Source organism: Haemaphysalis longicornis, unplaced genomic scaffold (assembly GCF_048455015.1).
Source record: "Haemaphysalis longicornis isolate Haplotype H1 unplaced genomic scaffold, Haemaphysalis longicornis Haplotype H1 scaffold_5, whole genome shotgun sequence".
NCBI lineage: Eukaryota > Metazoa > Arthropoda > Arachnida > Ixodida > Ixodidae > Haemaphysalis > Haemaphysalis longicornis.
The window spans coordinates 97,867,144-97,990,231 of NW_027526385.1; the positions used below are offsets into that span (position 1 = coordinate 97,867,144).

Consider the following 123,088-nt stretch of genomic DNA (forward strand, 5'->3'; position numbering starts at 1 on the left):
CTTAGGTTTAGACGCTATACGAGACTTCCAAAAAACCGAATTGCACGTCAAATGCGTTCACGTTGTGACGTCTCTGTGTTCAACGTCGTGTTAGTTGAGTTTTGGTTTTTAAAAAGTGCGACAACATGAATAGTCGCAGTAAGTGAGAACCCGGGTCGGCGGCTAGATGGAAAGTTTTCGTTATCTCGCATACACGCACACACACGCACACACACTGCTAGTTTCGTTTACTGATCACCTTAAACAATAATTTACAATGGGCGTTACGCAGGTTCCATTTTTATTGATCTAAGAAAGGCTTTTTACATCATCAATCATATTCTTTTCATAAAATTACAACCGTTGGCATAACTGGACCACCTTTGCAATTACTGAAAAGCTACTTGTGCGACATGACTCAGGTGAAATCTATTTCTGGCGTTTTTTCTAACCCCTGCAACTACAAACAGGTGTTCCTCAAGGCGTTCCACTAGTTCCACCATTGTTTTAATTTACACAAAAGATTTACCGAATTGCTTTTCTTCTTTAAAATCCATTTTGTACGCTGCCTACACGTATATTTTCATTTCGGACAAAAGTATGACGACTTTACTGACAAAATTAAGCATCAACATCATCATCATCATCACCCCCATCCCCCTGCTCAGGTCCACTGCAGGACAAATTTAAGGCCTCTCCCGTTGACCTCCAACCGCTCCTATACTGCACTGGTCTGGTCCACAGTTCACCCTCGACGTTCCGTATTTCATTCCTCCATCGTGTTATTGGCCTTCCCCTTCTTCTATACCCATCTCTTTGTGTTCACTCTGTTACCCTAATTGTAGTCCTGTTGCCCGTGCGTCCAAAGAATCCATCACGAGATAGCTTCGCGGTCAACCACCGTCGTCATCTTCCCGTAGGGGAACCCTGAGTACCACACCCCCACTGCGCATGCCAGGCACCGCTGATGATGATTGTGGCAGGATGCCCCTAGGGATTGGCCAACCAAAGAATCCATCACGAGATAGCTTCGCGTTCAACCACCATCGTTATCTTCCCGTAGGGGAACCTCCTCCCATAACGCCGCGATAAGTGCCACGGGCGATACCGCCGGTAACGCCACCTGCAACGCCAGCGTCAACGCCAGTGTCAGCGCCGCGGACAGCGCCGCGGAGAAGTGGGCTCGAGCCGCTGCCACGAAACGGCCGCGGCGACAGGCCGATCCCGAACTTCGGGCTCGCTGAGCCGAAAGGAAACGTCAACGCCGCCAAGAAGCTGCTACTGATGCAACGAGGGCTCGCGCAGCTGAAGCCGCACGTCAACGCCGGCAAGCAGATCGTGAACTTCGGGCTCGGGAAGCTGAAGCGGCACGCCAACGTCGCAAAGACGATCCTGAGCTCCGGGCTCGGGACGCTGAAGGGCGCCGTAAACACCGTCAAGAAGCTCGGGCTCGCGAAGCCGAAAGGAAACGTCAACGCCGCCAAGCCTACCGGAACACGCCGTTCATACTCGTCGGGGATTTCAATGTCGACATTACAAACGACGACTGGCTAATGCTGCACATGGGGTCACGCTACTCTCTCCGCTGCATTTCATACGATTACAAGCAGCCCACAACCATCCGGGGAACGTGCATCGACCTCATCTTCAGCAACTTTAGGGTTCATGCACTACAACAGCCCTTGACTTTACATTTCACAGACCATGAGGCTGCCATAATCAAAGAGAAACGCCAACCGCAGCTCGACGTCACCTACGTTGAAGATTATGATAATGCCTAAATACAGACAAACTCATACCACGTACAAACGTCTCTCTCTCTCTTTGATGCCTCTCCACTCTAACCCCCCCCTGCAATAAAATTTCACCATCTTCCCGTAGGGGAACCCTGAGTAGTATGCGAAGCAGCCATGGGGTCAACGCAAGTTCCCATTTCGTAGTTCCGGTGAGTGAAAAGTTAGGTAGTTGCCATGGAAACCAAACGGTAAATATAACGGTAGCTACGAACCTCAACTTAACGGAAACGACGAACTGAAAACTAATGGGGACTTGAGTCGACCCCATAGCTGCTTCGCATACTACTCAGGTTTTCCCTAGGGGAAGATGGTGAATTTTTTTTCTTTTGAGTGAGAGAGGTAGCTCACTTTGCATTATTTGGGAGTGCTTGTCGATTGCTCCCCAACACATACCTATTCTGTGCCGGATTTCACTCTTGTGGTTGGGGTCAGCCCTAACCATCTGTCCGAGGCAGTTATATTCCTTTACTTTTTCTAGCGTTTTGTTTTCTAAGCTGAAAAAGACAGTCTTGGCATGCTTATTTCTCGTTACTTGAGAATTATTCATGTTTATTTTTAGCACCGCGACCGTGCTTTCTGCTTGTATTTCCTCAAGCAGTATTTGAATGTGCTCTCCAGTCCCACTAAGCAAGACTATGTCATCCGCAAAGCTCAAATGGCTGAAACATTCCCCGTTTATCCTTAATGCTATGTTTTCCCAGTCAAGCTTTCTAAATACCCCGTCGAGACATGCTGTGAATAGTTTTGGAGAGATGGTATCTCCCTGTCTTGCTCACTTTCGGATCGGAAATTTGTCGCTTTGCTTATGGAGGGTTATCCTACTCGTGCATCCGTTATATATGTCTCCCTAGAAGTATAGCTTTCCTCTATTCCCTTGTCTTTTAGTGTTTCTAAAACGGCTGCGGTGAGTACGGAATAAAACACTTTCCCGTAATCTACAAAAGCGATGTAAAGTGGTTTAGTGTACTCTGCGGATTTCTCAATCACTTGGTGGACGACATAGATGTGATCTATGGTTGAGTACGCTTTCCTAAGCCCAGCCTGCTCTCGGGGTTGATGGGAATACAGTTGCATATTCCTTACTCAACATAGGCTATATCTAACTTTAGAAAATTATCATTACCCGGCTAGGTCGTGCTGTTTAAAAATATAATATTGTTTCAGTGTCTTTCTTTAGGTGTATTTTGTGCGTTCATGGCGTTCACCGTTAAAATAATAAATGATGTCAAAATACGGATGACGCAACCGCCGCTAGCCATTTCACCGCACTTATCCTGTTATGGACAGATATAAATGGAAAGTGTGAACAAAAGCCTTGCACACTAAGATTTTCGCCAGAAGAAATTTATAAGTGAAATGGTAGAGGTAGCACCAACGACACCTCAAATGATGTAGGTAGCAGAACTCCGGCAATGACACCGTAGGGGGAGGGGAGCGGCAGGCATCCCCACCGCCGGGAAGTGGACTTCTGCCCCCCCTCGAAAACAAAGGAGTGGGCTCGGGCCCCTGAGTTCCGCCAGTGGGCATCACCTGCTCTGTGCCGGGCGTTCCCAAGAGAGACTTCATGTCCCTGTGAACTTACACAAGTACCCCGGGCATACTAAACGGAATGTAGGCGCCCTCAACCCCTTTACTGCCCTCCCCAGCACTGACTAGACCTATGAGTCACCCTTCCAAATAAAGAATAATATTTAGCATAATGTGTGCATTTTGGAAGGCGAGCGAACGCACAGGCAGGTTTCCAGCGCACAAGGTTGATATAACCGTTCCGCTTGGGGGGAGTATCAACATGGACTTCTCACGGTCCCATGCTACCTGACCGCTGTCCTCCATGGTCGAACGGTTTTGGTTTGGGGTGGAAGATGCCTAAGACACGCGAGGGAAACGGACAGTCCAGTGTTTGTCCCCCGAGTAAAGCTGCAGTCCTTCCAAGTATTTATTCAGCCAATTAGCTAGGCAGTATGCTCGATCGCAAATTACAAACAACCTTCATGTACCCCTTCCACTATGCCCACCTTGGCTGGTCACCTTTTTTTTCGAAAAGTGAAGGGCACTGATTTTTTCGTCAACATTTTCTTTTAGTATTAATTAGCTTTCCAGCACCAAATGCTTCCCGACCGCAGTAAATGAATGCTTCCAGTGTAGGTCTGGCTGCGAGCGCTGGTCGGCAGTAGCACGAAAAGCATTCCAAATCCCGACACTGGTAAGTTCATGTTATTAGAGCCCTAAAAATTGAACAGTGCGCGTGCCATCTTCAATGCGACTTGTGCGCAGGTCCGTCATTCGCAATCATCCAGTAAGTAGCCTGTTCGCTACTCGCTGGAGAAGGACGAGTATTGTCATGCCAATTACACCTGGAAGAAGAGGAGCCATGCATATTACTGAAATAAAGTGGTTTCAAATGCTTTCAGCAAACATTTGTAATCACTCGCCAACATATGCAACTCTTCAGATGAATCGGTAAAACCACTACGTTGAGTTTTCGCGTTGTTAGCAGCTGTGTTTTCTGGTATTGACTTCGGTAAGCTTTTGGTATGAATAAAAAAGGAAGTTCTGAAGTATTTTCGTCACTGGGCCTCTTTTTCGAGTTGTTACGATCGGAAGGCGTGCCGAACACGACCTAACTGGTTAGGGAACGTGAGCTGCTGCACAGCCAACACCGCATAAGCACGTCCCGAGCAAACAAACTGGACCACAATTGAATTACAAGTGAACAATAACTCAGAGAAAAGCAAGTAACTACGTCACTGTGATGGAGGCGTGTTGCGCAACAAAAAATCGCGATAGTGTGGGCATCGCTAGCAGTTGTAGGCTAATAATATGACGGCGACTAACTGGAAAAGCTCTGCTGGTTGCTTCAGTTGACTAAATACGCAGAATCAGTGGTGAAAAAACGCTGCACGCAGAGAGAGAAAAACACAGCCGCTAAATCCAGCGGCTATCCTTGTGCTCTTTATCAGCGCTATTTTCCAATGGGTCTGTGCATTTTGCCAATATGGGTGAGGAGCCGTGAAGCGTGTACCTCCTATACCCCTCTTATGGCGAATACATTGTAGAAACCACAGACCTCAGATAAGTGATAGAGGATCCCATCTGTAGCTAGAAATGAAATGTGGTGTGTTGAATAAATTTAAGGAGAATACGATATAAAGTACGGCGCGAAACCTCGCCGCTGCACCCAGGGTAATTATAATTTACCAATAAATGTGGGGCATTTTTACATTATATAGTATAAGCTTTCTTTTTACACGACACAATACCGTGTTTAACAAATGCCTGTGTGAGAGCATGTATACTCTTCGTTTCTGTTTGGAGGACGACAGACAGATGCAGCAGCGGCTATGAAAGAAGAAAATCATCTCTGATGCAAAAAAAATGTATTGACATCAATTAGGAATGCACAAGTTTCTTCACCATGTTGTTTTCTAATAACGCGTTTGACGCCTTGTCAAATCTACCGAATACTCGATCTGTTATTCTTCATTGATTTTGGTTGAAATTAATTATTTCTAAATATGATGTAGTTCAAGCGACGTAATTGTAGACGTCCACATCTTCCGGTGCTCTCTCAATGTACTCCTTGTCCAACAAAATGTCTAGGCAGGCTTTCACCATGAGGACTTCGGGCTTGAACCGGGGAGACAGCTGGCTCAGAACCGAGGCGACGATATCTTTATGCTTGAGTGCCCTGCGTGCTTTCATGATCCGCACAGTGGCTTGTATGCGCAGCTTTCTGTCGTCGCGCGCAGTCTTGTAGGCGGTTTCCTGCTCGGCCCTAACCTGGACCTTCATGGGCACGTTGATGTTGACGCGAACCCTTTTGTTGCAGTAGTTCTCGTTCAGGTACAACACAGCGTCAGACTGTAGCTGTGACGCGGCCTGCGACGAAGTGTCTCCCCTTCTATCTTCCCCGTGCACTAGCAGTCTGCACTTGAGCAGCGATTGCAACGCCGAGTTGAGGGTGTCCAAAGCGATGCCTGTGTTTTCTTGGAGCTGTTGTACATTAAAGGACAGCTCACTATTGTACTGGAGCAGGACCGCCATCTGGAACATGGTGTCATGAATGGGCCTAGGACCAGCTAGAAAGTCACGAGTCGGTAATGCGTGCGCAAGTAGGGATAGCTTTTTGCGTGGAAAATGAGAGCAGAAGGTAAGAGAGTAGCGGAAACACAGAGCGGAAACGAGACTACAGGAAAGAGCGTTAAATGCGGTAGCAGGCTAACGAAAACTGTTCGCTAAAGAGAGCAAGGGAGGAAACGTCCTACATGGTCAGGATGCGCAGCAGTCCAACGAGGTCTCCTCACGAAGTACGTGGGATCGGCCGATGCACCACGGCGCGGCTTGCTCGCTGAGAAGTCTCACGTCAGGTCGGATCCGGACACGGGACAGCGGCCGGACGTCAGGGACCGTGCACTGTGGTTGACGGCTCGATGGCCCAGCGGCGGTTGTGAGCCGGTGTTTCCCCGAACCGCGCTCTCTGGCCCAGCGCGTCACCAGATCCAGGCACGGGCCAGCAGACAGACTTCGGTAACCGGACCAGCGGCCGACGGCTCTCCGGCGACAGCAGCGGTTGAGACCCTGGCTTCTAGCTCCAAGCGATCACAGGGCCGCGCTCACTCGCCCAGCGCGTCAAATGCGTCCGGTCAACCCTTGCTGATTCGATTCTTCTGCACGCTCCGCGCGCTCCTCGGCCCTCTTCTTTCTCCTTCACGGGCACCTCATCACACATGGATGCCTTAAGCGTGTGGGTGTTCTTGAAGCAGTTCGTGGCCAGTTCTCCCGAAGAAACTCTGTAGAGCCAGGTGAGCTTTCGTGAACTGTACTTCCCAGAGTAGAATATGTGGAATAACTGCCAGCAGTGTTGCAGCGTGAGCGGAAGATTGCATGTCGCCTCCTCCTTGAAAGGCCATGCACAGGACGTCACAACAACTGCAGTAAAGTCCGGTCCAACGGGACTGGCGCAGCGGTTGGCGAAATTTTGAAATTCTTCATTCAAATTCTTACTCAAGCTGAAATCCTGCAGCAGACAGTGTACTTTCGAGGTGTATTCCAAGCCGCCAGCTTGCTTTAACCTGGAGATCATGCATCTCTCGGCGTCTTCACTCACAGACATTTGGTTCACGAGCCTCTTCGCCAGCAATCGGCCGTACAACTCCTAGAACACGTCCTTGTCATCTAAGTACTTGTACAGAATCAACGCATCATTGAGTGCGTCATCAATGTCCGGTACGTGCGGGTTCCTAGAGGTCTTATCCAGTAGATCGCCGCAGTATCTGGCGAGAAGCTCTGCAGACTTGGCGGATGAGTTGGCGAGACTCGTGACAGGGTTGCTGTGAATAACCTTGCCGCACGTGTTATTCAAAGACCTAATGAATTCGGCGTGGTTCTCGAACTCGGAGCTAATGAGCGTGGAGCACGTTTTGTACACCTCTAGCAGGGCGCACACGTACAGTGGTCAAAACTGTTAACAACAACAAAACACGAGGTGCCTGCTTACGCACAGAGTGGCAGGTGACGATAGCTACAGCCGCCTCTTTGGCGCCTGGTTATCAGCAGTCACGATGCTGCCCTACTGCACTCGGGTGCTTCAGCGCACGCGCGCAGCCTGGCTTAGCAGCCCGAGCGCTATGGCAAGCTGCCACTCTGTGCATACGCTGGCACCTCGTTCTTTGTTGTTGTTAACAGTTTTGACGACTGTACATCTTGAGGTTTTGCAACGGCTTATGGGCAAAACTCTCGAGACTCGCTTCGCCATCTGCCTGCACATGTTCTTCAAAGATTACCCGCACCTTTTTCAGTCCACAGTTGGATTGCGATACAACCTTAAGCAATTGCCGCAATTTGTTTTGCGAGTCGGATTTCAATAGATTCCTGAATTCATCGTAGAATACATCCAGGTGGTCTTCGACAAGGACCTTTTCGCAGAACGCCAGTAGCGGCTTTAAAGTGGATTCATGCATATAAAGCTGCGCCCTCCGCTTTTCCTCACGCAGGCAAACGTCCACCCATTTTACGTACTCCGATGCGCTATGCTTGTCTAAATATTCGGCAATTACCCTTCTGTAGTAGCAGTGCGTGGCCTCCATGAAGCTGCTCTGAAAAACTGTTTCGTAAGTCTTCAGTCCAGGCTTCTTGTCTGATGGGTCGTCGTTATCTACACTCACTTCCACGAACGACGTAAGGGCGACTCGAACGAGCCCCATGTCAATTTCCTCTCCATTTCGGGCTTTTTCGATCACCTGTAGCACTGAGTTAATTAGCTGGTCCTTAAACTTGAAAATGATCGTATGGTTCCACAATATTAAGGCCAAATCGTATATCTCGTAACATTGCTCCTTCCGTAGGGCGATCATTCTTCTGAGGAAGGCGCAGATTCCGTCGAGGGCCGTGCTGGAAAACTTGTATACTGTTCCCAGGCGTGGACGCAGAAGCGCAGGAAGTGTTCGTTCATTCGGTACTCTCCATCGGCACTGAGACTCTCCAGATAGTCATCGAGGCAATTTTCTATGCGTCAGTAGAGCTGCCACATCAACAACTGGTCGGGGGGACAACCTGTATTTGCGTTGGCTTTTATGGAGTCCCGCGACGTGCTGGAGGCGTAGCTGTACACGCAGTCGTAGAGCTCCATGTACAGGACTCTGGTCATGTCCGCTGGTTTGCAGTTGTATACCTGCTGGATGCCCTCGAGCAACCTGCTCCATAGCCTTTCGGGTTCGGTTTGGTGGTGGTGGTGGTGGTGGCCCATAAAGTGGCGCATACCCACTCAGGGGGATTGGCCAAGAAAAGTTTTTTTTATTATTATTATTATTAAAAAAACAGATAGGCAAAAAGGTGCAGTCGAAGAAAGAATTTAGTATATAGGTTGAAGACAGAAATAGAACAAGAAAGAGGAGCGAGAGAGCCTGATCAGAATCATTTTAACAAGGCAGACGAGCCGTCTCTGACATGAAAGAATGAATGGCTTGACAGACATCCCCATGGCAGTGGCCTAGCTGCGTGCCTCCAAAAGACAAAAACACTGGCAAGGTTAGTGGCATTCCAAGACGCCGCAGGGGAGCCTCCACCAGCCTTTGATGCGAGAATCGGCGGCAAAAAAGGAAGAAATGCCCATCCGATTCAATTTCATGGCAGAAGTGGCACAAGGGTGAGGTTGCTAGATCTGCCCGGTATAGATACCTGTTAAGTGGGGGAACACCACAGCGAAACGAAGTCAGCGAAACTTCGCACAAGCGAGTTTGGCAGAGGCTTCTTTTCCACCAAAATTCGGTTTGCTGGGGTGGTGGGTTGCCGCCGGCTGCCATTTCATCTAGTTCTTCCGACTACGATGGCGATGATGGCCGCCCGCAGGAAACTGGCCCACACCCACGGTAAAACCGCGTTGCTGGTTTGCGGTTCGTTTACACTTGGCGCTCGTGGCGATTAAGCAGGGAGATTAGAAAATAAATTCGGCGTGGTAAAACAGCAAAAAAAAACTGCACTTCCAATGAAACCTCGTTAAACCGTACTTTACGGGTACGCGAAGAAAGTACGTACTAAAAGGCACTACTGTTTATCCGAATGCATTAAGCTAAAGGGAAACCGTGTTGGGGATTCGGCTCAGCTACGTATAAAAATAAACTATGGCTTAAGCGGGTACGGGTTAACGAGACGCCAGCGTACATTTAATGTACAAAAGCGCATTTACAAAATCGATGGAAGAGCCTTGCTGCCTAGGGGATCGACTAAGTTACTTACGCCCTCGCAACCCTAGCGATCGGTTATTACGCAGTTACGTCCTAGACAACAAATGATTTAAGTGGGGATTACAGGGAGAATCCCTGTTCAGATTAAGAAACTACAGCCCAGTGTGGTGGTGACCAGTTTGCAGGTAGATTTCTCTCTTTGTGTCCATTGTGTGCTGCGGTGCCAATTAGATTAGTCAAATTTCGACCTTTCCTATAAACGAAGGACGGGACCAAACGCTTCCCAACTGCTTTCCCTGGGTTTTTCTCCTCTCAAAAACGCTGTGGTCGAAGGAGAAAGGCAACACGTCACCGGAGCATATTTTTCACGTCCAGCAAAGGGCTCTGGTGTGGGCCACGAGTGCTTTTGCCGCCTGCAAACAGCGCCCAAAATTATGCGGGAAGAGAACCGTGAACGATGGCGCTTTGTTATTCCCCTGCTGAAACGTCATCCTGAGACGCCTTGTGCCTGTGCTACACAACAGCTTCAAATGCCTTCCGAAGGCCGTTGAATCAATTGTCTTTCGAGTGCCCCATTGTAAATGCATAGGGCGCAGTTGTGGGCGAGAGTGCAATTGTCAATTGCACTCCACGAGAGCAATTAGAAACCTAATTTGCGGAATAATTCCTAAAACAGCGAAGAATATAATGCCTCTGACACAGAAAGGCAAACACAAAATAATATGGACCCCGGCCCATCAGGGACTGGAAGGGAACGAAAAAGCGGACTCCCTCGCGAGGCAAATCATGGACCGCGGGGAGTGTGAGCATTAATACGCCCTTCCTCCATACAGTGCGGCTATCGACCGACTCCGGTTATGCCGACTAACCAGAAAAACAATGCCGACACCTCACCTTCTACTAGACGCCGAGGAGGCCAGAAATCTTAGGAAAATCCAGACCAACATAAATCAAGATTAGCACTTATGTTTCCGGATAAGTATAACGAAGAATGCCATAAATGCCATCAGGAGGCAGACCTCTTCCACACTATATGGAACTGCCCGGCCAAATGGCAACAGAACAACTACAACACATCAATAGAGTCCTGGGAAGCGGCACTGTCCAGCTCGGACCTCTCCAGTCAGCGAGAACTGCTGGAAAGAGCCAAGCTAGGGGCTTTCGCCACTGGAGTCCTGGAAATAGGATTCCACCCTTGACTCCACCGCCTCCCCTTCTACCTTTGTTGTGAATAGAGTTTACCACCGCCACCACCATCCGTACCGAAAACAAATAAATTACCGAAAATAACGTCTTATTCAGTCTACGTGCCAGTGACTCATTTCTTTATCCTACGTGGGGTTGATGGCAATGTATACGTGGTACGCGTTTATAGGCGGCTTCGTGACATGACCTTAAAGGGGTCATCAAGGCAAAATGCAAGTTTGTTCAGCTTGAATGAACTAGCTTTTGGCAACTAATTCAACCCCATCCCAGCCACGAAAGGCATTTTTTAACCAAGGAAAAAGAAGAAATATTGAAAAACGCTCTAATTTCCTGCTTCACTGACGTGATATGGTCAGGAGAGACGTAACATATATAGGGCAGCCCTAAAACATAGTTACCTATAAGCGTGTTAACCGCATCTTCACATTCAAGTGATGCGATCCAACCAAACTAAAGGCCCAAATGCCATCGCCCACTCTTGTTTTCCGGCAGTGGTTTATGTTGGCGGCCTCCAATCACAAAGGCAAGATTCTATGACGTCATAGAGGAATCGCCGGAAAGTGGGTGGGGCGTCGTAACTATATAGCATCTGTTTTCTCTAATGTCTAGTTTTTTTTAGTTTCCGATAAAATTGATATCATTGTTATTGACACAAAACAGTCGTTTTGATATAACTAGTTTTCTTGTTCACTTCATGGCCCCTTTAAAAAAATGACACCATCTTCCCGTGGGGAACCCTGATGAGGATGCGAAGCATCATGGGGGTTCCGTGTGGTTCCATTGTGTTGCCGTTATGTCGGAGCTACCGCACCCAGTCACGAGCTACCGCGAGATTACCACGCTGTACAGGAGCGCCAGGTGCAGGCTTCCCGTGCCGCACCAGCAACTCGACCGCAAGCAACAAACAATAGTGCGCCGAGCACAAGCGGGGTCACTGGCGCACCCAGCTTTATTGAACAAGATGTTCCCGGCAGAACACGACCCCATCTGCCCGTTCTGCAAAAAGACGGAAGGCACCCTGCCGCACATACTGGCGGAGTGTACTGAGCTCAAGAATCCTCTACCTTCCCTCCCCCTTCCCCTTCCCCCCCTACCCGAGCGATGGGAGATCTTGATGTCCAGCCCCGACCTGTCGACGCAGCAAGAGCTCGCGTCCAGGGGCCAGGAGCTATTGGACTCATATGGGACTCGTGACTAGGGTTCCACCCCGTCTGACGCCTGCGAGCGTCACCTGAAATGGGCTCAGCGAAAGTTGTTTCTCTCTCTCTCTCTCTTGAGTGATCTGGTATTTCGTAGCGCCAGAGGGAATTCCGCGTCCGGGTCCACACCGGTGGAAAAGGCACGCGAGTACTGTTGTGTTACGGTGAGTAGGCGATGGTTCTCGAGGCGCCGAAACTCGTCCGTCATGTTCTTGTCGATTCTGTCGCCTCTGTGGTAGAATCGGTAGTCTCTGTCAGCGTTGGTGAGGTAAAGGTTTTTGACGTTGGTGCACCGGCTGAGAGCAACGTACGCCCTCCTCTTCGCAGCTTTGTCTTTTTCTCCTTCTTCTTCAGCGGTTCCCCTACGGGAAAATGGTGACGGTGGTTGAACGCGAAGCTATCTCGTGATGGCATCTTTTGTTGGCCAGTCTCTAGGGGCATCCTGCCACAATCAGCATCAGAGGCACTGCGGACGGGGCACGGACGCGGGACATCTCCCGAGCAAGAGACGCTTCGCATCTAAAAGGCCGAGAGACGGACAACTGTAGGCTTTTATTTCTGAAAACACCCCAAAGGAGCCGATCTTGTGCGTAAACGATGATTGCCCTTCTAACACAGACTTGCTGTCAATCCTCCGATGACAAAAACAACCGATGGTGATTTCTTACAGTAGAAATAATAATCGCTCAGAAGTGAACATCATCATCGTCGTTTTTTTTTTCAAGCACCATTCCCAGTCAGTCGTGGTGGCTTTATGGTTTGTTGTTGTTGCGAACTTTAATGAAAAGGCCTGTGGACATGGAGAAATGAAAATGAGGGGGAGCGCAGGCTATATGGATGTCATCTTCAAGAAAATGCACCTATAAATCACATAGGGCAAAGCTAAATTCCCCGTACTAGGCCGCTTTAAATGGTGCAACTTGATAATGTCACAGACGGTGTCGTGTGACAGTGATGCGGGGTCAGGTGTCGTGGCAGGGAGAAGTTAATGTACGAAAGCGAGAAAATACGGCGCAGTTCTAGATGATGGGGCTGAGATAGGCTGTGACGGAGGGGCGACTGTAGGGACATCAGGAGAAGTGCTGCGGGTAATGCCATTTTTGAATGGTGCTCGAAGCAGTACAGGTGTTGGTGAAGAACTTTGTTTTACTTCGATATTTTGTAGAGCGGCGTACGAAAGAACAGGAGTGAGAATGAAAAGAGGCAGGAAAGAAAAAAAAAGGCGACATGAAAATTAAACTTTGTGAGTCAAGCAAGTGGAGGAGGAGGGTGCGCAGTGGGATCGGGAGGAGGGGAAGGAGGCGTAAACATTTTCAAAATCATCATGTTGGAGTTGAGGACTACGGCGTGAAGTCATGTTCCGCCCAGAAATTTGAGCATACCCTTGTAGCACGTGTCCTGTACATAAGGGCCGTATTCGCCCGGCCTGTCCAACCGGAGGCCAGCCTCTCTGAGTGTATTCTCTCGAGCGGTCTTCGTGTCGTGCACGGGCACATCCACAGCAGGTGCTTGCCATCTTCCTCCACCATCGGAGCTGGACACTTGGGGCAGGTTCCTGGATCTTTTGTTGCCGTTCACGAAGTCCAGCAGGCTGAAGATGTGAGGGCCTTCCCACTTCGAAGTCTCAACAGAGAAACTTCCCCTTGAAACTTGTTCACGAAGATTTTTTGTGCTAGGTATAGCGCTGAGAAGCAGGTGAGGTGGCTTGATGAAATGAGAGACTCGAGGCGTAGTTGTTTCAGATTTTTGTATTTAAGGAGATTGAATGTGGGTGCCAGAATGGGGTCATCATCGGAACACTTAGGCCAGAGGTCGTCTAATGAGGGCGACGCCGCGCGGCCTTCGGAGGACGTAATGAGTACGGCATTCCTATGCAGCCGCGTCACGGGTGTGGCTCCCATGGCGGCTGTGTCATTACCGGGGGTTCAGTCATCGCGGAACTTACAGCCTAATGTTTGCATTATAAGATTTTGAGAGAGAGAGTGAGAGAGAGAGAGAGAGAGAGAGAGAGAGAGAGAGAGAGAGAGAGAGAGAGAGAGAGAGAGAGAGAGAGAGAGAGAGAGAGAGAGAGAGAACTTTATTTTTTTGTCTATTATCGCAGTGGTTGGGGTGGCATCCGTCAGCCGCCTCCGTCCAGGCAGCTGCTGGTAGCACTTCGGATGAAGGCCACCAGGTCCCGTTGATCTTGGTGATTGCAGGCGGTAGCCAGCCACTCCTTAGTGTGATGTGTTCTGAGTGCTGAGGTGTTAGTGCATTCCCACAATATATGTTCTTGGTTAAGTGTGGCGTTGCAGTGGCTGCACTGGGGCGGTGGGCTGGTGGTGCCATGCCTTAGGCGGTGTAACCGTGCCGGAGTTTGTAGTGTGTTTGTTTGTGCTTGTCTGAGTAGTGTTTGTTCTTCTCTGTCCAACAAATGATGGGGGGGTGGATACTCCATCCTCTCGTGGAGGTACTGTCTCATTTTGATACGACGTTGGGGGTGAGATTTCAGGGTACATACATGGTCAGCGGGAGCCCGGATGAGTGCTTCACGGGCGAGTTGATTGGCTCGTTCGTTCCCAGCTAATCCCATGTGCCCAGGTACCCAGTGAATTCTGGCCTGTCCTCTTCCTGTGGTTAAAAGTTGCAGTGCAGATGGAAAGGTGATTCCGCTTGCAAGTAGGTGACATGCCTTCTTGGAGTCCGTGTAAATATTTGTAAGTGTGGTGGGAATCTTATCTTGACGTGCAAGCCAAGATAAAATTTTGAAGCGCCAAATATTTTGAAGCGCCAAATATTCAGACAGAACAGAGAGTGCATGTCTCTGTTTTATTCGTTCCCTGTCTAAATATTCAATGCTTCAAAATCTTATAACGGAATACCAACTAGCTCGTACCCACATGTCGTTAATGTTTCCAGCGCAGTGATTTGACGAAAAATTAAACCCATTTATACACCTCTGAAATCTGCTGAAATAGCGAAGCTCACTTTGGCAGGCTGGCGGTCATCCTCCGCATAGGCGGGTTCACTCACAACGCCACTCGTTTCGGGTATGTACGAACTCGAAGCGCACCCACGCAGGCCTGGTAGTTCATCGGTGCGTGTATAAGGGGGTGGACGTGCGCTGCGTGCGCCGGCCCGCGATCAGAAATCGCACATTGGACTCCGTCGAGGCGGTGGCGCCATCTGTCGGCCCAGCGGGGTACCCTCGCCTAGCGTGACGAGCATCAATACACATTGCGGGTCCCTAAACAGCTGCGCTGTTAATAACGTGTTTGACTAAAGGGTGGGTACACCATGGATGAGAAAGTTCTCGGGTACCTTCGTAAGAGTCAGGATACGAAGTATCGAGAATGGAAAGGGGTTAATCGCAGATGAAGTAGTCGAGGGCATCGTCGATGGTGATGAATTCCCCAGCCCTTGAAGTAATTTGGAATGCGAATGTGTTGGGTACCCATCACGGATTATTCGTCCGGGCTGACCTATAATGTGTCGATTTGGGATTGATGTGCCTAGCCTATATGATTGATTGATTGTAGGGTTTAACGCGCCTACGCAACGCAGGTGATGAGGCGCGCCGTAGTGGAGGGCTCCGGATTAGTTTTGACCACCTGGGGTCTTTAACGTGCGCCGAAATCTCGTACACACGGGCGTTTTTGCTTTTCGCCTCCATCAGAAAAGCGGCCGCCGCGGCCGGGAATCGAACCCGCGACCTCGTGCTCAGCAGCGCAACGCCCTAGCCTATATGTAGGCGTCCATTTCACCAGGCTGCTTACATACGGCAAGACGTCGGCAGCGTTGCTGTCAAGCTTCCCCTTTGTGCGGGCGACGGTTGTGAGGTGTCAGGCTGAGTGAAGTGGCGCTGTAGTATGGGGGTTGGTCGAGCTGGCAGATTTGGTAGGGGAATATGAACTCATTGATCCCACTCGTTGTGACTGGGCGAGGCCTGAATATGAGTACGATACCCGTCCTGTCGAGGTAGCGTGGTTGGCGATGGGTTTGTAGTATGCTTGCCGCCATTCCAACCACGAAGAGCCGAAGGCCAACCTTGACTGTTAAATGCATGGCGGATAGAGGAAAACGGGTATACAGTCGCACACTCGCGTGCCAAAACAAGACAACTCGCAACGGGCAGAACAGCGCTCTCCGCCGAAACCTAATACGCACTGACTCTCTGACCCAAACACGCGCCCTTGGATATGCCTCGAGCTTTGCGACCGCTGCGCGGCCTGCCGCCGCTTCTCCGCGGCGTTTACGGGAGGAGCGGTGCGTGGCTGATGGGGGCTCGTGCAGTGTTCTGGTTCTCTTTCGCTTATTTTTGCATCTCCGCGCCCTAAAAAGCTTCCTATGATATCGTCTGTAAGCAAATAGTACGTTTAAGGCACTTCAAAAGCAAGTGCGCCTTAGTAGAGTGCTCGAGCGCCAACAAGAGCTATCCGGTGACACGGTCCTGCGCGTTTCTTGGCGCCAGCGACGGCAGCAGCATACCGCCACTGTCACCTCCAAACACGTTATTGCACAAGTCAATTATATTATCGCCTCGTTTCGACCTGATACCGGCATAATGAGACATTGGTTTCGTTGTGCAGCGAGGACAACAAATGAGGTTTCGTTTCGAATATTGGCCACGAGGCCCAACACTGGAGCGGCGGTCGCTGGGATCGTTTTGACGTCACTTGTAGGATCACCGTTCCTATCTTGCTGCGTAGTTGGCTTGCAGCCCATACTTAGTTTAGGACGCGCGTTCTGAAAGTAAAGTTCGTGTTAATTTTCATCGTTTGAAGTTAATTAGCCGTGCATCAAGCGCAGTTTGACCTCATGGGGGACTTTAAAACCGTATCAACTGTGGTACATTCTCCGCAAACAACTTCAGCGTGGGGGCGTATGACGTATGCGACCGAAGCGTAAGCTGCGGCTCGTTTCCCCGGTCAACAATGTAGGCTACGACGATCACCGAGCTAAGTTTGCAGATTTTCCTTGTTTGCAAGAAATGTATAAAGCAGGAAATCATGAAGCGTTTACTGCTTGCAGAAACGCTCCGCACACACACGCGCGCCGTGCCTGCCCGCACGGCCGACGCAGCAGCTCGAACCGACCCAGGTCGCGGCAGCAACCACTTGTCGCCGCTTTTTAAAATCACAGCAGTCGTGGAAAAGTAATTCCGCATTGCTTAAAATGGATGTTAGTGTGGTGTGCCTTTCGAAGGGTGAGACAGACGAACCTAGCCATCCTGATGTGCTAGCTCGGGGCTGCACCACCCCGCGACACAAGCGTAGACACAGAAGCAATTCGGCATGTGACCTTAGTGATTCCCATTTATACCGATTTAAACTAATTAGTTTAGTATGTTTCAGAATTGCGAAAAAGCTTAGGAAACTTTTATAATCGCTTTTTATCAAGACCAGTTGCTTCTTCTGCCTTTTTTAATACCTCTTACAACCGTAGTGGTATTCATCAACTTCGAAAACGGAGTCCCATTCGTGACAAGCAGTGCACAAAAGGTAGCGTTTCTCTAGCGGCCAGATGTCTGTATGTGGTCTCTACATTTTTTCCCCCACTTCAAACCAATCCTTAACGTATCTTTGCAGTACGACTACTTAATTGCATCTGGTCGGGGTTACCAAGGAAGTGATGTCGAACAAGTTAATCAAGCCATGCGGAGGAAGCTGGCAATGGACACGAAGCTGCGCGGAAACAGGCCTGAAACAACCATCGCTAAAGCAGACGACAAAGCCGTACCGCCGAAGTGCCCACCGGCGAGGAGGCACCTCTGCGTGACGAACGCTGTGTAAATTCGCCGCGCGATCTACAGTGCTCCGTAAGTGAAAACATCCCCGCCCCGCTCCCCCGCGTTGGGAGTTTATTGTCCTGCATGCCACGAAAGAACTGTTGGCTGGTAGAGGTAGACAGATTTGCTTTAGAAACACACTTCTCCTCAGCGGGCTCCTGCTGACATCTCTCGGTAACCTGAGCTCATGTGACGCCGTTATCTTGTTTTGCCACCCCCAGCTCTGAGAAGCGGCCGCTTTCTCTGCATTAGCCTCTTTCTTTACGCGATTGTGCGCCGCTTCCCGCGGCATCGCTAGTGCTGTGCCTTTCCCGAAAACAAAGCCCCTCTCGAGCAACACCTCATAGAACCTATTTGAGAGAAGGTAAGGATATTCTAAGGAAAAGGTAAGGAAAGTAAGGAAGGAGACGGTAAGGAAAAACTAGTCGCCAGCCTGGGTGAGCAGTAGAGCAAACGAATCTTCTAGGCTATAATTTTAGCCATCGCAGGCGCACAATTGGCGCCTCTTCTGCCTGCTTCACCCATGCAAACTCTCCTCCGTTGACTCGACGTACTCCCCGCTGCATCCCGCAGTATTTGGAACGGTTTGTTGATGACTCCAAGGGCTCCAAAACCTGCATGCTCTTTTCGAATTTTCGCGCCTCAAACGCCTTCTTTAGGGACTCGGCCTCCGCGTACGCGTCTTTATCCTTTTCTACGTAGTTTCAATTTGAGGTGTTGCCCATTTGCGAGTCTCGCCGTTTTCTTCTAAACCCACGCCTCCCAGACCGGACCTGTCAGCCACCTGCCGGCGATCTCTCTGGATGTCTCTTGACGCAATATCGGAGCGCGCTAAGAACTCGTCGGCGAGTCCAGCTGCTTTGTCTACTGTGTTTATGTCCTGGCAGTTCTGCACTCAGTGCTTCACGATGTCCTGTAGTCGGCGGTAAACATGTTCTAGATCAAAGCACGGAATCACCCTCGCGAGCTACCCTACAGCTTTCGCTTTCTTGAGCCACTCTTCTATGTTAACCATAAGCTTATCGGCGACCTCCGAGCATTATTCTGTTTTAGCTTTCTCGTGCTTACAGCACTTCTGGCGAAATGCCGCAGCTGACAGCCAGTATTTGATTCGAAGACTAGATTTGATTCTCTCGTAATCACCCGCCTCCTCTCTTGAAAGGGGGCCGCCTCACCAGGCAAAAGCGTAAGCAAACGCTACGGTCATGTGTCGCGGCTAAACTTGGCCTGCTCGCACACATCCTCGAAATTTACTAAAAAAGACCAGTGTCCTCTCCTACCTTTTAGGATCGCACAAGGTCACTCATTCGCCGTGTAGGTCGTTCCGCCGCCGCAGACTGCACGCTTCCCTTCACCTTGAACCTTAGTGCGTGAAAATTCGAGCTCGAGCCTTCAAGTCTTGCGCGCTAGTGTGAGCTTCCTTCATTTTTTGTTCGTGCCGCGAAGTATACCAGGAGCGTTTGGCTACTCAAGTTAGTACGATATAGCAGAGTAAGGAGATAATTTCAACGCGTGCCGTACTAAATCGTACGTTGATTATGAGATACAATCAACACTACTCATAAAGATGGACTCAGAAGGAGAAATATGTGTGTCGAAGTCAACGCGACCTGTTGTCGAAACACGAACCGACACGATGAAGGTGGGATGCGTTCACAGACGGTCTAACGTCATCGCCCGACCTCCACTAGATTGATTTCTAGCGTAACGCCGTCACAATAGTATACAGACGTTCGCTACGCCTGCGATTTGTAGCTGTGAGCACTTCCAGAAAACAAAACAATCACAAATTTACAAAGTGACTATGGACACCCGCATGTTGGTTCAATCCCGGCACTGCGACCGCTTTTCTGAAAAACGCGAAAAAGAGAAACTTCCCATTGCAGATCAGCGGCCTGCATGACGGTCGTCGCACCGCCCGAACCAACTACATCCGCACCCACTACCAGCATCTTCCGGACACGCTTTAAGTCGATTCATCCCCATACCCCAACCGATCGACTTACGCCTTCGCGACTGTAGACAGCCAAAACCGTACAGTCGCCACTGCCTCCACGCGAGCCTCAACACAAACTGAAGCTGAAGAGATAGCCATCGCGCTCTCCCTTACCTCCACTCGTCGCGACTACGTGACAGTAACCACGGGCTCGCAAGAAGCCTGTGACATCTTCAAAAAGGTCTACTTCCTCGCACTGCCCTACGCATCATTGAACACTCCACTTACTTCCCTGAGGAGTGCCACATTCTATGGACCCCTGGCCATTCGGGGTTGGCCGGCAATGAAGCGGCGCACGACGCGGCACGACAAGTGGTACACCGGGCCATTGCCGCCGACCCTCCTCCTTCCAACCTGGATGCCCACCCCCTACTCACGTACAACGATATTCTCACACACTACAAGCTTTCTCGTCGCACCTTCCCTCCACCTCACCCGTCTCCAACAAAAGGCGATGAAATCACTCTCCGTCAACTTCAAACCCGGACCTTCCCTCACAATACACTTTGGCATTTGATCTTCCCCACCTCCCACTCACCACAGTGCAAGTTTTGCCCCGAAAGGGGTACACTTTATCACATCGTATGGGAATGCTCCCACACACCCGACCTCCCTCCCAATCCCACCCCCCCTTCACAGTGGACGGGGCAGCTGTCCAGCTCTGAACCCGGCTCCCAGCTTAACCTGGTGAGACGGGCCCGGACTGCCAGCCAGGGCCAGGGACTCCTGGACTAAGGAGTCTCCCCACTGGTCTGCCTCCAAACACGGAGTCGGATTGGGCCTCAATAAAAGTTTTGTCCTCCTCCTCCCATTGCAGAGGTATCGGCGACCGTTAAGGATCTCCGGGGGGAATTACTTCATCCGCGGCTCTCAACTACGGCGCGCCCCATGGCCCAGGTGCACCTTCGCGCGTAAACCCATAGCCATTTTAATGCCCCTGTTAAAATTGCTTCATAAACGTTACTACGAAGAGACGCAACTTCTTTCTCCTCTGCGAACACAATGCGCCAATTTCGGTTTTGAAATCGCGGAGGCTCCCGAGTCGCAGCCAACGCTCGAGCCCGATGTCGCTAGCCGATCACGTGCCCGCGAGCCGGCGTCTTCTGACCTAGGGACGCGTGGCGTTCGGTGTCTGTGTTGGAGATCGTAATCCATTGTAATCTCTGTTAAGTTTCTCTATTTCACTTCGTTTCGAGACTTGAAGTGTTCAGCTTGCGTGTTTCCAAAATGACCAGCACAAGGTAAGGGCTCCATTCGTTTAATTTCCGCGTTTATTGCTTCCCTTTACAGGACGACCGAAGCACATGCGTGACGGGCGTATGGCGGCGATCGGACGCGAGTGTTACAAAGTTTTTTGTAGTGTGTTTTGGCGACAAGGGGTGACAAGCATTTTGTGAATATTTATATTTTTGTTCTTGCCGACATTAACATGCATAATGAGGTCGAATTTGTCATAGTTGCACTTCATTTTACGGCGAAACTTCTACGAAACCTGCGTCCGTCGACAAGGCCGTGAAGCATAATTTCGTCGCCAGCGTTAGCGTAAAATGCTCCGTCGCTCTCAGTTTGATGTAGGCATCTTTATAAAGATCGTACTGAAATCGCCTGCTAAGATGACTCTCTTGGTTCGCAGGGTATCGTTTACTTCTCGTGCAGAATTGCTTCTGTAAATATTAGCCGCCTACATGGGGAGTGTGGTTAGATAGAACGGCTGTAACTGCATTGATGCGGCTTTCCTAGGGATGACCTACGCTAACGCTCAAAGGAAACCGAATTTTCTCATTCATTTCACCTAAACTCAGCGCCACCTATGTGTAGTGTACTAGAAACCTTCGTTGCACGTCCGCCTTCATAAAGTGACATGGCTCATGATTTCTACTTTGTATTTTGCGCCTCGCAACCGCTCATGCTGTTGCACGTATGCAGCTTTTGCGATGGTTTTCCGGAACGGCTTAATGTGGTTTGAATCGCCTTCGAATTGTCGCGCGAACAGACATGTCACGTGGGGGCACTCTGCAGCGAAGCGTTTGGAAACACGCTTCCCGGAAAGGCTTCCCGGAACGCTTCCCGGAAAGGCTCTGTTTCTGGAGAGGGGGCCTACTTTAATGATTTTAGCTTAAGTCAATCGATTTATGAAACACAAATCGGCGTATGTCAGGATTTTAACTTACATACCTTAAGGAGAAGCCTATTTAGTATTTTCAATACAACTCTCGGCCGCAGCGGCCCTGCGGATTTCCGTCTCCCTTCTTTTCTTCAGTGCTTCCCACGGAAAATGACTTTTTCCACAATTAAATTAAATTGGATAATAATAATTTAAGACGGGGGAGGCCACTTGGCCGTAGTTGAGGAAGAGGAGGAGGAAGTTGTGATCATTCAGTCCGGATTGGGGCTAGTTGGAGATGATGCGTGATATCTTGGGAGGGGGAGTGTAGATCCCATCTCACACTACCTTTGCAAGACCACTCTTCATTGAAAATACTTCTAAAGCATGTACGAAATTAGGGTCTACGTAAGGTGGGGACGTCATAAGACGATTTATGGGCAGAGCACGGAGCAAACAATCACGAGAAGTTGCCAAAGCTGCAGAATGCCAAGTTAGAAGTTTAAGGTCTGAGAATCATTTTTCTGACAATTGGGACAGTACGTAGGGGCTGAAGAGGCCCACTAGAAACATTTCTGCAGTGTGGACAGTGTGAGTGCAGCATTAGCGATTGTCTTGTTAGCAAACGCAGCTGCGGAGCCGGGTAGGGTGGGGACACCGAGCAAGTAGCCCTGCAGAGTCTTGGCCGAGAATGACTATCATTATCAGCCTGGAGGCGGAGATGTACACCTGGACTGAGTGAAAGATCGGGAGCAATTTAGGATGAAGTTTACCGAATGCTCTCCCGCGCTGCTTGATGAGCAGCTTGATGGCCAACTTCTTGGATCACATGCTCCGGAATACAGGCGACGCGGACCTGCCTTCCACTTCAGCCGGGAAGATTATACTGTTATAGATTACTGCTTACAAACCTTGAGTGGCGCAGCGGGCAACGGTATCCCTGGCGGATTTCCCCGCAGTTTCCTTGAGGTGATTCTGTTTGTCCTGCTATTTCCCCAACGCCTAGAAAAAGAGAAGAAATAAGCACTACCTTACTCCGAACGATAAACGCCACACCGCCCTTCTGAGGTGAAGACGCTACAATGCTCTTGAAACGACGAGCTATTAGAGTATTCTCCCGCTACGACGTCCGTGGCTTCAGAGGTTGTAATTGCGGCACGCCAGCAATGTAAGAATACTGTTCGCTATGTCGCGTGGGTAACCCCAAAGTTGTTTCAATTACGGGTCGTAGTTCCTTTCAAGACGCCTTCCACTTGTCCTATCGTTGCTGGTGCCTCGTGCCTTCCACAGACGCAGAAGACTTGTACCTGGCACAGATGTCTGACTGCTCGCTTGTTTGGCCTTCGTAATCCTTTTCTTTGACCGAGTGCACGCATACCTTCGAACAGGGCTTTTCAGAATTCCAGGCTGCAGTTTGCTCTAACGTAACCTAAAATGTTTACAAATACTTTCAATTTGATCTACAAGTATTTCAAACCACCCTCCTCTTCACGGGACTTCGTCGTACACCGATATAGTACCTAATGGCCACCCTGTTTTTCCCTCTTCTGTCCAGGCTGTCTGTGCACGAAGGAGTGACTTGCAACGCCTGCAGGCGGGCGGACTTCCGAGGCAAGCGCTACAAGTGCCTCATCTGCTACGACTACGACCTGTGCGAGACATGCTACGAAGAGGGAGTTACTGAAGCGGCTCACAAGGACGATCACGCTGTCCAGTGCATCCTGACACCGGCGGACTTCGAGCTCTACTACGCCGGGGAGCCGGCCCACCAGCCGCAGTCGTTCACTTGTCCCTTGTGCGCCACAATGGGCTTCACGCTGGCTGGTCTTCGAGACCACGTGTCGTCCGAGCACATAGAGGACACGACGCGCGTGGTGTGTCCCGTGTGCGCTGCGACTCCCGGTGGAGCCCAGAACCATGTGACGGGTGACTTGGCCGGGCACCTAATCACGGGCCATGCAAGGAGCATAGACGACCTCGATGACGACGAGTCCGCCTCGCAGCGTCCGCAGAGAGTCTCCGAGTTCCGCTTCGGCGAAACCCCCGTTCCGGGTGGGCAGCCGCAAAGACAGTTGCCCCCAACCGGCACCATCCTAACGTTGTCGCCACCTGATTCGGACCCCATGGCCGCTATCTCGGGTCTGCTATCCCGGGTGTCGACGGGGGCACGGCGCCCAGCACTGCGCGTGTCAGGCGCGACAACGACCGAGATTCAGCAGGAGCTTCGCAGGAGACTTGACTTTGCCCGGCAGCAGATTCGGGCGCTTGAGCAGCAGCAACAGATTCGACTCCGCGCCTACGACCGATTGCCGGCAGTGTCGATGGCGTCCTCGATCCCCACGGCGGGCTTTTCAGAGCCGGTTGCCGAGGTTCCGAAGCCGACCTTGGTCGAGCCGCCGGCTCCCGACGACCCCCGGTTCCTTCTCAACCGCCTCATCGAGGCCCGTCTCTCACAGTCGCAGAAGCAGGCGCTGGAAGTGGAACGTGCTGACCGTAGCTTGTTCGTCCAAGAGCTCCTGCTCAGCACGGTGGAACAGGTGGCTCCAGTTGGTGCTCCGTTGCGCGAGTCCAGGTCTTCTGCTGTGACTCAGAACGGCGACGTTCTGGTACAGGATGTTACCACACCGCCGGACCCAACTGGTACCACCACTACGGAGCCGAAGGCTACCGCAAGCTCGATGAAGGCTGCCACCGTAGGCGCGGAGTCAACTGTGGCCACTAGTCCAGATCCGGATCATGTCGCAAACCCGGAGCCGGCTGTGAGAACGAGCCCTCAATCGGCAGAGGTCCCAAGCCAGGAGACTCCAACGACAACTTCGGAGCCCGGCGCAGGAGACCTTGGAGCGACTATGACTGCAAGCGGGGCACCAACATCTACAAGTCCAGAGCCAAATTCTTCAATAAACTCTGGGCTGACTGGTCACAATCCCAACGTTGACTGCGGCCAACTCCCAAGTTCCAAATGACCAAATTGCGTCCAGAAGTCGGGGCGAAGAAATTTTCACTGTAGCATTTCTTTTGTGTCAACCCGACCCTGCTTATGGCTCGCCCGTATGGTAACCGGCTGATCTATTCCTTTCATCAGCCTCCGCTTTATCATTTTCACCCCAGCTTTCTTCTGTATGGTTGAAGTGGAATAAAATGTTTCTACACAGCACAAGCATTTGGAGGTCTTGTGCAGTTGACCGGTGTCAGTTGGGCCGTTACTGAAACATTAATGGGACGAGCGGACATTGACGTCACCGGTGACTTCCTTGTCGTGTGAAGGTTACATGAGATCGCTTACTTCGTTATTTAGATAGGACAGAGAGTATGGCCTAGCAAAGCTACGTAGGGCTTCAGTGGCAGAGCCTGTTAGTCATGAGAAACCAAAGACAATAAGAAAACGCACCGAAACAAAAGCAAAATCAGGGAACAACAAATTCGGGCAAACGAAGTGTACAAACATACACAGTGTGAGTGGCCGGTAGTATAACGTTTCTCAAAACCTTAGTTTTTTTTTAATTTATGCGTGAAATTGGTTAGAAATATCGCCATGACGTTGATTGGACGGAGCAGTAACCTAGTACAGTCTATAGTTCCACGCGTCCGTACCTTGTATTGCAACGAGGAATCAAGTAAGGCTTTTTTGGCCGGATGCGTAAGGATATACAACGGTTTAAAATTATTTGTCCACAAATGCCTCAAAACAGTTTCGCTCAACAAAAATCAAAGTTCGGTAACCGTAACGTTTTCAACAATTTGCTGTTAAACTCAACACTTGCATCATAACTTACATTCGTTAACAAAGAACGGCGAATTGAAATGATCCTATTTGTCCAGTGCATGGCACGAAGTCCATAGACTGACTCCGTATCTATGTAAACTATAGGTAAAAGCATGTACCAGTTCTACGAACAGATAATCGCATAAAGTACCTAATGTAGAAAACAAGAAACGGACCGACGTTTTCCGCGAATGTACGCTGAGTGTTCCAGGATTAGTCACTATAAAAAAATGAAGGGCGCTCACACTAAGCCCTCATTCACACAGCCGTTTTTCACCCCGTCACGTCACCATCTTCCCGCATGGGCGACGGTTTTTCGGGCGATTTCTCGCCGAAAACGGTGCGACGGTGACGGGAGGCCGAGCTCTACGTTTCCGTCACGTCAACGTGACGGGACCATGCCTCGCGGTAAACCAGCTAATCAGAAAACAAATTTTTACGGCTAAATTTAGCGACAAGTAAGCACAAGCCATTTTCTTCACTTGTAAGATTAAGCACGCTCAATTCTAGGCTAAACTGATCACTGAGCAGACGACCCTGTACTCTGACGGAGAGGCTAGAACGCTACTCCGTTTACGGCTCCGTCGCGGCTTCTTGACGTGACGGTGCCATGACGTAGAAGGTGACGGCTGTGCGAATGAGGGCTAACGCGTAAGACTTTAAGGTAATGAAGTTGCACACAACCTTCACGACCATCACGACGTCCACGATTGCAGCCGATTTGCTTCTTCGCTGCTGCTGCAACGACATTTACTTCATCATTGTTTCTATAAGTGTAGGCCAGCGGCCGAAATCGCTGCTACCCACCCCCCCCACAGGGGGCTGGAGGGCGGCGACAGTAGGTGACCTAACGGTTCCACGCAGGCTCAATAAAGAAGTTGTATCTCTCTCTCTCTATAAGTGTAGGCTTTTCGTTCTTTTGGAAGTTATGACCACTGGACATCACCTGGAGGGGCGTACGCTATGGCGTGTCTTCCTCGTTCCAAGCAAGTGTTCCCACGATTACGGCAAATGCTGGCGTTTTTCTCGTTCCGGGTAACTGTGTTCACTGTTACGGCGAACGCTGGAGCTTTTCTTTGTGGCCAATCTTGGCCAATCTCTTTAACTCTGTATGCCTGGCTGGACAAATGTCCGCCGGGGACGCTGGGCGGTCCCCACGAGGCCCGCGCTCACGTGCCCGCGCTCGCAATTTTCTTGGTATTTTTAACTGCGCACGCGAAAAATTACCATTGGCTAAGCAGCTTCGCTGTTAAAAACATATATTTAGTAGAAGGCGTATATGCCAGGGGAGAACAATGAGAGCTATGCAGAAACAAATTGTGGTAGAGATCAACTTCGCGCAGTGGGTTATGGAAACAAATCGGGCAAGTTTTAGCAGGGTTGACGGAAATAATGTCAGCCGAAAACCAATCCATCGCTTCCAAAACAGCATCTTGTAACGTGGATAGTGTTCTAGGTAAGTACACTCTTAATCTGTTTCTATGTACGTTCCAGTCAAAGAAGGTGATCCAGATATTTTAACACGAAAGTGTTTTATTCCGGGGTTACAAACCTGACCGACGTCATATCCGTCATGGAAATGACATCACCAGAAAAAAATTGGCCGCGTACCTGCTCCTTTCGTTGCAAATGTCGGCAAAAGACGATAGTCTTTGTAGACATTTGCCAAGGAAATGCCCCCCTTCGCTTTCCCGCTCACCTCTCATGCTGTTCCTGTTCCGTCGCACTCATCCCAAGGTAAACACACTAAAGGTTTGCTCAAGGCGATTTGAATTTACCGCGTTCCACTTCTACAGGCGGGGTTCCTCGATGCCAGCGCTGCAGTACGGCAGAGACGCGCGTGAATCGAGGCGGCCGACTTCAAGGTTTATAGAACCGCGTTGCCGTGCTCCACGTGCGTTCCAATGAGAACGTGAAACCTAGCTAGTGGAACCTTTCTTTGCTGTTGCCGCGTGATTTCTCTTATGCCGCCAGGAGGTGACGCGGGCAACAGCAGGCGGTACACGTTGTTCTGCAGTAGATGTTACAGACAGACAGACAGACAGACCAAAATTTCAGGGTTTGAGTAGCCCTAGAAAGACTATCGTCTGTAAAAGTTCCATTGATACGGCGGGGCTAGGTTTCGAGACCGCCACCACTCTGGCCGGAACGGAAGGTGTGAAACGCTCTGCCATAGAGTTAATACTACTGCGCTCTACCGACTGAGCCATGAATTCATGCCCTGATAGATGTACGGACGCGCCTTATGTCCTTCCTTCTAACTTATAGATGCGACTGCATCTCATTCACTCTACTTGTCCCTTCATACGGCGTTGTTGTTGTCCTTCCACAACCCTCCCCCATTCTCCTCGCCGCGCGAGCTGCGCTCTCCGCCGCTCACCCCCTCTCCTCTCCGATAGCGAACACTCTCTCGCGAGGGGCACTGGATTGGATTTGACTGGATTGGATTGGATTAAAGTGGATTGTGTTGGATTATGTTGCGTCATAGCCGCGGCAGGGGGTTCACGGCACGTTTCACGCGATGGTAGAATCAACCTAACGGAAACAACAACGGAACCCCCTATGCGTCGCATCTACACAGGGGTTCCCGCGTATATATATATATATAGTCCAATGATCCCCCTGAAAACTCATAATCACTACTGAGTTATGCGACAAGACATTTACTCCCATTTCGGCTTATTTGTGTTCTGCGCGTAGCCAACTGGTTTCCTCCCTGGTTAACCTCCTAGCGTTTCCTGCACTGCCTTATCCTTCCCGTGAGCCAACTCTTTATATGCTCCAAAGCATTGCTAACCCACGGTTCGTTTCGGTCCAAATACACCCCCTTAGATAAGTATGCTTTAAGTGACTTTTAAAGCGAAGGCTCTATAACGCCATTCCTCGCAAGGTCATTCGACGCAAGAGAGAGAGAAGTAACTTTATGGAAAGTAGGTACCCCAGGGAATCCGGTGCTCTAGGTAAGGAGCCGAGGGCCAACTCTGCCCGTTGCTGGCCTTGAGAGCTGGAGTCGGCCAGCCACTCCTCCCACTTGGCGGGGGTGGCGTGAGGTGTGGGCGGGTGGGCAGGATTCGGGTGCAAGTGCAAAATGTGTGATGCATGTCTGGGTATATTCCCCGCACTGTGGGCGTTGGGGGGGTACCCTCCTATTTCCAGAATTTGTGTATCATGTGTGGAGTGGGAAGGGACCGGGTCTGTCTTTGTTTTAGTATAGCTGAGTGTCGTCCTGTTTCTGTGCTGTGAGGTGTCGGAAAGGGCTGTCTCAAACGGCGCGCCTCCCGAAGGACTTCTCTTGCGTAAGCATAGCGAATGCATGAGAAGGGCGTTCTTCCCGTATGAGCATCCACTGGTGCCAAGGTGGAGATTTCGCGGGCAAGCACATTTGCGCGCTCACTTCGAGGGATGTCATGCCCAAGAACCCATAGCAGCCTGTATCGAGTTAAGCTGCTCTGCATTGATTTTAAGTGCGAATGCACTTCTTAAGCGACCCTGAACCTGCGTCCACCGGCGATATGTCCGCGCACGTGGAGATGGGCGCGCGCAGCCTGGCCGCTGACATGGCACATACCCACGTGGGGGATTGGCCAGGAATCTCCTCGTCTTCCTTGGCAACGGGGGGAGATGGGCGCGCGCTGCCTGGCCGCTGACATGGCACATACCCACGTGGGGGATTGGCCAGGAATCGGGCGTGAGAAGGGCTAATGCACCCGCTTAAAGGAGTACTGACACGAAATTTCAAAGCTGAGATCCGCTCTAGCAATCAAGTACAACGACAACACAAATAGGTGTCTGTGAATAAATGCATCTTTCTTTTTTTGTAGTTGTGTGTGTGTGAGAGATCTCTCTTTCGCGAACATTACCGAACCGCGCAAATTCAACTCGCGCATTCGCACTTTCACATTCTTCCCCTCGGGGAAATGCGGAGAATTTTTTTTCTATTATCTCTGCCGTAGTTGTGTTAAGCTGGTTGTGAATGAGCTGGCGACACGCCGCTTGTGAGTCGCTGAAGATTATTGCCTTTCTGTGTGCAGCTTTCAATGGCTCTTGCCATTGCCCTGGATTCGAAGTCGGCTGCTTCATGCAGTTTATTTTCTGTGGCTGCTGTAACAGGTTTCACTTCACCGTTGATGACTCTTATGACACCTCTTCCGTGGGAGAGACTGGCACCCATGTGAGGCGTTGGAGCTGCGCTCGCTCGGAGCCCCGTCGCTGCCGCACCACGTGACTGGGCAAGGGTATAACCGCTGCTTCGACGGCGCTTGGTCGCTCAGTGTCGTCACGTGTGGCGTGCCGGCTACGCCACCTGCGCGTGCGCTGCAGTGCAAGCGACAGCCTGAATGCAATCAGCTAGTAGCCTAACTTCCACGAAACACTGTGTGCATGGTTTTTGAAAAACCAAGCCAAACAAACCTTTAGCTAGTGGTAACTAGATTTACAAGTGTTAAACCTGACCCATTTTTACACTGCTAGCACAATACTGTGTAGGCCGAAAATACACCGCATTTTGTTTTTGCTTTTTAGTGAACGCACGCAGGCTAAGTGAGGCTTGAGCAGTAGCACGTGCGTGTGGTTCGATTCGCTCTCTAGCAGGCACGCACCATGAACGCCTAGGTGCTAAATGCTGCACGTCCAGCAGCACGTTATAGATGATCACATAACGACGTTGCGGCATCACTCCGGAACTGTCGAGAAACACAGGCTGCGCTTCGCGATGTACACAAATGATGTAGCCCGTTATTTAGCGTAACAAACTGAACGCTTCAAAAACTGCCAACTGTGGCTGAGGATAGGCCAATCGCCACACCGGCAACTCGCGCGCACTGGCATCGCGTAGAATTCATTCCATCCTTTATACCTTTTTACCCTCTCAGACTTGTATGCTACTACATTTTGTGCAGTGCGGTTGGATGTCGTGTGCGAAGTGGCTAAATACGCTTCTCGAGGGGAATGTACCCGTTTGGAGCATTCTAAAGGCAGTGGATTGTGATCGCTGAAGCTTGGTGTGCGGGGCTGGATATTTCTTTCTCTCTAGCTTGTAGTGTGCCGTGATCTAGTTGAATGTTTGTAGCGGATCTCTATACTCTTCCCAGTCACTGGTCGTCGAGCGTCCTACGCTGCCGCGGCGGGTGATTTCACGCGCGCAGTCGTGGGCCATCTCGTTGTAGTAGCACCACATGGTTGGTAAACCACATGCTCTGGCAATGCCCTGCGTTACCGCGCGGTGACCTTATAACAGAAGAAGAGTGGGAAGAAGCCCTAAAAAGTGAAGAGTACATGACTCAACTCCGGGATGTCCAGATTGCTTGCGAGAGAGCGGAGGAACAAGGACTTCCGCCCCCTGCGCAAGTGCGGCCCGCATCCGCAGGACGCAGTCACTAAGACTGCCACGGATTTTCTGGACCTCAATAAAGTTCTCTGTCTGTCTGTCTGTCTCAGACTGGGAGGATGCCATGTCTAGCCCAGCTCCATTCGTGCAAGGGGCCATAAACTATATGGCTAAAGACACCGAGCGCCCAAAACATCGGGAGCCTGTCTAGCCTGTCTAGATGTCTGAGCGAATACCTCCGTGGTGGAATCACCACAACTTTCGGGCAAAATAAAGTGTTAATACTACTTTTACTACTACTACTACTACTACTACTACTACTACTACTACTACTACTACAACTACTACTACTACAACTACTACTACTACAACTACTACTACCACCACCACTACAGCTTACGTGCTCTCAATCCACGCCAGGAGGCACCGCGTGCGTCTTTTTCCTTCGTACGCTTTTTTGTAGCGTAAGCTACACTGTCCGAGGTTGAGCAGTTTCGCGTGTGCCGTGAAGGGCCGTTCTGCGCAAGCGCGCGAGACATTGGATTGGATTGCATTGGACTGGATTGGCTTGGCTTTGGATTGGATTAAAGTGGATTGTGTTGCGTCATAGCCGCGGCAGACGCACTGGCACCGGCGCGTGCCCAGTAGCCAAGTCTGACGCTGCACCGGAGCCGCTTGATAGCCGTTTCGCGTGGCTCGTGAAGAACCGTGCTGAGCATGCGAGGAGTGACTGGACAGGACTAGATTGGACTGGATTGCTGAACCTTAGTTCACGCTCCGTATATCCTGGCAGCAGAGCTAAGCCACTACTATTTTTTTTTTTTTTGGACGGGGGGGCCTCTAGCTTAAACAGCTCTTCTGTAAATATCCGGCATCGTTGACCGTCCACAGCGGCCAGTATAAAAAGACTCGCACGTGACGCAGTGCGTGGGGAGAACACGTGACGGCACGTGAAGAGAACAGGAGCACAGCCACGGAGAACGATGATTCAGGGAGAGCCGTGGCGGGAAGCTAAGGTAAATGCGTTTATGTAATAATAGATAAAATAAAATAGCAAAAAAGAAGTCCTCCGTCTACTTACGCCCATATTTCGCTTAGGAAAGCTGTGTTTTCGCTAAGGGAGCACGTAACCAGGCCTAAGTTCGCCGACAAATTTTGTTTCTCCGCAGTAACAGAAAGCTTCGGCCGTAAACCAATCCTTGTGCGCATAAAAGACAACGTTAACGCACCGATTTCTCCCCGCAGCCGTGGCCTAGTGGTCTGCGCGCCCGCCTCGGCTTCGGGAGGTGGCAGGTTCGAAACCCACCGCCGGACACCCACCGGTAAAAGCGGGTACAAGCGTTCCCCCGGCCTCGGTGCGCGGGTTTTCTCAGGGGTGCCTACGCTTGGGAGAGGCTCTGCGTACCCCGCCTACAGGCCCGTTTCGGGCTCACTGTTTCGAACGACCCCAGCCTGAAAAGGTGGTTCGACCTACAGGGCTAAACCTTGTAGGTGTGTGTGTGTGTGGCAAAAGTGTGTGAATCATTCATTACACGGGCGTTTGGGAAGCGACTTCCCAAAATCCGTGCGGTGGAGTAGCTTGGACAAATGCTTCCCCGAGAAAATCTGTCCGTAACAGAGGCGGGGGTTGCGGTCAGACTGTCCGCAGGGCCTCTTTTTGTGTTTCTGTCTATCACTACAGATTACGTACTTGAATTCGAACCACGTGCAAAAGAATAACTTAATGCCTCGACTTTTTTCAATAAAGGATGTAGCCACTCTTTTGCGCAAAAAAAGAAACATCATTGTGGTCACTTTCCTGGGGCACCAAGTACCGTTCTACGTTGGCTACAAGGCACAGAGTTTCTTACAATATACAGCAGAGAGGAATCTGGTGCTAGCGTCTATGCGGCTCACATCAAGGCCGTCTGTATCGTCATGGGCCGCCATTACATCATGCGCTCGCCTTAGTTTCATCATTGGCTTGGATTGAAATATTTTACTGACCGCAAATTTAGACGAAGGGGCACAAAAACGCAAACATAGTGTGTAATAATGTAAGTGGAAAATACAACACACTGTTTTAAAACAACGGAAAAAGGAAGTAACGCGTATTTTTGCCGGAACGGTTGTGCCTGCTATTCTGCAGGCGAAGGTTGTAGTTACGAACAATGTTAACTGTGGAGGGGGTGGGGGACTCATTAGACTTATTTTATTAATTTAACGATTATTTCAAATAATAAGTTTTTTGAAGGGTTTAGAAAGTTTTTTGAGCGTGCCTATGAAAACGTCGCCTTCGCGGTGAACCGGTGCACTAGTATTAACTCTATGCGGTGCACCGACCGTCAGCTACAGTTTAACAAGAAAAAAGCTAAAAACGAAAACGTGCCGTTAAACATTCGTGGACGATGACAAGACAGGACGGATACAGGCGCCCGTTATCTGTCGTATCTTGCCTTCGGCGAATTACGTTTTGTTTCTTTTTTTCGTCAGCTGCAAGTTTCGCGGCGGCATATTACCCGCTCAGTCATACGTCCTTCGACTGCAGCATGACCAACGTCAGGTACGATCACGCACTGCCTGCTGCTCCACCGAACACGGCTACCACAGAAGAGGGAGGATTTCGGCTTCCTCGTAGCTCCTAGACGTGTTAATGCATAGTGCAGGAAGCAAATCCCAAAAACCGCTTAAGAATCCAATTGTCACGACAAGATCAAGCCCAAAGTGGGGGTTTTCCCATAAACCCCCGCGACGACATGGCTTATAAGGCGCAGTTTCTTCCTCTATAGTACAGTCAAACCCGTTCATAGCGAACTGCAATATGCACCGCGATTAGTTCGATATATCTAATAATTCGATATAGCAGAACCCGCCTATAACGAGCTTATTGTTACGAGTTCGCAATCCACGGGAGCCCTCCGCCCCCTCCCCAACTCCGCCATCCGCGTATGCAGAAACGAACACAGTACAGTAGCCATTACCAGACCAAAATAATCTATTTATTGCAAGTATCAACCCTACTTTCCGCCTTAACTGCCCAGGTTGCAAAAAAAACGAAGATTTTTGTTTTCACTTTGGTTTTGGCGGCTTCAACTAGCATAGCATTCTCTACACGAAACATTGTTTGCATCAGTTCGTGTCCGTGTCCTCAAAAATCTAAGAAGCATTGGCGGAGCACATCGACTGCGGAAAGCGCTTCATTATAAGCGTCGGACGGATTTCACTGGCGACACCATCAGGAACGTTGGCGAGCTCTTCCCACATTTCACCGATGCTGCTGTCTTGGTCCGCACTCACTGACTGGACGGGTTCCGTCGCGAGTCCCGCGCATCGGAAACAGTTCCGGAAAGTATTGGGCGTCACGTCGCTCCGTGCGAGGCGCAATGTCTCAGTCGCGGCTCTTGCTCCGTGGTCGCGGCCAATCTACATCTGAATCGCCGCTCCGAGATCATGCATTTCGGCGGCCATTCTAGGCGCCCAGAGTTCGATATATCGGATGTGAACTTCGTTATAAGGAATATGAATCCCATGTATTTCCGTAACTGAATTATTTTTGTTCGATATATAGCATAATTCGCTCTATCCGGGTTCGTTATGACCGGGTTTGACTGTATTCCTACTAACGTGTGCCCGAATGTGGACATTCGATTGATTGTAGGGTTTAACGCGCCGACGCAACGCAGGCGATGAGGCGCGCCGTAGTGGAGGGCTCCGGTTTAATTTTGACCACCTGGGGATCTTTAACGTGCGCCGAAATCTCGTATACACGGGCGTTTTTGCTTTTCGCCTCCATCAGAAAAGCGGCCACCGCGGCTGGGAATCGAACCCGCGACCACGTGCTCAGAATCTGGACATTCGGAGCTGCAAGTCTTGCGGACGGCAGAATCCCCAGCCAGGACACCCGTGTAGCGCGTGCTGTGCCCTGTGCAAGGGGGACCCCTTGACAGCCAGCAAGGGCTGTCCCAAGCAGTTCTGTGAGCCCTACATTTTGCGACGCAAGGGACCGCGAAACCCAGTGGCGGTCCAATACGACCCGGTCAAGACCTTCCCGAAGCACGTCTCGCAAACGTTCCAGCAACTGTGCTCGTGTGGACGACAGCGCATGGCAGCGTTCCCGATCATAAACACGGAGGGGTGGTGGAGAAACAGAGAGGCCTGCGTCGCGGTCTACCTCCCGGAAACCTCGGAAGGCAGAGACTGTTCGCGCTACCAGGTCACTATCACCATCCTCGGCCAAGCTCCACCAGAGGAACCAAGGCGACAGCGACAACGGCAGCGGAAACAGCGGTGAAATAGGGTAAGCTGGGCAGAAACAGTCTCCCAACACAACATAAATGAGCAAACAAATACACCACAAAAGAACGACCACGATAGCGTCAGCGTTTCTGAAAGCACACTTTTAAGGCAGGAGCTTTCTAGAATCAAACAGGTATTAGAACAAGTGACTAGAGCGACTGCTAAACTCAAGCAACAGATCCGTAGCCTCGAAAGAGAAAACGCCACTAGAGCACAGAGCACACGAAAAAATACGCGGAACGCCAACAACCGGCCTATACTCACAGACAAACCACAGCAGATGCCCTCAAATACTACAGAATAATTAACCGAAATGGAAGTTGCCATTGAAACCACAAACCCGAACCCGCCTCTACCGAAAAAAAAAATAAGAAACAAGAGCAAGGAACCCCACAGCGGACACAGCTTGGAAGCGCTAGAAACAAGAGTTGAAGGAAATCTCAAGCATATGCCCTTGAAACTTTTGGTACGAGCCTTGGCGAGAAATTAAGCACTGAACTAAGCAGTATATTTGAAGCTATGGCATCGAGCTTAACACAGACACTAAACACTCAAGCTGACAAGGAATAGTAGCCAACATATCGCTACCTGCGCAGTCAAGCGCAAGTATCGGCCCCGTAAAGACGCACAAACCATAGGCTCGCCCGTTATCAGTCGAAAGCCCATTAACAGTTAATGCGTCAGTAGGAACCACAACTCTCGGCATGGCTAGGAATAATGACAACAGCATTAACATTATTGAGGTATACACCGTATGGCAATGGAACTGCAGGGGATATCGCCGCACGACAGGCAATATCCAGCAGCACATTGCAAACCTTGCCGTCGCCGAAACGCCTGATGCACTGCGGGAAGTAGGATGCTTAGCCAAATTACTCAATTATAAAGCTTTCTATTCAAATACGGGTGATGAGAGCAAGGACAAACTCGCAGTCTGCACGCTGACCAGGAGAAGTGTTCCTGTAATGCAACACGACATCGGAATCATATTGATTGAGCACGTGCTTATAGAAATTTTCCCTCGAAAAGAAAACAAAAGTAAAATAGTCTTTTTGTACTAAAAGTCTATACTAACCCTCGAAAAAAGCACTACTTTTGAACTCTTCCGGAAGGCAATAGACACCATAAAAAATGGCAGCATCTCCACTCCATGGATGATGGCTTGGGTACGGAGTACGGGGACTCGAAATGACATCCACGTTGCGCCCCGAGTGACATCCGATTTGAGCCCCGACCGTCATTCGATTTGAGCCGTGAGTTGCACATTGATTATTCCCTAAATGAAACTGGAACTCACGGCTCAAATCGAATTTCGCTTGATTTTCCCTTGATGCGCACGGGTGGACGCGGACGGACATTGGGAGGTCCTAAGGTGCTCCGCACCGTTACAGGCGAGGGAATAAGCCGTTTCACGGTCGTAGCCCAATGGGTAAGACAACTGACACTAACTCTGTCTGGTCTACCAGACACAGGCTCGAATCCTGCGGTGCCTGTGTGATTTTTTGCCATTGTAAATGCTGTGCGCACGGACGCGGACGGACATTGTGCGGTCCTAAGGCACTCCGCACCTAAAAGGCAACCCTTACTCATAGTGGGTGATTTTAACGCCCCGTTTATGGCTTCGGGATACGCCAGAGACACACCCAAAGGTAAACAACTCTGGAAAATTACCCAGCAAGAAAGACTCTCTCTCATAACTGATCCTGTTCACCCCACGCGGTACGGCAACAGCATCAGCCGGGGCACCACTCCGGATCTCGCTTTCACCAAGTACGCATCTCAGGTCACCTCGAATAACACCCAGGAAAATCTGGGGAGCGACCACCTCATTATATCCATCCAAATCAGTGCTGGCCCAGCTAAACCCAAAGGGCACAAAATCAAGGTTGTCGAATGGGACGACTTCAGAACCCTGAGACTTGCTGAGTGTGACCATGACGGTGGTATGCCGGACATAACCGCGGCATCCAAACATGGTCAGCACAGCTAAAGGCGCACGTCGAGAAATCTACGAAAACCATACCAGAGGAGGCTGGTTTGGCGACAGTTGATTCCCGCCTACTTCCATGTGGGATGTCAAACAGGAATTAGGGAAACGACTTAAGAAGAAAAAACACAACCGCACCCTGAGAAGAGGAATACCTAGAATAAACTGCGAAATTTAAGAATGCGCGAACCGACTGTCACGCCAGCAATGGCACGAAACGTGCGAATGCATGGGCATCCAGATCGGGCTCCCCAAAGCACGGAACAGTCTGCGATGCTTTATGAATCCGGAGTCGGGTAAAACCATGCAGAAATTACATTTTAACAGAATGCTCCACGTGCATAACGGGACAAATGCCGAGCTCATACAAATAATCGAAGAGAAGTACGTCGGCTCAATCCCCCCATAAAGCTCCCGGACTACTCCGGACCCGAAAACACCTTACTTGACCGACCAATCACCGTCGTGAAACTCCGCGCGGTTGTTCAAAAGCTGCGGACGAAGTCGACACTGGGACCCGATGGAATATCCAACAAGACGCTTAGAAACCTCGACGAACCTTCCCCCACGAACCTTCCCTCGACGAACCTTCCCTCAAGTAATCTTACGAGATTCTGTTCCTTCATGCCGTTATCGCGGTTTGCAATACGCGAGATAAGTCGGGTGATTTGATAGACCTTCTTTTTGAGAGCGAGGATGGTTTCGGAATTGTGCCCGTTTGCCGGTATGCGAAGGCCAAGGACCCGTATGCTTGTCACTATGGGGATGCGTTGCGTTCCGCCAACAGCGAAGAGTTGGACTTCCGGAGGGGTCTTATCTGTGCGCCGCCCTCGACTGGTTGGTCGATACAGTAAAAGCTCCGATTTCTGCGGAGAGCAGTTGAGACCACGAGGGCCGACGTAATCTTCGACTGCTTCGACTGCCTGTTGTAGCGTGTCCTGAATGCGGCCATCACTGCCTCCGGGGACCCAGAGCGCAACATCGTCTGCGTAAAGGCTATGTGAAGGCTTTCAATTCGGTTTAAAATGTTGAGAATACCAATCATGGCGACGTTGAAAAGAATAGGGGGGAGGACAGAGCCTTGCGGCGTTCCCCTGTTCCCTAGCTTTATCGCATCCGATTCGATTCCCCCTACAGCGAGGGTAGCTGTACGGTTTGAAAGGAAGTTGCTGATGTAGTCGTAGGCTCTTTTCCCGCACTATCAAGAAATATGCATCCAGAGCTAAACGTGGAAAGAAGACAAGCTAGAGCACGAGCCCTTGACAAACGTTTCCGAAAGCATTGTGAGCCACGAAGATTGTCTACGTTGACGCTGCCGACTACTACGACGGCGGCTCTTGTCTGAACGCCATGGCAATTGCAGTCGTCAGCAATGACGGAGTCACAATGGCGTCAGCATCCACGCCGGCCAAAGATCCCACTCAGGGCGAGGAAATGGCCATAGCCCTTGCTGTAAATTCTACCCGAGTAACCAAACCACAACCATAAGCGACTCGAAGTCCGCCATACATAACTTCGCGAAAGCTGCAAAGAAGACTACTGACCAAAGAAAAATTCTTTTGATATCGACTCCGGCCCACTGCGGTCTGCAGGGTTATGAACTGGCCCACGCAACATCTCGAGCTCTGGTCAACCGATCTGTGTTGCCTACGACGCCTCCACAACCACCATCATCCCCACACCAGACCACACAGCAAAAGCCAAGAACAAGCACACATTATTAGATCTCACAAAGACAGGCTAGTCACATACATTGATATAATAAATCACTACAGGTTATCCAGATGCAAATATCCACCGGCCCACCTCACCCTTTCCAGGAAAGGGGCAGTCACGTGGCGACGGTCGCAGACAAACACTTTTCCAAGCCCTGCTTCCCTCAACCGCTGCTATCCAGACGTTTACTCAAACCTCTGCACTTTGTGCAACAACAGTCAACCTACACATGATATGGTCCTGCCATGAGCTCAAAAAAAAGGGCCGCCTATAATAGCAAATCCGATGTAAATACAGTTAAAAGATACAAAATGAAGACTGCATGCAGAACAATGGGAGACTGTTCTGCTCAGCTTTACACCGGGGGCACAACTCACAGCAGTCCGGATGGCCGAGGCCGCCGCGAGGATCCAAGGAATCCTGGCTGACGGCTGAGGGAGGGAGACCCAACAACCTCCTTGGGGAGACCGTCCAAGTCGTCTACCCTTCAGAACCCATCTCGGGCATCAAGTAAAGTCAGGTCTCTCTTTCTCATTGCCACAATAAAGCCTGCCTACGTGTGGGAAAACGAAATAACTACATTTACCCCTTATCCTCTTCACTCTTCAGATCTTTTCAGCACTGAATGGCTCATCTGGCCGATCCGCACCTTGGACACCAGGCAAGACTAGGTAGAGAGGGCCTGGACGGCAAGTCGCAGCCCGGGTATCCCGTAATAAGGATGACCTCCACCGGGCGAGTGCCCTGCCATCAGCACTTACGCTCACCAATAAATGCTTATTTTCCATCTTAGACCCATGCAATCCTCCGCCTCTAATGGTAGGTCGGTCGTCATTACGTCATCCTCCGTTGTCACTGTCTTCCTCATCCAGGGTTTACAATATGCACGGAGTATTACCTTCCCGTCGTAACGGTTGCGGTGGTGTGGGCTAGAACTATAATAGTGCATGCATTATAATGCATGTTTTGGCTGCAGCTGAAACGAACACTTGCCTCTGTGCTCGCAGTGGGGCACTTTTGCGTTGCCTTGTATCTTCTTCTGAAGCGCACTTCTGCGCCAATGCTTTACAGCTGCCACTGGGGGGATTCCGTTTGCCTGTGGGTACAAGCTGGACACCTGTCGAACCTTGTCGAACTGCAGTATGAATACAACACCCGAGAACAACATCCACGGATTCATTGTTCGCGCCGCACATCCTACGGATCGCAGTTAATGTCTCGTAACACTAGAGTGCTTCAAAATATCCTTTCGCATCGGGTATTCGCCTTTCAACACAGTCGACTCGTACGCTGCTTATGCATTTTCTTTGTTTATTCGTCCCAAAATATGTAACACATTGTTTTCTTGTCGGAATTCGTTTTTTCATCGTTTTTCTCCTCTTAGAATCTGTTATTCAATGAACCGTGCCGAATGCCGGTATGTTCTTTCGCATCTCTTAACTTACTCACTGCTCTCTTGTATTATATTATGTGTAGGGGGACGGAAGAGCGCCGTGCATGCGTGCGTGCGTGCGTCGTACGAAAAAAATTCATGAAAGCTTGCACTAACGCGCAAGACTTGAATGGCGAAGCTGTTTTAGGTGAGCATTGCCGGACACATAGTTAAGTTTCATGATCATTGTTTATTTGTATAGTTGCGGTGCTAGTAATCGCTGGCATGTGCATCGAAGAAATCGTCTTCTCCGCGGCGAGTGCTGGATGCAAAGTCATCCATCCTCAGCATTGTAGACTTCCAACAGCTTAACTGGCGAAGCATGCACTAAGTCGCGCAAGGCCTGAGACCATAGCGAAGCTGCAGAATTTCTTTCCACGTAAACACTGAAGGACACATCACCACGAATTTGTACAAGTTTGAAATTGTTTACTTACATGTTCCGTTGTCGCTTTGCACTGTGCTAGCCATCGTCATATACATCGATATCATCGTGCTCCCCATGCCAAGGATTACATGCGCGGTAGGGGGTGACAACAGCGCTTTTTTTTTCGCTAAGGCCACTGTGCTAAACACTTGCCGGTCGCCGCGAGGCACGCGCTCACATTTTTTGATGCAACACCGAACTTACTTACGGCTTGTACAACTCCGCTGCTAATAAAAGCTGTGGGTCCCGTCAATATGCAAATGTGCAGCCCTTAATTGCTCTCTCGCTGAAGAAAAAAACAAAGATTTGATTTGGTTTCATTTGACTGGATATCTTGTGTGCAACCAACTGCTTTGCTTGTAACACTCCTTATGTTCGTTTATGAATAGAAGTTTTTAAGTTCCCTGGGAACTTTGAAGGTGAAAGCATAGGGATTGTCAGACTTATTTAGCGCTACATCGAGTTTGTCTCTTTCTTTGTATTTTGGCGCCAGTTACTCCCACAGGCAGCCTGGCCGCACTTCACGCTGCCTCCGTGTCGCCTGTTCTACTCACGTGCTGCCACGTGCCCCTGTCACGGAGCACGCATCAGGCTTACCCTTGTTCCATTCTGATGTGGGGCCGGCAGGGCGCTGTGGTTAGAGCACTTGGCTGCTGCTCTGGCGAGCCGGGCTCGAATCCCGCACGAACCCAATCTATCCTCTCTTCATCTCTGCGGCGAGTTCCGAGTTTCTATCGGCGACAACGGTAATCCGTGCTGTCACCGGCGACGACGACTACGCTGCGGTCACTTTCGTGTTCGATGGGACACCGAAGGCTTTCGCGTTAGAAAGTAAACAAAGTTACGAGTCAAAAATGTGTCTCACAACTGCGCGTGCGCGCTTTATTCGCCCCAAATGGTACGAACTACAGGGAAGGAAGAATTTTTATGATGTTCTTCGATGCCTTCCGAGACGATTCGAAACGAAAATGGTTGATCCCACGCATGCAAGGCAAATTAATCTTTCAAACCACGCCCTTCGTCTTCGATGGGCGCCGCGCGTTGTTGTTACGATTGTCGTTTCCGGATTTAGTGCTCACGACGGTCGTTGTCTCCAGTGGCCGCCACACGTCGCCGTCTGCCTCACGTCTTCGACTCAGCATACACTGCACCACGTTCCGCTGCGCAGCGAATACATTCACGTTCCGCGCGACGCTTTCTCGGGACCTGGGTATATATACACCCTTGAAGCTGAGTGAACGCTTTCGAGCCATTTTGCTGGCGCGTGTGTATTTGCTCCTTCTCCCGGCACGCTGTTAGACCCCGCTTAAAGCGCCCAGCACTTGAAAAACTGAGAAAGACTGCCCCGGCCAGATGATGATGATGATGATCCTTAGGAGCACCGACAAGTGGGCAAGTAAGTATGAAGAGATATGAGTGAAACCACTGAAACCGCACAAAAACGCAGGACAAAGAGAGGAACTACACGGGACGAGCGCTTGATGACGAAGATTATGTGGTTGCAGAAATGATGATGATGACGACGACGATTGCTTTTGGTTTCCCCTTTGTAGCGGGGTGATGACGTGTAATCTTAAAAAAAGGCGCGGAAGCGTGCGCCACCTGGTGGTATTGTGAGAAACCCAGCGGCGCGTGTGAGCCAGACCACAGCAGCAGCAGCCCGGAAGGTCAGGAGGAGGAACAAATAAACGTTTCGCTTCAAAATGAATCAAGCAGCCGACTCTAATGACCAATCCCCTGAATGGTGACCACTCCAATAAATATCCCCATCATCAATCATCCCTTGCCTCTCGAGCCCCCGTGCCTCTCGAGCGCCCAGTACTCGCGCGGTTCCGTGGTTCGCGCGGTCCCTGCGTTGTCGTCGCGTTCGTCTCGGCGACCGGCACGGACGGCCGCCACACGTGGCGACCATGTCGCACGGCAGCTGGAAGGATGACGAACACTACCGCGACCACTTCGAAGAAGGTGAGCGACGACGCATCAGTGGTGATAAACTCTAGTCCGCAACGCTATCGTCACACACCCTGCAACGCTTCCGCGCTTGCGCTAGGCGACGAAGCGAAAACAACTCGTTACGTAACCGCTTGCAATCGTTCCTGAGGAACTGTATCTGCTCCTCGTACGCGGTTATCGTCAGTCCGGTCACCAGCGTCTGGCAGGCGATTGATGGCGCCACGGTGCGGCCAACAGCGTTGAGCGCTTTCACTCCGGGCGGAAACCCAACGATTTGTCCGCTGCCATTAGGGCTAACGGCGCTCCCGCTGTCACGGCACTCGCTTCGGACGTCCACAATGACAGGCATCGGGTCCTGAGTCCGAAAGACGCTACCGACATCACAGCTCTCGCTTCGGACCTCCACAATGACGGGCACCGGGCTCTGACACTCACTCGCCGAGGCCTCGTCGCCTCGCAGATGCCTTATCACCACCGGCTTGTTAGTCCTGCCTGTAGCGGGTGGCGTTCGATCAATGTCGCCTTTAGTCGCGGTCTCCTTATTGGCGAGTGCGGAAGCAGCGGCGGAAACAGAACCGGAAGTTTCTTCCTTGCGGATCTTCCTCGGCCGGCCCCTCCGCCCTTTACCGGCCTTCCCAGTGGCGGTGCTCTGGAACTGAGAAGGCACGGCGTGCGGCGCCAGGTAGCGTTTTTTGGGTCCTTGTATGTAGTCGTCCGGAGTGAAATGCTTGCTGCAGACTTTCGCGTACTCGGAGGGCAGCCAGGGATCTCCGCTATCTGCGTAGAGAAAAGAAAGCCTTCTCTCAACGCGTGCAATAGAGGCATTTCCATGCATGCAAGCTTCTTCACCAAGCTAAAAACTTTAAACGCGTGAAGTACACTTAAATGGAAGCCAATCGCGTAGAATCAGGCTTCCCCCATCATCAAGGCACATTGCCCATGTGTGGTAATCTGGCCAAACAAACGACAGCGCTGCTATGACTTTATGCCCAAGAAAAAATACGTGGAGCAAAATCAATGTGTTCAGCGCTCCTTTGCGACAACAGAAGCGCATCGTAGAGTGGCGGATCTCAGAAAAAGGGCAGGGGACTCGCCTCCTTCATTCAGCGCCCTTGAAGCCCTATTAAGACTACGATGCACGCAATTCTCTTCCCTCCTGACTATGCTACGCCATCCTCTAAAAGGGTACTGAGAGGAAATTTTCGGGTTACGTTTTTTTTTTTTTCGCTGCTACGGTTGGCTACCAGCACAGCAATTATAGAGTGGCACATGAGACGGTAGATCGCAGCGTAAAAAATTATTTACGGCCTCGTATGTGTGTGTCAGTTTCGGTTTCGACGACACGAACGCTGAGGCGGCCGCCACGACAGGACGGCACTCTCAACGTCACTGTTTTCGTCACACCACGGCCGGTCCGGAAGCGAGCGCGCTCCGAACTGTGACGTGATGCCCAACGGCAGCCGGCGCTTTAGCTACGCCACGGGAGTCCTGAAGTCGGCAGTTTGGGGGCAAGGCGCTCATCGCGTCATGCTGATGCCGATGCTGAAACGGTATCAGTTCTGAGCGTGCGATGATTACAACCGATTTAAAATATACCTTGTATTGAACGGTTCCTGTTGAAACTTCCTGGCAGGTATCTCCATATACAATGGAAGCTTTTTACATACTTAGCTCAGCTTCGAAATTTTGCGTAAGTACTTCTTTAACAGGTCGTTCTGGACCTGCCTCTGTGAGAATAGCACTTCCATAGAGGAGCATCCGTAGTGATGACCCGGCCCACCGAAGACACCAACGGCGGGGAAAGGATCACAAAGAAATGCCTCACGTTTAAAGGAGTACTGACACGAAATTTTCGTGTTACGTTTTTTTCGCTGCTATGCGTGCCTACCAGCCCACTAATCATAGAATGACAGATTAGACGGTCGAGCGCAGCGTAAACATTCATTTACGGCGTCGTTTATTCGTGCCAGTTTCGGTTTCGACAAAAAAACGCCGAGCGGCCGCCATGACAGCATGTATCACGTGACGTCACCATTCTTGCCGTATCGCTGCCTCTCTGGAAGCGCGCGCGAGCGAGAGCGCGCGCGCGCCCTGACCGGCGGAGGTCTTCGCCGTCCCCACAGGCATGGGCAGCGTGACGTCAGTCCCAAAACCATGACGTGTACACACGCCCGAGCAGCGCGCGCCAACCACAGCCAGCGCGTCGGCCTCGTCACGGGAGCCCCGACGTCGGCAGTTTGGGGCGAGTAGCAGATGATGTCATGTCATCCGCTCTGGGCTTTCTCGTGCGGGCGAAGATTAAAATGGATTTTAAATATGTTTCGCTGAACGGTTGCTGTTAAAACTTGCTGGGAGATATCTCCTGATAAAAAGGAAGCGTTTTACATAGTTATCTCAGCTTTGAAATTTCGTGTCAGTACTCCTTTAAGAACAAAGGCGCCGTCACATATGCGACGCTGACACAAGAAAGTGCTCCAGTTAAAGGGGACTCACCTGACCACATTCCGATGGGACTTGTTAATTCATGACTTAAAAAGCATCGTGTACTGATATGAAAAGTTTTACAAATTCGTAGACACGTTCCTAACGGCACAGTTTGCTTCTTTTAGAAATACATCACCTCCTTACTGAAATAAAAATTACACAAGAAACACGTCTTCGTTTCTCTAGTTTTCACTAGTTAGCTGTGTAGCAAGCGCGGTTTTATTTCTTTATTTCAGTAAAAACGTGACACACTTCTGAAATGAGCAAACAATGCCGCTGTAAACATTTCTATTCGTAAAACTTTTCGTATTGGTGCACGGTGGGTCATGAAGTAGTGAGCCACATAGGAATGTTAACAGGTGAGACCCCTCAACAAACCCGGGCCCGAGGCAGGAAGGCGTTGTCGGAGTGGTAAGCGTACCCTGGGGCCTGAGGGCGCGCACCGCTGCGATCCACCTCTCGCGTCGCTCCATGTTCGACGGGAACTCGTGCATGACCACGTCTTTGCTCTGGCCCATTTTCGAGCCGCACCTGGGAACCGAGCAATACATCATGGCCGACGCCGGAGGTTGAGGGGCACTCCAGGAAGGCCTCGGTGACCAGCGGAACCTGCGGGGTGCACGAGAATAGCCGAAATGAGCTAAGCCTATGTGGGATGCACAGTTGTGCGAACTTGGGCGGAATTCTCTGTTTTTTTTCCCCCCCATTTCACGTCCGTTTCAAAGTGCCCGTTTCCAGCGAGCCCTGATTGGCTGAAAGCGGACGACCCGGATGTGACGCAGCACAAGCGAGGCGAGGCGTCGGCTTCCGTGCACGTCACTGGCTGCGCTCCAATTTACGGACAGCTCGGTAGACAGCTTACGAAGCGGTCTAACTAGACGTCTAAATGAATAAGAATTGGAACGACGCAGCGGTCGCGAACGCGACACCAACGCAGACGACAACGTCGTAGCAGACATGTTGAGACACTCAAGCCTCTGGTTTTATAAATATAATTACCGTTATTATTACAAACATTACGTGCTTTAAAAAGTGAACAAAATCATCGTCACCAGTAGTAAATTACACTAAGTATTTCAATAAAATAAAAAGTGCTTTTGTTAAAACACTAATATGCAAAAAAATTACCCCACCTTCCCGCGAGGGGAACCCTGTGGAGATGCGACGCATCTTGGGGGTTCCCTTGGTGTTTCCGTTGGGTTGATTCTCTAATTGCGTGAAACGTGTGAGGAACGCGTATGATGTATTCTTTATTTCTTTGGCCGGTGCTGGAACGACCGCGGCTATGACGCAACGTGGCGCGGCTCTGACGCAACGCGATCCACTTTAATCCAATCCAATCCAAATCCAATCCAATTTAATCCAAGCCAAGCCAAGCCAGTCGAATCCAATCCAATGCCCCTCGCGAGAGTGTGTTCGCTATCTGAGAGGAGAGGGGGTAAGCGGCGGAGAGCGCAGCTCGCGCGGCGAGGAGAATGGGGGAGGGGTGTGGACGGACAACAACAACGCCGTATGGAGGGACAAGGCGAGTGAATGAGATGCAGTCGCATCTAAAAGTGGCGTTGGCGTCGCTTATTAAATTAGACAGGAAGGTAGCCTGCATCGCTGCTGACTTTGATGCCGTCTGCTCGAAGCAGTCTTCGTGGACTGCTTCGTTCGAATTGGAACGGGGCTTAACATGGCGGACTGTCCGCGAAGACGGCAACGAAGCCGTCTAAAGGGGATATTGGAACGAACCCACTACACTCCATACAACTTAATAACGGCAACGGAAGTTGCCGCTGTGGCCTCATCACCGCAGACGGATGTTACTGCGCGCGGCGCAAGTAGTGCGTTACTGGGAATATTTTGAACGTGGCACGAAGCGTTTACATGATTTCTTGGGCTGAATCTGCTTATAAACTACTGCAGCGACGACAGGCAAGCTACGTGAGAAAAGGCAGACGATATCACGCATTCATTGCAATCGCCTTTCAAAACGCGCGCGCCCGTTGACATCCGGGTCCGTCGCTTCCGCGGAGTGATTCCGTACATGAGCTATTGCCGTTCGTAAATTGCTCTCGAGTATAGCCTGAGGCCTCGCTAGTGCAACTACGCCACGGCAGAAATGGGCGCGAAATGGGAATTTTTGAACCGAACACTATTCAGAATTTCGCTCCTGGGGCGGTATTCTCGTAACTGCCCCTTTTGAAAACGTCCCTTTTGAGTCCCTTTCATCGTGACGTACTTCCGGTTAAACAATGGGCGTTGGCAGTAGGTTTGTTGCGCTCGCGTTACGTCACTTCCGGTTGTTTGCTTTTAGCCAATCAGGGCTCGCCAAAAGGGACATTTTTGAAAGGGACGCAAAAGGGACAAAACTCGAGAATACCGCCCCTGGTTTATATATATACAGTCGTCAAAGGTGTTAACAGTAAAGAACGAGGGGCGAGCCTAAGCACAGAGCGGAAGCTTACCATAGCGTCCTGGTTAGTATGCGACGTTGTGCGCATGCGTTGGAGCCTCCAGAGTACAGAAGGACAGTTTTGTGGGCGCCGCTTATAAGCCACCGAAGATGCGCCCGCGATGATCGTAAGCTGCCGTTATGTGCATAGGATGGTTTGTTGTTGTTAATAGTTTTGAAGACTGTACATCCACGTTTTCACCCGAGCGGGGAAGTGCGGAAAGAGAAACTACCGCAGGACGCAGAGTAAAGCAGCACACTAAATTAGACATTTTTGTGGGCAGAGGAGAATAGAAGCCACGAGTTCAGCAAGCTTAAAGTGCGACTCAAAATAAAATAAAGTAAGAAAGAACATGAGAGGAGAATGCGTGATTCCACTGGTATTAGTAAATGGCTGATATCCAGTTCTTAATACAGTAAACCCTCGGTATAACGAAGTCGCTTTAATCGAAATCTTGTTTTATTAAAGAGTTCAGTGCTCCACACAGAAGCGTATTGAGACAATCGTACCCGCTTTCAGCAACGTATCGCTTACAAGAAGCCACTTTCCTGCCCCGGAAACTTAACTTTGATTTGAGAAGCAAAGTGGTTTGTAAAACAAAGGATAAAAAAGGGGTTCAGTGTCTTCTATTCTTTTACTGAGCGGCTAATATTCCGTTAAACTCTGGTGGTGCGATAGACATTAATGATTTCAGGAGTACAGTGGTTTGCAAACCATGGGAGCTCCGTGACCCCTTCGCTCGACCACACCACCGTTCGCAGTTGCCAGGCGCGACGACTTGTGCCCACAACGCAATGCGAGCCCTGTCCCGCATCATTCGGCTTTAAAAGCGAAAGTAGCCGTCTGTCTAGCCGAGCCAAACGGGAGAGAAACGCTGCCAGCTTCTGTAGCGACAGATTCTCTGCAGTATATTTTAGTATGAAACACTATGACGGAGCCGACTCGCAACTCCGTCCCAGGTTCTGCGGCGCGCATGCGCATGAGCGCCCCACTCTCCCCCGTGCGCGCAGGAGTGTACGTGTGCGCCGAGTGCGGCAACAAGCTGTTCGAGAGCGGCTCCAAGTTCTCGCACAAGTCTCCCTGGCCCTCGTTCAGCCAGACGGTGCACGCGAAGAGCGTCAAGAAGGTCCCCGAGCCCAAGAAGCCGCGCGCCCTCCAGGTCCGTGCCCCTCTCTTTGTCAGTGCATGCAATGCCCCCTTCTACCAGCCAGCATCGCGTGTGTGTCGTGTACTTTAAAGGGACCCTGCAACACATTTTTGTAGAGCAAACTACACTACCCTACCTCGCGCAGTCTTCGCGGGGTGACCAGTTTTGCCCTTGAGCGCTAGAGGTCAAACCTCCCCCTTTTTCGCAAGCGCCCGGCACGGAGCAGCGGCCCGATAACGGGGAGAGAGAGGCGAGGACGGATAGGAGACGTGCGCGGAACCCGTGCACGGGACGTGGTGGAGGAACGCGAGGCGGCATCCGCCGCAGGGATAAGTGCGCGCCACGAAGGAAGGCCACGAAGCCACGTGCGGCGCAGAACCGGGTGCGATGCAGGAAGACGAACATCCAGCTGTGGTCCCTCGTACAGCGGCGAGGCTTAAACAACGCCGTGAGGCGAAAAAGAGGAAATACGCTACTGTTGCATAAAGCTGCGCTACCTTCAAGTCTTATGGATTAGAATGAGCTTCCTTCATTTCTTTTTACCTTTTTCGAAATCTTAAATCCCTGCAGAACGTAGTCAACCAATACACCCAGTACTGAGATTCTTAGATCCGGGGTCACAAGGCACCCAAGCCAAAAATTGCTGCTCTATACCCATCAGATAACTTTGAAAGCTGGTCAAAAGATTTTTCTCTCTCTCCCAGTCTTGGCATTCTTCGACCGCTGGAATCACGTCATTACAGCGGTGTAGCGGCTATTGGCCAGCTTTTTTTTCTTCAGTTGCAGCAATGAACGCATTCGATAGCTGCTTTAAAGAGAAAGCCACAAAAGCAAAGCGAAAACGGAAGGCGGATATATAGTTCTGCTGCAGCCAGCAAATCACGCAGTGCCGCTCCGTGCCGGCGATAACTATAGCTTTCGCGGTGCTTACAGACGCGAAGGAAGCAGAAAAAGCGTTTATCGACAGTGTTACAGAGTTCGTTTAAACGTGAAACATAATTCGGCGACATCCTCTGAAATCTGACCTTCCTTCCGTAACGCTTCACACGGTGCGTTCCTTAGTACACCTGGGCCATATTTGAGAGTTTTATGTTTACCGTGTTGACCGGGACTAGACTGCGCCTGCGCGCGCGGTCACGGCGAGGAGGAAACCCCCCACCGTAACGAATGCGCGGGCATGGCGAGGGCCGGCCGGCGGAACTAATCCACCCTACCGGAACGAATCCGCAAGTTCCCAGTCGGGTCCCGGTCAACACGGTAACTACGTACAACACGGAACATACGGAGTGTTAAAACTCTCTATTTGGCCAATTATCAAAAAGGCGTTCCGGCCTTTCATTTGTCAGCGCGTCACACGACGCGTTCCGTAGGTATACATGTGCCATACGGAATACGTAATAAAACCCAAATCCCTTTAACAGAAGGCCCTAGGCTCTATGGCCTCCAAGCCAAACATACGCGTACAGTAAGTACTCATTACAAAAAAATCGCTTTGCGCGAGTTTCCACTTCACTCGAAGTTTTCAACCATCCAAACTGCAGTGCGTACATAGCGAATCATTCCCGTTTTTAACAAAGTGTCGCTTATAACGAAGCTGGTTTTCCGTGTTTCCGTTCATGTACTTGCGTGCGGAAATGGGGAAGAAGGCTTACGCACATATGCGTGCCAATTTCCACTCAGTAGGTGTTGCTGTATCATTGTTTACACTCTGCCCCATCCCGTCCTCACTTCACTGAGTTGGGCTTTCCCCCATCATCTATGTACGTGCGGTGAAGCGTGCTTTACAGGCCCTGACGCGACTTTTTCCACACACGGCACGAAAGCCTCTCCCGCCAACAGATACGGCCGTACAAACACCGGGTCCTATTACACGGCGTTCCATCCGCGCATGCACAGGTGTACTGCGGCAAGTGCGAATCTCGGCTGGGACACGAGTTTCTGGGCGAGGGCCCCGGCGGCAAGTCGCGCTTCTGAATAACCTCGGAATCCATCAAGTTCATCAGCCACCGTGAGTATACGCAAGCTGCGGTCGACCCTAGACTTAAAGGAGCCATGAAGAGAAAATACAACTTCGATTAATTTGAAAGAACTAGGATTCAGTATCTCACTCAGCTCCATTACAGCCACAAAAGATGTTTTTTTTAACGAGAAAAAAGCAAGAAGTATTTAAAAATTTTCAAATTTTGCGCCACAGTGACGTGTTATGAGCAAGAATGACGTCATACGGGCCAACAATAAAACGTAATTTTCAGTGCGTTAACTGCACGTTAGCATTCAAGCGATGCGGTCAAATGGAACTAGAGGCCCCATTACAGACGTCAAGTCATGTGTCGTCGCGACAGGTCAGTTAGGCGGCCGCCAATCGCACAAACAAGGTTCCGTGATGTCATAGAAAAGTTGCGGGAAATTGGCTAGGGGGTCGCGACTGCTTCACACGTTTTCTTCAATATCTCCGTTATTTGTTCGAAGATTGCGATGATATTGGTATCATTGTTATCGGGACTAAGCAGACTTTCTAATAAACCCAACTTGTATTTTGTCTTCATGGCTCCTTTAAGGAGGAAAACATCAGACGCGTGATGTGCACATAATTGCCCAACAAATCGGAACGCGAGGCGCGGGCCGAGAATCACGCGCCAAGAAGCAGCGGTGTCGGAGGAGGGCTCTGAGGAAGGGCGACGCAACGTGCTGCGGAGGAGGGTATGCCGCTGCCGCTCGTGCAAAACGAATACGAGCCGCATTGGGCGGCAAAGGTGGCGACGAGTTCGCCGTCCCTAGCGTTCGCCGTAATCGTGGCAACGCTTGCTCGGAACGACAGACTCCAGGGTTCGCCGTAATCGTGGCAACATTTGCTCGGAATGAGAAAGACGCGTTATAGCGTACGCCCCACCAAGGTGATGTCCAATGATTATCACATCCGAAAAAATGAAGGAAGCCCGCACTTACAGGAACAATGTGCAGTAAAGGCTATTGCGGCAGCTTAGAAGCAGCAAATCGGCTGCAATCGTCAACTTAAACCCTCGTGATGGTCGTGAAAGTTGCGTACAGCTTCACTACCTTCAAGTCTACGCGTTAGTGCGAGCTTCCCTCATTTTTTTCATGTGACCGCACGGGGACATCACGGAGCAGGGAATGCGGCACCACGACTCCGCGACGACCCCTCCTTACACAATGCTCTTATGACTACCGTCAGGATTGAGCAGGATGCACAGAAGTTTGAACATGGACAGGGGTGTTAAGTATGCAATGTCAAAGCAAAGCTTTGTAAGGCTAGGCGAAAAGAAAATCCGGCTGTCCTGTGTACGCAGAAAACTGCCCCCGCACAACCCCAAGTGCACGCGCGAAACAAACCAGGTTGGAGAGGAGTTGGACGTAAATGGGGAGACATTATGGGTTTATCTCTATCGAGAGAGAGAGAGAGAGAGAGACAACTTTATTGGCTAGCCTGCAGAACGAGAGGATCGCCTCCTAGAGAGGCACCCTATCGTGACGCGGCCTGGACGTCCTCGTGGTGTGCGCCGCAGGCGTCGACTGGCTCGGCTGACGGGCAGTGAGGGGGTGGATCCCTCGGCCTCGCCGCCTCCCCGAGTCTCTGCCGTGCGAGAGCTGCCTCGAGCTGCTGGACGGCCTGGAGTTGGGTCGTGTATTCGGATCTCACCCGAAGTAGAGCTCCCGCGCAGCGAGCTCTGGTGTGAAACAGGTCAAGCGATAACGGAAGGCGGCGTCAAAGTGGCAATGGCAAACACCTGCCACGCGTTTTACGCACTTTCAAGGAGCAGCAGCGTACGATCAGCGACGCCGCCAGCAGGAACGGGAACGAAAGAAAACACCACAAGCACGCAACGTGTAATGGAAAAAAAAAATATATCAGTGGCTTAGCTCGGCTATGCCAGGGTATACGTAGCGTGAACTAAGGTTCATCTGGTTATTCTTAGGTTTCCTGGTTGTCTCGTGTTAGCTGATTATCATGCTCACTGCTGCTAAAACGATTTCCAATCCAATCCAATTCAATCCAGTCACTGCTCCTCGCGCATGCGCAGCACGGCTCTCCAGGAGCCACGCGAAACGGCTATCAAGCGGCTCCTGCGCAGCGTCAGACTTAGCTACTGCGCAACGGAGGCGCACAGCTAGGCACGCGCCGGCGCCAGTGCGTCTGCCGCGGCTATGACGCCACTCCTCTGGAATGCGCAGACCGGAGAATGTGCAGACCCCATTCTCTACACACCCGTACTTAAATTGGATTGGATTTCAATCCAACACAATCCAATTTAATCCAATCTAAGCCAATCCGATCCAAACCAATCCGATGCTTCTCGCGCTTGCGCAGAACGGCCCTTCACGGCCCACGCGAAACTGCTCAACCTCGGCTAGTGTAGCTTACGCTACAAAAAAAAATCAATGTCCCATAAGGAGTAATTAACGCACGGGCAAACAGAGGCCGCGCGTTACGGCTCCACTGGTTAGCCATGTGTGCATGGGGGCATTTCTCATTCAACTCAACTGTGGTTCTCCTTGGGGTGCGCAGATGAAGAGCCGCCGCCGCCCAAGAAGGGCGGATGAGGCGGGAAGTAAGGGCAGTGGGCGGTCGTGTCCCCTGCTGCCCTCTCGTGGTGACTGCGGGCTCCAGTGACGGCGGCTGAGGGCGGCGCGGCGACGCACGTATGACGGTAGCCGGCAAATCCCAGCGAACCGGACCTACCCGATGGAGGCCGTCCTCGGCCACGGCGCCACGATAATACACAGCGATCCACGGAACCGGATTGCCAGCCCCGAACTTGCAAAAGGATTATTTCGCACAGGACTACGAGGCCTGTCGACCAAATTATCTTAATAAAGAATTGTTTATAGCTAATGAGCTAACGAGATCCGGTGTACACTTTGTATGGGCTGGGGGCCATCCGACAAGCTCTCAATAGTGAACACTGGGCTGCCGCTGTCACTGGTAAGAAAGGTATACAACCACTGCTTACTGTTATGACTATATAGGGCAGAAACTTGGCACATTGGGTGAGATAGCGAGCAGTGAGACAGACAAAAAACGTTTATCTAATTAGCAAAGGGTGGGGTTAGATTAAAGCTTTGAGGAGGCGTTTTCAGGTCAGGTGTTTTGACTGATGAGCGCGGGCGGCATCGACAGTTCCTTGGGCCATTAAAGCTGGTCGCCCAGGCCGGTGCTCGCCAGGGCTCTCTCCCCGAAGCTCGGCAGTGGAAAAGGTGCAGGTTGGGGGGAATCAAAGAAGCTTGAGAGCAGTAACGCTTACAAACAGCAAACGAGCCTCCCTTGCCAGCGAAACTCGGGTGGAAGACGCACTGGCGCTGACGGCTTGGGTTCGAGCCCTAGGAGGTCTACCTCTTAAGTTTTGTTTATTGCTTACCTGTTTCTTTTTTTCTAAATGTAATTTTTTTTCTAAACTCAAATCTGCGTGTTGTTATTGTTAATAATAGTGATTTGGTATGTTTTGCGTCTGTTTAGATATTTAATTACCATTTTGCATCACGCGAACAAACACGTCACGTGGGTGCTCTGTGCAGCGAAGCGTTTGGAAATGCACTGCCCGGCACCCAGGAACGTGGCGCCGCTCACAGCACCAGCCGATCCGTTGGCAACTGCACACTAATGCTTTTGCGTTCACAACTTTTAAGAGAGCCGTCGGAGCCTTTTTGTACTTTACACCAGCGCTGTAGCCAGAAATTTTTTTTCGGAGGGGATTATGGGTTATGGGAAGAGAGGAGTTTTACCGAAAGAGAACACTAAGCCTCGCTTAAGCATTGCCTGAAAAAATTTCGGGTGGGGTTTGAACACAGCTTTACACTTAGCTTTTTGGCCAGATTCCTGCGTCGACGAAGATGACAATAAGAGTGACTGTTTAGGTGCTGATTGCCGATGCGTGGACAACGACGAAGGCATTGTGATGGTTAACACTCAGCTTCTCGGCTGCGCCGGCGGCGACAGCGACCCTTTTGCGTGTACCAACGACGCGCTCGAGCGAGCGAGCTACCCCCCGACCCTCTCGCAAACGCAGAAGCAACAGCAGCGCTGAAAAAAAACTCATCCGTCTGTGCAGCATTGAGGATTAGCAGTTTCATTTAATCGCTTTTTACCCCGCCTGAGCCTGCAGGGCCCCTATTCTGGCATAATTAATATCGGGCACTGCCAGATTAAAATGGTGATGATGATGATGATGCCCTCGATGTTGTTGGCTCGTACCCACAAGGGAAATTGGCCAGGGCTGAATCACTGACTGCACTTTGAATGAGCCTTAAAGAAGCCATGAATAGAAAACACAAGTTTGGCTCATTCAAAATACTGCCTCGTTAGAATCATACTGACACCACTTTTAATGTAAACGTCGCTCAAATAAGCTACATAATTAGGAAAAAATGGAATGGTCATGCGACCCACTAGCTCATTTACCGCAACAACATATGATGTCATACCAGACAACTCTGCGATTGGCGGAGGGCGGCAAAAGCAAACGCAAATTAGACAGAGCTTTAAGCTTGCTGAACGAGCTATTTGCGCTTAAATTTAGAGGCACATTCTTTTTAAAGCCCTAAGAATGGTAAGGCAAACAGTGGAAGTTACGAAAGCACACGTAAACATAGAAGTACCGATGCATACTGCTGATGGTACTGCGCGCACTATGCTTGGTTTAGCTGCGCAGGACTGCGGGGCTTTCGGGTTGTTTAAGACTACACTGGCCGATTGACGCAAGCGACGATGTCTTACGTGACCTATTTGTTGAGCGAGCACCATGTTTCACGAAACGATTGTCTCCATGAACAAAACAAGCCAGGCACAAATACGTTCACAAACCAAACGCAGAAAACGGCTTGCCGCGGTATGGTGGCGCCATCTAGGTTCACTAATGGTAAACAAGGCCTTGTGATGTCATTGCAGACCACGAAAACGCACGATTTAGCGGGAAAATCAAAATTTTAACTTACATTAATTTCTCAGTGCATAATGCATCGTTAGCATTCGGACAAACGCTGAGGGCACTATAAAACCCGAACTCTTTCAAATAACAAACTTGTGTTTTGTCTTCATGGCTCCTTTAAAAGATTAACTTATTTTCCAAGGGGGGGAAAGGGCGTTAAACTGACGACGCCAGCAGAGCCACTTTTTCATCTTTTTTGTCGATATGTTCGCGATTTTATGACAGAAGCTTTTGTTACAAACACTGTCCGACGGCTTTGTATTGTAAGCATTTAGAGTGGCATTCAGCCTTCGTGACAACGCTGAAAGCCGTTCAAAACAGGCTTCTGGAAGAATGACAGGAAGCAGAGGAACAAACTTTAAGGGGGTAAACGGTGTGGTTGTCCGACCAGTTTCCCCCGTGAATGCAGCACCACGGCCGCTCGATCAAGTGCACGCATTGATTGAGCGGCCATGGCAGTACTTTAGTCCAGATACACCTGGCACTTGACCGCTGTCCGTTCTCGAGAGACCAGTCTTGTGGTCCTCGAGCAGGGACCTGCTCAGGTGCGCGCTCCCATTGGTTAATGACGGAGGACGGGCTGCATGACGGTACCACCCAGGCACAACTGAGGAGGAAAAAATATTGGAAAAAATTACGCCCATCTTCCCGCGAGGGGAACCCTGATGTGATGCGACGCATCGGGGGGGGGGGGGGGGGGAGGGGTTCAATTGGTGTTTCTATTGGGTGGATTCTCTAAATCGCGTGAAACGTGTTGTGAACGCGTAGGATGCATTCCATATCACATGCGGGTGTTCTCATACGCGCGAAAGATGGGCGTATTCTTTTACTGAGAGAGAGAGAGACTGGCTGCCATTTTCAGCGGTTGCACTTTACTTTGAGCACGACGGCTTTGTGGTCGCTGAAGTACACGGTCAGTGGATCGCGAGCGCTGACTGAACCGCCGCAACGCGCTACCCCCTTTATATTCACAGCGCCTGAAGGAGAGGAGACAGCGGAGGAGAGTCGCGCATGCGCGCACTTGCGCGCCGGAGCAGACGCGAGCGGAGCGAAGCGCGCGCGCAGCTGTTGTTAATATGTTAATGAGACGGAGTGAGAGTGTTGCGCACAGCTGTCGGAGAGAAGAACGGAGGAGAGTTGCGCATGCGCAGCTGGCGCCGGAGGGACATACCCCCGAGCAAGAGATGGGTCGCATCTAAAAAATTTTACTGCGAAGCAGTATGCCTCTAACCAGCCAAGGAAATTTTAGTGTCCGCGTAGGCAGAAAACTCCCAGGCTACTACTGGCTACACAAACATCCCAGGCTACATACTGGCTACTGGCTGCACCCAGGCTACACAAACACACTACTGGCACCGCCAGGGATCGAGCCTGGGCTCGAATGGAGAAGCGGAGCGAGAGCCCGTCGTCTTGCCGACTAAGCTACGCCAACACGTGGGGACGGGGAGACAGACGGTGGTTTGGATTCAGCGTCTGGGAAGGGGAAGGGCGCTTCTTGCCGACACATGAAAAAAAGAGTGAGGGGGAGGCAGTGAGAGAGATGAAGCTATAGCCGCGCGTGCCCCTTCCGCCTCACCCTTCAACAGACACTCCTCTCCACTATTTGTAGAGCCACGTGTGTGACTTCCATGACGCCGCATGGGTAATCGCTGTAGGTGTCGTTCACAGCTTCGCAGCACAACCACCTTCGTAGATTGGAGCCAATTTTGTATTATCTCGCTGAGTGCGACCGTTGGCGGAGGGTGGACATCTTATTCCGGTAGTCTACGCTGTGCTGCGGCGGCCCGGGCGACTTAGTAGAACAGTCAGCCCTGGGGAACAGCCCTCACTCCAGGACCCCTTGAAACCGTTCGGCTTCTCGGGCTCTCTTTACCACCAAAGCTGGTCATCAGGGTCCAAGCTGGACAGGGCTCTCTCCCAGTTCTCAGGGCAGCCGACACTCCGCTTCAAGCTAGGTATAAGCCCGCGACTTCCTGCACGCACTGAGCGCCATCTACTTTCTATTCTTCTGTGATACTGTTAAACGAGTATACCGCCTTTCGGCTTGAGTATCCTAGGGGTACAATCGTAGCCCTTGGAGCGAATGAGCAAGGTCCGAGCCCCAGCAGTGACAAAATTTTTCAAAGAACCGTGACATTCTTCTTGCTCTAAAATGCTCCCTTGGCTCAATTCTGCGCATTTTTTTCGTTTATAAGGGTGGATTGGTATAAGGGGCGAGGTGCGGCACATCGGCACTTCCCGGTTTGCACTTCCCGGTTTGCAACATCGCTCTCTTACTCGGTACGCGCCAATCTTCCCGATGACAGCATCACCATCATGGCCATCGTCCTCATCGGCACCACAGAGCAGGCGTTGCCGCGGCCCCTGCAGCCGGCTTCGGCTGGCCCACCGGGGGAGACGTCATGTTTTCCCGGTGGATGCAGCCGGAAGAGGAGTACAGGGACCACTTCAAGCCGGGTAAGCAGCCGCAAGCGAGGGCGTCAGCCAGTCTGCATTCCACAGCGGAGCTGTTTACATGTGCAACTCCCATACGCACCCCCACTCCCCCATGCGTTACGAGGAGGCACCCGAACCGGGAAATGTCCGCGAACAGAAAGCACCCACGAGCAGAAATCGGGGTAGAGAAAGCGGGCGCAGGTGGCGCTGGGCGACAGCCGAGACTAGAGTTCCTGTACATGCTAGAGTTCCTGTATATAGGGAGCATATACAGGAACTCTAGCCGAGACACAGGGGAGGGTGGAAATTCTCGGGTTTGCCATAGTTGCTGCATTAGAGCCGCGGAGAAGGCACGGCGCGCAGCAGCAGTGCAAAAGCGGGGTGGGGGGACAGTGTGTGACGTCGAACGACACCCAGCCGCTCCCGCGTGTACACTTATACACCACCGGCCGGCAAGACGCAGCAGCTTCGCGCACTCCTTTGGACCGCGGACCGGTCAATCGTGTTTTGCTTATTGAATGTGTGCCACCCAATGAAACCGTAATGGCTTCGCTAGGACCTAATCTGGCACCATATGAATGTTTTGGCCCACCTTTTTTTTTATTTGCTGCCATAGAGGACAGTTTAATTCCGGCGGACGGAAGACGCAGTTTAAAGTCAAAAGCCAACGAAGTGCCACCAAACGAGCACTGTGCATGCAGACAGTACATCGAAAGACGTGTATACATCTCTGACCGTTTCGATGACAAGCCGGCACTACAATGTACCATTAGAGATCTCTCCCACTATTCCGACAGCTCACTTAACGTTCTCCATAAAAATCTGCGATGACCGCTTCGTCGTCAGCTGTTGGCTTTCCATTGTAGGATGCTAGTCCTTCTATATGAATTCCAACCTGCTTCTGTCCTGCATTCCTCGGAGCCGTACTTTACTCCAAAATTTACTAGTCACTTTAGTGTTCAGCATAGTATTCAGCATCTGTTAAGTTGATTTGACTGATCGTAGGGTTTAACGCGCCAACGCAACGCAGGCGATGAGGCGCGCCGTAGTGGAGGGCTCCGGATTGATTTTGACCACCCGGTGATCTTTACCGTGCGCCGAAACCTCGTACACACGGGCGTTTTTGCTTTTCGTCTCCATCAGAAAAGCGGCCGCCGCGGCCGGAAATCGAACCCGCGTCCTCGTGCTCAGCAGCGCAACGCCTTAGCCACTGAGCCACCGCGGCGGGTCATCTGTCAAGTGCAGGGCACTTTAGAGGACCGGCTTGACGTCGTAGCTCGTCTGCGGTCACGCTATCTAGCCACTAGGCGTCACGCACCCAAACAGAGGCTTCGAAAAGATACCCGCTGGTCCCTAGCTCGACTCAGCCTTCTGGCCAAAAGTTAAGAGGATACTTGAAAAACAGGTTTTATATGCAGAACCGTTCAAAACGCCTGGAACCACTTGCAACAGTCATACATGTCCCCATTATTCCGCGCAAAAGAAATAACTGCAGGTACATTTGAGGCAAAGTACATTTGAAGCAGGTACATTTGAGGCACTTGACCGATAGTTCCCGCGTTCATTTAGTTAGGAACGCTCGTTCGGTTAGTTTTTACGATAGCAAGCGAAAAAAAAAGTGGCCACAGAAGAAAAAAATCAATGCATTAAAAATGGCACCGACAGGCAGCACGTGCGAGATGAATGCAAGCACAAAAAGAACAGAACTCCCGCTCGTGCTATTCCAGGTAGAACAAGAAACAAAACATAAGGAAAGAGATGTGAGATGTTGTTAGAAGCAGGTGCACGAGCACTGCGAAAGCAGGAAAACTGAACTGCATTGAACACACCTCTGTTCAATTCATCATGAGAGGAGTGAGACAGGACATGAGACAGAGATAATGAGTGAATGAGTGAGTGAGTGAGACAGAGCGAGTAACAGCGTGAGGGGTGGTAGCAAAGAGCAAAGAACGGCCAGCTCCTGTGGGAAATCACTGCTCTGCACTTCTAACACCATTCGGGTTGAGTGGAACTGCCTTAATTGTTTTTTCCACCCCTCCAACAGAGCCCATATTAAATAAGGGATCGCAAAATTGTAAGACCAAGTTGGTGATTCAGTAGATTAATGTGCATCAACACCACGTGCATCTCTCGCAGCAACAGCAGGAACACACAGTTCTTTATTACCATCAAAAATACCAAAAGCATGAGAATAGGGATTTTCCTGCGCAACGATTTTCAACGTCACAAATAGTGAATTGTGCAAAGCTTGTATAAAATGTTATCTTTAAAGAAAATCAGAAAAGGGTGTACAACAGATGCTATCTTTAAAGAAAATCAGAAAACGGTGTACAACGGTAAAATTGATGGATACATATGGGAACTTCTGTTGAGCCTGTCATTTGAACACACAGAAACATTAGCAACATCATAAAACCGACTGCCTCCCTCACAAGTGGCATTGCTTTGTAATAGTTTTGATTTTGGCCAAATGTTTCTTTGCCTGCTTGTACAGGTGCAAACAACTTCTGCAGGCGAATGTATAAACTATCCATCCTTTTTACTGCCGGTGTACCCCCTAGATTACTAAAGGAATCGTGAACTAATTATCTGGGTCTGCTTCAAAGATGGCATCACTGCACACCGTGCTACTAACTGCATGCATATTTTGTTCAATTTTCCCAGGTGGCAGCACCACACTGGCACATGCTGTTCTGTGCAATGAAAAAATAAATATTTGCGAAACAGCCGAGAAGGAGCAATGCCAGTTGAATTATTTGTTTGTAAAGAAGCAAGGCATTACGTGTCGAAAAAAATTCCGGCAGACTCTTAAGAGTGCGCAACACTTGCAGTCCAGATGGTGAAGAGCTCTCAAGTAACTGCGGTGCTATGAATATAACCATGTTTTAGCAGGAACACTCTCAAGTGGCACGTCTAGCACTATGGCATTAAAACCTGTTATACCTCCGAAGCCAGTCTGAACAGATCAAACCTGTTTTACCAGCGGTACTATTGAAAAGAGCAGAAGCCGAACAGCGTTTTTTCGCTCAGCACGTGAAACTGTCCACAACAGATACGAAATCTGTGCTCCTCCATGTGACTTCGTGGATTCCCAGGTGTTGCCCAGCAACACAGGCACAGACGCCCCCTATTTTTATCTTGCTTCTAAGGCGTGATGTGTGGTTGATGACATGCTTTTATGACCACGTTTCGGCAACAGCAACGCTGCTGCCTTTTCTCATAAAGGAACACGTCAGGCTTCTGACTTGGAAACAGAAAAAGCCAGTGTAACTTTCCAGTTAGCCTTTAGTGCTTCTTTAAAAACGATTTTTTGACACCTTCAGGCCTCAACATAAAAATCAAATGTGCGGTTCGAAGTGCTTATGCTGCACTTAAAATAACTGAGGATTAAGCAATCAGTAAAGTCTCCCCAGGGCGCTTTTTTACAATACAATTACGGTACAATAGTACGGTACAATTCGAAGACTAAAAACTGATTGCTCGCTCCACGAATATGAGGGCTGGATTACAGCAACGATCGGTATCGATTTCAGTCAATTCAAAATATGAATGCAATTTCAATTGCCATACTCTCGAGATACAAAAAAAAAAACCCAAAAGCAAGCTATTTGTTTGACTGACTCGAGTCAAGGCTGAGCATTTGAAAGTTTATTTGACCGCATAAAAGCAGCAAAAGATGCTTGTTGGAGTAGTGAGAAACATGCTTCAGCACAGTAAGCCGAGCATTGGTACAAAACGACTCACAGGAACCGCAGAAAGCCTTTGGGGCTCATACCCACTAGAAAATTGGCCAGAAATCGGGAGCTCTGAGGGGCTCATGTGCCCGCTTCACAAAATTAACGAACCGGAAACGTGAAGGTACTAAAATAGTGCATGCTGTGTGACACCTGAACGTGATCATGATGGCACGTGAGTAGAACATGTGCAGACCAGCTGTGCAGAGCTCTTGTACTTCCTTTTGTTCTGCCCTTGTTAGCACATTCCTTTTCATCATGTCGAACGACCAACTAACTCCCCTGATAGCGTCGAAAGCCAAGAATAAGAGACAAATACAATTTTGCAGACTCCCGCCTTTAAAGCACTTTAAGTGCTCCGAGAAATTTTTTTTCCCCTCCATCAAAAAACAACCACCACGGCCATGATCGAAGCCATTGCTCAGCAGTGCAACGCCTTAAAGCGGCCATGCAGACAAAATAAAAGTTTGTTTTAATCGAAAGATTTCGTGTTTTGTGGTGCCCCCAGTGCTTGCCTCGAAGCAAACAATGTTTTAATCACTGACAAATTAATCCACTTAAATTAAAATTTTCCCGCCAAATTGTGTTTTCGTGACGTCTGCAATGATGTCATATGTGCTGGGAAGTCTTGTTTACCATTAGCCAACGTAGATGGTGCCACCATACCGTGGCGGGCCGTTTTCTGCCTTTGTTTTTGACCATAATTGCACCTGGCTTGTTTTTGTTAAGGTAGAAAATAATCATTTCATGTAACATGGTGTTCGCTCAACAAATATGGTCACGTATGACACCGTCACTTACGCGAATCAGCCAGTGTCATCTGTGACAACCCCAAAACACCGCAGTGCTGTGCAGCTAAAACAGCATAGTGCACGCAGCACCAACAACTGTACGCATCAGTTCTTCTATGTTTACGTGTACGTTCGTAACTTCCACTGTTCACCCCCCCATTCTTACTGCTAGTATAAAAAGAATGTGACGTAAATGTAAGCTAAAATAGCTCATTCTGCAAGCATATAGCCCTCCTAATTTGCGTTTGCTTTTGCCGGCCTCGGCCAATCGCAGAGCTTTCACATATGACGTCATAGGTTCTCTTCCGGGAAATGAGCCAGTGGGTCGCATGGCCATTCCCCTCTTCCCTAATTACGTAGCTTATTTGAGCAAAGTTTATGTTAGAAGTGGTGTCAGCATGCTTCTAACGAGGCAATCTTTTGAATGAACAAAACTTGTGTTTTGTGTGGATGGCCCCTTTGAGCTTGTTTTTTTTCCTCTCTCTGCTTCAAAAGCGGGCTACATCCATCAGAACGCATCCTGTTCTACTAAAAACCAGGCACGCAAAGAGAGGCTGAATCTAGTCAGGGAGCAACTTTTTAAGGAACACCTTCTGCTCAGGATTGCTTTTGCAGCTTGGAGAGAAGAAAACCAAGTCTTAGTCACTGAGCCCCCCCCCCCCCCGTAGATTGTGTGAAAGAAGTAATATTCAGCAGTCATTACTCGTGAAAAGCGATGCTGCGAAAAACAACTACCAGCGGTAGCTCACCGGCCACCGTACGTGAGCAACCGACGCGATGGAGACATCTCATCAAACTGACACTTACGTGGTGCGTACACTTTTGCGCATGACTGTACATACTTCTTTTTTACTATAGGAGCAAGGCACACACTGATATAAAGCCTTCCCAGTTTTGGCAATATGTATTCCCCACATACATGGAACTTTCGCACCTGTATCCTTGTCTACAGTAACCTCACTCACCCGTTTTATTTTTTTTCCCCCATCCCTGGCGGGGGCACCCAGGCGTGTACGTGTGCGCAGTGTGCGGCAACGAGCTGTTCGAGAGCGGCTCCAAGTTCGCTCACAAATCGCCCTGGCCCTCGTTCAGTCAGACAGTGCACCCCGACAGCGTGCGCAAAGTACCCGTGAAGAACTCACCAAACGCACTCAAGGTGAGCATACACGAACACATGTTGGCCGTTAAAGCATCGTTCTATGTTTTTTTTTGCACGGCAAAGCTACACTTTAGCTATGAGGCGAGCCATAGTAGAGGGCTCTGGATTAACTTTGACCACTTGGAGATGTCTAGGACGCGCCAAAATCTCGACACACAGGCGTTTTCACCTCCACCTTATTTGTTTTGTTTTTTCATCACTCAGAAAACAAAAGCGTGATTTTTTTTTTACTTCAAATTTACACATTCCTGAGCTAGCCAGTTTGTAATTTACCTCAGTAAAAAATGCGCATTTCAGAACGACACAGGGCTAACGGACACAGGAAAAGTGCTGCCTTTTAGCTACAGTTCCAAACATTGTCTAATCACATTACCTGGTCAATATTTGAGAGTGTGAAGCTCAAATCACAAATTTATTTTCTGGAAGGGGGGGGAAGGGGGGGAGGGGGGGCTCAGTAAAGAGGCCATGAAAACAAAATGTAAGTTTGGTTCATTTCATTCAAAATATTTCCTCTTGAGAACAACACTGATACCACTTTTATTGCAGACTCCACGCAAATAAGCTATACAATTAGGAAAATAGAGAATACGCATGTGATACACCAGCTACCTTTCTGCACTGAACTTGTGATGCATTATGGACAGCTCATTGCAAATCGCTGAGGCCGGCAAAATTCAATGCAAATTAAAGTGGGATTATGAGCTTGCAGAATAAACTACTTGGACTTAAATTTAGTGCACATTCTTTTTTACAGCAGTAAGAATGGTGGTGTAAACAATAAAAGTTACCAATGAACTTGTAAACATAGAAGCACGGTGTGTGGGGCTTGTTTGATGTGACACTGGCCAACTGACACAAGCGACATTGCCTTACGTGACCCAGTTTTTCAAGCATACCCAATTTTTCACGAATGTTTACTATCAACCGTGACAAAAGTAAGGCAGGTACAAATCTGGTCACAAACAAAGCAAGTGTGGACGCAGTCCTTCAGTGGTATATCTGCGCCATCTATGAAGGCAAACAGTAAACAAGGCAACAACACAAAAGACTGTCTCGCTGTTCACAGCAGCCATAGTCAACATGCTAACTTCCGTGTAAGGTACATTCCCTGAAGACATCATGGATGCCCCGAAACACACGATTTAGCTGGAGAATTGAAATTTTTACTGAAAACGTTTTATTCTTCAGTGAATAAAGCATCGTTTGCTGCTGGATAAGCAGCGGGGGCAGCACAAAACACCAAATCTTTTGAGTAATACAAACTCACATTTTATGTTTATGGCTCCTATAAAAAACTCGTTCCACTCAATGTGAAAGCTGTCGGAAGTTCAGAGCAGTGATTCACCATAATGGGCTGTAGCGGCGTTATCCACTCATTCTTACCACCCATCATGCTCTTCGCCGCCCTGCCTCATTCCTCTCCTGATGAATTCAACGGAGGTTTGTCCAATGCATTTCAAATTTCCCGCCTTCACAGTGCTCGCGCGCCCCTGCCTGAAACTGCGCAAGTGGAAATTCTGCTCTTTTTGTGCTTGCTTTTCCTCTCGCACGTGCTGGCGTTGCACTGCCACTTTTTTTCGCTTACTATCGTAAAACCCAACCCAATGAGCGTTCCTAACTAAATGAACGCGGGCGCTGCCGGTTAACTATGTACTATAGTATTCTGCCTCAAATGCACCTGCAGTTTTCTTTGCGTTACACAGTGGGGAGATGTATGACAAGCGGCAGTGGTTCACGAGTTTCAAACAGTTATGACCATTTAAACCGCTTGCCTTGCGAAGCCTCGGTGGGATGCCGCGATGACAAAACGCCGTGGGGCTCTACTTCGGTCCAGCGAGCGAGCTACGACGACAAGTCAAGCCCCTAAAGTGCTCTGCACTTAAAATGACTGAGGATGGCTCCCACCAAATTCCCAGTGACCATCGTGCTGTCTCCAACTTGCACACAAGCAACAAACTGACAGTGCAGTGAAGTGCAAATGCCCGATGCACCGCAACACACAACACATTATGCTCAACAACTGCATCCATCATAATGATGACAAGACTGAGCAAAAACTTAAAGGGGTCGTGAAGATATTTTTTTTTTTTAAACTGTGTTGTGTGTGTGCTTATAACCATGGAACCTTGATAAACAAACAATGCATACCCGTTTTGTTGCCCGATATTGGCAAATAGGAAAACAAATGCAGTTATGGTTTCACTGAGGCTTTCCTCCTCAACTCGTGAAGTGACGTTTCAGTAAGTCAGTAAGAAGAGCCAATCACAGTTCTCCCTCGTCTGCACAACATGTCGGCATAGAGCAGGCTTGCGAAGGGTCAGATAAAGCTACAACATCGGCGCTATGATGAAACTTGCCCTGAACTGAACGGGAGATATCTGATCTCTGATACGACTGATCAACATGGTCGAACTTTGAGTCAACAACGCCGGCGAGTGGCGCAGGCAGAAGTAACCACGTTTAATGTAAACTGGGCATTCGTAAACTGTTTACGCCGTTTCGCACGAGTCTAAACTGTCGTTCTGCTAGCCGATATTCTTGCACAAGTTTGGCGATGTCTGTCTCACGTAGACTGTAATGTGAGTTGCCCGAACGTGAAGCTTCTGACCTGAACGAGATGAATGACCGACCGCTTAAAATGAGAATTTATTACATAAACACGCTTATCGAAAGAACTTCGAGTAGTGGGAACTCAAAACCCACCCGTCATTTACTCATCAAGCGCAAAAATAACTTGCGAGAAGCAGCGATACAGCGCCGAGACGCAGTTTGATTGCTTTCCTGCTTCGTTGATTGTATACGCTCCCCTTTGGCTTACGGCAGAAGCGTTCAGCAGTAAGTTGGCGGTTAAAGCTCTGGGTTGATTATAATTTATAAAAACACAACAGAGTGCTAGGTTACAAATGCAAAGCGGCTTTTATGCAGCAGTTTTTCACTGCGCGCGTTTCACACGTCAATAGTGTAGTGGATAAAGTGTCTGACTAGGCTGGCCGTAACGTTGGGCTGGCACGGCGGCCGCAAGTTTGAATCGCACGCGGGCACTTTTTTTTTTTTTTTTTTGCTTGAGCGGTTTTGTGCGATTTCATGCGAAAAAGGTAAGATTCCGAAGAGAATTCGGCAAAACAACGCGAAATTCAGCAGGGAAACTGGCTACAAACTGTACAAACAGCCAATACAATGCTGCCAGACAACTGAAGCGGTCACGACACCGTTCACGTGGATAGAAAACTGTTTTTGGTAACGAATAAAGGATACATAATTTTTAAAATATCGGGTTTGCAGCTTTGCAGAACAACATACACAAAGAACGTTGAACACACTGAATTCTCGAATGTACTTGACGTGACGTCACTGCCAGTTGCGCTGCCGACCGACGAAGCGCGCATGGTTGCTTGCAATGCGCCTCAAAACGAGAATTTCAAAGGCGCCTCCTAAATTCCAGAAGCAATGAATTGTGAAAATATTTGGTATTTATGTTCTCAAAAGGTCGTTCAAGTAGACAAAATTAAGCAAAGACAAATGCATTTTCTCTTCACGACCCCTTTAACCCTCCCCTTAACTACTACTTTCTTTTTTTCTTTCGCAACACAGGTCTACTGCGGCCAATGCAACAGTGGACTGGGCCACGAGTTTCTGGGTGAGGGGCCCAAAGGAAAATCCCGCTTCTGAATATTCTCCGAGTCGCTGGACTTCAAGTCGAGGAGTAAGTGCCCTTTCTATACTGTAGCAGCTTAACAGGGCCTGCAGATGATATCGACGGCTTCCAACACTGCCACACAGGACTCCAAAAAAGCACAACTCCATTGCAAAAATGGCTCAGCTTTCACACTTCTAAACCTAGTCATCACGAGAAAAAGTAAACACTACTCACAGAGTCATTTCCGAAAGTTTGGATTTGTTTGAGAGCTTGCAGTTTGTTGTCTAGGTATGCGTACTAGATGATTGGATTCGGCTTTGAGCTTACACTGAAGCGAACAGAGAGAGACCACCCAGCTGGGGCACTATCGATGGTGAGACTGAGGGACCAATCCCTTTCCCCCGGTCACGTGGTACCTTGGTCACGTGGTACCTTGGTACCACAGCGGTGAAGCTCCGAGCGAGCAAAGCGATAAGAAAGACAGGCGCAGCTTGTGTGCCGGTGGCTGAAGGTCACTTGCAATGCAATGAATAACCTTAAAAGAAGTAGCGCAGTACAGCTCTAAAAAACTGTCTCCTCGATCCCACTGAAACTCTACGCCGGTCGCTTGCCCTCTGACTTACTCAAATGGTACTACAGTGAAGATTCATCCTCATGAAGCACATTTCATACCGTACCTGGCAGGGGGCCAAAAAATTGTTACACAAAAAATCTCTATATTTTCGAGAGGTGAACATATTGAGAACATGTAGGGAGGGGGCGAGAAGTTTAGAAATTTCAAATTTTCGTAGTAAATATTGCACAACTCTGGTCAAATACCGGGCATTGTGGGGCTGTCGCGTGGTGGAAAGTGTGAGCCCTTAAATAAAACAAGGAATTGATAAGCGCAAGCATTGACTCCAAGATTTGCTTGCAGCAGACCATCTGAGATTTCAAAGCCACTTGTTCAGACCCCTTTTCACGCAACCGGGTGGCGGGAGGTGCAATCCGCTGCTGCTGGCATTGCTCTTGCACAGTTTTTAATTCCTCGTGCACACATATCAAATGGCTCAGTCGGAGCGGTGGGCAGCCAACCGAATGTAGTGGCTGGTGAAGCGGGGCAGTGGGTGGCATTTCATCTGCAGCCCACTGTTGAGAGAACCCTGCCTTAAGGGGAGACACTGCTCTTAAAAAAACTTTTTTAATTTTTAAGTAAATTCTGTGAAACTTGTCAGACTTGCTGCTTTTCCTCCACTGATTTCAAATATGGCATTATTTTTTTAGTTTGTAAATTAGGTCCCGAGATAATTATAGGTAATTAACAATTTTTGGAGGAACAATAGACAAAACTGTGTTGGTAAGAAAACTGTAATCTTTACATTTTCCAATACTATGAACACTGGTGAGTGCAATAAGACAATCAGTTTTTTTATGCGTCGCTTGGAACTAATTTTACAGCTCATTAAACTTCAGTGTTTGAAGTTGGCACTCAAAATGGCTCCTTGCCAGTGTTGCCACCAAGGTTTAATGAGCTGTAAAATTAGTTCCAAGCGACGCATCAAAAAACTGATTGTCTTATTGCACTCACCAGTGTTCATAGTATTGGAAAATGTAAAGATTACAGTTTTCTTACCAACACAGTTTTGTGTATTGTTCCTCCAAAAATGGTTAATTACCTATAATTATCTCGGGACCTAATTGACCAACAAAAAAATAATGCCATATTTGAAATCAGTGGAGGAAAAGCAGCAAGTCTGACAAGTTTCACAGAATTTACTTAAAAATTAAAAAAGTTTTTTTAAGAGCAGTGTCTCCCCTTAAAGTGATCTGACTTAGAACAACAGCTTCTGCTGAAACTACCTGACCACGCTTCCCTACAGGTGATATTCACTGCGATACACCTCACACAGTTGTCCCGGCAAGTTGTTCCACCTTGGCATATCTCTCTATGAATCACAACAAAAAAAAAAAAGAAAAACCGGAGCAATTGATATTGGCGTTAGGCTTTTTTGTTGTTGTTATGATAAGGAAGGAGAAATTCTTTGTCAAGGCAGTAAGTATGCCAGGTAGTGTTGTGGCAGGTTTTATTCATGGCCATACATCAGACACCCAAATGGGTTGATTCTTCATCTAGTAAGCGCCCTACTTTACCAAGGGGCATTATAGCAGGGGGTTACAGATGAATGAAGAAATGATTTAAGGGTTTCAGCTAAAAAAATTCCATGTTCACACCGCCAGCTGATAAAGGCCAGTGTGGCACAGACTAGCAATGACTGGCGAAACGTATGTGGGCAACTTTAAAAATAGGGAGAGATGACTGCCGCAGCTTCCAAAACAACAGCATCTCACAAAAGGCTCACCTGCCGACCAGTCAGCAAAAATGCGAGTTAAAGGGGCCTTGAAAACAAAATTCAACGTTTTTCACGATGGAAGAACTAGCCTTTCATAAAACTTACTTAGTTCCGTTCCAGCTGCAAAAGAAGTTATTTTAAACCAAAAAAAAAGCGAGAAATATCAAAAATCTTTCAAATTTCTCACTAAGGTGACATATACTGGGCAGGAGTGATGTATTATGGGCTGGCACTGCAAACTTATCAGTGTGATAACTACGTGTTATCAAGCAGTTATCAGTGCGATAACTCATTTTATGTTAGCACAAAGTTATCAACTGATAACTGCAGCAAAACTAGACATTACACTATAATGGACCAACCATGTTCCCTGTTTATTGCTCAGGTCAGCAGCCACCAAATGCCCACAGTAGATTCTGTGATGTCATACAGAAATCACCACAAACTTGCTGGGTAGTCACCCCTGCTTCATACGTTTTCTGCAATCCCTATATTTGTCTGAAGTTTGCGATAAAATTCATATCGTTGTTGTTGAGGCAGGGCAGTGTTTCTAATGAACCAGACATGTATTTTGTCTCAGTGGCCCATTTAAAGGAGCCATGAAGACAAAATACAAGTTGGGTTTATTAGAAAGACTGCTTAGTCCCGATAACAATGATACTAATATCATCGCAATCTTCGAACAAATAACGGATATATTAAAGAAAACGTGTGAAGCAGTGGCGACCCCCTAGCCAATTTCCCGCAACTTTTCTATGACGTCACGGAACCTTGTTTGTGCGATTGGCGGCCGCCTAACTGACCTGTCGCGACGACACATGACTGGACGTCTGTAATGGGGCCCCTAGTTCCATTTGACCGCATCACTTGAATGCTAACGTGCAGCTAACGCACTGAAAATTGTGTTTTATTGTTGGCCCGTACGACGTCATTCTTGCTCATAACACGTCACTGTGGCGCGAAATTTGAAAGTTTTAAATACTTCTTGCTTTTTTTTCGTTAAGAAAACATCTTTTGGGGCTGTAATGGAGGTGAGTGAGATGCTGAATCCTAGTTCTTTCAAATTAAACGAAGTTGTATTTTCTCTTCATGGCTCCTTTAAGAACACGGGTAGCAAAAAAGTGCGTTTCTCTAGTGGAGCAAACCCTTCGTGGCACCAAGATCTGCGACGCAAGTTTGTAATGATGACGCCCATTTCTCTCCAAAGATGCCCATACACACCACCACACAAAAATCGTGGCAGGTTTGCACTGAAGGGGCGGTCGTTTGATCGCAGGATGGAAAGAATGCGCAACACCTGTTGCCCTTGCTCTCCTTTTAAGGTGATTGACTTTGATTGATTTTGGGGTTTAAAATGCCAACGCTACACAGGCGATGAGGTGCACTGTAGTAGAGGGCTCCGGATTAATTCTGACCACCTGGGGATCTTAAACATATGCCCAAATCTTGAACACACAGCGTTTTTGCTTTCTGCCTCCATCAGCAGGGGTGAGACAGCCCAAAGAGATTTGGGAGCAGTTTTCGGGGCAGCAAAATTTCGATTTTGGAGCAGAAGAATCTTGATTTGGAGCATTTAGGGACATTTATTATATCGTCTTGTGAGCTTAAAAAATCATAATTTTAGTAATTTGAAGGGTCAAGTACACATTCCGATCAGTTTTGAATACACAGAACACTGAAACAGCCTTACGTGAAATAATTTTTTAAGAGTATCACAAAGTTCTAACTGCACTACCTTCTTCCTAACTAGTGATATTGTGTTGCGGCTGTACGCAACACTGACAACAAAACTGACGTTAACATTATCAAATTTAAAGGATCTACAATTGTGGTGTGTTTTTTTACCATTTCAATGCTAAAATTATTATTTTTGTAATCCCAGGCTGCGTTGTACGAACAACTGTAGTCACGGCAGCAGTTGAGCAACTTCGAGCTAACGGTCGCATAGCCCAACCAGCCTACCTGTTGCAGTCCGTGGGGCGCACGTTCACCCCATGGTCTTTTGAGTAGCGTTACTGTTTAGCCACCTAGATTTTGGCATTAAATTTCACTTCGCAACATCAAATGTTATTAGTCGTGAGCTATGGCAACCATGCAGTCCTGCAGCCATTGGGCGCTGCCTAGCGTCACTAAATAAGCTACGCTTAAGAGTACCGCCACTTCGCGCACCCGGAGGCTTCTGAGGACCATTTTGTGTCTGGCTTGCAGTGTTGCCATCTCTCCGAACGAAACCGCCGCCGGTTGTGACGGGTTGAGTGTGACCAGCCGCTCTAGCGCCTGCGCAGCCGAGAGAGAGAGAGAAAGAAGAGAGAGATGCCCAGAAACAAAATGGCTGCGCCCATATGTAAATAAACATCACGTGGTGCCGACCAACCAATGGAAATCCCGGCGGCACATAACAATGAGAGAAAAAAGTGTCGATATTCTAAAAGCCTTTATTTAGTGATGCTAGCGCTGCCTGAACAGGTCGCAACGCCGCAGCACAGCCCACAACTTTCGTGTCGACCGTTCCACCCCCGAGGCTCGCGATCACGCTTCGAAGCACAGCAACACCTCACCATTTTATAACACCACAGTGAGCCAAAAAGTTCACCTCACGAACCCAATTATAGATGCACGCACCGCGTTTCGCACTTTAGGACAAGCCACACGGAAGCCTTAGGCCCCACATTTCAATGAACTTTTTTTCGAGCCGCGCAACTTCTCGTAATCTCGCACCAATCTCAAACCACAACCCCGGGTTAACGTCACTGTTCAGAGCCACAACTGATAGAATTAATAGACTGGAACCCAGCTGATAGCGTAAAATAAACCAGGGAAAATATCGGCGATGCACACTGAGTGCGTAAAGTAGGCAGTAGCAGCCGGATCAGGCGGTGGCCATGTTTGTAGCCACAGCGATGCCAATCAGGAAGGCTGTTTCAGTGAACCGGGACGGAAAGCCAATCGTGTTTTAGAAGCTATCGTTTGCTGCATTTCGGTCTTTCTATTCCTGCCATTTCTGTGTTTGCAATTGATCGACAATAAAAGTGATGACCAGGATGCGCGAGGCTTTCGTCCCCGCCGGAACTGACATGAGCATCAAAATCCGTGCCTTTCAGGCTCTTCTGGAGCAGTTTGGCGCAGTTTTCACAATTTTCATGCTTTTGGAGCAGCTTGGCGCAGGAAAATGGAATTGTATCAAAAAGGCACAATATGCGCAGCTGTCTCACCCCTGCTCCATCAGGAAAGCGCCTGCCACAGCTGGGAATTGAACCCGCATCTTTGGGCAAGGCGATAGACTTAAGACTTAAGCCCCATCATGCAAAAAAAACGGCTGGCATTAACATCCCAGGCTAAATGCTGCAATGTATATTTCTGTTGTCACGTTGTAGCTCCATTATGAATGCCTGATTGTTGTTTCTGAGTTGTTATTGAGCGTGATTTTATGAAAAAAAAAATAAAAGCCCTAATCGGAAGAGAAAGAAGGTTATGAAGCTTTCCCCCATGCAACCTGAGTCAAAGTCAAAGTCCAAAATACAAACTGCTTCAACCGTGCCGGAATGGCACAATCAAACAGACGTTAGCTTCATAATACAAGAGACCCAAATTCGATTCCGAACATGGGAAGCATTTTTTTCTTGAAGCTCTTGGTGCACCATTGCAGAAACCTATTGTGTAAGTTGGCTTTCCTGCACTGCGTCTTGGGCATAGCAATGAACAGCATCAGTGAGGCGAACAATGCCAGCAGTAAAGCATAGAAAGTTCACTGATCATCATCATCAATTTGGGAAACTCCCACAGTAAAGTTGGCTTTTCTGCAGTGCATTGTCCTTGGACATTGTCGTCGTCTGTGAGGAATAGAAAGCTTCACTTTAAATTTTTTTCGTTATTGTTTCCTTGCCGCTTTTCAAGCCGCCATGCCGCCAGCTGGCGTAGCAGACTCTCCTTGGTATTCTGAGTCCTTCCTTTACCCGACCCTCCAGTGGAGGGGATCCTTGAAATCGATTTGCCCATGCATAAGCACTGCGGAATCCTCTCCTCAGCCGAGTGGAGGAAGCAAATGGATTGGAGGAGGGACTCAGAATACGGCCCTCTGTCTCACTCATGACAGCGCTGCATGCCCCTTTTGAAGGCAATGGGAAAATGAACTAGCTCATGCCGCAGACTGCGGCGAAAGGGGGCCCCACTGCGATAATGACCATCTGTGCAAGTAATAACTTTGTGAGCTCACCTTCTCAGCGCAGGCTAGCTCGCAGACTTAACAAAATCTAACTGAGAGTCTCATGCGCTGTCTCAAGTTTCTGGCTCAAGTGTCTGGTAGCCTAGGAGAGTCTAGTCGGTCTTATTGGGCTTCAAGCAGGAAGTTCCTGTTTGAACCCATTCCCATTTCATCCTTCCCGCTTGTTCCCTCCCGTTTCAACCCGGCACAAAAGGACCTTCCCTTTTCGCCCTTTCCCATTTCGCCTGTTCCCATTTGAACCCGTTCCCATTTGACCCTTCTCGTTTGTTCCCTGCCGCTTCAACCCCGTACAAAGCGCCCTTCCCGTTTCGTATTTTCCCATTTAGCCCCTTCCGGGAATAACAAACCCAGTTTCGACTCGGTGACTCAGACCAAGGCGTGCAATTTTTGAAATTAAAGCTGCGTCCGACTGTATTTTAACCTCATGTTTTGATTTACGTCAGACGTAACCGAAAGTAAAAAATTACTTGCATTTGCCGTAACCTGAAAATTAAATTGAAGTTACGTCAAACATATTTCACCATAAAAAAATGTTACCGCTGGCGGAGCCAAAGTATGCAGACGCCCTATTAACCTGCAACCTTTTTGAAATGGTCCGTTTTACGATAAGCGGCGCCAATTAAAAAACAACACGTAGGTTGCTGCGTTACGTCCGACCCGGTACAGCATATGTGAATTACAGCTGAAACCACACCCTTCCGTCTGCTTTTGCGTTGGTCGAGTGGTCTGGAACGTGTTGTTCGCATGCGTACTCTGTGGCAGCGGTGATGGTGCCAGTCCCTACAGTTGCATATACGAATGCACATGCACTTATATGCAACACACACACAAAAAAGAAAGGACGAGAATTAACAAAATAGAACCTTTCCGCAGTCGCAGTGATAGTTTGTAGCAGCATGAAGCTGGGTGTTTTAACAAATGCAAATATTAATTTATAAGGGGTAATACAGGGCTACTGTTTTATTTCTACGTAGGAAAAAGATCTCGCGAAATATAATTACCAAATCTAACTAACTTCAGAAAAAACGTCTTTTATGAAAGCGGTAACAATTATGGGTAATGGTGGTGGCGTGTCGGTGGCGCCATCTACCTAGTAGAGTCAGAGTCAATGTAAAATAGAATTTGCCCCCGCGCTAAATATTTAGGCAAGAAATGAGTAAAATATGTTGTAGTTATCACTCAGTAACCTACACTGCCTTGCCCAGCACGCTTTTGGAGGCCTAAAAGTGCACTGCTAGCTCAGAAACTTATCTGAACTATTTGAGGGGGACGTTTTGGGAGCGGGTTGAGACGGGAAGGGTGTTTTGGGAACGGGTTGAAACAGAAAGCGGTCAAACGGGAAGGGTGTTTTCAGAACGGGTGCACACGGGACGGGCCAAACGGGAAGGGCGCTTCGGGAATGGGTTCAAGCGGGTCGGGTTCAAACGGGAATGGGTTGTTTCGGACTACACCCCGTCAAGCAAGCGCTCCAAGCTGTAACCGTGTGAACTCAGTTGTTCTGCAATGTCAGCATCCAGTGAGATTAGCAATGAGTGTGGAATTTGCATTGTGAGTTGCAATGTGGTGGAAACGGCTCCCATCTGGCCAGACCTACCATCCAGAATAATAAAGCTGACCAAGAGCAGGCTACTTACTACGATTCAGGTGGACTGCATACACAGGACCCCATATGGTGAAAAATAAAACAAGAGCAAAAAATAAATACAGTAGGACCCCGCTTATACGTTCCTCACTATTATGTTTTCCTGGTTAGTACACCGTGGTAGCGCAGTCCCACTATTACAATCCCCCTTAATATGTCGTCATATCACAAGATTCTCGCTTTATGCATCGCGATTCACAATTGCCGCAACCCTCTTCGCACTGGAATGCGCACTTGTGATGGTGCCCATACCTACTGTCACATTTTTTCTGCTAGAAACTTTGCTAGATTTCAGATCTTGTTTGTCTTAGCCACAACCATTGACGGCATCAAGAAAACTTAAAGCCCTCTCTCTTAAGACAAACTTTTCGTTCTGAGGGTATTCAACAAGGCACCAGCACGGGAACAATACATATAGCGAAAGAGTTTGGACTGCCCTGTTGCAGTTGAACTCTATTGTAAAAACCAATTGAACTGATCATTGTAAGAAGGTACGTGAGCCGTCTCAGTGATGAGGAATGCCACAAATTGATTTAACACTTGGAGAAGAGCAATCTCATTCTTGAGGGCTAGAAGAAGCGCCAATCAGACATTTTTAAACCTTGGAAATTCCAAGTAAATTTATTTTGTGTTTCAAATATGGCCGATGGCTTTTTCACAACGTTTAACAGCATGTTTTTGCAGTACTGACCACATGTTCGTGTCATACGTTTCCCGGCCACTGTTTTTTTCTGCGGTCCCACGAAAAATGTATAAGCGGGGCTCAACTGTATGAAGCGTTCGTCCTATTTACTAGTCTAGGCAGATGCAATCAAAGCGATTTCTTGAGCTAATATTTTTGTTTCATTTCCAGCTCAAAAAAGAGAGTCAGTGAGCAGCACGTGATCAGGTCCCAAGAAAGGTACGACAGAGGGTTCTAAGCCAGATGCCAAGCCAGACACCAAGCCGGACGCAAAGGCAACCCCCAGCACAGATGCCAAGAAGCCAGACGCCAAGCCAGAGACCAAGCCGGACGCAAAAGCAGGCCCCAGCACAGATGCCAAGAAGCCAGGCGAAGCTTCCACCAAAAACAGCCGTCTGAAGTCCGCCACCAAGCCGGGTACCAAGCCCGATGCCAAGCCAGAAACAAAGGCTACATCAGAGGTCGATCATGGGCAGGCATCCAAGGTCGAGCCGGCCACCCCACAGCCAAAAAAGAAGGCACAGCAGCCGCCCCCGTGACCAAAGACTGCAAAAGATGCGGCGTCAGACCCCATGTGACCTCCTCCTCCTCGCAGGCCCAAAGAGCCTGCCAAAGAAAAACCATGAGGCAAGTAGGAAGGCACAAAGGCATCTGTCGTCGACCCCTCTCCTGACCCTCTGCTGCCTGAACTGATTGGCTGCAGGCCTGTTGCACCACATGATGTCTGTTCGAAAAAGCCAGCCCAGGTCACGGACAGACGGAACTTTGCACAGACGCAGTCCAATGTTGGTAACCACAAAAATTGCAAACAAGACGGTGGACTTTACCATTCTACACAAAGAGTTGAGGCTTGAAGCCAGCTTCGCGAATGCCAGATTTGGAAGTTTTTTTTTTCATTGGAATGAGGTTTTCAGAGGTGAATGTGTTGTTTTGCAAAAAAAAAAAAAAAAAAAAAAAAAACACAGCCAATCCCTCCCCTAAAGAGAATAGGGGTGCACGCAAAGCTTGTCATCAGTCAGTATAAACCAAACCAAAACTCACAGCCCCATGACAACCCTTTATGAAATCCAAACACATCCCCAATCAACCCAAACCCATACATTATGTAACTGCTCGGCAAAAGGAGTTAAACGGAGGTACATATAATAGTACAATACAGAACATGGCACAAACTAACAATTGATTTTAGTTTTAGTCCAGGAAACAGGTACCATATTGTTGCGCGTATAACCCGCCCCTGCACATAATCTGCACCCTCACTTTCAGCCCCCCGTAAAGATAAAAAAAATCCTCGTGTGTTGCCCGCACGTTTGATACAGGAAAGGCTGCACCAAAGCTACTGCTCAAGCAACACATCACATACTATGTAGACATAAAAAGCGTATATCTAGCAAGTAGAATACACCGACTGCAAGGCGAAAGCCACAATTCACTAATAAAATGCAGTTGTTAGAGTACGCTCGTTCTTCCTTGTCCTTGTATGCTTTGCGCAATCACTGCAATGGAAGGCTTAGTCAGTGTTACTGTGTAGGAGCTTCACGGCACAATACTCATTGCCGTGAAGAAGCAATAATAGAAAAACCCCACGTATTATCCGCACCCCTACTGTGCCACTGAAATTTTTGTATTTTTGCTGCACATTATACGTGCGAAAATACGGTAATTTATATGAAAGGCCCAGTCTTCGTGCCTGTGTACAATCAACACATTCTACGCTCAAATAAACAATTGCATCAGGTTACAGAAAGAGAGGCACGAGATAACAGTCATGCTTTCACACGAGGCACCCCTTCTTTCCCTCTCTGATTATCCAAAATCAAGGGGCGCTATCTTGTTCTCATGTTGGGCAATAGATGGGCGGCTTACACACACGTCGTGGTTTTTGTGCAAGAAAAAGCTTCAATGATTTCTTTTGACAAGGGTTGTCTGGTGAAACAGAGAGCAACTTGCGACATCCCCGCAGTCCTCGCAGTGCGCCGCTAAGTGCAAGCTGACGGTTACTAGTTTCAGATTACATTAAGGTTTGCTCACCCTTTTGCTTAGATATGCCTGGTCTGTCCCGTATAGGAGAAAACGAATGCCTGCAATCAACGTGCGTGGTCAACAGCGCGGAGAGTTTCAAGAGCTGTGCGCACGGGGTCGTATACAAGATTCCTCTCACATGTGGACGAATATATATCAGACAGACTGGGCGGCACCTAAGCAAAAGGTTGAGCAAACACCAACGTAATCTGAAAGGAGTCGCTGTTAGCTCGCACTTAACGGTGCACTGAAACGACTGTGGGGACATCACATGTCGCCCTCGGTTTGACCAGACAACTGTGTTGTTTAGACATATACATTTTTCAAGGGAAATCGTGAATTTTCACATGCACAAAAAACCACGACGTGTGTGTAAGCCGCCTGTCTATTGTCTTACACGAGAACGAGGTAGCACTTCTTGATTTTGGATAAGCGGAGAGGGAAAGAAGGGGTGCCTCATACGTCGAAGCATGTGTGTTCACCTATCTGCAAGGCTATGCAAATTTTTATGACTTAACGGACGACAAGTTGATAGTGCGCAGGCGCTCGCCTCGGCCTTTCACATAAATTACCCGTTTCCTGAATAAAAATCAGTAGCTTGTCTGCACACGTCCTGTATTATACATGCCTCTTTCTTAGTCCTCATTTGTTATATAACGAATCAATACCAACTCACCCAGTTCACAGTACTCTCGAACCCATACCCAACCTCTGACCCAACCTAAATCAAACCCCCCATCAACCCACTGGCTGAGGTTGACCCGATCTTATGGCGAATTCCATTGGGAGAGCAGGAGCACTCAAAATCACTCTGAAAGTGTTCTCTCTTGAGCAGGCGTGTTTCAGTGGACGAACAGGAGTAGGAGCACTGTCATCCAGTGGTAGAGCGAGATCACTTTTGCTATTCCGAGAGCACTCGGGAGCAGTCCGATCTACTCCCGCTTGAAAAGTGGAGTAAGCACAGTACGAAGGAAATCACATGACCTTTAACGTCATATCCTTCTTTATTTTTTTCATTTTTTTGCTCCCGCGATTGTTGCGGTTCGGCGAGCGCAGCCCGGGGTACGCGGCGGTATCCATCCTGCATTCGAAACTGCGGAATGGGCAGCGAGCCCTACGAGCATGCAACTGCTTCCTACCGCCACACGTGCTTTGCCCAGCTTTGCTCATGCATGCTTTTCTGCAGAGACTGCTGGGATGCTTTTAAAGGCCGGAATACGTGGAGCGAACTTTCACGACGAAGTTCGCGCGGTGGGAATTCTCCCGCATCAGGACGCCGTATGTTTGTCGGGCTGAGCTACATGCGGCGACGACATGGCGCGCGCCGCCGCCGGGTTGCTCTCAATAACCTTCATGCCCAGAATCAAGGGTGCCGTTAAAGGGGTCGTGAAGAGAAAATGCATTTGTCTTTGATTAATTTTGTCTGCTTGAACGACCTTTTAAGAACATAAATCCCAAATATTTTCACAATTCATTGCTTCTGGAATTTAGGAGGCGCCGTTGAAATTCTCGTTTTGAGGCGCATCGCAAGCGACTATGCGCGTATGGGCGGTCGGCAGCGCAACTAGAATGACGTCATGTGAAGTACATTCCAGAGTTCAACGCAGTTCAATGTTCTTTGTGTATAATACTCTGCAAATCTGCAAACCCAATATTTTAAAAATAATGCCTCCTTTATTCGTTGCCAAAAAACAGTTTTCTATCCACGTGAGCGGTGTCGTGACCGCTTCAGTTGTCTGGCAACCATTGCAGCAGAACTCAGACCTACTGGGTGTTTGTACAGTTTGTAGCCAGTTTCACTGCCGAATTTCACGTTCTTTTGCCGAATTCTCTTCGGAATTTTATCTTTTTGTATGAAATGGCCCAAGACCGCTCAAGGAAAAAAAAAAAAAAAAAGTGCCCCATGTGCGATTCGAACTTGCGGCCTCCGGGCCAGCCCAACGTTACGGCCAGCCTAGTCGGACACTTTATCCACTACACTATCGCCGTGTGAAGCGCGCGCGCCGAAAAACTGCTGCATAAAAGCCTCTTCACATTTGTAACCCAGAAGTCTGTCGTGTTTTCATAAATTCTAATCTACCCAGAGCTTTAACCGCCAACTTACTGTTGAGCGCTTCTGCAGTAAGCCAAAGCGGAGCGTATACAGTCAACAAAACAGCGTTAACAGCATTGTTTATTGCAGGAAACAGGAAAGCAATCGTCGAACTGCGTGATGTTGGGACTCGGCGACTCGGCGCTGTATCGCTGCTTCTCGCTAGTTATTTTTGCGCTTGATGAGTGAATAATGAGTGGGTTTTAAGTTCCGACTACTCGAAGTTCCTTCGATAAACGTGTTTATGTAATAAACTCTTATTTTAAGCGTTCGGTCATGTATCTCGTCAGGTCAGAAGTTTCACGTTCGCGCAACTCACATTACAGGCTACGTGAGACAGACGTCGGCAAACTTGTGCAAGAATATCGGCTAGCAAAACGACAGTTTAGACTCGTGGAAAGCAGCGTAAACAGTTTACGAATGCCCAGTTTAGATTAAACGTGGTTACTTCTGCCTGCGCCACTCGCCGGTGTTGTTGACTGAAAGTTCGACCATGTTGATCAGTCGTATCAGAGATCAGACGTCTCCCGTTCAGTTGCAGGGCGAGTTTCATCATGGCGCCGATGTTGTAGCTTTATCTGACCCTTTGCAAGCCCGCCCTATGCCGACATATTGTGCAGACGAGGGAGAACTGTGATTGGCTGCTTACTGACTTACTGAAACGTCACTTCACGAGTTGAGGAGGAAAGCCTCGGTGAAACCGTAACTGCATTTATTTACCTATTTCCCGATATCGGACGACGAAACGGGTATGCATTGTTTGTTTATCAAGGTTCCACGGTTAAAAGCGCACACACAACACAGTTTTTTTGAAAATCTCTTCACGACCCCTTTAAGTAAACAGACCCAGTGAAGGAGCTTCCCACTTTGGTTGTACGTCATTTAACGATTCTGCGTGGGGCGGGGGCGTTTCTTCTACTGAAATATTCGTTCTCAGATCTCAAAAACGCTAGAGGCAGGGAAAAAAAAAAAGAACGGCACTGGGGAGATTTGAACTAGCGACGCCAAGAACAAGTAGCCGGCATTTTAACCTCTACTTTACACCAAGAGATGGCGCATGTGTGCAAAATGCAGCTCATTCATGCGGCTAGCTGTTACTTGTTTTTGTCGTATTTGAGAGGCCCTCGTAGTGATACCGCCTGTTCCTCACTCGCCGATCTTGCAGGCGGGCCTCATATGGCTACTACTATCAGTAATGTAGCCGGATCGCCTTTATTTAACCTGATAAATGCTATCGTGCATGCCCATCTCGGCGACACAAGCCACACAGTCGGGTCGGGACCGTGTTTTCCCCTCGCCATTTTTCCCTCTCCCACCTGCTCTCCAGGTGCGTACCGCATTCCAATGGCAGGTGCAGTGGCCCTGCTCCTGCGTGCTCCCAAGTGTTCTGTCCCCTACTCCTCACTGCACAACGCCACTGCTCCTGTTCTCTCAATGGAATTCGCCATTAAAGAAAACCATTCCACACACACACACACATCAGATAAAGGATCACCCCTCATCCAATAGTCACCTCATCACATTCGCTTTCACTGGCATCACCTGCTCATCTCCTGGCATGCAGTGCGGCCTATCAATGGCAGCAGCCATGCCAACGACACTGCAGTAAACAGAGACATGAGTCTCCAGCGCGCCCACTTCAGTTTAGCCGCTCATCGCCCAGCGTGCAGTGCGGCCTAGCAATGCCGGTGTAGCAATGATGCAGAGCTAGTATCACCTCCATCGCTTTGCATATACTGCATCACAATGGCCCAATCGGACAACCGGCGGCTTCATAACGCTAGGGACCCAGGTTCGCTACCGACCATGGAAAGAATTTTTTTCTTGAAGCGCTTGGTTTCTTGGAACACCATCAAGAGCTTCCATGATACAAGTGAGTCAACACGAGCGTCACTTGAAAATTACAAGAGTGCATTGGCTAAGCAGCCGTACTTCTCCCACCCTTGCGCCGCAAATAGCACGTGCGCAGGCAGCACACAAGAAGCGCTGAGAGATGAGCAGGGTTCACATTACCGTAGCTGACACCCCCGGCTGGTGGCGCTCGCTCCTCACAGCCGGTGCGCAGTGTCATAAAAGCAGTTACAAAATGCGTTTGCATTCATCCAGCAAAATGGGCTCACTTAGGAATATGACTGAGCAAGTGGCCGAACTGTCACGTACCATCCACCATTTTCAAAAATGTGTAAAATATGAGGGTTTAATGCGAAAGCATTAGTAAATTCGTGGGCCAAAAATCCGGTGTCCTTGGCACACTGACAGAACACAAAATGGCCAATGGCTTCAGCAATAAAAAAAAATGGGAGAGTTGAGTTTAAAACAAAACTGGCTAAATTTTAAAGCGAAAGCTGTAATTGCCCCACAAAAAAAATTTACCGTCCCTTCCTCACGAAATTTGGGGAAGTGCAAAAGCTAAAAATCCGCCCAACCTTTGCTGAAAGTGTGTCCAATCCATCGCCAAATTTACAAAGACCCAAATCGACGCACCTGCTTGATGATTTTTCGCGGACTAAGTAAACGCAGCTAACGATGACCTAAATTTGTATCGATACACATGGTTTATGGGATAAAGGTATACTATTGTACTCCTCCTTCGTGATCGATGCATGTACTGTCTTATCTAGAACCATTCCTTTTTCAAGACTTTCCGGTAGCCATTTTGAGACACTGGAAGCTTGGTTTCACGTACGCGCTGTGTGTACAAAGATGTCACAGCTTTTCGGTGGACTAACCAGTCTACGGGGATTTGTCCTTTGACAGGACGCCATTGGTTCCACTAAGGAGGCTTTCACTTTAAAAAGCACTGTTGTCGTCGTAGTTGTCTGGTCAAGAAAACGGCCGCCACTGCAAAGAGTAACTAAAAAACAGGTGCAACCTGATGGGATTTGAACCTGGGTCTGCACGACAGCAGTACAGTGCCCTACAAACTTTGCTATCTCCGTATGTTGCCAGCAGTGGAACAAAAGTAGTCATCGTTACTGCTGTTCCTTTCTTTGTGGCACATTCCGTATTTTCACACGTATAACCCACACCAAAAATACGAAAATTTCAGTGGCAAAGTAGGGGCGCCGATAATACGCTGGGTTTTTTCACTAGTGCAGCTTCACGGCAATGCGCGTCGTGCCTTATGTACTTTATGTACTGCCAAACCCTGCTTATGTACTGCAAAATCCCACAGAAATGGAACCACCAGAGAAGGAAACTTCTTTTCCTGCTGGTTTTCCTGCAGACGCCGGCAGGAAGAGAGTCATCCTACAGGAAGACTCTTTTGCTGCTGACATCTACAGCTTGAAACAGTCCGGCTTTGAAAGAAGCAATGTTGGGCCACCTGTTTCAAACTAAGAAGTGTGTTAAGGATTCTGCTGGGGGGAATTTAAGAGGAAGTGTCTCGCCTACACAGAAGCCCCATGCAAAATTTCCCGGCCAAGCTACCATCTAACAGCGCAGCTGTGAAAAGAAAAAACATAGAATTATGGCATACTCGGGTATAGCTAACTTAAGAATGGCAATAGAAGTCACCCCTTTCGATTCCCGGCCGCGGCGGCCGCTTTTCTGATGGAGGCGAAAAGCAAAAACGCCCGTGTGTACGAGATTTCGGCGCACGTTAAAGATCCCCAGGTGGTCAAAATTAATCCGGAGCCCTCCACTACAGCGCGCCTCATCGCCTGCGTTGTGTCGGCGCGTTAAGCCCCCACAATCAATCAATCATCATCAGAAATCACCCCTGCACCTCATCCTACCAGCCGGATGTTTTGCTGCACGGCACAAACAGTGCATTACTACGAGTATTTTGAATGTGACACGAGTGAAATCGGTGATTTTTCGGGCTTAATCTGCTTATAATTTACTGCATTATGATGATGATGGTTGGGTTTTTTTATGGCGCAAGGCCAACTAAGGGCAAAGAGCGCTATAATCTACTGCAGTGACGACATACGAACTAGGTGAGAAAAAGCAGACGATGTCACACATTAAGAGCAATCTCCTTTCAAAACAAGCGCACGCTTTGGCATCTGTTGCTTCAGCAGAGTGGTACGTTATGTGAGCTATTGCTGTTCTTAACTTGTACACACATGCAGTACGGTTTCAAGGTGGTCGAAATTCTTCTAAGTAACGACACCAAGATTCACAGACTCCCGAGCGTCTGACAACATTAAGCGGTACCCGCCATTTATTGCTAATCGAACACGACGCAGTGGCAAAACCCAGGAGACTGACCTAGGCCTGCTGTGAGCTTCCAGGCAATGGAGTGGTGTTGTCCTCTGCGGTGCTGGTGTCCTTTGTGGTACTGTCCTTTGCAGCACTGCTGTCCTTTTTGGGAGCAGAGGGTTGGTCGAGCAGCGCTTCCGGCTTGTCGTACCACAGCTGGTACCCTCGCTTGGCCGGGAACCGCTTTATGGTCCCACACACGAGGCACGTGACCACGATGCGCTGGCTAGGTTTAGCTGCGGCACAAAGAAAAAAACGAAATCAAGGTCACTGCCTCTTTCAAAGGAATGGGCACACAAACACTAAATTTGTGGACAAATGAACACATAATTAATGAGGATGTTAATTATGAGAGTAATTGCACGCAAGATCACAAACATAGGGCCCACTTTTTCCTCAAAGCCAAGCAGACAAGCTATTCAGCGCTAAAAAGGAATGCACAATTGGTCGGACAGTGCCCAGAAGAAGCAGAACTATGGCATGGAACGCAGCTGCTGAAGAACATGATGCTGCATGGACTGTACTGGAAAACTCCCATAATGCAGTGCGGCCTGATGGCAGCTGAGTGAAACCTCAATATTTCAAGCACTTTCTAGCTCGTAGGAGCTAATGCCTCAGAGACAGCTGCGGTACAGCTTTGCAGGGGCTAATTTTATCTACTAACTGCCTGAATATTAAGCTCGTAAAACCCTCAAGACGGGAATGTGTGTGCGTGTTGCATTGCATGCTTTTGGGAGGAAGAAAGGTGCATTTCATGTACGATCCTCCGTCTATGGGAAAATGTCAATATTGTCTGATATCCGCCACTAACGTTGCCATGAAGGACACTTGTAGAGACCTGGTTAAATCCAAGTTCTGCCAGAAAATTCGCCATACAAAGAGATGTTGTTTACAAAATGTGGTTATTGCTTCCAACGAAACTCTTCTGGCAATGTGAAATGGTGCGGTACTCATAAATACAAGCTGTGATTCTTTACCTCGACCGAAAATACAACAGCAGAGATTCAACTGGCCATCTCAAGTTATGTCTGCTTTGATGGCAATCTACAAAAAATATAGTACTTTGTGGTGAGTTTCAATAGTTTAAAGTGAGGTATATTTTTCAGCACCTATTTATTTATCTAATCAGCAGGCACCTACTGGCATTTATTAGAAAATTTGTCCTTCCATCGCAAAGTTTTTCTTTCGAATTTTGCGCCATTTTTGGAACTCTATGACAAGTGAAATCATCTCATTACAACTTGTATATGGACAGAGCTCCATGTCTAAGAGCTGACAATAACATTTTATATCCCTCCCTTCACATATGTGGGAAGCAGTGAATGAGATTTCAACGAGACATAGGGATGGAAAGCAACTCTAATGTTCCGCACAAGAAACAGTGGTGCTCAGAACAACGAATTTTCTAAAGAATTCACCGGCCATTCCACTCTGTGAAGGAGATTGTCCAGCGAAGCTGGATGCGTTAGTGGGTGTCAACGTGGAGCACATGTGCAGTGCATGTGCCGGACTTTTATGTCTGCAGTCAGGTCATTTCAAACCACAGCCTGTCAACCACGTTGTAGCCTGAGTCAAAGTTATGATCAAAAAGTTTCTTTCAAACTTGGCTTATGCCCCCTTGAACTCTTTTAAGTTAGCAACTCAGCCCCGAAGGTATGTTGCAGCATTCCCTGAGTCAATATACCGTATTTTCGCACGTATAACCTGCACCAAAAATGCAAAAATTTCAGTGGCAAAGCAGGGGTGCAGATAATACACGGGGTTTTTCCTTTAGTGCAGCTTCGCAGCAATGTGCCTTGTGGCATGAAACTCTTACGCAGTAACACTGACTAAGCCTTCCACGGCAGTTATTGCGCAAAACATACAAGGACAAGGAAGAAAAAACAAGGACGAGCGCCCTCTAACAACTGAATTTTATCAGTGAATTGTGACTCTCGCCTTGCAGTCGGTGTATTCTACTTGCTAAATATATGCTTTTTTTGTCTACGTAGTATGTGATGTGTTCCTTGAGCAGTAGCTTTGGTGCACCCTTTCCTGTATCAAATGTGCGGGCAACATGCGAGGATTTTTGCTTCTTTTCCGGCGGGCTGAAAGTGGGGTTGCGGATCATATGCAGGGGCGGGTTATGCGCGCAAAAATACGGTATGCACTGTTGGTTCTCGCTTGTCAGTTACATGCCCCATCGCGGGAATGCTCATCGAACGCTGCATTAGTATCGGCACACTGTCACATCTACACTCGCGTTGCGACTGTCGGGTCCCACTTGCACTGCGCTTTTCTTTACAAGTAGCAACACACACTGTGGGAAAGCCAACTTATAAGGACTAAGCTTACATCGATCTCCTTAAAGTTGGCTCTACTTCTGAACACAAATGCATTGTCGAGAAAAAAGCTGTTCAGGGGCAACGTAAGTCATCGTACATGAAAATGTGGAGGCTCTAGGATCTTGCCTGCGTAAGCTTGGTCTCTGTAAACTGGCTCTCCCACACTGCATTTTTCCGTGCGGGCGCCATGAAATCCCACATACTATCGATAGACAGCTTCGATGTAAAACATAAGAACCAGCTGAACTCATTCATTAGTGAATAGATAGTAAGACAGGTGCTCTTGTGACGACACTGGCAATGCCAGCCGGGGAAGGCGTCAAGTGAAGAGACGACCGACTAAAAGGACAAGCAAGAACCAGCAGTAATAATGCAGCTCACACACACCCACAAGAAGTTATCGAGATACACTAGAGCGGCCACATGCTTTGCAGGTACGTAAGAATTGCCCTTTTGTGTTGCATGTCAGGTTAGGACACGTCCAGGGAATTATGCACCTACTACGGTAATAGACAAATGAAAAGTGAACACAAAAATACGAACCAGAAGAATATCGTTTGTGAAGATCACATAATGACGCGGTCTGTGTTCTGAACCCATGCGACAATTTGATTGCATGGAAAGGAACTGCATTATTTGTGCACTTTGGTTGATATTTTTGCGTTCGCGTTTCGTTTGTTTATGACTGTACATCAGTCGGTATCGCATCACAAGGCCAACACAAAAAAGCTGTGGGGGAGAGGCTGCGCAGTCACAAACGCGGTGCTCCACAACCAAAAAGAGCTAATGGTGTTGGCCACAGCTCATTAAAGGAGTACTGACATGAAATTTTCGTGTTGCGATTTTTTTGCTGCCATGGGTGCCTATTAGCTCACTAATCATAGAATGGCACATTACACAGTCAATCGCAGCGTAAACAATTATTGCTTCCACGGCGTCGTTTATTCGTGTCAGTTCCGGTTTCGACAAAAACAAACGCCGAGCGGCCACCATGACAAAAGGTAGCACCTGACGTCACCATTCTTATCGCACCGCCGCTGGTCTGGACGCACGCGCGAGCGAGCGCACGCGCTCGCCCAGACCAGCCGAGGTCTTCACCATCCCCACGCGCCCGGGCTACATGGCGTCAGTCCCAAAACCATGACGCGTACAGATGGTGTAGCAGCGCGCGCCAACCGCAGCCGGCGCGTCAGCTACGTCACGGGAGCCCCGACATCAGCAGTTTGGGGCAAGTAGCAGATCATGTCCTGCTGGCCCGCTCTGGGCCTTCTCATGCGGGCAGAGATTAAAATGTATTTAAAATATGTTATACTGAACGGCTACCGTTGAAACTTGCCGGGAAATATTTCCCGATAAAAATGAGGCACTTTACATATCTCAGCTTTTAAGTTTCGTGTCACTACTCCTTTAACATTCATATTCGGACTGAGGTGGCACTGCGGCCAAGGATGTGATATTCATGACGAATGTTAACGGCAGTAGCTGGTACGCATTTGACGGCACATATGCGTAGACTGCTGACTGAAACTAGTGGGCATGCCTTTTACTCACCCCTTAAACGTTCGGTGCAGGTTACTCCAGGGCACAGGAGCACGCTGCATTTCTTGCAAAGATTGCGCTTTATGCTGGGATCACTGCACGAAACCACAAATAGCGCCAGCTGAGGTTTTGAGGACATTTGGGCAACCAACCGTCCAGTCGCACAGTACGCCCCAAAGCCCTGACTGAAGCATGTGCGCATCACTTCTGTTAGCCATACACACAAACACACACCAACAATCTTACTTCGAGGGTTAATGTGTTTTGTATTTTTGTTTTGTTTTTTGCGACCAAATGACGAGAAAAAAACCATACGAGTATGAGCAGGAGCATAGATAAGGAGCTGCGGGAGGGCGTTCTCGGCCGTCTACAGGAACACTAGTGTTTCTGCTAACCGATATTCTTTCGAGCAACTGCTCAGACAGACTGGCACATCGGTTGTCCATGGCGTAATGGCAGTAAGTAAAGGCTCGGGTTCGAACCCGCGATATTCAGAACTTGCTTTTCTGTCAAATGAACTTCTTTTTTTCAAACTAAAGAAATGTTCTTACACTGTCGCAAATTAGGAGTGACTTTTTAAGTCACTTTCCATCAACTTAGAGAACACTTTGGTCATGTGCCCCGCTGCCGGACATTAAAGCAATCCGCAGTAAAATTGCGGGCTGCTTTAATTTGTCCCGAAATACTCACAGCTTGGCCTGGATACGTCGAGAAATCATATGCAGCACATGACCGTAGAACGAGGCGAGCTTTGTGGCAGAAGGATCATGCTCCAAAACTTTGCCTGCCACCTAACAGAAGGGGTGAGAAAGGAAAGATGTCAAAATTTATATCCACAAGGAAAATGAGGAGCGCTCCTTTTTGCATTCAGAACAGCCCAAACTGCATCATACCTGATACAAAAAGTTCATGCGATGAAACGCGTCGCCGCCTTTTACAAGCGACATTACCAGCTGGATTGGCTTGGATATGCCATGATACGTTTTTTTACGAACCAATCAAAAAGGGCATGTTCGTTGCGTTTTCTTTTCTTTTTCGCGGGATAGCAATAAAAACGGTTACTATAAAACGTAAAATTGTAAGATTGCTTGTTCCGTTCTCTCGGAGTGTTGAGAGTGAGCAGTGTGAGCACAGAATGCGCAGGGTCAACGTCTTTTATTTACTTGTGTTTGGGCACAGTTCGAAGGAAAACGACTTTTTTTACTCCGTGGAGTGACAAATATGAAGCCTACAAAGTCGAGACTAGTTTTATTTCCAGAGCATTTCAAGGATGAACTTCCCTAAGATTACAAGCCATCTGATTTTAGGGTTACGCACCCAGTGAAACGCCACATTTTAGAATGTAGAATGTGAATGTAGAATGTGAACTCAGTTCGCGCAGCTACGTCTCCACGCAGCCTTTTCTCCACAGGTAGATCTCCATAGATCTCCTTTTCTCCGTAGATCTCCACAGGTAGTACAGCATGGCTAGCTAAAACTGGGGGAAGGAAAAAGACGCTATGCTCCAAGTAGAATACGATAATTAAATTAAACATGATTTCGTCAATGTCACGTCACCACCACTTCAAAAAGACGCAAAAAGTTCGAAGAACGTCTCTGAGAAAATGAACTATTAAGCAAAACACACACGCGTTTAAAATGACATGCAGCACCCTCGGATAAGCTTGTGAAATCAGGTACATCATACGGTAATTCCAGCTATGATTTTTCAGCTTCATTCGTCATTGGACACTTCTCAGTACCGAACGTATGTTTTCATTTATAGCCAGCGCAATCGCCGCAACAAGATGACCAGTGATCTCTGGAAGTGTTTACAAATATACATAAATATTGTCAGCAACACATGCAATTTTTGCTTAAAATCAGATACCAAATCGTACAATCTCTATATCTATATTTAGAAATACACCATCTAAATTGTCATACATACAAAACTATTTCATGTTATGAAGAAATAACAGTGCGCTTGTGTAAATTTTTGCTTTTTTTTCTGGACTTTGACGCTCCTGTCGCCTGGCGGAGAATAGTCAAACTATACAAAGTAAAACTTGACTTTCTATTATCTTTTTGTTGTTCCAAAGTAGTACACAAGCTTCTTACTACAAATTTAACTAACAGGTATTTTTAGATTAAGAGAGCTGTTTGTTCTACGTATGTTTTGGCGCTTTGTACGCTATAAATTTGCGACAATAATAATTTGTATGAATGCTACCACATGTTCAAGTGCAACGTAAAAGTTGTGGCTATAAATTAAGCAAGCTTTCACTATAGGTTGTACTTCCAAAGTACATATACTAAAATTGGAACGATACAGAGAAGATTAGCATGGCCCCTGCGCAAGGATGACACGCAAAATCGTGAAGCGTTCCACATTTTTTTTTCTCTCTTTTACGTTACCTGTATTACTCGCTTTAAGCAGAATCGGCCCGGAGTTTGAGCTTTCACGTAGAACACAACTTTTTTACGTCGCACTGAAAGAAACACGGCTACAAATAAGTCCAACAAAATCGTTCACATAAATTATTTATCATTATTTTGGGATTTCGTGAGCAGTACGCAGACTGTAATTACAGCACCCCTAGAAACTCGAGGAAAGCGTAATAAATTTCTTTATTCGTTGTGCTTTGCCTTTTTGATACGAACATATGTACAACCTCCACGTCCGAGTTCAACGTAAGCTCCAGCGTAGCTCGGTATGCGATGCAAAATGCATTGGCAGATCCCCAAACCGGTCAGGCCAGCCTGCATCTTTTGCGCCCGTTTGCTTGCTTCTGCGGGCTCAGCGGAGGCGCGTGATTGGCCAGTTATGGGGTTCGCTCAGCCAGCTCTCGCGCGAAGTTTGCAAGGTGCGCCGCCCGGGCGCGAATTCCTCAACCGTCTCACGTTTCAGCCCGCTGGAGCCCGTTGGAGCCCGCGTTTAACTGCTTCGTACACGTTTCGTGGAGCGAATTTACGGTGGCAGTGCAAACGATGGACGTTCGCGCGCCTCCCGTCAACAATCCGCGACGGCGTTCAAACGGTACGCCACCGGGTTGCCGAACCCGACAAGCGGAATGCACCGCCAGACCATCGGTGAACGATCGACGAAGTGTTCCATCGTCGAGGACGTCTTCGCTGCGGCACGATCTGCGGCGTCGAGTGCTCGAGACCAACCTTATCCGCGAGAGCGGCCCGAGTTCGAACCAAACGGTGCAGCCGGATTTGGTTACCTCGTCCACGGGCGTGTCCACGCGCGTGCCCACGCCACCGAGGAACGTTAGACGATGGGGTTACTGCAGAAATAGCGTCAACAATTTGACGCGGAACGACGCCAGGCCGGCCAGCGTTCCGATCGCTCCTACGGGCCCGTCGCCAGTGCGCGCGATGAAGAGCCCACCAGTTCCGGCCCCGCGGCGCCCAAAGTCTCCGCGCAAGTTGGGATCGCCCAGACACGGCATCGTGGTCAGCGCGGCCGCGATCAAGAGAAGGCTGCGCCGGAGCTGGTCGTACCGGGAAGCCATTGCCGGCGACGAACCGGCTGCCGAAGACGCTAAAGACACAGACACACCAGCGTCCAAACGACCAAAGAGGGAAGCCGTCTCCACCGCCACTGCGGCCGAAGACGCTGAAGAGACACCGTCATCTAAACGGCAAAAGAGGGAGCCCGCCTCCACTGCCACTGCGCCCGACGAAGCTCACGGTAAGCTTTTCAAGCGACCCTGCAGAGTTCAGCATGGAAAGCCCTTTGCGATACCCATACCGCCTGCGTTACCACGAGCGACATGTTCGGCGAGGGGGCTGACGCCACCGCAGTGGCGTCAGCACGTGCACAATGCGGGGACGTCGCTCGGATGCGTGACACCACCTCTTCAACGTGTCGGCCCAAGTTCCGCTGGAGCAGCAACAAGAGAGCCTGGCAGCTCCCATCCGATTACTCTCCCCCCATCCTCCGGAAGCATGCAAGGTGGAGGCTTGTCACCATCGCCAGGAACCTTTGGCACCCCCCCTACCCCCTACTCCATGATTCTTCAGTCTGCGCTTCATCAGAACATGCAGAACGTAACTGCGTCGTCTGCTGTCGCCCCATGCCTGGACGGACGCATTCACGCAAGCCCCACACCCTCGCTGGTAACTCAGGGAACGCAGACGTCACCGAAGATCAAGCTGAGACGAAGGTCGTCTCTGAGGAGAGCTTTGGAGAGAATCCTCAACAATGGCAAAGAGAACACGGCAAACGCGTCGCAGGATTCTGCTCCGAAGGACAGAAAAGCAGCGGTGAAAAGGCGGCCGTCACTCGTGGAGTCCCTTCTCTTTAAGCGTAGTAGCTCTGGCAGCAAAGAAAACCAGGTCAAGCACGATCAGCGTTCGGGAAATGTTCCAGCAGTGTTGAGAAGCAATGCTGGCTCCACGCCACCGAGGAACAGGCCTCGAAGAGCACGAAGCCTACAGCTCAAAGCACCCGCCTTTGATCCGTGGGGATAGAAAGCTCCGCAGCAGTGAAATGCGCATGCAGGATGAAATCAAAATGTGAGATTAATGTCGCTGCCCAAGAGAAGTCAACGAAGACTTTCCGCGAAACGATCCATGACACCGCAGTTCCTACATGTCGCTGCCCAAGAGAAGTCAACGAAGACTTTCCGCGAAACGATCCATGACACCGCAGTTCCTACACAATGTCAACTGTCATTCTGAGGAGAAATTTTGCAGTTACACCATTTATGCCTGGTGTGTAAAACAAGTGGTTAACGCGTCAGCTGTGCTTGTTAAAACCAAGAACGCTTCCGAATTGTTGAAAACGCCTTTCCGGCGACTCTCAAGTATGTTCTGAAAATTTCGGTTTTCAGAAATCGGTGACTAGTGAAGTTCTCACGAGTGTCCCATGGTTTGTGTTATTACTTCTTCAGATTCAGCTGCTCATCGTGCTTTTTTTCTTAACTTTCCTTTTTTATTGAAAGCAGACATTTTGGAGGGCGTGCCACTTCAATATGTACAATCTGCTCACGTACTTTAATGTTTTGTGCAGAAAGTGTTAAATGCTCGACGCGGTTATTTACACAGCATGACCACTCTGCCTTTTTACTGCCAATTTTCGAAGCTTTTAGCTGTATCAACGAACTGTTCATATTTTGGTGATGCTGTACAGACTAAAGTTCAATTATTGTATGAGAAAGCTAACACCAGATGGCTAAATTCATGGACAGATGAGCACTTCCAATGGCATAATTATTGATGCTGGGTTCAAAAAGCTAAAGGTGTCTTGTGTAAATACACTTGGTTCAATTTTTATAACACCGTTAATGCATTTAAACTGCCATGCAATGAAAAGCCACTGGTTAGGCTAGGTTTTACTTGCAGATGCAAAACCTTCTGCAAGCAGTTTCTGCAATGTATTGCCTTTTACGCTGTTTGCTTACACATTTGTGCAATTTTCACTCGTTCAAGTTACGGGGCTGTGTACAATTTTTATGCAGTTCCTACCTACATTGCACATCTTAATGTACTGCAAGAAAATGTGTACTACTATTTCGTTGGATGCTGCTAAGACGCTTCAACACTGGCAGCAGAAAAAAAAACTTTTTCTAAATTTTATTTCATACACAAAGTATTTTGCAAGGTATTTTTCACAGATGTGCTTGCACTTGGCTGTGGCATTTATAACCTACCATTATTGAATAAAACTCAAAATGGACCCAACTTCCTTCGTAAGGAAACACTCTACCGCTGCATTTAGCTATCAATCACAACGAACGCTCTGCTCTACTAGCCTGTTGGCGACACTAAATGCGCACGTTTAATTTGCTCAGAAGCACACGCTGAAACTATCAAAATAGCCCACACAATTCCCGCAGCAATCATAAAATAATGTAAAGGAGCTTGTTGAACTTTAAAATCCCTTGTTCACTCCACTCCGCGAAGTACCTTGCTCCCCCAGAGGCCACAGTCCACAAAATACGAGAAGACGAAATTGTAGCACACTAGAGGTCCAGAAATACAAGTCTGAGAGCACTGTAGCTACAAGGACACTCAAATGCTTTTCATTTTATGTAAGGCCTAAAGCTAAAACGGGGCGAACAGAGCCACTCTCTTTGTCACCCCAGTTAACCGCAACAAGTTTCAAGACAAGTTTTTTTTATTATTATTTTGTCAAATTACAGTGCAAGTCAAATTATTTACAAGTTGCCAAATTACAGTGCAAGTTTTCATAAACTAAATGCATAACAAACGCATAACTAAACGCATTGGCAGTGATTTATTTGAACTCCAGGTGTAGGGAAAATACCAAAGGATGCAGATCTTGTAACAAAACATTTTACATATTTTTACGCGTCATAGCACAGTTTCGCTCAAAATGTGGTTAAAAAACACACGATCATGAGTGGAAATTGAGAAAGAACAAAGGTGCTACACAATGCACTTTTCAAGCCACCTACAGTTGTCCATTTTCTGTCCACACAACCAAAAAACAATTGTGGTCCATTCTCAGTCCAAACAACAAAAAAAAATGCAATTTTACAAACTACACTTCCTGCAGCAGGGCTGGAACATTACAGGTGATGACAGCCCGACTTCCCTGGGCTTCATCTTGCCTGGCAAGTTCTGGTCTAAACAAATGCGATAGAAATGGCATTTTTGGCCGCTAGCGTCTGTCTCGACGACCCGATGCATCACCTTGGGGCCCAGCTCACCCTATAAAACACAGCACTCATCCCAAAGTCGTCCCTCTCTCCGACAATCTCTCTTTCGATGACGTAACTGCCGTCGGAAGGGTCAAACACCCTTCCTGAGAAGACTTCTGGTGTCACACTCTCCTCGAGATCTGTATCACTTGAATACGAAAGTGTGGTAGCAGGGGACGGGTGCGGTTCTAGATTCTCAAGTGCGACAGCAGCAGTCGAACACGAAAAGTCAGTGTCTGGCTCGGATTTATACACGACCGCTGGGGTGCTTCCGGCTTCGGGCAGCGATTTCGCACCAACAGTTGACACGGTCTCTCGTGCCATGCTAGACACGGCTCCTAAAGGCAACGGTGGTGAAATGCCGATACTGGCTACTTCCTCGTCGCCTGCTCGTTTCAAGCTCTTGCGGCATCTTCGCTTTGCCGGCTTGCAGCCAGAAGGGCTTAACTGCGCTCGAGGACTGTAACAGTCTTCCGCCGATTCTGTCGCATCGCTAGCGCTGCTTGAAGACCGCCGCCTGCGCTCTGGCCTGGGCTGTAGTTGCACGCAAGAGTCAGTCTGTTCGGACGACTCAGACGGGGCAGCTTTGGACGTGGCTCGACCTTCTGGAGCCAAGCTGTCCCTCTCTGCAAGACCTGCACAAACGGTTGACTCAGAATCTTCCACAGTCTTTGAGCTGTCTTCCGTTAACACCACACTTGCGCCTGATGTCGACGCAGCTTCGAGTTTCCCGCTGTTTCTCGTCACAGCTGTTAGCTCATCAGCCGCGGCTGGTTCAGCACTCTCAACCACCGTGGAGCTGTCCCCTGTCGCAGTGGAGTCGGGCAAAGTGTCATGCGCGGATTCCATTTCAGAAGTCAAGTCTGACATGGCCTCTTCAGCTGGCATCGAAATGGCGTCCGCAGCTGGAACGGCGGCATCACCTGCTGCTGGTGATGAACTGACTGTGGCAGCAGTTGATTTTGATTCTGGCACTGGGATTGAGCCAACGCCAGATGATGACATCGGCGCAGCTGTTGCTTTGGAGCCGGCATTCAGCACCGTTGAGGCAAGACAGTCCTTGGCCGCTGAGCCCAGATCAGCGTGAATGGTAGGAGTGGACTCCAGTGCCGAACTTGCCGAGAGTTGTGGCACAACCTCAGTGCAAGGAGGCGTTCGAACTGCCTCCACAGTGCTGTCTCCCGTTTGCGAGGCAGTGCCAATGCTGGACTCTGGCTGCAGCTTTGTACTTGGGCTGCCTTTTGTTGATGCTGGCACGGGACGAATGTCGGAGGCCGATGCACCTTCTGGAGGCACGACCTCGGTGATGCGCAGCTTTTCACCCGTCACCGCAATGCTGTTCCCTGTTTCTGAAGCAATGGCAAAGCTGGGATCAGGCTGCTGTTTTGTATGTGGGCTGCATTTTGCGGATGCTGTCACGGAACCATGACCGGAAGCCAACACTGCTTTTGAAGACACAAGCTCAGTGTTGAGTAGTATTTTGCCTGTGACCACTGTGCCATTGTCCGTGTCCGAAACAGTGGCAATGATGGGCTTGGCCCCTGAACTAGGACTGCATTTTACTGATGCTGGCACGGAACCAACGTCAGAGGTTGACACCACTTTTGAAAACGAAACCTCAGTGCTCAGCGGTGTTTGACCTATCGCCAAACAGCTGTTCCCGGTTCCTGAGGCAACGGCAACGATTGGCTCAGGTTGTGGCTTCGTACTTGGGCTGTGTTTTGCTGACGCTGGCATAGAACTGATATCGGAGTCTAATGCAGCTTCCAGAGGCATGACCCTAGCGCTGGACAGTGTTTTGTCTGGTGTTACGGTGCTGTTGTCCATTTCCGAAACAGTGGCAATGCTGGACTCGGGCTGTAGCTTGGTACTAGTGCTCCCTTTCGGTAAGGCTGGCGCAGAACCAATATTAGAGGCTGACTCAGCTTCCTGTGGTGCAACATCAGCGCTGCCTGGTGTTTCACCTGCCAGTACAGTGGTGTTTTCTGTTTTTGATTCAGCGGCAACACTAGACTTGGGTGGTGGCTTTGCACTCTGGCTGACTTTCGTTGAAGCTGGCACAGTGCGGACAGCAGAAGTCGACAGAGCATTTGAGGGCACGACCTCAGCACTGGGTGGTGTTTGACCTGCCGCTACACTGGTGTTCTCTTTTTCTGAGGCAGTCGTAACGCTGGACTTGGGTGGTGGCTTTGCACTTAGGCTGCCTTTCGTTGAAGCTGGCATGGAGGGGACTGCAGAGGTCGACGCTATTTTTGAAGGCACGACCTCAGCACTGAGTGGTGATTGACCTGCCGCTACACTGGTGTTCTTGTTTGATGAGGCAGTCGTAACGCTGGACTTGGGTGCTGGCTTTGCACTTTGGCTGTCTTTCGTTGAAGCTGGCATGGAGGGGACTGCAGAGGTCGACGCTATTTTTGAAGGCACGACCTCAGCACTGAGTGGTGATTGACCTGCCGCTACACTGGTGTTCTTGTTTGATGAGGCAGTCGTAACGCTGGACTTGGGTGCTGGCTTTGCACTTTGGCTGTCTTTCGTTGAAGCTGGCACGGAGCGGACAGCAGAGGTCGACGCTGCTTTTGAAGGCACGACCTCAGCACTGGGTGGTGTTTGACCTGCCGCTACACTGGTGTTCTTGTTTTCTGATGCAGTCGTAACGCTGGACTTGGGTGGTGGCTTTGCAGAGGTTGACGCTGCTTTTGAAGGCACGACCTCAGCACTGAGTGGTGTTTGATCTGCCACTACACTGGTGTTCTCTTTTTCTGAGGCAGTCGTAACGCTGGACTTGGGTGGTGGATTTGCACTTAGGCTGCCTTTCGTTGAAGCTGGCATGGAGGGGACTGCAGAGGTCGACGCTATTTTTGAAGGCACGACCTCAGCACTGAGTGGTGATTGACCTGCCGCTACACTGGTGTTCTTGTTTGATGAGGCAGTCGTAACGCTGGACTTGGATGCTGGCTTTGCACTTTGGCTGTCTTTCGTTGAAGCTGGCACAGAGCGGACAGCAGCGGTCGACGCTGTATTTGAAGGCACGACCTCAGCACTGGGTGGTGTTTGACCTGCCGCTACACTGGTGTTCTCTTTTTCTGAGGCAGTCGTAACGCTGGACTTGGGTGCTGGCTTTGCACTTTGGCTGTCTTTCGTTGAAGCTGGCACGGAGCGGACAGCAGAGGTCAACGCTGCTTTTGAAGGCACGACCTCAGCACTGGGTGGTGTTTGACCTGCCGCTACACTGGTGTTCTTGTTTGATGAGGCAGTCGTAACGCTGGACTTGGGTGCTGGCTTTGCACTTTGGCTGTCTTTCGTTGAAGCTGGCACGGAGCGGACAGCAGAGGTCAACGCTGCTTTTGAAGGCACGACCTCAGCACTGGGTGGTGTTTGACCTGCCGCTACACTGGTGTTCTTGTTTGATGAGGCAGTCGTAACGCTGGACTTGGGTGCTGGCTTTGCACTTTGGCTGTCTTTCGTTGAAGCTGGCACGGAGCGGACAGCAGAGGTCGACGCTGCTTTTGAAGGCACGACCTCAGCACTGGGTGGTGTTTGACCTGTCGCTACACTGATGTTCTTGTTTTCTGATGCAGTCGTAACGCTGGACTTGAGTGGTGGCTTTGCAAAGGTTGACACTGCTTTTGAAGGCACGACCTCAGCACTGAGTGGTGTTTGACCTGCCGCTACACTGGTGTTCTCGTTTGCTGAGGCAGTCGTAACGCTGGACTTCGGTGGTGGCTTTGCCCTTTGGCTGCTTTTCGCTGAAGCTGCCACGGAGCGGACAGCAGAGGTTGATGCTGTATTTGAAGGCATGACCTCAGCACTGAGTGGTTTTTGACCTGCCGCTACACTGGTGTTCTCTTTTTCTGAGGCAGTCGCAACGCTGGACTTGGGTCGCGGCTTTGCACTTAGGCTGCCTTTCGTTGAAGCTGGCACGGAACCGTTATCGGAGGCATAATCAGCTTTCAGAGGTGCGACCTTAGCAATGGCTGGTGTTTGACTTGCCACTACAGTGGTGTTCTCTTTTTCTGAGCCAGTGGCAACACTGGACTTGGGTGGTGGCTTTGCACTTCCGGTGCCTTTTGTTGAAGCAGGCGCGGAGCGGACAGCGGAGGTTGATGCTGCTTTTGAAGGCACAACCTTAGCACTGAGTGGTGTTTGACCTGCCACTACACTGGTCTTGATGTTTTCTGAGGCAGTCGTAATGCTGGACTCGGGTGGTGGCCTTGTACTCTGGCTGCCTTTTGCAGAAGCTGGCACAGAACCATCATCGGAGTCTGACTCAACTTCGATAGGAGCGACCTCAGCAATGGGTGGCGTTTGACTTGCCGCTGTAGTCCTTTTCTCGCTTTTTGAGGCAGTGGCAATGCTGGACTTTTGTGGTGGCTTTGCATTCTGGCTGCCTCTTGTTAAAGCTGGCATGGAACCATCATTGGAGGCCGACTCCACTTCCGGAGGCGCAACCACAGCGCTGGGTGGCGTTGGACGTGCCGCTGTAGTCCTTTTCTCGCTTTTTGAGGTAGTGGCAATGCTGGACTTTGGTGGTAGCCTTGTACTTTGGCTGCCTTTAGCTGAAGATTGCTGCATGGAACCATCAACAGAGGCCAACTCAGCTTCCGGAGGCGCAACCTCGGCACTGGGCAGCGTTTGACGTGCCACTGCAGTCCTGTCCTCTCTTTTTGAGGCTGTGGCAATGCTGGACTTAGCTGTTGACCTTGTACTTCGGCTGCCTCTTGTTGAAGCTGGCACGGAACGAACGGGAGAGGTCGACGATGCGTCTGGACTTAAGACGCTGCTTGTGGCAGTGTCAGGATCGCTCTTTCGCTCTGGTTTTGATTCTGGCTGTGTGCTAGCATCAGGCTGAGGCCCACGGCTTCGGCTGCTTCTTGCTGTCGACCCCGACGCAGAGTTGACGGTAGAACAGGGCGAAGCCACTGCCGCGTCTTTGCCCGCCTTTGCTGCACTCGAATCCGAGGCACCCTTGGGAGATACGGACTGAGAGGGCTGCGATGAGCTCTGTCGGAAAATGGTTGTGTAGGAGCATGGCTTCTTGGCTTCCCCCGGAACCTGGATAGTTGGAACTGCGTATTCCTCTAGCCCCAGCAGCCGCTGCTTACGCGAGACGAAGTCGGTCTTTGCAAAGTGCCTGAAACAGACACGTGGACTCAGTGGGTGGTTGATTTTCGGGTCGATCTTGATGCTGGCCTCCCAGTCGGCACGCAGCTTGGCGTACGTCTTTTTGCAGGGCAGTGCAAATAACCAGAGTCCGACGGCGCACTCGCGGGTGCTCAGCGGGCACTGGGAGACACTGCACTTGTACGCGGTTCCCTTCTCCTTGAGCCTGCGGCAGAAACACAAGAGGACGCGCAGCGATTAACGCTGGGAATTATGGGCAGGCGCACGTTGAAGGGGCATAAATGCCAGCGTTTCATATACTGGGGTAACCACAAGGAATTTCTGACAGCAATAAAAACTGGCCCCAACCAAGAATGCTTATAAAACCCAAAAAAGACATTTCGGCTCCATACGGATGCCTTGTTCACGAATCTTGCCTTGTTCACAAATCTTGCCTTATTGACAGACGGGTGCCTTGTTCACAAGATTTGTGAACAAGGCACCCGTACTGGGAGCCGAAGCATCCTTTTTTTTTTTATTTTATGAAATTTCTTGGTAGGTGCCAGTCTTTATTCTCATGCGTTTTCCCAACCAGACAGGCTGCTCTCCAACCCTCGATTTCATTTCAACAACAAATGTCTCAATAAATTGGTGGAAATAATTTTCGTCTTTCAATAAACTTTCTAAAATCTCAAGGCTGGCCCTATGTAGCGTCGAAACGTGACACTACCATGCGTATACAGCCTTGTTATTTTCAATGCGTGATTCAAAAACTGCACAAAGAAATAGGAAAAATGGCAGCTTATTATTATTTCATCTGGGGACAACTTACCACTTTCCCTGTCACGTACAGTTAACAGTATATTGCCACACCACTCACTGTTGTGGTTGCCCGCATTCGTTTTGGCAGCACGTGTAACGCTCGTAGATCTAAAAATTCCACTTTCAAGCGTTCTAGGACCGCATCAAGAAAACCGTTTCAGCTCAAGGCGTTTCAAGTAATCACATTTCATGTGGGATAGAGAGCATATACTCCACCAAAATTAGTTGTCTGTATCATTAAAAAGTCCAAAAGACCAATTTTGATATTGTTCAACAAATCACTTCCTGTACACATCGGGGTGTCCTTCCTGAGTGAACGTCAGGCATCGCGAAAAACTTATTGCCCCAATGGGACTGGTCAGCAGGCAGCAACCTTGCAACATCCACACCAATGTAAATTTCCTTCGTATTAATGAAAGCAACGAGATACTGCCAAGTGTCTCTGATGGAATTCTTGATGCCATGTAACCCGCACAACTCAGCAAGATGCAAGTAACTGCAGCCACTGGGATATGCAGCACCCCAGCCCCCTCTCATCATTCCAAAATTTTTGGGCTTGTGGAAGGGAGAGGAGAGGCGCAGCTACTGCCTCCACATCAAATAACGGCTGCTGATAACTGTTTTTCTACTGCACACCATACCCCACGCCTGCACAGCTTTGAGCCCATGCTCTCACCGAGACCATCACACACTGGGAAAGCCCCTGAACGAAAACCAAAACAAATAATAATAATAATACTACGGTTATGTTTAGTGCGCCCACTGCATCCCAATGTTTCTAAATTTTGAATAGATTTTCCAGGTGGAGATTACATAGCTAGGGTTCCGTGTGTTCTTATTTATGTCCGAGAACAAGAACTCCAGAGGCTCCTCATGCCTTTGAAGACTGAGGCGTTCTATAAAGCAAGTGTTGTAAAACGAACCGCCAAAGCCACACACCATTCAAAACATGATTTGGGCCTCCAGCTTATCCATCTCATCATTTGAATATGCATTAAATTAGTTATCAACAAAATCCATTTTCCACATTGGTAAAGTCTAAACAAAAGTGTGTGTGCGTGCATGCATGTGTGTGTGCGCACGCATATGTATATGTCCATCAGAAGTGACCACTGTCAACACTCATGAGACATACTTGCACCTGTCACCTATATTCTGTGTTACTGCTTCACTGATCGTCCACCATCAAGGTCATGTTTTCTTCCTTTTACTTTTTTGCTTAATACTTTTTTCCTCCATTTTTTTCTTTGTTTCCTTCTGCTTCATGGAGGGGGGGGGAGTACAACCTACTTTGTAATGAAATCCTACGAAACTACTCACCAGAATGGAACTCTTTACAAAAACAAAGTTTACAAAAACAAAAATGTGAACATAAGAAAGAAGCTGCTAACACGGACAAAAATCCCACTAGAAATCGTATTTGTAGTGAACGTGGTCATCAAATATTCACCACAATGCTAAGCCTAAACCCTATACTTCTGGCTGCTCTTCATGCTTTCAAACCACTGCCATGGCCGTGTCCCTGCCTATCGGCGTAAAACATTTAGGCTCTGTCTATACTGTGTGGTGACCGGCATGCTTTGGCAGAAATTACCGCTAGGACGAACTTCACGTCTGTGCCAGATTGACGACTTATGCATGCTCCTTTTGCCGTCTGCCAGCTCGGAGAAATCGAAACTGATGAGTTTCCTTTATCTCAAGTGCCGTTTCATGATTTCCAGGTCAGTAAGTATGGATCACAGCAACAAGAAGACAACCCCTTGAAGAACACGGCCTGTGCCAGCCATCTAGGGACTCGCTGAACATGCCACAGCCAGCACACGGCAGCGCGATCAGAAACGGGAGTCGCAAGGTGCACCACTCTAGAGCAAACAAGGTCCCAGAAGACCTCTTGGTAGCTGAACCTCCACACCCTTTAGACTACGCGAATGAACACTTTAGCATGCTGCTCAGGCCCGTCACGCAAGAGAGGCACGCAACACTGTACACAATGAGCATGATAAAACGTCTTCACTTCCCTCTTTGGGACAGGGAGGCATGCCCTTGCTAATTATAAATGCTGACATTTTAATTAGGCCTAAGCAAGCCACACAGAAGCACTGACATGCTGCGAGTCCTAACAGACCATCCCCGCAGCACAGCGCTTCGGTTAACTGTGCGAGTGCACAGAGCAAAAGCAAGACAGAGAGACATTCAAACCGCTTGCTGATTGTTGTCCCTGATAGCTAATAGCTACTACATGGGTACCCGTCGCACTGGCTAAGGAGTTGCGCTGCTGAGCCCAAGCGCGAGGGTTCGATTCCGGCCGCAGTGGTCACCTTTCAGATGAAGGCAAGAGCCGAAAATCATAAAGAGAGAGGAAGTGTCAGAACTGTCACCTTTTCACAAACACCTGCAAATGAACTCTTCCTGACTTTTTACCACCATGGCAGCTTCACCCAGCGTCGTGCGACTTGCCTTTTGTAGAAATTGATAAAAAGTGAGTGCCGACAACTGCAATTCTGCAGCACCTGTTGCTTCTTCGAGTGAAATACAAGTGTGCAGAATGTTTTAGTGAAGCATCAAAGACCGCCCTTGCTGTACCGTGTGCCACGCAGCCACCCGATTTCAGGGTCACGAAAACCCTAAATTCGAAAAGCAGCATTTTTACTGCGGAAGCCTATAAAGTTTTGCTCGTTTTAAATCACATAGCCCAACGTGAAATCCCAAAGTCCATCATCATCGCAGATTTTCTGAGCGCTGTTTGTGCACTAGCATCTTGGCAGTCTTGTAAAAATCGTTATTCATTTACTTTATAAAACCATTATGTCAGCATATGCGTTAAGTCTTGTAGTGACCGTGTGCTGGGTGCCAGGTCACTCGGGGATTGCCAGAAAGGGGACAGTGGATCAAATGGCCGCTGCTGCTGCGCTTACAAATACAGTGAACATAACAATAATACCTTACACTGACCTTAAGTCACACATCAGACAACACCTTCGCAAAACATGGCAAGCACACTGGAATGAACAGACCGACAACAAACTACACGTAATAAAGCCACTCTTGGGAGCACACAGCAGTGACACACACACAACACACACACTGAAGTTAGCTTAGCTAGGTTACAGATAGGCCACACCCATGCAACACACTCCTACCAGCTCACGGGATCTCCAAGACCCCTGTGTAGCAGGTGTGGAGACGGCCTATCTGTGACCCCCGTACTTTTTCAATGCAAAGCACTCGACACAAGATGACGCAAACACGTCACCCAACTCTACAGACAACACATCCCACCTCACGCAGCATTTTTCCCGTCTGACGATCCCATGTTTTCTGTCAAGCGCATTTTTAACTATTTAGCGCAAGTGAAATTTTTAGACCCAATTTCATACCCCACATAACCACAAACTAGCCTTCTACACCAGCCATTCTCATTGTCTATCACTAATTTTACTTTCGTTCTTCTAACCAATTTTAGAGTTTACCTCTCATCTCTAATCTATAACTGTTCTGGCGCTCTTTGTCCCGGTCGGCCTTGCGCCATTAACACCCAACCATCACCAAGAAGCAAAAATGTCCGCGCGTCCAGATTGTGGCACACGTTAAAGATCCCCAGGGGGTCCAAATTAATCCGGAGCCCTCCACTACGATGCACCTCACAGCCCAGGTGTTTATTTGGTGCCTTAAACCCCATAATCTAGGCTGGCTACACAGTTCTCGCCAGTTTCCTCTTCCCCAGGACTTCTTTATTACGAGGGTCTGCTGTACAAGATTGAGATCCCCCCCAGCACCCGAACGCACGGACAGCTCAAATTTTTGCAGAACGCTTCTAGCATCAGTAGCACAAGCCAAGCAGCAACACCGACTTACACTGGCTGCCTCACTGCCTTCGGGGGGTAGAAGGATTGGTCTACTTTGACACACTGCTGTTCAGAACCCGTGGGTGTGGTCGTCAGAGGTTCTTGCAGCTGCTGCGCTGCAGTGCCTCCAATATTCCCAATGCCTCCGCCGGCATTGGACTCATCCACTGCACCCAGCCTCTCCGTTCCGCGAAAACGTTGGAGTTTCCCGGGTCTGCAACATTATTTTCGAGTTCAGAAAAAATTAACTGCGTGACACAACTGTTAGAATGTTGCTTAAGTTAACTCAGTATTCTGCTTTCGGTACTGCTTACACAAAGCTGCGTGAAGGCACTGGACAAACTTGACAAAGTGGCAACTGGACAAAGGCGGGTTACAAACATTTTTGTCTCGAAGGCATTTGCAGACCCCATGTCGCCCGCAACACTTAAGGACAAACTGACAACTGGACAAAGACGGGTACAAACATTTGTGCCTCGAAGGCATTTACGGACCCTGAATGTCGCCCGCGACACTTAGGGGTTCAAGCTGGTTGATATAAAAGAAAAATTCAATGTTTTCAAGAACTTCCGAGGCTGTCTGTGTGGGTTTTCAAAGATCACATGGCCAGGTAGAAATCAAATAGAACCAGTGTTCAGGGAAAGAAGATGGGGGATTTAAATTATGGGAAATCATTAGAAATGGAATCTGTAGAAGCCATTGTTTCTTCAAGGGCACTCATGTTCAGATGAGTCCTCTTGTTAGAACTATAGCTTCAGCAACACTTCTTCTTCGACAATTTATCATCATTTGTTTGAGTTACAGTTAAACATGGTTAAAACAAAGTTGACCAAAGTTTGCTATTTTTTCGTTACATGCAGTTTTCAAGTTAGGGCTAGAGCGAATGAAGCAGAAACGAAACCAAAATGCTAGACCACCAGTGAAAGTGAACTCGCCCTTCAAGGATTTCTTTCAGAGTAAAAAACTGCTTGATTTGGGCCTGCCGCTTTCGCACGACCTTGGGCACTACACGGCGTTCCAAAAAAAGCAAGGTCAATTACTCCCGTATTCGCAAACGTGCCACTATTGCCTTTTGACACTTTTCGGTGCGTTAACGCGTATCAAACTTATGCTGAAGCAGCATCTTTTTGTGGAATTGATTGTTCTTTGTGCACTCAAAACTGTTGATAGGGCACTTGCTGAATGAAATACTGTCCTTGGCGGTGCCATTCTTCTTCCTCGCGGGCAGAAATGGCATTCAAAATTGTGAACTTGTTTTGAAAAGACAAAGCTTTTCATTTTCTGGCAGCAGCGCTCATAACCGACAAACAGACACCACAGATAGCAGTGGAGACGCACGGCTACATGCCGACAGGCCAGCTTAGCACCTCAAAATTTGTCTCGAACACGTGGAAATGCACGGTAGTTTACGGTGCGGGTTTTGAGAAAAAGGTTGTGTAGTTACTCTTGCCGCCTGGTGTCGCACTACACAAGCAAAAGCTGAAGTGGCTGCTACATTAGTCACGGGATGGTGCTAGCCACTCTGTTCATCATCACCACCATGACAAATTTTGTTTGTAGGTGATTCTAGACGTTTTCGTAGTTGCTGGACCCTTAAAGTAGTGCTACCAGTATTCGCTCAATTAGTGCATTTCTCTGGCCGATTTTTCAAGTGAAAGTGCAAAAAAAAAAAAAAATGACTGATCAGCTCAGTGAGTTCGTTACATCAAGGTTAACTGCCGCAACACCTTTGTTACATAGAGGCAGCACACACATGGGCTTCAATGGGGACGGCAATGGGGAATTGAAAAACTTTGTTAAATCCAGGTATTCGTTACACAGAGGTTCGTTACATTCAGATTTAACTGTGCACACGTAAGCACTTCCAGTGTGCTGCAAAATGCAAAATTCTACAGCAGAATCTCGTTGATACGATTCGGCATAACACGTTTTTCGGCCTAACACGTTTTTCTTTTAGCCCAGCCGACGTTCCTCAGAAACAATGCATTTCCAAACGCGTTTACTATGATCACATTTTTGCCGAGCATTTGATAATACCATCAGGCAGCGACTTCCTTTCCCGACTACTCGCTACGCTCCGTGCTCCCCCCACTGCTTTTTGTTCTCTTTCTGCCTTGTTGCTGTGTTTGGTGGTGCCACTGTGATTCTGAGGCTATTTTTTTGTTCTCCCCTGGATGCCTTGTTGCTGTGAAAGATGGTGCCGCCAGGCCTGTAACAACGTCGGGGAAACTCAAGGCGCTCCGTTTAAAGGAAATTGCACACAAATTAGAAGAGAATCTGAAGAGGAAGCACGTTGACTTGGCAGGCGAACGCGGTTTGCCAGTGCCAACGCTCAACAGTATTGTTGGTCAGTAAGAGTGACTTCGAAAGGAGCTGTAGGTTTTCCGCCCCGGCGTAAAACAAACGCGCGATGCGAAATATCAGCAAACGGAAGGCGTCCTGCTTACATGGTTCAAGGGAGTTAAGAGCGGCAGCAGGGAACGTCGACAGGTCAGTCCTATGCGAAAAAGTGGACGTCGCGCTCTTCTTGGACAATGAAGACTGCCCAGCATAAAGCGGCTGGATTCACAGATTTCAGGAAGGACACAGATTGTCGTACAAAACAGTGTCCATCTAAGCGAAAAATACCGGCAGCTTCCTTGTTTATGTTTAAGAAGAATTTACTAATGGACATTGAAAAAAAAAGAAAGAAAGTCCAGCACAAATTGAATGTTGCTGAATAAAAGTGAGTTGCTGACAGAGTAAGCACATTTTCCTCCTGTTTCAAACTCCTTGGATAATAGGATTTTCGCATAATACGTTTTATTTCCCGGTTCCAGTGGAAAATGTATAGAGATTTCCCTGTATTCACTTTGGAAGATCAATCCAACAACAAACATTCACTCCTTCCTGCACTCAAAATTTCAACGTCCTGAAAATGTTCCGCCTAAAAAGACTGCCAGATACAAAATATGACGCCTGAAACACGCGTATCTGCGACGCAAATGACCATAAAAAAAAATCGGAGGTTTTGAAAGCGTGACTGAGGAGAGTGCGGCCATTACGGCCAGGCTAAAGTGACGCTCTAGCCGACCCAGCCGGCGAGATAAGGGGAGCAAGCAGCGGCACGCAGCTGGCCGGCCGAGACAAACCTGCGCGCAACAGATCGCCCTCGTAGGAGATGCGCACCCAGCGGAGCTCGACCGTTTCTACTGGCTGGCCTTAGGGAAAGGCACAGGGCCGACCGCAATGTCACTTCCGCATCATGGCTGTTTGCGCGATCCGCAGTGTCACCGGCGACGGAGCCATTTTAAGCGTCTCCAACTAATTAGAAAAACATTTCGAGGGGCTACCAGTCATGTCCCGGTTGGTTTGGTGGTACATACCGTACGTTTGAAGTAAATTTGGCCGAGGTGAAATTTGACTACAGTTGGCCTTTAAAGACCTTCACGTTGCGTCTATGCTTCTGAAAAAGATAACTTATGAAATTCAAGGACCTGAAAGGGTGTGTAAAAATTCTAGGTCCTTTAATAAGGTCTCGAGAACAAGCTTTTCAAATTCAAGGGCTTTCAAGATTTTCAAGGCCCCGCATAGACCCGCCTCACATTTGGTTCGAATGGCCTCGAAGTGCACTTCAACCGAATGCCAATGAAAAACCCACTGTAGCAGCGTAACATTCTGATTTGAGTTGAATGACATTCGAGATGTCAGTAGAGCAAGCGTATCACGCAGACCACCAACTAGCTTCACGGTTTACCTTGTTTAGGTGGTAAACTCAATAGTTTTCTGGAGCAGAGAAAAATAGGGGAAACCTTTCTAGCTGCTGCATCACAAAAATGTTTGATCTACTCATAAATCTGAACTGTTCACTCTTAACACCAGCAGCAAGCTGCATCTTTTGCTCTGAATACACGACGAGGGGTCTCAAATGTGCAGTCTGATGGCCGTGTACACCCCGCGCGCTACTTTTCGTGGCATGTGACAATGCTCAATTTTATAGCACTAAAACAAGCCATCTTCGAGGTTTCAATAATACACCAACAGCTTAGATCGGATATACATCGGCCAGAAGCCAAGCATGAGCATGGGGCACCAGCCCTATCTACGTGACCTCTTAACTCTTTCGTTACCACGCCTATTCAAATCGATCACCGGTGATCGATGATTTATATTGCCTATTTCAACATGTTGTAGTCGTTTCTCGTACACCTAATGCGGCCAGTGGTTAGTCTAGGCACTGCCCTTTTAGAATCAGTTTAAATTTTCCCGCTCCGGCGACATTGAGATTTTTGGCGGCGTTTTTTGCGAGCTGAGGTGCGTGTGTTTTTGAGGAAGGGGGTGTGGCTGCTGCACTTGAGAAAAAAGGATGCAGGTCGTGGTTAGGCTGCATTACCATAATATTTTTTTTGTCAAAAGGCTCCTGGCAAGTCAAATACCAAATAATGGGGTCAGCTTTGTAATCCGACAGCGTTGAGAGGTGATGATTACTTGAAAATGGCCCCAGCTATTCGCTAATGGTCTTTGGTTCGGACAAAGGGCAGCTTTATTCTCCCAAAGCTTATTTCTGATGGTCCCCCGCATGTCTAGCAAGTATGCCTGACATTTTCAACCAGTTTCCAGCAGTTTCGGTTTCGTTTTCGCATTGCGAAATTCATATTTGGCGCTACTACGCAGTTACCCAACTACAAGCTCATTTGCCATGGCGCTTCCGTTGCCCGCTACTGCTCCTCAAAACAAGCATGCCGCTCGCGCTTCCACTCTATCTACGCCTTGCTTCTGCGATAAGAGCTTCCGCTGAAAGTCCAACGATAACACCAAGTCGTCGGGTATCAGTTCAGACGAGGAGAACGCTTCCAATTGGCCTTGAACACCACCAGCTGTTCACCGGCCAGTTTCGGTTTCATACGAGGGTATTTCCGGAGGTCTAGTATCGCTTCTTAGTAGTACTGTCTATTCTGACAAAGTCTCCAACAGCCTTGTATTTGTTTCTTTTCAAAATTGGTAGGTGGCGCTGCAATGTAGTAGGCTCGTAGTGCTGAACTCGCTTCACAGCCCGACGGCGGCTTGGTGAAAGCTTGCTGGGCATGATTCTAGCGCATCGTACCTTATTCCTGCAAGCAGGGCTACCATAGTGAGTCAGAACATGATAATAAACCGCAAATGAAAGTTCTGACTGATAAGTGATCATCAGAACGTCAACAAGCATCTACCGAAGAGTTTGGTTCTCAACTCCAAGCGGATTTTTTCACATCGCTTGTTTGCCTTCAATATTGTGCCGGTCATAATCATTGAAAAGGTGTTTTTACATCACGTGGAGGTGAATTTGGGCTTTTAATAATGTCAAACCACCACATTTCTTCTAGAGAACTATCCAAAATAGCAAAACTTGAAATAGAGGTTCGGCTTCACCACATGGCACGGGCATCACGTGGGCTAACATTTTCTTTTATATCAGAGAAATTGTACTGCGCAACTCAATTTCTTTTCTAGGACGGCTTTTTGAAATGTCTACCTACAAAATGTATATTCTAAATTTTTTCTACTGCTGGTGGTTTATTATACACAACTTACTTTTTTCTTATTTTCTTCGACGCGTGGACAAAAATTTCGAATTCGATCATTTTTTTCGGAATCATTATTTAGGAAAACATTATTAAAACTGGTGTCGTTGGAAAGCGCACGGAATAATCTGCATTTTATGTCACTGCAATGTGTGCCTAACCAATATGTATAGCACAAAAAAATGTTTTGTTAGACCCTTCAAAATTGGTCAATTTCCCGCGGTAACGAAAGAGTTAAGAAAGGCACCGGCATGACCGCCAAGGTTAGCCAAACAATGAATCATACAATAAGGCAGCTATGTATCCCAGCAGCTGCTAATCGACCTAAAATTGGGTCATTCTTACTAACTGATAGATAAGTAACGCCCCTGTTTTCAATAAATAAATCGAAACTTTTTAAAACTCTTTTTCCCTTGATCCCTGCCTTGTTTCATTTCAATTTGTGTCTGCACAGCACATACATTCGAATTCTTTCTTTGATCGAAGTTTTCATCATTGAAAAACACACTACAAAGAGAAACCACTCCCCGCTTTTAACGAAGTGCAGCTTACACCGGCTTCCTGTCCCCAACACTTGTTTATAATGAGGGTTCACTGTACAAGACTGAGATTCCTCCTAAAACACAAACAGCGCAAATTGTCACAGAACGCTTCCAGCATCAGTAGCACAAGCCAAGCAGCAACACCAACTTACACTGGCTGTCGCAACGAAGGATCGAAGGGATCGAAGGATTTGTCTAACTTCATGTGCTTCCCTTCAGAACCCGCGGGTGGGGCCGTCGACGATGCCTGTGGCTCCCGCGCTTCACTGCCTGCAGTGTTCCAACTGCCTCCGCCAGCACCTTCCCCATCCCCTGTGTCCAGCCTCCCCGTTCCACGAAAACGTTGCAGTTGCCGAAGTCTGCCCTGCCCGCGCATCTCATGCTCCTCGGAGGTCTTCTCGACACCAGCCGCGGTGGTGCCCGACCTCTTTTTCAGATCCGGTGGCGAGCACACAGACAGGCGCGGCCTCTTGGCTTCAACGCAATCGGGGTCGTCAACGCTTTCGTCGTCCGATCTGGTGGGCGAGATAGTACGAGCTGTTGATGTGGATGCACCATCGCTATTTCTCACCGACTTCCGCAAGCGAGTCACGGCACCTCCCTGTTTCGCCTCCTCGCTGGCTGCTTTCCCTTCACCTCCTCCCTGACCACTCACACGGGCCGTCGCCACACTGGCTACCTTAGCTTTCGCTACTCCATGGTCCTTCTGATTGGATGGGCCCTTGGCTTCCTCACTGGCTGCAGCTCTGGCCTTGGAGACGCTTTGGTCCTTCTGACTCGATGAGTCCCTGGCCCCCTCACTGGCGGCAGCTTTGTCTTTGGCTCCTCCCTGGTCTTTCTGACTGGATGAACTCTTGGCCGCCTCGTTGATCACGCTCCTGGGGCTGACCACTGGCGTTTGTTTCTTGGCTGTCTTCGCCTTAGTGGGAGACAACCTTGCCTTGGCCGCAGCAGCTGCCTTTGCCGCCGCAACGCAGGTGCGAGACCTCACTGCATACAAAAAGGAAGAGCACAACTTTGGTCAGACACGTCACAAACAGAGCGGCATTTCAGGGATGACAGGGAAAAAAAAAATCAAGGAAAGTAGGATATCGCGCTCTGTGATTTTAAGTTGATTCGTCCATCCATTTACAATCCATCCACTCGCCAGACAGACTTAGGTTACTATATTGACACACCTGGCTTTTCTTGTGTGCCGAAGCAACACTGCCTGTTTATATATATCACCGTCGGGAACAGAACGGATGCCTAGTTCAGCCACTCATCTGTGGTGTGGCACGCGGAAGCAGGCGTCTTGCCTTGCGTCACCTCTCGGGTTTGACATGCAGCTCGACAGGCAGACACCGAGAAAACATGGACACGTAAACGCACCACCTCGCAAAAGCTGGACAAACCTTGTAAATTGCTCCTTATAAGATTCTGCAAAGTGGCGCTGCCAAGTGGGTGACTGCCTGAGACAGGAGCACACGCGAAGGCTAGAGCATGGGAAAGAGCAGGAGAGAGCTACAGGAAAGTCGTTGTTTGACCACCTTTGGTTGACGCGACAGCCAACGCTTCACAAGCAGCATTGACTAAAAACATAGCATGAAACGTCGCTAAGCACTTTCTGCCTAACGCCTGCATCTCTGCTGTCCCTTGAACCAGCCTTTTAGGGTGAGAGTGCACTAGGTCAATCGCCAGCCAATTCGGTCGGCCGACACCAAGCTGCAGGCACCCATGTCACGCTGCGCTGACCGTCTGCGTCTCTCTACACTGCGTTGACAAACTAGTCAGCCATACATACCAATGCAGCACGTTGGCGGGGCTGTGCATCCTTCTATATTCAACACTGGAGTCTCCGCTCCAGGCAGACGCTGCTGTCACATCTGAACAATTTGGGCCTGCTCGCGTATGTAGTTAGCATTAGATTAGGTTTTCTTTCGTAGATGGAAGAGACAAAAAAAAGCCACGGCTGCAACTATTGTGGCACATTATAATGAAGCTCCTTGCATGCCAATAGATAAGAGGAAAAAAGAATGTGTCATTGTTGAACACGGTAAAATGAAATTTGTCGAGCAGTAGCGTGGTTCTAGCAAAGCAGCTGCCACACAGCTGCTTCTTCAGCAGCAACTACCACACCTACAATCGTACCAAAGGCAACACACAAATGCTGCTGCTAAGAGCTGAAGCCGGAATGCGCACATCTTCCGGTGGTACGCGCCCTTACTCCTGTCTCATAATCCCCTCTCTGCACCCACACCCCTCTTGGATGAACGAGTGATTATACTCGGTGACAACTTAAGAACGGCACCGGAAGTTGCTACTGTGCCTTATCACCGTAGCCGGATGTTTCTCCGCGCGGCGCAAGTAGGGCGTTACAGGGAATATTTTGAACATGGCGTGAGCCGTTCCCGTGATTTTTTGGACTTGATATGCTTATAAACGACTCCAGTGACGACAAACTGCGCGAGACAAGGCAGACGATGTCACGCATTCATAGCAAACCCCTTTCAAAACGCGCGTGCACTGACGTCACAGGTCCGGCGCTATGGCGGAATGATACACTACATGAGGTGGTGCCGTTCTTGAGTTGTAACCGAGTATAGACGTCTTCACTTGTGTGCCAGCTTGAACTTGGTTGAGCTTGAAGATCAGAGTGACGCTACGTGGAACGACCCAATTTTTTGGGGTTTGTACACTGAGTAATACCACTTTGGTTGTGTCTAATCTCACGGCAGCCGTGAGAATTACCTCCAGAAAATTCTCACGGCAGTTTCCATAAAAGCTGGTGGGCCTAAAATTTGCCGAATAATATTACGCCCAAACGCAACATGACCTACCCAAATCCAGCCTAACTGCAACAAACATGATCCATCCCAGCCAAACGACACAGCACACAACCTATATTAACGTAATTCAACCCATTCTAGAAGTCCTGTACGTCGATCTTTTGGTATGGTAAAAACCAGAGTAAAAAGAAGGCATTGACAAAATCACGATGACCGAAAAATTCGGAAAGCTACAAAAAAAAAAAAAAAAAAAAAGAACACGCAATGTCGGACTCGAACCTGAGCCTCCTCGTTTAAAACCAAGTACTATACCAGAGCGCTACAGGAGCAAGCAACTGAAAATATGGCTTTTTAGGGAATATTTATCCTGTAGAATCTCCGGGTAGCGTTCTTAGCCAGTGAGAGGCGACTGCCGTGAGAAATTTCTGACAGTAATTCTCACGGTTGCCGTGATAATAGACACTACCTACAACTTTCGCTTGGAGCCAGTGAGACTCTTACAGGAGGCTATGTGGTCAAAACACTGATAATTAATTCCCTCATTCAGTGGCACCGATTCTGACTACACAAGTTTAACAAGTGGGTAAAATCCAACAGTTATACTGAATGAATGACAGTACCACCAGCACTGAAAACTAAGTGGTAACGTACAATGCTAGTGTGTCCCCAGAGAATACGAATATAATTAGTGCAAACGTCAGAGGTAATTTAGCCTCCTTTAATTACAGACAATGCGGTGAGGCTTTGCAAGTTCCACCAGTAATCTTCGAGAGAAGCACTGCAAAAAGAAAAGGAAAAAGAAGTTTGTGGGTGTGTTCTCTGCACCTCATTCGATAAATGAATTCGTAGAGTTTGCGACAAGATGGTGAAATCCTTGCATTGCGGCTATACTTGATAATGGAAGGAACTCCCTGCCTGCAAAAAAACTATGTCCTAGCAAAGCATGTTGCAGTGCAAGGACACACACAGAAAGAAGAAAAAAATGTGTGAACGAATTACGCGAACATCAACTAACCAAAAAAAAAATTAAAGCCATTCCACTCAATGTGAAAGCTGTCGGAAGTGCAGAGCAGTGATCACCATAATGGGATGTGGCGCCGTTATACGCTCACTCTTACTATCCATCATGCTCTTCGCCGCCCTGTCTCAATCCTCTCCTGATGAATTCAACGGAGGTTTGTCCAACGCATTTCAAATTTCCCGCCTTCGCAGAGCTCGCACGCCCCCTGCCTGAAACTGCGCCAGCGGGAGTTCTGTTCTTTTTGTGCTTGCTTTTCCTCCCACACGTGCCGGCGTTGCACTGCCACTTTTTTTTCACTTACTATTGTAAAAACCAACTTAACCAGCGTTCCTAACTAAACGAAAGCGGGCGGATAATTGCGTATATTTCGCGTCAATTGTACCTGCAGCTTTCTTCGCGCTAAACAACGGGGAGATGTAGGACAAGCGCCAGCGGTGCACGAGTTTCGAACACTTGTGACTATATAAACCGCTTGGCTTTTGAAGCCTCTGTGGGACGGGACTCCGCGACAACAGCCGGTACGACGGAACGCTGTTAGGCTCTACTTGGGTCCAGCGAGCAAGCTTCGATGACAAGGTGAGCCCCTAAAGTGCTCGGCACTTAAAAAAAAAAAAAAAAAAGAAAAACTCCAAAACAAGACACAAACCCGCAACGCCTAAAGTGCCAGCGCAATGCTCGGGACCACTTATCCTTGAGAATAACTGGTCATTGCAGAAATAACATACATACCAAGGGGAGGCCTATGGCACAATGTAAATTGCCGCTTTCTGGCTGGAAACTGAGTCCCTTCTTGACTAACGCATGTGCAGGAAGCTTCACTCCAGCCTCCACAAATGGCTGATCACCAGCGACTGTATTACTTGAAGCAGGAAAGGCGATGGCAAATGTGTGTTCGTACCATGAACAGTGGGTTCGCACTTTGCAACCATGGCTTTTCCATACCTTGGTTTTATACTTTATGGTACAAAAAGTGGTTGTTCTAATTTCATGTAACCCGTATTAAACATTGGTAACCTTCCTCCTGCGCTTGACTGACCTTACGTTTTCTACAACTGTACCACTCGCACGCGTATGCTGCTCCACTGAAGCGAAGCCAGCGAAGCGTCCCAAGCCAAAATACGGACTGCAATACTTTAGCGTGCGGGTATTTCGGCTGTGCAGAGCTGACTAAGCCAACAAAACAAAACCACATTCATCATGGCGTGAATCTTTCCTGCCTCAGTTTTTGCTTTACAACCTGTTTCCAAAAATCCCAGCGGTAGACTGGTCAGCTGACTGGTGTTGTCGGCGGTTTCAATTGGCAAGCCTGCTACATTACACCAACATGTTTGTGTCGTACCCGTCATATCATGTCGGATTAAAGTGACCATGCCTGAAGCATAAACTCAAGAGCAGGTGCAGTAAAGCAGTAATTTCACAACAGGCACAATTTCCCTGCTCTACAGTGGTCAAACTGTACCATTTTTTCGTTAACTTTTATTTGTCAATATTCCACTGAGCCTTCCATTTTAGCAATCTTGCTGTGGGAGATTCCTTTCGTCATCAGTGCTTCACCCCCACCTAATACCCCTGTCACACGGCAAATTTAATGTCATTAAAAGTTAATGACATTCAGCTCGGCCGTGCGGGTCTACATGGCGAAACTAATGTCATTTGATTGTGATAGCGGTGACGATTAGCGAGCTCGCAAAACCGCAGAAATTACATTTCAAGCGCATCTAAAATGTTTTCACACTAAAAAACGTAACAAAGAATTATTTTTATAATAAAAAACAAGAAAACCACCGATTTAAGTGACATAAGTAGACGTCACAAGCCGGGACAAGTCTGCAAAAAATCCGGATTCGGCTAGCGCTCGCACTGGGAACGAGATTTTCTTTTTTGTTATTACTTGTTTATCTTCCTTTATTTGAACAACACAAAGAAGAAAATAAAAGTTTACTGACAGTTTTTAGAAACAATATCCTCTGGTTTATTACTGAATTTTCCTGTCTAGGGACGCGCTACTGCTGTCGAGGCTACTCATTCGGCCACCAACTGAGGTGTAACTGAGGTCCGGGACCTCAGTTAGCCGCTAAATGTCATTCGCCTCAAATGTCATTCGGTATTCTCGTGTAGCGCCAAATTAATGTCATTTAGAGTGGATGACGTTTGCTCTAAATGTCATTAGATCCGCCGTGTGACAGAAGCATAAGGTTGGTAAGATAAAGCGATGTTGAAAACAAAACGTTTTTCAGGTCACTACTACCCCATTCCTTTTTTATGATATTTCAGGTGTCTATGGCTCGACTCTCAACAAACGTGACTCAAAATGTCACAAAACAGTGTGCCAAGTGGTAGCCCGAATTTTGCAAGTAATGCAGCTTGAAGTGAATAAAAGCAGTGCTAAAAAGGCAATGCCCATGTGTCTGCCTCACTTCATCTTGCACCTCTGTTAGATGAAAAAAAAAAAAAAGTGACTTGTCACACACACCTAAAGTGGCACTGCTGCTCTCAGGAGGTGAGAAGACAACATGCTGACAACGAAGAAGTTTTCTTGTTCAGAGACAGTGCTTATTATCTCAAGTTTGGTGATCTAGATGCCAATTCATCAATGCTCGAAACACCTTGCACAGCAGATTTTTATGTTGGCGAGCCATCTTGACAAAAATTCTCCGGGGCGCACAAGTCTGCTTACGCGCTTTGAAGGCAAAAGTTTAACGATACTTATTAACTAACAACTTCTTTACTGCTAAATTTCACTTTCATCTGTTTCTTCGTTTGATTTCTTCGTCTTATCACGCACATTACGTCATCAAGCAGACTGGCACACACCACAGCCTCCCTAGAATCAGAGTTTCGTGTGGCTGGTGAACAATTGTTCTGCTTACGTGCCATCACGTTCAGGTGTCACGCACGCAGCACGCACTATTCAACAACTTTTACGTTTCCTATTCTCAGTCTTGTCAATTCTGTGAAGCGGCCAATTAGCCCCTGGAAGCTTCAGATTCTGGGCCAATCCCCCAAGATGGCATGTGCTCAGAAGGAACGACCAACAACTTTGGTAATACCACTCAACGTCCTGCCGCTGCTACACGGAGACCCGGGTTCAAATCTCACTGGATCACAAGCGCATTTTAAAGCGAATGTTTTCCTAATGGGACGATGGTGTTCTGTCAAAAAACTAATGCATGTCTCCATAGATTGGTTGGTTGACCGAAAAGCTCTGATAAGATCTCCGGACCCACGATGGGTGCGTGAAACCGGACTTCCATTGTGCCAAAACAGTTACTTGAACATCGCAAAAAAGGAACGGTTCTAGATAAGACAATACACGCATCAATCATGAAGAAGGGGTACAATAGTATACCTTTATCTCGTACACCCCGTATTGGTATACATTTAGATTGTTTGTAGGTGTGTTCACTTATACCCCTGTCACACGGGCACTTTCAATCGCGATTGAGTCGATCCGGATCGAGCTCGATCCGGATCGGGCCCCTGCTACACGGCAGTTTCAATCGCGATCAAGCTCGATCCCGCCCTAAACTCAATCCTGGTTTGTCAAGCACGATCGAGGCTTCCAAGTGCGATTGAACGCAAGCGGAGATACTCTCGTCCCCGCTCAGTAATGGCGCAGAAGGTGAAAACTTCAACTAACGCCACAAATTGTGTCAAATAACTTGCCCAAATGAGCGTGAGGTAATATTTACATAGTTACGTATACCTAGAACTGGGCGAAGTTACCAGATGCCGGCCGCAAGTACATTGTTAGCGCCATCTGGCATACATGAGTGCAACCCGTGCAACGTTTCGATCGTGATTGAAAGGGCCGTGTAGCAACAGCAGTGTGTCGAGCGCACTCGAAAACTCGATTGCGCTTCACTTCAATCACGATTGAAAGTGCCCGTGTGACAGGGGTTATTATAGAGCGAAAAATCGTCACACGGGTACTTTCTTCGTTTGCGATTTGGGTCTTTGAACGTTTGACGATTGATTGAACACACTTTCAGTAAAAATAGGACGCACTTTTAGCTTTAGCATTTCTCTCAACTATGTTTACGAAGGGATGGTAAACTTTCTTATTTCTTTATCCTTTACAAAGGCGGCCTTTTATTGACCATACAATAACAACGGCAACAACAGCTGTAGTGCTCATGAGGCATTACCGCCCGCAGTCTTGTGAAAGACAAGGATTTTTTTTTTCTTTGTGTTTTACCAGAGGTAGTCTTTGGGCGAAATACCCTTCCTGCGAATCGTACGAGCGCTCGCACAGTAATCTGAAGCTGACACAATAAGTGCGCTGCTTTTTTGGGTGGAACTTTGTGCCTTGTGTTGGAAGGTAAGGCCGATCGGAACATTGCTCTAGTGGGGTTACACCGGCGCGACAGTAGATGGCAATCGGTGGGGCTCGAAAAAACGGGGATACTGCGCGCGCATGAAGTTCGTGAACTCGGTTAAATTGCTGCTTGTCAAGACATTCGCATCAGAATTTATGCCCTCCACACGACCAGCTCCTCAGTCCCCTGCCCTACATAAAGTACTGAAACCGAGATGCTAGTTGGCTTGCACTGTTTTTTGTATCGCGGATGGTGATATGGCTGTTGTAAACTGGTAGCTGGCAGTTTACAACAGCCCCTGTGAACGCGTCCGACCGGACAGGCGTACACACAGGGGCGGCAATGATCGTATGAAAGGCGAGTTAAGATGGACATGAAACTGTTGGACGAGGCAAGGAACTTTGAAGAGAATGATGACGCGAAGTGTCCGTGTTTCAAACAGCACTGCTCTAATCACGCGAACTTACCTGTCCTTCGCAGGAAAGGCATCTTGACCTATTTAGTCGCGGATTTTATCACCCAAATTCTATCGCACATAGAAAAAAGTACAGGCGGCTAACCACAACAACACATTAGCGGGCTATCGCCTTCAAATCCGGGCCACTGTTGTCGCCGCGGCCGAAGCACAACCAGCACAACCACGCACAAGTCACAACGTCAAAACAGCGCACAGTCGTTCCCGCACTTAGCGCCACGTGCTACCACCCTCCTCTCCTACAGGCATGCCTTCTTTCAACTATTATTGCTTAAGTCTTGCCTTTTTTAAGTACTTACAACATTAAAAAACACTGATTTAAGTCGTTTTAAATTTTTAGGGTAACTTGTAGTTTTGGCGGGAGATACGAACACTACGGTGATAGCCAGATTATGTAACGTAGTTTCTTCCACGAGTGCTTCATCGCAGGGAATAAAGGCATTGAAATTATATTTCAGGCCAATATGGCCTCAAAATAGCGACGTACAACGCCTGGCTTGTTGACAAAAATCCGCTACGCGAGCTACACAGTACAGCTATCGTATTCCCAATGTTTATGCATTAGGTCAGTTCGAATTGCGGGTTGGGAGCTCGTTCCATCATAGACACCAACAGCTGATGTTGCCCCCGAGAGGTGGATATGAAAGAATAGTGGAACGGCCGCCCGGTCCAAATGCGGGTGACCGTGCTGCTCCCACTGGCACGAGCGTGGATCGACATTGGGGAGTGTTTTTGTCGTTTCAGGCGCGATAGAAAGCCTTTGTCACGCACATCGGGTCCATAAATCAGCGACGACAGCCTGATGCCCGCGCTGATTTATTTAGGGGGCTTCAAATGAAGCCCTCGCAAAAACAAATGTATTGCTCTTGAATAAAAGTTCAGGCCTGGGGGCAGGGGGAAGACAGCGCTCGCCTCGCGGATGAAACAAAGCTAGGGAAAGATTAGAACAACGACCCCATCTTGAAATCCCCCCCCCCCCCCCCCCCCACACACACACACACCCTCATAGAAGGCTGTATTTCCAAACTCCGCCAAGACGCACAGGCAGACACACCAAACAATTTTAGGCCACCAGCGTGTGTGGCGAGGCTGAAAGAAAGAACGCTCAAGCTCAAAAAATTTACAGCCCTAACGCTAATGTCAGAAGATGGAAGACCAGCGAAACTGTGTTGGTATAGTTATGTATGGTGACTTACTAAACTAAGCTAATAAAGACTCATACGCGTAGCTTCCTTCAAATTAATTCTAAATTCACTCTCGCATAATTTGTTTCGGTAGGAGTTACAGCCGTTTTTTGTAACCATACCCCCTCGGCAGACGGCCAGGTATTAAGAGCAGCTGGGAATTATGTAACGTTTACAACGAATTCGCTGTGAATTAACTAATCATGACAAACATATGAAACTCGGCCTAATGATAGAGTCGTCCTAGCGGCCAATTTCAGTACATATTTCTTTTTTTTTTTTTTTTGCCAGACAGATTAGCAGATTGAAATCTACAGGGCATTAATTTCACGCCAGCTTTGGGGTAACGCGACCCGATAGATGCACGCATAATTTGGGTCAGAACCTAGCCCAAGTCTGTTTCGCTGTAAAAGCGCATCACCCAGCTAACACCTCACGCAATGCCTCGCCCTGCCGATAAAATTGGCTCACCTCCTGCAGCGGGCTAAGAAGCGGGTTAAACACCTCCAAAACCTGGGAACTGCATGTCCCGTTACCTTGCTGATCCGGCCTCCGGCAAGACGGAATCACAGCACGACATGAATCATCCGTCGACCCCGGGGATATGGCCGATCTTCTCATGAGCCTCCTGGCGATCTGATTCACGTTTAAAGCGCGGACACACGACACACAACACGAGTCGGTTAGTCCGAGGCGAAACTAGTATGCGCGCTTACGAGTGCGGCGAACTGGGCAAGTTGGGGAATGTTCATGGTGAAAACAGCGCATGTCTTGCATATCTTGATCGCGCATGACCGCTGTGTGTTATCGGTTAGCGCAGTAGTCGGTTTTAACTGCGTTTATCTCTTTTCTTTCTTTTTTGTGTTTTCGGTGATGTGAACTATAAGTATGGCTGTTTTCCCTCGTTAAAATCTTCAGGGGCGAGTCAGCGCCGTGTTTGTGTTTATCCTTTATCTGTCTTCGTTTTTTATGCGCTGCTTTCACCGAGTATACGGCGTATGCGTTTTAAAGGGACCCTGCAACACTCTTTGAGCTGTACGAGCAAACCTGCGTGACGCCTGGGCCTGTACGCACAGTTTTGACGCTTCTTTTGTATTTTGAGTGACGGACTTAATACTCCCCTTTCAGCCAGATCACATGACAACAAACGTTTATTGCTTTAAAAACGTCCCACCAGCCTGAGCGCGCGCTTGCGAGTAGGTAGCCGTGCCTGCTTTTTTGTGGCACCAAACCGGAAATAGACCCCTCCACGTTTCGGAGAAAAGGGGAAAACTCCCCGGCCTGTCATATATCGAAGGCCGCCGGAGCAGACGCCGCGAGCCGCCCCCCTCTCCGGGAGAGAGCGCGCAGCTTTCGTCGCGTTGTCCGCGGTTGAGTTGAGAGGGAACAATTATGCGCGATTTCTCATCGCGCGTAGTTTCGGTGATAGTGAACGGATTTTCATAATTCTTGCGGGAGGAGATTGCTGGGACGATACACTTTGCCCCCAAATACATTCCGAGTAGTCGATGGTAAGTGTTGCAGGGTCCCTTTAAGCGAGTGGGCCTCGGGAGGAGAGAGAGGAGGAGGAACATGAAACGCGCAAAGACCAAAGTGTGCCAGCGGCGCAAACGGAGCTTTAACATGGAGACGTGGCGCCATGGCGCCCGTGGAGTTTACTCGAACGGAGTGGCAGTATGCAGGAACGGGCGGGTCTGCAGCATTCCGGTACACAACAACCCTCCCCCATTTGCCGGATGGAAGTCTAGGGAAATAACTAGTTAATACTAACGTGGTGGTGGTAGTTGTTGTCTGTTAGTCGCTGGATATGAAGGCAACGGCGCCGCCCGAACTCATCCTAATTACTCAATATTGGGGTCCTTCCACCACGAGTCGGCCAGTTCCGTCTCCTGAAGGAAGCTTAGTAGAAGGCGCGACACGCCTCTGCGCAGCATCCGATGCCCCCTTGGGAAAGATGACGTGGTCCAGAGGGTTGTGTAGGGCTGCCGACTTTCGAATCGCTGAGAGCATTGCAGCCCGTTCGAAATCATGCTCTGGGCAGCGCATTACATAGTGGTGTACATCCCCTATCACAGCATATGACGAACACAGTGGTGATCCCACGAGGCCCACCTTGTATAGCCAGGCTGGGGTCTTCGCTGAGCCCGTTCGGATGCGGTACAGCAAAGTTGCCTCCGATCTCGTAAGTCCCGTTGTGACGCAAGGCTGATGATAGGGATCTCCCAAGGACTTGAAATGTTCGACGACTTTTCGCCTGAAGTCGTTCGAGGGACCGGCGGAAACATTAACAGTCGGTGCAAATGACAGCGCATTCCGTGTCATCCGATGAGCGGTCATCCGAAGGCGTCAAAAATGTACTTTACACATCATGCTTCG

At 48.7% G+C, this 123,088-nt stretch overlaps 4 protein-coding genes, 1 long non-coding RNA gene and 1 other non-coding gene across 10 annotated transcripts; 4 read left to right on the forward strand and 2 right to left on the reverse strand.

Moving 5' to 3' along the window:
- Window positions 1-20,696: 20,696 nt before the first annotated feature.
- Window positions 20,697-24,788, forward strand: LOC144139334 (E3 ubiquitin-protein ligase KCMF1-like). The gene is made up of 2 exons (XM_077671713.1): window positions 20,697-20,866; window positions 23,285-24,788. The coding sequence occupies exons 1-2, from the start codon at window positions 20,853-20,855 to the stop codon at window positions 24,693-24,695; spliced, it is 1,425 nt and encodes a 474-aa protein (XP_077527839.1). The 5' UTR covers window positions 20,697-20,852; the 3' UTR covers window positions 24,696-24,788.
- Window positions 24,789-41,513: 16,725 nt separating this feature from the next.
- On the reverse strand, window positions 41,514-89,486 carry LOC144138583 (ribonuclease P protein subunit p21-like). 3 transcript variants are annotated; one of them, XM_077670942.1, is made up of 5 exons: window positions 89,334-89,486; window positions 89,131-89,231; window positions 88,453-88,535; window positions 84,587-84,813; window positions 45,566-45,704 (listed from the first exon to the last, which is right to left on the reverse strand). In XM_077670942.1, the coding sequence occupies exons 1-4, from the start codon at window positions 89,385-89,387 to the stop codon at window positions 84,587-84,589; spliced, it is 465 nt and encodes a 154-aa protein (XP_077527068.1). In that variant the 5' UTR covers window positions 89,388-89,486; the 3' UTR covers window positions 45,566-45,704. The 3 variants fall into 3 exon arrangements, with proteins under 3 accessions (XP_077527066.1, XP_077527068.1, XP_077527069.1); XM_077670943.1 differs by lacking the exon at window positions 45,566-45,704 and adding an exon at window positions 70,385-71,988; XM_077670940.1 differs by lacking the exons at window positions 88,453-88,535; window positions 89,334-89,486 and adding an exon at window positions 41,514-43,388 and having other exon boundaries at window positions 45,517-45,704.
- Window positions 48,556-53,517, forward strand: LOC144138584 (uncharacterized). The gene is made up of 3 exons (XR_013315907.1): window positions 48,556-48,695; window positions 50,580-50,691; window positions 53,209-53,517. It is a non-coding gene; the product is annotated as an uncharacterized LOC144138584 (long non-coding RNA).
- Window positions 89,487-90,714: 1,228 nt separating the features above from the next.
- On the forward strand, window positions 90,715-90,817 carry LOC144140127 (U6 spliceosomal RNA). The gene has a single exon (XR_013316338.1). It is a non-coding gene; the product is annotated as a U6 spliceosomal RNA (small nuclear RNA).
- A 135-nt stretch (window positions 90,818-90,952) lies between these two features.
- On the forward strand, window positions 90,953-94,252 carry LOC144138586 (uncharacterized). Its single transcript, XM_077670947.1, has 2 exons — window positions 90,953-92,955; window positions 93,023-94,252. The coding sequence occupies exon 1, from the start codon at window positions 91,411-91,413 to the stop codon at window positions 92,899-92,901; it is 1,491 nt and encodes a 496-aa protein (XP_077527073.1). The 5' UTR covers window positions 90,953-91,410; the 3' UTR covers window positions 92,902-92,955; window positions 93,023-94,252.
- Window positions 94,253-94,656: 404 nt separating this feature from the next.
- On the reverse strand, window positions 94,657-121,405 carry LOC144138585 (uncharacterized). Of its 3 annotated transcripts, none has more exons than XM_077670944.1 (4): window positions 121,249-121,405; window positions 111,098-111,935; window positions 104,874-105,077; window positions 94,657-100,422 (listed from the first exon to the last, which is right to left on the reverse strand). In XM_077670944.1, the coding sequence occupies exons 1-4, from the start codon at window positions 121,331-121,333 to the stop codon at window positions 95,085-95,087; spliced, it is 6,465 nt and encodes a 2,154-aa protein (XP_077527070.1). In that variant the 5' UTR covers window positions 121,334-121,405; the 3' UTR covers window positions 94,657-95,084. The 3 variants fall into 3 exon arrangements, with proteins under 3 accessions (XP_077527070.1, XP_077527071.1, XP_077527072.1); XM_077670945.1 differs by lacking the exon at window positions 121,249-121,405 and adding an exon at window positions 119,521-119,685; XM_077670946.1 differs by lacking the exon at window positions 104,874-105,077.
- Window positions 121,406-123,088: the final 1,683 nt, after the last annotated feature.

What these genes read in the sequence shown, in the direction of transcription:
- LOC144138583 (XM_077670940.1), bottom strand. Translation starts at nt 45,649, where the DNA reads ATGATGTATTGCTCGGTTCCCAGGTGCGGCTCGAAAATGGGCCAGAGC. An exon ending in GCGCGCCCTCAGGCCCCAGG is followed by an intron (nt 43,389 to 45,516) that starts GTACGCTTACCA and finishes TTCTCTACGCAG; the next exon opens with ATAGCGGAGATCCCTGGCTG.
- LOC144138586 (XM_077670947.1), top strand. Translation starts at nt 91,411, where the DNA reads ATGGACGTTCGCGCGCCTCCCGTCAACAATCCGCGACGGCGTTCAAAC.
- LOC144138585 (XM_077670944.1), bottom strand. Translation starts at nt 121,333, where the DNA reads ATGAGAAGATCGGCCATATCCCCGGGGTCGACGGATGATTCATGTCGT. An exon ending in CCGGAGGCCGGATCAGCAAG is followed by an intron (nt 111,936 to 121,248) that starts GTAACGGGACAT and finishes TTTTGTATGCAG; the next exon opens with TGAGGTCTCGCACCTGCGTT. An exon ending in AAGGCAGTGAGGCAGCCAGT is followed by an intron (nt 100,423 to 104,873) that starts GTAAGTCGGTGT and finishes TTTCTGCCGCAG; the next exon opens with GCTCAAGGAGAAGGGAACCG.